Raw genomic sequence first — 143452 nt, 5'->3', positions numbered from 1 at the left:
GCCATGACATCAGAGATGCAGAGGTTATTTTATAGTAGAATGTAGTTCCAAAACTGTTATGAGATACACCTGTGCATCATAAAATTGCTTTCCCAGGAGTTGGCATCCTTGACTTTGTCTCTCTGACTTCCTGAAGAGGGAAATAGTCATAATTCACAGTTTTCAATATGTCACATGAATAATACCTGGTCCAGGTTCTGAAAGAACAACAGAATGAACTGCAAGCAGCTGCAGTTGATTCCATTAGATGACAACCCTATTCAGATATCTGAATTGAAAATAAGACTGGAAAATTATTATTTACAGATTTTATTCTGATGGCTCTCCTGGCTACATCTCCGTGCCTATCACTATACTCTATTACCCAATAATTAACCTAATGAGACTTGCATACCATAAAAAAGTCATAGAAAACTTGCATTTGGCTGGGTCAGCCCATGTATCCTACATCTTTGCATGGGATTCAGGTATCCAAATAAATTAATGTTTCTTATACTAGGCAGGGCTGCTCTGTAGCACAATTGTCCTTGTGTGAGATCAAGAAAGACTCAGGCTGTTAGATCTTTTAAGCAATGTGTTTTCCCTCTGTATGTGAGGGTAGATCACAGAGAAACGTTACTGGTAAAACTAAATCAGCGTCCAGTTTACTCACTTGTGTTTTCCCATTATGTGGCCCATCTTTAAGAGCCTTAATCTCTTTAAGAGGTAAGCAACCTCTATTAGAATTGTTAAATTAAGCATATACATTTTTTAGCCAAATTTAAAATTGCTTTGGGAGCATTCACTTAATAAGTTTAGTTTTTAGATACTGGACCTCAGCATTTAATTCTTTGTAAGTGGCAGAGACCATCCATCTCATCTTGCAGTTCACGTATATGCTAATACCTACAGAAAGTAGGAACATAACTACACCTTTCCAAGCTTTGCAGTTTTTCTGTACCTTTGCAAATGTGCTTTGTCTGGTGGCATACCAGATGTAGAAAATCTGTGTTGAGGGTTCATTTACTGAGGACAGAGTCCTTGGCATTGTGAGACTTGTTCTTACTCTGTATGTGTCAGAGAACAGACCGGTACTTTCTTGTTCACTTGCAGGAGTTTGATTTATTCATTGAAATCTCTGTTTGCAATTCATAGCCCATTTGTCCAAAAGATTCCCATAGTCTGTGCCAACACCTATGCCATAGCTTTGTAAAAAGGGCATGCCCTGCTACCTCAGCTTGCAGATGGCCTATCAATTCCTGGGATATAAATGTTTATTTCAGATGACACAAGGCAGAAAGTCAATGGTGTTAACATGATCTTGTGTCCGTAGAGCACTGGTGAGACTGTCTAGCATAAAAATTATCAGGGTCTGGCATACAGAGACCTTGGCTGCCTTAATCACCTAGCAAAACCCTAGAAAATGACTATCAACATTTTATAGTACATTGATTAAAGTGGAGAAGAATCAAAACAGGATTTTATTAAATTGATTTTGCACTTTTTTGTTAAATAGGAGAATACAGACCTACTTCGGGGAGAAGGCAGCTGCTTGGGTTGGTTCTGTTGTGCAGCCCTGGAGATAGAAGGGAAGAAAGGCTTTTGTTGTTAACATTTAAGTTGACTTTAATGGCCAGTCTAACATCTGAGGGAGCAGGAAATATAGTTTTTCTGACTGACTGGAACCCTGGGGCTTGCTGTGTGCATGCTGAAATTCAGGTGCTGCAATGGAGGGGCCATGGGCATGGACGGAGGGGCAGAGGTGAAATACACCGCGTGCTAGACCCCATCTTAATCCCTTCTTTTATATGTCCCAAATGAGGTAACATCTATTAGCGAGGCCTATTTTCTGTCCCCATTTTGACCCAGTCACTTCCAGTTCATTCTCTCCTTTCCCAGAAATGGCTCCCCTGCAGGCGCTGAACAGGTTGCGAGCACGTCTTCTGCTGTGATTAATTCAGCCCTCGCTTTTTGTGTGCTTACCACCTGACATTTACGGCAAGCTGGGTGTAGCAAAGTATAGCAACATTATGAATTCTCACCTTCTTCCCAGAAATTGTTCTCTGCTTTTCCCATCACACCATAATAGTGTGAAACACCAGTTATGTCACTGCTGCACAAGAGCACGCACCTGGCAGTAGCCAAAGGCGTCTAAGGTGTGCTGAGACCAGCCCTCGGGAAATAATTGGAGTGCGACACCCTGGGCTGCATCCCTCACTGGTAATGGGAGGAATACTGGCATGGGGAGTGGGACTTGATAGAAGACCGGTAATTAATTATTTTAACTCCAGCAGTTAAAGAAGAAATAACACAGAAAGCTGCTCTGTGTTACACTGCGTTTCCTTATGAAATGCATCTGGGTTTTCCCTGGTCATTGGGGTGGAAAAAATAGAGGATCATAAAATAAACTTTGCTGTTTTATGGTAACAATATGATTTTCAGCTTTACTGGAAACGAGCATTTCCCATTTTTTTAGCACAACTGTAGATGCTATCATCTTTCTGCTAAACTCACACAGAGTTACAAGCCCCCCAAGGTGAGCTGTTAGCAGCTAGAAATGACAGAGGATCCTGGGGAAATGGGAGCCTGCAGGCAGAGCACCCAGAGCAACTGCAGGGTCAGGGCCTCGGCCTTGCTTCAATTATGGATTAATGCAATTTACTGAGACAGAAAAGTTTCTAGTGGGTTTTGTGTCTGGCTTCTGTGAAAACTGAGAGAATTTCCATGCAGCTGGAGCCTATGGGCTCAGGGAGGGTGGGAAATTTCACCCAGGCAAAGATGAACCTTGTGGCATTTTCAGATGGGGGGGGGGGGAAGCCAGAAATCTTTGTAAAGGGAACGGTTTTCAGTTGACCTTGGGGGGGGGAGGGGAGGAGAAAAAAAAAAAAAAAAAAAAGGCAGCTATGTCTGTTGCTTTTTTTCTAAAAGAAACCTCAGAACTGTTTAGTTCCCTACTGCTTTCTGCTAGTCACAGCTTCCATGCAAGGCACTCAGCATCACAGCGCCCGTCCTTCGGTGCACCACACAGCGCTGGCTCCCTTCCAGCTGTTGGGATTGTTTTTAGTTAAAATAATAATAATAAAATGATCCTCGTGAGTGTGAAGACACTTTGCATAGGGAATGGCACCAGGTGATGTAGCCAGACATGCGCAGCAGTGCTTAGTGGAGAGATTAGCTAAGGAATTGAGCCCTGCTCTGCCCAAAGGAGAAACAACGATGTGTTTCCTTTCACCAAGTGGTGAAAGATACCTCAAATGAAGTAGGGAAAGTAATGCTTTTATCACCAAAGCACGTGGAACGAAGTGCTTCCTTCCTCCTGTTTATTTCTGAATCATATTCGCACTAGCAGTTGCATCTCTTTCCTGCACTTCTGTCCATGTGAGAGAAATTTGGGGAGAAATTACCTCAATAATGTCTTTCTAATCTTCCTTGTTTACAGCACAGTTTTTGTTCAAAGTCATTATGACAGGCGGTAGAAGATTCTGAGTATGATGCAGTTATTGAATTTTAAATGAAAACTAAATTGGCTGTGGTAAAGGGGAAAAATATTTCATAACATAGTAATTTTTCCTCAGGGTACAGTTGCTACATTTTATTAGAAATAAGCAATTTTCACTATGTCTCCAAAATGTATAGAGCAGATAAATGTGAGATATTAATCTAAGGAAAAAAAGCTTTTACAAGTATTTAACACCAAATGGTGGTTTAAAATTTGCGTGTTTTCTACCTTTTTCTGGTGTGCTGGAGAAGCTTTTCACTCATTTTACTGAAGTAAAACATATCTTAGCTTTCTGTTTTGGTCAAAACCCTCCCATGGGGTCAGTTAGACAGCATTTAATGGAGCCATTTGGAGGTTTTTCTGCTTGATCTGTGCATTTGGGAAGAGAGGAGCGTAATCTCTATGAGAAAGGTATTCCGGGGCCCACATGGCCGCCAATCGGGCAGCGCCTGGCTACCGCAGCGGTCCCTGCACGCTATTCTCTCCTCGTGGTTCCTCTAGCAAGGGAAGGGGAGGATAAGATATAACTACTGGAGTTAAGGACATCTCCACCCCAGCGTCACAGGAACTTCACAGGTATTCATTTCAGAGGACAACTCCATTTGCTGGTGGGTCTCTGCAGGGAGCAGGCCTCTGGCCCAGCACAGCATAGGCCTACCCAGGCCTAGCCATGGGCACCCTGCCATTTAGCCAGCCCCTCTGAAGGGACCAGCACTGCTGTGAGACTTTCTGTCACAATCCTCATCTGCCAAAACAGCAGTGGGAGCACAGACACTATAAGCACTGGTGGTCCTGAGCAGCCCCGCCGCCAGGCCACAGTTGTGCATGCCCCTGTGGATGGCCTCGAGGCTTCGGGGATGTTCGTTCATTAGCCTTCCCTACTTGTGTCCCTGATTTGTTTCAGGGCTGCAGATCACGTTGCAAATCTAAATAAATACACCAAGTGTGCAAAGTAGGGGAAACATGGCAAGCAGGCATGAAGCAGTTCCATTTGAGCAGAGCCTGTAGGCTTGCAATGGGATGCAACTATGGAGAAATTATGGGTTGCTTGGACTCAGATCGCTCAATACTTTGGAGAGTAAAATCTGCGTAGGCACTGAGTGTAAAATGAATGTTAGAGATGCTTTCAGAAGAGCACGGATATGGGATTTAGTTAGATCCTCACAGGCTGATGCCATTTTCAAAACCCAATCTGTGGTTGGATTTTTCACGTTTTTGCCAGGATGCAAAAAATAGAATTTCAGGGGAGGTTTGCAAGCCAGCTCCCAGCAAACCTCACGCTAAGTAAGCTAATTCAATTTATCAGTACTTATCAAATGCTGGGATGAGAAACCATTTAGAACTGAATATGTTAATGTAAGTCTCTCTCCAGATTAATCACAAGCAGTTATATTTTTATGATTTAGCAGTATTGTTTATGACTAACATTTACAGAAGATTGCTAGTAGATTTTCAATAAAAGCTTTTCATCTAAAACTCAGATTATAACAATTTTAGAGCTAATTGGACAACCGTTAAATTCGAAAGCTGATAAATATAGGGAGTTTTTCAGAACTCTATATTGCATGCTGGCATAATGGCAGGTTAGACTTCCAGATGCATCGCTATACGATGAATGTATAGCTTGCTAAAAATAATGTTGTTGTTCATTGCTTGAAATATGGCACAGCCTGCAAGCAAATGAAAGGAGTCGTCGTCATCCCCTCTCCCCCCTATTCAAATTAAATCAGTCATAAAAGCATTTTATAATGAAAAACACTGTTAATTTTAGAACAAATAGCAAAATCCCTCGTAGTGCATTTTTCCCTCTTCTCTTTGTTCATTCTGTAAACATGCCAGTACCTTTGCATCAGTTGCTTGGCTTCTCACATAGTCTGTGTGTGCTTCACAAACTGAAATGGGACAGAGATGGTGTGTGTTAAGAAAAAGTAAGAAAACACGACTGTGAAATCTTGGAGGAAAATTTACAGTTCACGTGTAGTTTCTGAAAATAACATTTTTTTTCTCCTTTTATGCTGCCGTGTGATACATTGGTACTGGTGTCCCCTGAAGGCTCCAGGCCATTAGCCATAAGTGATCAGATTAGCTCAGCTAAATGAGTGTCTAGGGGGCAGCAAGGCCAAAGTAACCCTCAGGTGGATTTACCCAACACCACGTACAGAGTAAATTCTAGAAAGAACAAATCAGACCCCTAAAGGTATTTAACACCTGCAGTCGAGCTGCCTTTTTGCAGCCATGGATTCATGAAGATGTAAAAAGTCCTGGTCTGGAAGTCATTTGGCTCCTTCCATCACAGTGATGAAAAATCTCTGGTTTAGGAAAAAACTATAACCTCTCAGTCTCCCAGACTGGGATCTTACGGTCTTTAAATTTTGCTGTCAGATTTGCCATTAAAGCTCTTGAATGCAAATACTGTTTCCCTTACGTTCACACAAAAATAAACACTTCAGATGTTTTCTATATGTATAAGGGTGCCTCATTGCTCAGACAGTGCTGTGTCAGACCATCCTCCATTTCATGATACTTTAATTAATTGTTTCCTGGTTCTCAACATTGTATTGGCAGCCACGCATTCAATCTTAGTCTTATATTTTGCACAAACCTTGCTGTAAATAGTCTTTCACTGTCTACACAAGAAATGTAAATGTTGTCCTAATTTCCAGCATCATTTAAATGCCCACATAACAGTTATCCTTGTGAAAGCAAATTGAGCCTGTCACGTCATCTTCTATGGAAGTCTAATTCTTGGTAACAAAAGATATTGCAGCTGACAGATGGAGCCGCACACTACATAATTAAGTCTCCAGTGTGTGTCAACTGTAGCCTTTCAGACACAATTAGAGTCTGACCAGTTCAGCAATTTAGGTACTTAAAAAAAAAAAAAATTCCCTGAGGTGAATGCAGAGGTTTCGGTGAAAAATGAACTCCAAAATGCGCTAAGCAGAACCAAATAGGATCGTGTTCATCACCAGACTTTCCAGTGATAAAATTTGATACAACTCTTTAAATCCCCACTTTACCTCCTTTTCCTTCGCATTTATTATGTCCTGAGTGTAGCTAAGCATAAACTCGTCTCAGCAGGGAGGCTCATGGAGTCAGTGGATGGAAAATACATTTTCTTTAGAAAACTAGCTTTGGGAACCCCCAGCTGTGCAGGAGATACAATTGTGTTAGGTTTGTAATGGTAAATTGTAAAACTTAGGAAAAACTACAAAACAACAGAAAACTTTACAGAAAGGAAAAAAAAAAAAAAGAAAAAAAAAAGGGGAAAAAAAAAAGCACTTAGTGGTGTGTGATGCATTCAGAAATAAAGATAAGCCTGGTACCTTGTGATCCAGATCTCAGTATCTGCCATGCTCGGGGATTTCTGTGTTTAAGATTTTTCTTCCTGGAGTCAAAAAGATAAAAACAGAAGAGGATTTTAGGTAATCTGTTCCACTGCTCTGCTGAAAAATGGGAACACATCTCATAGAGTCTCCTCTGACTCCTCGTGAGCTCTTCTGGTCTGTAGGAATACCTGAGCAATACCAGGTCTCATTTTTTTTCCTCTTACACCTGTGTTTTTAGTCTTCAAAGTTGATTCCAGTATTTCTAACGTATGCTCTTCGATTCATGTTTTCTTCCTTCCTTGGGATACACATAACAGCTGCCTGAAAGTCATTATGATGATGTACCAACAGCAAAAGCAGCTCTTAGAGTACAACTGTTTGTTCCCGCTCCTCCTTGCTCTTTAGGTTTGCTTTCTTATGCTGAAGAGAAATTCTATGCTACATTTATCACCCTGGCTACTAGGAGAGGATAATTCGTAAGTTTTAAAGGCCACTTAACACAAAACTACTTTCCCTTAATGCCTGCTTACAAGAAGCACACAGTGGCACAGCCATCCGTGCTGAGCATTTCTTTGGCCATCTGTATTCCCAGCTGGCCCTGGCAAGGCAGTGGGAAGCAGGGGACTCCAGGATGGTTGTGCACAGGGCAGCGCTCCCTGCACCCAGACCTGCATCTCCCAGAGGGGAGACAAAGGGGCGAGCGACACATAGGTGTGAAATTTGAATTTTCAGCAGAATGCACTGCTGTTCCCCAAGGCAGAAAAATGAGTGAGGGCATGCTTGTGGGAGGGACATAAACCTCTGTCCCCAGCTCAATCCCTCCTTCATGCTGATGCTAAAAATGGCTTTGTTCTGTCAGCTGGTTTGTGTTCCTAATGACACCGCAGCTGTTTAATCCTACAGCAGCTCATGGCTGGGAGGTTTGTCTGCTGGTGGTTCATATGAAGTCACCACCCTTTTTCGTGCTGTCTTCCCAGTGAGATGCACACCAGGCCACTGTGAGCATTTCTATCCACATCACTGGTGGCCACCCTGTGGCAGCGTGCAGGCCTCTCAGGAAGCCATTCACACAACAGCTTTCCTGGTTGTGAGGAAGGCAAAACTAAATCCATCAACTGCCTCGTGCCTAGGGGGAGCCTATGGAATGACTACTTTGGGCTGGGGAGTTACTGCCAGCTGTTTAAATTAGGATAGGAGGGGGATTTTTCCACTTTTCTTGAGACAAATCTCCAGAAGGCGTGTAAACTTCTGCAGCAGGTCTGTATTGAGAAGGAAGGAAGCCAGGTTCCAGAACTTGGGGTTGCTTTATGGCTTATATTGGATAGATTTGATTTTGAGAAATAACTTTGCCCTGAAAAGAAAAGAATGAATCTGTCTAATTCTGGGAACTGCACTTGATGGTGAACGTGCCCTCTGACCTGTGTCTTTCATCCTGCCTACTCCAGTCTGGCACAGATTTACAAAACTGGTTTGAAGACTCAGCTTTCTCATCCCATTTCCATACTCTCCCCCAGCATAACCAAGTTACAACACTTTCCTCAGGCAAAATGCATTATGGAGAATGCGATTACAGAATAAACCACATGTCAGGTCAGGCAGGAGGAATTTTTCCTTGCAGTCTTCTAAAGAATAGGAAAAGTTGGCAAAAGAATCTTGATTTCTCCTCCTTTTTGAGCAATGGAAGCCAGGAGGAGCAGATTCAGGTCTCACGCCCTGGTGCAAGGCAGGAGAAACCCCCCAGATGGGACCTCACCAGCTAAAAGCAGTAATAGTCATGATACATCAGGTGCCAGACCTGCAGAGAGCAAATGCTTTTATCTCATGCACCGAATTTACAGTAATTAACAACTGTAAATGCAGTCACAATATGTTATGGGCTCTCCTTCCTACGGCTGTGGAGAATGGAAGTTAATGGAAATACACTTGATGATACTTGCTGGCTGAAGGGCTTACATTAGCTGGTCTAGTACCTCCAAATGCGCACTTAGGTAATAATGCCATAGATGAATCAGGGGAGGAATGAGATTTTTTTTTTGAGAAATAATAAACATGTTTCTCTCTCACTAGGCTCAGATGGGATATTACCGCTGTTCATATAGCCAAGTGTTTTGTCGGGGAGATGAAGTACTGCGTATAAACTTGTTCATTACCAGCAACCTGACAAACGCTGAGCTAATATCATGTCAACAATCAGCTGGGGATAATGCATTTCCTCTCCTTCTAATAGATTTTCTTCTTACGTATAATCATAAGCAATACTAAAAATTACAATAGAAAAAAAAAAAAAAGGCAGTGGAAGAGTGTTCTCTGATATGCAGTTCTTTTGATTTGAAATATCAGGGACAGCGAGGATGGATATAATTTGTTTGGGGATTATCTGCACACAGAAAGAAACTCGATAATCACTCGAGTGAGTAGCTGCAGCTTTTGTTTGCTGCACTTTTTCCTGGTGCTCTTGACTCCGCTCAGTGAAATTATTCTTTCCAAGGGTGGGGAAAGGAAGGAGAGCTAAAGTGTTTCTGCTCCCCTGTGGCAGAAGTGTTAGTAGCCACTTAGCAGGGCCTGCAGGCTCAAGGAAGTGTGTTAGCCAGATCTACAACATTCATTGACCAGTTAGTGGTTTCTTTCCTAGGGGAGCACAAACATCTTGACACGACCCGGAAGGATTAATCTCCAGACTAACTAGTCCTTAGAAAAGGCTTAGTGCATCTGCAGCACAACGTAGCACTCAATGGCACATATGTAATTATGTTTTATAAAGATTTTATAAGAATGGTCTGAATAATATTAATGACGTGTGAACATAGGTGGCAAGACTAGATTTATGTTTCAGGCAATTACATTTTACAAGCTGAAGTAGAGAACAGAGGTAATTAACAAGAATAATGAAAGCACTACCTTGCCATAAATCACTGTTAAAAAGAGTAAATAATAGAAGACAAAGGGATTGTGAGTCAAGTTCAGCCATTATTCATCAATTTTAGAGCAGGAGGGTGGGTTTAATTAGTGAAATGGCATAGCACTTGTTTGGTGCTTTTCAAATAATCCTGATGCTCTCCTATCAGGGGGAACAAACATCTGATTGAATGCAAATGACAGTGATTGCCTTCTCCACATTTCTAATCAGTGCAGGAAATTTCATTTCACCCTTCTTTTAATGAAGCAAATGGAGCTATTAGTCGGCATGCTGGACGGGGGAGTTTTGCAGACCTGATTGCAGATGAGGGTACCAGTCTCCCTAATCTGTGAAGCAAAAAGCACCCGCTTCTCCAGCAGTTTCAGTTTTCTATGAATTGTTTAGTTCCAGTTTTTAATCTGTAGTGCTTTGTGGATCAGAAAGCAAATCAGCCTCCACTGGGAAGGCCCTTATCTATTAATTACTTTTTCCTTTCCTTATCCTAGGAGAAGATATTTCTCACACTGAGCTACAGGAAGTTGATGCTGAAATGCAAGAACAGCAGATGTTACTGGGGTGCAGTCATAAGATGGAGGCAAATGGGCTCTTTGTGACCAGCTCAGGCCACAGCAACAGCACATTTCCAGGTGATTTCTTTACGTGTCTTGAGTAAGCAGCTTATTTTCAGCTGAGTTTACTCTTACTCCCCATTCTGTTAAATCTTGTGAGAGGAGTAGCTTTATCTCTTCCCCAGGACTGACTTTTGCAGAAGAAGAACATTTGGCCTTCACAAATCATGAGATCACAGCAGATGGCACGTGCTTAAGATACACCTCTGGTCTGCTCTGCCAGGGCTTGAATTCACCATGGCCCTTTTTTCTCTGTGTGAATTACCTAGTTCAGTACTGACAGCAGTGAGTTGCCCAGCATCCTCCAAGGCTGTCAAAACCTGAGACTGTCTCTCAGAGTGATAACATGTTAGTTCGTCTTCTTTCCATAAGCAGGGGATTCATCCTCAGCGAGGGAGATTTAACATTCTTCCTCTGCCTGTATCTTGCAACTTGAACTTACAATGTGCTTTGGGCAGGTCAGAATTAACTCACTATTAGAAGCCTCTTTTATACAAAAACCTTGCAGTTCTTCCTCTGCTGTGGGCTGTTGGCCATGAGTACCTGGACACCATGCTGGTATAACTGCAAACTGGTATAACATTGCCAAAAGGCAATGACATGCTGCCATTCTGATAAGGAAAAGTTATGCCAAGTTATTTCTTCATTCACAGAACACAAATCCAATTTTTGCAAGCTGTTTGCCAGATTCTGATATAAATCAATTTAACCTCTTTACTTATCCCCAGTCAAGGGCCATTTTGTTTGCACTTGGTATTTGTCTAGTCTACTCTAGTCTAATCTGAGGGGGGGGAAGGGGTTCTGTGCACTGCTGAAGAATTGCTACAAGGCATCATGAGAGAACACTGTGTTATTGCTAGGTAAAAAATCTGAAACATATGTAGTCTGTTTTGTAGAGCATTAGGGCATCCTTTGACTGAAAAGTACCATAATGAGGAATGGACTATTAACTGTTATTCATGATTACATATGCAAAGCTTGTGAGCCAAGTTTAATTAAATTCAATAAAGACATATGCAATAAAAATGAACAATTAGCAGCAGTGAAGAGTTCTGATCTGAATCTGTGAATACTTTCTTCATCCCTATTTGTACAGTGAGAAATAAAAAGAGTGTGTAATCTCAACTCTGACATGTATAGAAAGAGAAAGCTCCATATTGCGCTATTGCAAGTGGGTAAATTCTGTTTACTGGTGTTTGTCCTTGATTATACACTGCTTTCTCCCCTGTCTATAGACCTCAGCATAAATGTCTAGCGTACCGATTCACCTTCAGATACTGACAAAATGCTGTGTGTCACATGGAGAACACACCTACTAAATATAAAAGGTTGCAGTGCAAGTATAATGAACGCTTACAGGAAATTTGATAATCTGTACAACCAGTCACTAGCAGCTACCCAGGGTTCCAGCACGCCCCACACTGCAGGTCATGGGGTGAGTGCTAAATAATGCTGGAGGGATGCAGTGCTGGGATCAGAGTAACACTGTAGATCCATTGTGAAAAGACTTGGTGTCAACAAGAACAGCCATGGTGTAGCCCTTCATTTTGGAGTTATCAAGAAATCAGGCTTTCCAAACCTTTTTGAATCTAACTTCACCAGAAGCTTAGCATTAAAAAAAAAAAAAAAAAAAAAAAAAAAAAAAAAAAAAAAACCTTGTGGCAAATATGTTTCTTTAAAAACTCTAGAGTAGAGGAAGAGAGAAAAAATGGCAGTTTTATGTAAAACATAAAATCTGTTTTCTGCTCAGCTTTACAGACAACACTGCCCATTTATATATAGCTTAGGGTGATGGTTTCATATGAGAAATACTCTTGCAATAGTGATGTTGCATTCTTGTCTTTAACAATCTGCAGGTCTGGATGCAGGTGCATTGAATACTTTGAATTTCTGACTTAATAGATAAATGCATAATGAGTTTTCCTTGAAATTCATGGATTTTTCAGTTTGTTGGGGGGTTATTTTTGTTCCTTGCATTTACCTCTGTGTTTTTGTCTGTATCTAGGCTTGGTGAGTCAAGCAGAGCTACCTTTTAAAGATGCCATTGAAAATCAGGGGAGGGGAAAGAATCTTCAAAGGCTAGTTGTGGGCGTGTGGAGGGAGGGGAGATTTCTAACAGGATTTAATGGAGCTGGGTTATTTAAGACTTGCACAAAGATCCTTTGTATTGACAATTCACTGTATGAGACATAAACTCTTCACTCTGTGCATATAAAAGATGAAAGGACCAATTACTTATTGAAGCATTAAACACCCAGGGGACAAAGACTCCTGTCTGGCAATAGTAAACATATTGACTGAAACCTATTTGAATTTCAAATTGCCAAATGTCCCAATTTTTGAAAAGCTTCCTATGATAACCAAGGTCTGGAAAGTCAATTGAAACTTAATTCTCCTGGATATCTCATGGGGAAAAAGTACATGAATCCGGACAGATTCAATTATTTAATTTTAATGAAAAAATAGATAGCTGCTTTATAATTTCCTTACAGAGCAGTAGATGGGAATTTGGCTCCTTTTTCTAAGATGTTTTCCTAGGATAAATGACAATTGAGGTCTGCCAAACACAGATTGCCAAGAGGTTTAAGTCCAAGGATCTTCTGCTTCCTCTTGTCCCTAGACCTTCCTTTTCACTCCGTCTGGGACTAGATCTTTTTGATATGCCAGGCTAATATTTTCGCTCTGTCCACAGGTGGTGCAGATGCTATTTATAAAGCATTGTGCAGGGGATCTGTTACGGGGTGCTTTACAGCCACACTTTGCAGAAGGACACGTCTGCTGTCTCATCCATTGAGAAAGACTCTCCCAGAGCAAAACAGCCACAGGTCAGTGCTGCTGCTCTCAGGGGCATGCGGTAAGATATCCTGTGACTGCAGCAAGGAACAAGTAAGTTGTAAAGCGCAATTCTGAGAAAAAGCCTCTCTGATCTGCCCAATATCCTGCTTCTCTCTTTGGGATGGAATGAAAAGTTTCTGTTTGGATTTTCCCTAGTTCCTTATGTTCTCTCTTCAAGATTTAGAAACAGGGCTGTAAGGAAAATTCTGTTAATTTCACATTTTCTTAAAAAAAGCAGCTCAGACTAGTGACAGTCCGTACAACGCCTTTGAAGTAGGCACAACCATATGGCTCTGAACATCTCCTTGGGGTGCTTGAAATGCCCCCACTTTCAGCAGAGAAGCTCAGATGCTCTGGAAGAGATGCGAGCCCTGTGTAACTTGCCTCTCACCAACTTGCAATACTCTCACTATGTTTGTTACTAGAAGAGTTCATTGTGATTAATGCCACTGATAATGGAACATACCAACGGAATCAGTGATTTCCTCCACGTTGTTCAGCATTGCCTGTAACTTTGACTCCATGGGAAATGGTGAATGCACTTAGTACAGTATAATCATGGGTATTTAGCGTTCAATTCATTTGTGTTTCGTTTTTACTGTAATGTCACATACAGAACAAAGATACACAGCAACAGCAAGGCTGTTACCAAAACCTTAGAGGAGTTTATCCTCCCCTCTGCATGCTCTGCACACATGGAGTGAGCATCCATAATCATAACAGTTGGCTGCACGTGTATTTTGGGGCAGAAGAGACGCCTACTACTGTACAGCTGTCCTTGACCTTGGCATAATAAAACTTATCAGATACAGTCAACAGGAATGCCACGCAGTGCTTCTGCATGAGTAAAACCAGTATTTGCTGTTGCTTTTGTTTTAATAGGTCCTTGTTAAATAAGAGAGGACAAGCTGCCGCATATCAGATAGGTTCAGCTGAATGTGAAAGAGATTTCATATCTCTGCCTTTGTCTCTGGTGGTTTCTGTTGGGATTCCCATCATGCAGTCATTTTTCTGTATTCTGTCTTCTCTCTGTCTTGGTGTACAGTCAGAAATGAAGGCACACATTCATCACCACAGCAGCTTTAAATATCAAATGCTTGATGAATTTACTCTCAGCTGGCCGGAAGCAATACTGTGATTGCAGCGTTTTATAATCATCAAGACTTGTTTCTCTTGTTTCTCTAAGCTGAATTAATTTGCATGAGCAATGAGTTATTAGCAAAGTTGCCGGTAACTGCCATGTACAAGCAAATAGTAGGAAAAATCGTGTAAGCTGTGCTTTTCTTGGGGAAACACAACTTTGTGAAAAGTTTTAAATGAGTAGATGAAGAATTGTATCTTGGGGGTAAAGGTTTAAAGCAGGTGCAAGGAATCCAGTCCCGCATGGTTACAGCTGGGGTCCTGAGGAGTCAGGCTCTATCTCTGGCCATACAGCACATTCCCATGTTTCTACCAGCCCTTATCCCCAGCTGTGGTCTTACCTTACAGTAAATCCAGCACTAGGGTTTGAAATGCCTGTCAAAAATGCAAAGAGAATTGTTACCCTTCTATAAACTCAACCCATCACTCAAGCATGCTCAAGAATGTTTGACAAACAAATAGAGTGCCAGTAGATCTGGTATTGTCTGTCCTCCTTTGTGCAGCCAGTGTGAAGCTGATCTGAGTTCTATTTCCTGCACGCTGGCTCTATCAGCAAGAGCAAGTGCCACGCTTACCTGTCTTTAATCCTAGTATTTACAGCTAGGTGTGCTGGGAGCGTTCAGATCTGGATGGATGATTGAGCCAGCAGTAGTTCTCATGACCATGATATTTTTAAGATGGTTGAAGGTTTCTCTATCATGGCTGAGGACAGACATTTGTGAAAAGCTTCAGCTTTTTCTTTCTGTGAAGCTGCTGAACTGCTTCTGACAATTACTTTAAGTGGAGGGCAGTGTTTATACTTCCCAGTTTCAATGAGCTTTCCCCAGCTCATTGTGGTATTCATTGCTGTATTAATTGTACATGTACAGAAGCTTGTGGTATTGTGCAAAATGCTAATAACATCTTAATGATTGTGTACTTCCCTCTCCTTCTCCAGTCGGTGCCTTATTGATGTTTTCATTAAACAGTCCAAACAGCGAGGCTGGGTGCACACAGCAAAATGTCTCCACCTCATCGGAGAAAAAGACAAATCCTTAAAGAAATTGGCAGTTGGAGGATGCCAGACACCTCGCTCTGAGGACAAATAAAAGCACTCTGAATAATCGTGCAAGAAGTAATAGGAGGGATGGCAGAGGGAGAGGCTGCACCTTCCTCCACACAGCTCATGGAAAGGCAGCTAGCAGTAAGACATTAAAAGGTAATTTTTGCATTTTTGAGAAATTTGTCAGAAAGGGGTCCTGATCTTTGAAGGATGCTAAGAGAATTCATATGGCAATGGAGTACACTGCGTTTGGGGAAGAATGCATGTGGAGAATCTATTTTTTGGATGCTTGTCTGTAATTGTAAAGGACTGAAACAGACATGGAAAATAATTTACCAATACCAAAGTAAAGCCTTTAGGAGAGTCCTCTCCTTGCCTTGGGAGGGAGAGAGACACTGGGCAACAAGGGTCACTACTAGAGGTTCCAGAAAATTCTTCCTTGATTAAGTGTGCTGGGACAAAGGTAACATGGCAAGCCTCTGGGCAGACCTAGGTAAACACCTCTGGGTGCATCCCTGAAATATGACGGGATGACCTGTTAACTTAAAGGCCCACACAGCATTTTAAAAACAATTTACCAGCCCTGCTTTGCCATATCGACTACTGTAAAGATCTTTAATAATTCTGAAGAAGGGAAAAAGCTCTGGGAGAAGAGGCTCTGGTATGAGCAGCTCTTGTGGCAGGATAGCCAGACGTTTAGCACGTGAATCTGAGACTGCTGAGACTTCCTACGGCCAGGAACAGCGGTCCCCGAGTTGTTTTTGTTCTAATGCCTGACACTTGGCTTTCTGGCAAGTACCATTGCTGTTTCTTGAGGTGGAGGGGAAATGACAAGAGGCTGGTCAGACCCTGAGGTACCTGTAGCTGATCTGCAAGGACTTCCAGCCTGTGCATAGCTGCAAGGGGCAGAATTTGGTGCTTCCCCACAAAGAGAGCTGGCAGCTCAAGGCCAGAGCCAGGCAGGCAAGGTAGATAGTGGAAAATGGAGACTTAGACATAGCTGGAGTCAGAAACAGTCGGTCTTGTGTCCATAGCAATGGGGAGGTCTTGTGCTGGTCATAGATCCCCTGGCAATAAAGCAAAACCACTTTATTTCATTGGAGGATCTGGACCAGGAGTTGAATATCACTGAGAAGTGATATCACAGTGAGAAGCAGAGAACTGGCTGCAGCTTCTGAAAGTCCCATGATGTTAAAACTTAAAAATAAAGCTATTTTAGGTCAATTTTAGTGGTTCTAAAATACATTAATTATATTTTATTCTTTTGCTAGGTCTGTGCATTTTGACTTACGTTGCCAAGGGAACTTGGCAGTATTGGTGGGAAGGTATGAAAAATAGTGCTAATGAACCGCAATTTACTTCTCAAGTACTCAGAGTAGAGGGACGGTGTGATGGACGTGCAAGTTTTATTGGAATTCTCTTGGAAAGACCTGAATAACTTGCAGTGCCTCCGTACAAAACTTGTGTTATTCTGACAGCTTTATCATGTACCTTCTCTTTCCAGGTATATGTATTTATATATATATATATACACATACATATATATATATATATACATTTCTGTACTCATTATTTTTTTCTTGGTTAATTCTCCCTTACGTAAAATGACATCATTCCTTTGCCTCCCAAACTGTGGACTACACCATCCCAATTTTTATTCCTTCCTGGAACTCTGGGGATGGGATGTGCAGAAGGTGCAATAACTCTTTGTTCTTCATGCTTTTCTTCTCATCTTATGAATTCTGTCAGATAGTAGTTCAGATGTGTCTCCTTTATTGAATTCATAAATTACATTCCACCTTCATTTGTCTGTTCATCAGATCACCATCTATTTTGTTATTCCTTTGAGAAGAATCCAGCATGAATCTGAATTTATGAACTATCAGCATCTCCCATGCTCACTGAATATTCTAGGTGCTCACACATTTAACTATTTTCTGCATTTTAATCTTGAGCTAGTGATCAGAATTTTATTCTTTTTTTTTTTTTTCCAGAAGAATATTCAGAGATGTTTCTTTTGCAGCTAGGCTGATGTCCCCCTGCTAGCTGCACAGGACTCCAGCAAGCCTGATGGATGAGTATGAGTAATAACTTGTCATTTTATAGAGCTTTTCATCGGAGTCATTTGAAAGCCCCTCACAATGGAATTATCATTATCTCTGTATGCCAGAGGAGAAATCAAGGCACAAAGCTGCTCAGGAGATCAAAAAAGCATCCAGGTCTCACAGAACCTCGCTTCAGTGTTTCGTCAACTGTCTTCACTGCTGCCCCGAACCTGTGTCTTTGCTGTTATTCTTCCTTGCCCTCTTCAGTTGAAGAGTACTGGGGAGAGGGCAGTGATGCTGTATCTTCTTCGGTGTCACAAAATGCACAGCAGACATGGCATTACAAAATAATGGGATTTATTTTTTTAATTCCTAATATGACTTTATGTTAGAACTCTGTAAAAATAATTAATTTCCAATTTATACTTAGAATAATAACTGACATAGTAGTAAATTGCGTTCATTCATATCTAATTTGGTGTGGCTAATTTCCTCAACACCAGTGAGCTGCCTGGGTCCTTCTTATCACCTTTATGTATTAGCTGAATCTTGTTGCACATTTGTTCTGTGCTTATGTAACTATGACTTAATTACATGGCAACTGAATTTATACCCTGGTACGGAAGGATTGCTCCTCAGACAGTTTCCTCAGATAAACAATAGATAATTACCATGTTCCTGCTTTAATTAATGTAAATTATAGCACTATTTGAATGGTCTTGTGTCCGTGCTTGGTGAGGTGCAGATCACTGCTCCAGCCGTGCTGTGCTCCTACCGTGCCCCTTGGAGTCAGTGCTGTCCAGCAGAGATGGGTTTCATCCAGCTGCAAACATCAGCGATTTTACTCATGAAAATAGTCCCTCGGTAGTGGGGAATGACATGTACATAACGTTTAAATACTTGCTTATTGCGGTACTCATTGCCTGTCCCCGTGCCTCAGAGAAGAATGTGCAACATGCTCCTGCACTGCGTGACCTACTTACAGCAAGTGGGAGCCAATTCCCATCACCTTCTCACTGTTCTGTCAGTCAATACTTTGATCTTAACGCTGTTGTTTTCCTCTCTCAGCTGCACAGTTCATGATTGCAGGGAAAAAGGACCTTTCCTCACCTCCTTTCTCCAATGCTTTTCCCCATTAATATGGTCAAGTGGTGTTGATTTCCAAACCACACCTGAGACATGGAAGACAAGTGCAGGAAAGAGACAGACTTCCAGCCATGCAGCTCTCTCAGCACTCTCTTCTGTGAGATGAACAACAATGATTTTCATAAATTTGTAACCTCCTCATGATGCCTAGGAGTGAGCAAGGCAAGAGAGTGTTTTGTTGGAGCATGGTTCGAGGCTCAGCACAGAGCATTAACTGTCCTTCCTCTCCTGCTGCTGCTGGAGGAATGCCTCCAAGAGCTAACATAATTAATTAAAAATGCCATAGCATAGTAAAAACTCCCATTTATCTCACACTGTCACCTGTGCTGTGAAGAAGGAGGCTGGCACCCACCCACTTCTGCATCCAGGTGTCCTCTGGCACGGAGGTAATGGGACGTGAAGGTGCCTCCACTCTCAGGGAACGTGGCAGCGTTCAGCTCCTGGGGAAGCCACGAGGAGCTCAGGAGAAATGGGATTTTGTTGGCTTTGGGCGGAGCTGTGCTTTGTTTGTTTGATTTCAGTGAAAGCGTTTATGTTTTCAGTGTGCAAACTGGGTTGCTTCTGCCAGGGTTCAGCCCACAGGAGTGTTGTACAGCCTGTGAGCAAGTAGAGACACTGAAAGCATCCCCGTGTGGTGCAGCTCCTGAAACTGTGGGGTGAATGCATGCTGACTTGGAGATGCTGGGAGGAAACACAAGCAATCCTTCAAGATACTTAAATAATGTTTCATGACTCAAGTGAAATGCTCTTGTTAGGCCCTCTGGAGGAGAATTTGACATTTTCTGTGCCACCTGCAAGATTAAAAGAAAATGCTGTTGGCTTCTGCATTGTCTCCTGAAAGGCAGAGGGGCTGACAGAAATGTAATTAAATTACCTGCAGCATTCATCTGTTGTCATAGCAGCCCTTGCAATGAATATAACAATAATTTCATCTACAGCTTAGCTTAATGCAGCTTCGCCTAGACCAGCCAGCAGGCAATTTTTCTGTCCCATATCTGGCAGAGAAAGAGTTCAAGAGTTCCCATTTCTGCTTCGCCAACTGTGATCTACCACAGGGTAAAATCACCGATTATGTCTTTGCTGCATTCCTCCAGCATCAGATAACACTGGTCATTACCTGTGGGTGTTCTTGTGTGATTCAGAAGATCAGATTAGGTGATTATATTTTCTTTGGGCCTTAAAAATCCCAGAATTTCTGCATCAACTTATATGCAAGTCATAAAAGCACAGTGCAGTGTTTTCCATCTCAGCTAAATCCTAAAAGACCTGGCTGTGCTTTAAGTACATGTATATGCCTTCATTTTGATGGAGCAGTGTTTTGGCTTTAGTGTGAGGAATACAGTAAGGACACAGCAGTGCTGGCATTGATCAAGGGCACAGCAAAGTGGGTAGAATGTCTCTGCATTTAATTAATGTATTTATTTAAATTTGCCAGGTATATTCCAAACTGAGATGTTCTTGATGGACCCAGGTGTAGAGGCTCCAACCAGCTCATGGCTGTCCTTTGGTAGCTGCAGAGTGAGCTCCCTGGCTCAGTTCAGTATCCTGTAGGTAAATGGTGGTACCCATCGCTGTGCTTGACAGAGACAGGCCAGCAGGCTCTCTGCAGAAAGGCTAAAGGACTGAGGGATCCTGAACACCTGCATAATATCTAATCCCTAAAGGTGGATCATCTGTTAACTCCAAGAAAAGGTAGTACTAATTTCCATACCTTGCCCTTCTTTGGGAATGGAGGACTTTGATTTACCACCTCAGGAAATTTCAACAAAATTTACTTCAATTGCTGAGAATTGATTTTTTTTTTCTCAACTTTATGTACTGCTTTCCTTTAGAAATGACTGCTATTTCCCACTTTTCTTAATTAAGCAGCCACACAATTCAGATATGTAGGAGTAACATTTCAAGAGAACAATTAAAAACAACTCAAAAATGGAAGAATATGATAACGGAAACATACAGCATCTGGAAGGAATCTGTGGATCCACCTGGTATACCGGGGAAACATCCCCTTTTTTGCTTCTTTCATTTCCATTCCAGTTAGGCAGTTCTAGGGAGCTGAAGTTCCCCCTACAATGGCTTGTTCTTATCTCACAGATTCAGGAATTCACAAGTTGAAGACTGTTTAAATACCATGTTTAAAAGGCTAACTTGTGCATGGCCAAGATAAGCTGATTTGTAAGCTGAGGCTTCCCTGAGCCTGGTGTTTGGAGGATTCTTCCTTCGGGCATGCTCTGCTCAGAGCACTGAAGCTTTCTCTCTCTGGAGCAACTGTGCATAATGACCTCCCCAGGCTAAGCAGTAAAAAAAAATGAGTTGTTGCAAATTGCTTATGTGTTGTCATTTTACTTTTCTTCATATAAATAGAGCCAATGATATATCCACATGCATGGTATCTCTCCTATGATGCTCTCGAGTGCTTTCCACAGGTGCATAGTGTTTGTTCCTATTTTGCAGATGAGCTAAGAGGGATGGCAGTACCAGAAGAGCACAGCTGAGTCTCAAGTAAGGGTAGTGAGAGTCTAAGCATTTAAATGTGCGTTTGTCATGCTGGAGCATTCCAAGCAGTATTTTCTTAGAGTTTGGTAAGTATCAAACACATACCAAAGCCAATTCTTGCATCAGGCTGTATGTATGGACCTGTATATCTGTCCCTTTGAAGGACCCGGAGGCAGGTGGAGAACAGCTATATTCACTGTGCAAGAAAGAAACACTCCCTGCCTCTGCAGCCTCTCCACTTCCCCATATATAGACACAAAAAAGCTGAGAGCTTAAATATGTCAGTCATCTCCTGTTAGTCGTAGAATGTCACAAGGTGTTAAAGACCCTGAGTTAAGTATCTTCTACAGTGGTTTCTTTGGCACTGAAGAAGGGCATCAGGAGATGATTTTTCCTCAAGTTAATAATTTCCCTCAGTGCTGTGTTCCCATGTGTTTTTCCCTCCTTTCTTCCTGTGTTTAAATACAGCACACTGGGTAGCACAAAGCTACCCAGTATGCTAACCTACACTCTCTGCTACCGAGGGATTTGCTTATGAAGCACACAGGAGGGATAATTATGAGCATTCATCTGTCTGTCATGCCTAAAATGAATCACTCTCCATAGACAAAATTTACCTTTCTTGGGTTCAAATAGGAGATGGTCATTGGTCAACTCCAGTTCCCACTGGAGCCAAAGACAGTAAGTCCAGAGTTATAAATGATGAGGTGCATCCAAGTGAACTCGGACCTGCAAGGTTTACAAGGGCTTGCTCACTAAGAAACTGCCTGATGGCCATCTGGCAGTACTTTCATTACAACGCTGCGAAACAGACTCTATTACAAGACACAAAAAGCTACTGACTCAACAAAAGTTTTGCTCTGAGTTGCATTACAAATACTGCAGTGTCAGAAACTACAACAAAGTTTTGCGTGACTTAGCCATTATAGCCTGGCTAACCTCCAAGTAACTATTTTTCCTCTGAATTGGATGTTACATGAAAAAAGTTCCAGTTTCCCCTTCAGAGGACAGTACAGGTTTATGTTGATTCCATTTGACTTTCGTAGCCCACCCCGAGAGGCAGCAGCAGCAGGTTTGTCCTGCAGCTCGCAGGGGCTGGCCTCCGTTGCTCCAGGCTCCCTGGCTGCTGGGTTTGTGTCCCATGGGGCTGGCATGGCTGCAGCCTCTGATGCCTTTGAGCATCACCTTCTGCTACCACTGGGGCTGTAGGGAAAAGGAGAGAGCCAGCCTCCCACAGCTCTTTCTGTGGAGGAACTCCTCGGTTGTCTGTTTTATAATCTGTTAGAGTGTGTCGGAAGTGGAGAACGGATTTCAGGATTTAACAAGAGAAGCTTCTGATGAAAAATGAGACCCAAAAAAGGATTGAATGCCACCGGTATTTCTCATCTGACACAAAAATGAGGTCAATTGTGAGGGAGTAAATTAAAGAAAAAGGGAAGTTTAAAGATCCAACAGTAAATATACTGAAGGTCATGGGACATAACAAGATAATAAACTCAACTGGATAATTTAATTCAACACAAAGCATGTGTCTGTGTGCACTGTATAGTAGGTAAGAATTTGACATGACAAGATGGGAAGGCTTTGTTATCCTCTTGTCTTGCTGGGATTTGCTTCAATTACGCCAAAGAATGTTACTTCATTCTTGCCCTAATAACACTGTAGAGGAAATTAAATTACTCATATATAACAAAAGTGAACTGATTTTGACATCTCTTCTAGGCAAAACTCCCGCTGTGCTAACTCCTAAGCCCATTCTCCCTCACTTAAGGTCTCATGCATATGTATGATTATCACTCATAGTAAATATAAGCACTTTGCAAGAACACAAATTAACTGCAGAATGTAATGTGGGTTGCCAAGGGTATTTTTTATTGTTGACTGTAACGTGAAGTCTGCAATATGGGTACAATAATGAATGGGTCATGAAACACGTGGAAATAATCCCATCAAAGGATGCCGTGACATCAGAAACTGCAACAGCACAAATGATGTCACTAGAACCCTGAGCTGCTCTGATTGTGTTTTTATTGCATAACATAACAATACTGCATATTGTCACGCTAAGAGGAGCTTTGGTTTGGCTTGAAATTTTTCTTTGTATTTTTGTGACTCATCATTTGGTGAAAAGAACAATTAAAGGCAGTAGAGATAAAAAAGATTATTTTTTTTTTTTAAGACTGACAGACCTTACCTTTGTTTTAACTAGATTAATAATGGTGGGTTGTCTCTAATGTGATCGCTCTTTCTTAATATTTGATCACATTTTCATTGTATTAGCTGGGTTTAGGGAAGTTTTTTATAGTAAATTTAGCTTCCAGAAATAAACCTCGCAGACTTGAAACTAAGGTTGAATCCTTCAAGGCACAGACTATTGCCCAATGATCTTCTCTTCCAGGCTTTCATTAGGAAGGAACTAACGTGTCCCAGACAATGTACTGTTTAAAACAAGAGAGCTTTATTTTTAAAACCTATTACTTTTCCCAGCCTGTTCTCAATGCAGCTCTCAACCTTTGTTCTCTTGATAAAACAGCATTTTATCTGACCTTTTTTTCAGACTGATCTTTATTTGGATCCTTCCCCCAGGCCAGCAGTACCTGCACCTTCTGAGCCTGCATGTGCCAAGCCCTGTGCCAGGCGAGCTTTCTGCTGCAGCCAAGTCCTTCAGGTTGATGAGCAGTACTTTCATTGCCCCCTAAACTGTTGACCTGTACAGCAAGAGCCAGTTTTGAGATGGATGTTCCTGAACTATTTTCTATATTTCTGTCTGGAGCCTCAAGTTATTTCTATGAAGTGGGGATGGTGTTTGGGGGGGGGGGGGGGCGGTGCGGAGCTTTTTATTTTAAACTCAGTGAAAGAAACCACAAAGGCTGGGAGAAGAGTGAGGGGTGAGCAGGCAGAAGAGGCCAGCAATCACCCAGCTGTAGCAAAGGGGAGTGGGACCACCTCTGCCTGCCTTTGCCTAAGGCTCACAGCACTCGGGCTGCACTGCTCTCCCAGGGAACAAGAGACAAGTCTTCTTTAGGCCATGATGGATCTCCCGGTGCACAGGGACATGCTGCCATTGTCAGGTATGTCATTGTTATAAAGGAACAGACCCAAGAAAAGAAGGGAGAATATATATTGCAGGCTTGGGAGGAGAAGGGAGGAGGAAGGGAGTTGAACTTTCATTGCAAATGGCAACGTCCACTCTGTCCATGATTGAGTAGAGGAGAAAAAATGGAGACAGATGGTCCTGGGGTTAGCTTTAACCATGCCTTGCTGCAGTTCAGCATCACAGGCTGTTCTGCGCAGTGCGTCACATGGGTCAGTTCTCTTGGCGCTGAGAAATTGCATGCGTGGGGAGGCACTGAGCTGGCAGAGAGCAAGCATCGAGGCTCTGCAGAGCCTGCAAATGGGTCAGAGCAGCATGCTCGGAGCATCACGCAACCAAGGGATAAATGGTTCTGACACAGCTTCCGAATAATAATTCCAAATACCAAGCATTTTAAAAGACATTTACAAAATAAATGAAATATAGAAACTAATAGAGAATGAAAATTGTGCTTATTTTACCCATCATCGTTTTTGTTTCTAAAGCAAAATGAGTCTGGCACACAGACAATGGGGAACATAGTGTTTTAATGACACTTACAGCATCCCAGAGGACCATTCAAAGCAACAAAAAAGACCTGATGATGTCCTTAATGACAGCAGATGGTTTCTTCAAGGTGAATAATTTTATTGTTTATTGCCTGCTCTGTATAATGCAAGGAATGACATTTAAGAAACTGCTCAAAGATGTTGTTTCAATCTACAAAGAAAACATTTAGGAGCCAAATTAGCTATACCAGTGACTGTGTCATCACCAGAGCTTTTGGCACATAACAGACTGGGGCTGCGACAGGCCATGGATGTTCAGAAAACATAAAGTCGAAGTCAGGTTTCTAGAAGTGCATGTTCCTTACACAGTCTTTGCAATCAACATGCTTAAAATCTGGGAAGAGGGAAGGAAAAAAAAACAACCTCCTCCTAGCTGAATTTTGTAGTTAAGCAGCAGCAGAACACGTCTGGTTTTAGCAGCTTGATCAGTCACTTCGGTATCGCTCACCATGCTGCTGCAGTGGTATTTTAAACTTGATTGCACACAGCTTAGCCAAAGAAGTGCGTTATAAGGCTAAAAGCACGTTAAATACCAAACATAAGGTCTCTAGCAATGAGGTAGTGATCTCACTGTATTTCGTGTTTCAGTGGGTTTTGTGACAACACCTTTGTGAATGGAGAGTCTGCTGAGGAACTGACTGGTGTACGCTACAATGGCCTCTGCTGAAAGGGGGCCACTGACGTGCGGCTGGAGAATCCTTCAGCTGTGCTGAGCTGGAAATAGACCTGGAGATTCAGATACTGGTAACAAAAGTCAAGGGTTCAGAGAAAATCTCAGCAATGGAATGCTTTTACCTAGCACATGGAAATACAGCCTTTGAGGAAAAAAAAAATAAATGTGTTGACATAAAACCAGGTTATTTTATGAAGCTTGTGTTATGTATGTTTTTCTTTTTTTTTTTTTTTTTTTGGTGGTGGATGAAATACCATTCAAAAGTTTTCCTTTTACAGTATATTTTTGATCAAAGTTTCCAGATCTGACCAAAAAATATCATACAAAGCAACAGCATCTAAAAAAATGCCCTTGAAACTTTTGTAAACTTGTGTTCAACCTTTCATCTGGACTGAGTGTTTTAATGCCTTCATATCTGGCCAAACCTTTCACTTCATTTTCAGGTTTGTTTTTATTTGTTTTTTTTTATTTATTGTTTGGTTGTGGGTTTTTTTGTTTTTTGTTTTTTGTTGTTTTTTTTTTTTTTTGGGGGGGGGGGTGTTTTGTTTTTTATTTCTCCTCTTTATATTCATGTTCTCCCTTCAGTTCTGTCCCAGCAAATATCTGTCACTTCTCCAGAGAAGTGTTAACTCTGAACAGAAATTTAAGTGTGGCTTTTCCTACAGGTAAAATACTTATTGCTCACTAATGCAAACTGGAGATCGTGCTTCCCCTGTGCCCTGTGCAAAGCTGTTTGCTGCCCATGGCTTTGACTATTTTGCTTTGATTTTGTAGTGGAATTTGAAAAAAAGAAAAAAGAAAAAAAAAATCTGAAGGTAGAAGAAAGAAAATAACTGTTTATAACTTTTTGGTTTGGGTTTGGGTTGTGTTTTGCTTTTTTTTTTTTTCTTCAAGGTTGCTCCTGGTGAAAAGGTCACGGCAGAAATACAGGAGAAAAGTGTCCAGAGATCACAAGCACAAACTGCTTTCAAAGCAACTTTTCCAGGCAAAAAGATTAAACATAATTGAAGCAAACAACTTCTTTTCTTTTGCCTGAAAGTCCATGTACAATTTCAGGTGGTCTAGCCAGCAGCTGCTCGGCCTTGAGAAGGACGGCAGGAGACACAAGCCTTTAAAGCAGGCCGTGCCTTTGCCCAGCAGTTTTCTGCAGCTGCCGGTGCTCCTTATGGCCTCAGGCTCCTCGCCATGTGGTTGTAGTGATGCCCCTTCAAGGGTTGTTGAAGCCCAGCCTTGCTCCCAGTCTGAGAGTAGTAATATACCTCCTCTTGGCCTGGTATTTCTTAATCCCATTTTAATAAAGTCCCCAGGAAGCCCATCCATCAGCCATGTTTAACACCACAACCCCTAGCAGGATCATGCTCCCACAACGTATTCCCTTGTGAAGGTCCTTCCAAGCTGTCTCCCCCTTGTCTCATTGCTGTTCTGCTGTTCAGAGAGAAGTTCCTCAGCTCTTCCACATCACAAGGAGGCAGGAGGACCTGTATTCCCCTACTTCCTTGCCTCGGGGCCTAATCACAGCCCCCAGCCCGTAGTGCTGGGTTTCAGATTCACCACCATGAAGTGAAACGCAGTGCGGCCAGCTCCTAACAGGCAGCTTTTGCAGCCCTTCCTGTTCGGTGTGATACAGATCTCATCTCTTTCCTTGCACAGTGCACAAGCATGGCTATCAGAGGCCACCAAAATAATGTAGACCTGCCTATTTTTTCTGTACCTCAATGTAAAACAAGATGGGGCCTGTCTAGGAGCAGAAAGCCTAGGCCAAACTGATCAACATGTCCTGAGAGAAACCTGTGGTGTGTTTTGTTGAAAAGAACCAGCAGGAAGGCAGAGAAAACATGGGTTTTAGGGTTACTGCTGGGTCACTTTTACTAGTTACGCAGAAAGCCGGGGGGGGGGGGGGGGAAGGAAGGGGGTTGGATTGTAGCATGGCATGAATCAAGAAGCCAGGCCTATGTGGCTCGCTAGTGAAAATAAATTTGGAATTGTGTTAAATCCAATAAGCATATATTTGAAACCTGGAATAGAATAATCTCACTGTAAGAGTTATGTGCAAATTAAATGATGGCAGAAAGAGGGTACTTCAAATACAACATCAGGAGACATGGTTATAACGTCCCCCTTCCCACAGCACGGCCCGGGCCTGCAGAGCTGTTGCACTCCTGCCAGGGTGGGCTTTGCTGTTGATTTAAGTGAAAGCTGCCCTTCCCTTTGCACCCGCTGAGACATGCTTGATTATTTGGTCAGCCTTTTCTTTTTTTGAAATTGAGGCTTATGTGTTTTTACCAGTTGAGAGAGAACGCAGTCAGAAGCACACTTCAGAGATATAAAACCACCAACGAGAGAGAAAACTCATTTAGCATGGCAAGCAGCTGTTATAAGTAGGACTACTAAGATCAAATCAAGGATAGGAAGTTTTCGGTTTGAGTGTCCGACTGGTGTGATTTAATAGGCTGGAGAAAAAGCAGCCATGGGCACATGGGTGCATGGCACTGAGTACGGTGCAGGCACAGCCTAGGATCCTGCCATACTCTGATGGTACAGATTATAAATTATATTCCTCTCCTTGCTTCATTTGATGTACAGAAAAAAGAGAGATCAGTAACAAACCTAACAACAGGGCGGATGCTAAGGGTGGCTCACAACATGAGCCATTTGTATTGCTGCATCAGAAAGAGCCAATTAAACCACGGTTTAAGAGCACAAGCTCTCTGCACAGCACTGTAATACCAGTTATCTGCCTCAGTGATTTCCAAAGCAATCACAGGCTTCTGGTGATTGCCAAAGAATTCTTCTTGCTTGAAAGTCAGACTTCTGCTAATCCGTCAGTGACTCCTGTGGCACAATGATTGAAGTGATCAGATCAGGTCTGGGCCTTCCTACATTCATCTTCCAGCATAATAGGAGCAGGCATGGAGCTGTGGAGTGAGCAGGGACAGTGTTTTGGCTTGTTTATTTGCATCTCAACACCTTTGAGTATGGTGGACACCTTATGCTGAGCTGGGAGCCCAATAGCTGGGCTGCTCACAGGGTGAAGGGGTTTCTCCGTGAGCCGTTAGATTCAGACTGGCTTCTCCATTGGAGACCACAGGAAAATGGCCTACAAATTCACTCAACTGGGTAGTGTGAAAAGTGTTTCTGCCAAATCGTACCATAGCTCCTTGTTGCACTTACAAGTGCAGAATCATTTTTACATGTCTCTACTATCATTACAGTGAGAATCCACAGAGAAATAAATGCAGAGTTACTGCATGCTTGGACAGACAAGCAGGCATTCTGTTTTTTGTGCCACTGACCAAGGCAGGCACCACTGTGAGAGGTGGGAAAAGCAAGGGGCAGAAATTGTGCTGCTGGCCTCCAAATGCTCTTCCCTAGGATCTCCCTGAGCAGGGCAGGAAGGCAATGTCACCCCAGTGCTAACGGGCTTCCGCAGAAAGCCAGGTACCTCATGGTAAAGATGCTGTATTCTCCCATTGGTCTATGGGACTTGGGGTCCTGTATCACAGGGGTGCAAAGGCAGCAGCTTTGCTTTTGGGTCATGTTTGAGGCTTGGACCTCAGTTCTTGTCAGACAAAGTAGTACACAGCTCTGTTCACTTGAGCACATATTGCCTGGAAAAGCACACGTTGCCTTTATCTTCTTTAACTGTTAAAGCCATTTTCCTAATTGACTTACAACTGTTGTAATGTAAGAGTTTTAACACTATGAATAAAGATTACATGTGATTTGATAAGCAGTTCAAAAGCTCAGGGGGCTGACTCACTGCATTTGTTAATTGTGCTCTCTCATTTATCTTTGTGCTTTATTTATTATGATACAGTCCCTGACACCTTAATAAAATTGTTTCAGAAGGAAAAGCTCATTGAAAGCCACTTGAAAAAAAAAAGTACATCACTTATTTAATTAGGTCAATGTGCATGTCCCTGCATGGAGGGCTCTTGCTGTAACCCAGCCGGGGCACAGGGGCTGCAGAGCTGCATCGATGTACCCAGCCTGGAGGTTTGAGCCCCACTGCATGAAGCAGCCCTGTGTTTCTCACTGGTGGATCCTCTCAGACAGGATCACAGCTATAACTGGATAATCTAACTCCATTGCTTTAGATAAGTTTCTGCAAACCTCTGTTGCAGGGCTATGGTAGTCTGCCTTTAAATGCATGAGGGACTAAATCTTAATGCCCTTCCTTGGAAGGGAAGGGCACAGGTTTATGCTTTGTTTTCTTCCCCTGGCTGACAAGAGATTACACTGAACTGTAAAGGAGGACCTGGGTTTTAGCCTTGTGTATACATTTTTTAAAGAAGTGGCAAATTAAAAGTAATGACTTGGGCATTGCATGTTTGCACTTTCAGCTGGCCATAATAAATCTCTACACCAAACTGTCGGAAGTATTAAATCACTACAGAGAAGCTTGTCCTTGTTCCTCACTGCAGAGACAATAGGATTTTAATAAACAATATCTTTGATTAGGTTCAGCAGAAAAGCCAAGGATAACCAAGTATTTGTATCTGTCAGGGATTCAGCAAGAATCCTTGTAATTCACCTTGACTGCAAAAGCGCCTACAAACACAGGTGAAAATTGATGATAGGCTTTGGTTTCTGCGGAGAGGGGGTTCTCTGAGCATTCACATTTGCACAGGTGGAAACTCACCTGCATGGTGACAAAGCCTTTATTTCTCTAATACATTGTAAAAGATACAAAAATATTAATATCCTACCCAAAGTTTGTGATCTATAAAATGAAAGTCTCTTTCTCAAAATGCTGGAAGCCAAACATCAGTACATTAAAACAAAAGCAGTATAAGTGATGCCCACAACTCACAGGGTCAGCCAGAGAGCTGTTACCTGCCAGGGAAAGGCTGCTGGAGGGCTGATGCCTCCCTGGCTGCTGAGCACAAGGGCACTGACCCACTCGGTCTGCACTCCCCTGACACAACCCCAGCAGGCCACCTCATGCTAATTTTGAATAATGATCAAAAAAAAAAAAAAAAAAAAAAAAAAGCGGGCTGATAGACAGCAGATAGCACGGAGGACCTTGTCCTGCTTTAACGTATGGTAATGTGGTCCTGCCGGGTATGCAGAGCAGTAATGGCTGCTGCCCGGGACTTGCTCCTGCTGAAGCAGAGATGCAGCCCAATGGGCTAGGTGCAGCCTGGGTCTGGCATAAATATTACACTGCAATGTTTTAACACTATTAAATCTTGACTATTTAGGTGAGTTACCATGGTATTTGCTCAGCCTGAGGCTGGCCTATGACTGGCTACTGAGGCGGCACAAAAGTCAAGCGGTTGATGTGAGTCAGCCTGCATCCTGCAATGCTTGGCTTGGCCCCAAAGCCCCCTGCTTGGTTGGCCACCACGTCCATCTCATGGTGCCAACACATCTAGGTCATGGTGCCCCTCACGTCACAGTGTTGCTGCTCCTAGGCCAGCCCTGTAGCCTCACAGCCTGCTGCACTCATGTGTGGAGTGCTGTGATGCTGGACACCCAGCTGCTCTCTGACTTTGTGCCCAACCCCAAAATTGTCGTGAATGTTGCCTATAGGCATTTACTTAGGGAAACAGCAGCAAGCAGAGAGAGTCTTGCTTGTTTACACATGGTTAAGAACCGACTCTGAAGCACATGCAGTCTGTTGGCAGTAGTGAGGTGACACACTTATTGCTTTTTCTTCCCTTTCATACAACTGCATAGGTCAGCTTGTGATTTAAGCAATACATGTCATGCATTGCTGCATTCAAAGCCTGTTGCTATCAAGTCCAGAGCCTGGCTCTCTAGGGTTGTGTGCAGATGTCAACTACAGGCACACACCATGTACAGCAGAGCCACCCTCCTCCTAAAACAGATATCTTGTCTTCAATGTGATGACTTGAGCATGGGTAGAGGATATGATGCTATCCCAGATAATAAATGCTTATTATGATAAATGGAGTCATGTTCCTCAGAAGCAGCAGCAGCAACTCACAAAAAAAATAGCCAAGGAAAATGAGACATGACAAGCTGAACCGGCTTGATGAACAGAAATGATAGATAGCCACCAAAAGAGATTTGCAAAATGCACTTTGACTTAATTTTAAAGTTGCTTAATACTCTCATGACATCTGTAAAAGGCTCCAAGACAGACTTTGCACTGGTTTAAACATATTATTATTTATGTTCCAGCCACAGAGAGGGCTGGAGTATGTGACCAGTACTTAAAATGAAAGAAATGCTCAAAATGAAAGTGAGCAAAGAAAACTGTGAGCTTTTGTTTCAGAATAATGACTGCCCCAACGGGATAATTAATTTCCTTTGGAGCAGCTTGTTATTTTCAAAGATATTATACTTATGCAGATTTAACTGTAGAAATATTATATTGTAATTTCTCCAGTGTGATGCATTTCTAATTACTCACTGCTCAAAGCATGAAAAGGAAATAAAAGATGAACAGCGAGTTAATTTTTATTTTTAAAACAAAGAAGAAAGATAAGTTAAAAGAAAAAATATATATTTAAAAGAAAAAGAAAAAAAAAAAAAAAAAAAAAGCAGACGATCATAACAGGCTGGGAGCGCTGATGCATCTCATGCACGGGAGCAGCATTAACAGGGGTTCTCCCAGGGGGGATGTTACCAAAGGTGAGCTGCAGCCTGGAAAGAGCGCTGGAGATTATTCACACGAAATACAGCAGGATGAAAGAAGCACAACCTGCAGTCCCTGCCACTAAGATCTAATGTGTCCTGCTTCTCTCACCTCTTTCTTGGGAGTCACCCTTAATCCATTACAGACGTTGGATCCCACGTGTCTCCAAAGTTAAGGCGCCATGGTGTCTGCAGGCTGCCAGCTCCAGGCTGCTGCCTCGGGTGGGCTCCCAGGGCAGGAGCTCAGGCACTGCAGACAACAAACCCACTTTCACTGGCTGCTATTTCTGTGTCTGTCACAATTCTTCTGTGTGTCTACTGCTTATGCTATACCCTTTAAATAATCCAATCATCTTCCCAAACTCCTTTTCTGCCTCATTTTTCCTTGCCTTTCTAAAGCCTTGTGATATAAGGTGCTGAGCAGACACACAAAGCTCCTGATTCCTCTGCACCTTGGATAAATTGTGCTCAGTGCAAACAAATTCTTGAGAGCTTTAATAAATCTGGTGAACAGCTTAGCCACTGCCTCCTGCCCGAAGCACACAACTCGGTGCATCTGTCCACGTGAGCCTGGAGTGGTGGGGAGAGCTCTGCACAGCCCAGGTGAGGCTGGAGCCAGTTCCCCCCATGGGGATTGCCAGCAGCTTGGCCGTGCCTTTAAAGCTAACCCCTGCAGTGGAAAGAGTAAATCCAGCAAGCCTCACCCTCGGATGTGCCCGTGCATATTGCTGGAAAAGGCTTGAGACAGCTGCAGTCCAAACTAGCTCTGAAGCATCCATCGTGCTGGGACAGCAATTAGCCATGTGCTGGCTGTCAGGGTGCGATGGGACACTGACAGCTCCCTGCTTCAATGGGGAGCCCCAGCATCTGATCGTCAGGATCTTGGAAAGGAGTTGCACTTTGTGCCAGGATTTCCAGACCTGCCATGTGGACTTCACATAATGATCATCAAACGACTCTTTATGGAGACAGTTTTTGTTGTTATTTGTTCTCTTTCTCTCAGCCATGCAACCCCTAAAAATACCACTGATGTCAGTGGAGCTTTCCTTAGGTACTTTCCTAAGGTACTTTTTCCCTCCCAGTCTTCTGGTCTTCTCCTGCACTGAGATGCCAGGTGCAGGTTCTGAGGATGCTGGGCTAAATGAAAGCATCGTGAACCAGCAAGCCCTACCAGCTGCTTATCTCATTTCTGACCGGTCACCACTATCCCCCTCCACCACCAAAAAAGAAGATTAAATTGCTGCCCAGTTTCTCTGCCATGTGTCTCAGCACCCCACTGAGCACAGGCACAAACCCATGTAGCGTCCATCCCCTGCCTGACCTTCAGATTCAAACTTCTCGAACACAGGGGGGCAGGAAAGGCTGCTTTGTCACAGGCGAGCATTGCCTTCATCTGCAGGGAGATGAAGGAGATTTCATTAGACATTTTAGACATGCTATTGAGATTTAAACGTTTGATTCAAAACTTCATTGTTTTCCATAAATAAGCCTCAGCTGCCACACAACAGGAAAAATCCTTTATCAGAAACCCTAAGGCTGATACCACACAAGGCTCCTTTCCCTCTTCCTTTCACCAGCAGATAGATAGCTCATCTTAAGGAAAAATAATTCATTTTAATTAAGTTGAGCAATACCTTTAAATTGTGCATGCAAATTGAAATATATTGTTCCTGATGCACAGGACATCAGGATTATGGTTCACACTGCAGTTTAACTCATTCATCCACGTTACATAGCATGAAGCAGTGGAGACACCATGAGAATACACAGATTTGACCTTGCAGTGTCATACAGCCAGGAGGTGGTGGCAATGTTTGGGTGCCTGCTCGTCGGAATCAGCTGGTACCTCTTGGGCTCCAAAGACAACTCCCACTGCTAAGCCCAAGCAGGTGGACCAACACATGGGAACACCCTGCTGTGGGAGGCTGGAGGTCAACCATGAACAGACATTAAATGAGGCCAGCTACATTAATGGAGAGATAGGGTAATCAGGGGTTATTAGACAGTAGCTCTGGATATTTGGTAGGAAAAACTTTAATCTGATATTTTTCCAACCGTTCTTATGCTCCTGAGAACTATGTTTAACAGACTGCTCCACTGCTGTCTGCAGGGTGCTCTCACCGGTTGCCAGAAATATTTCCTAGCTTTAAACAGCCCTGCAGCTCTGACCCTGCAGAAGGCAGGTCCCTGTGGAGCATCTGCATCCGGCTTGTTTATTGAGGGGCTGCAAATAGGTCAAGGATGTGACCCCTGTACAAAGGCAGCTAATTAAACGTACAGCTCCAATAACAATAAATATGCCACGTTAATATGCAGGTCCTGCTGTTCCAAAGATAATAGGATGGCAGTCGGTTGCTGTAGCTACCAAGATAATGGCAAAGAAGCCCAGGCTAGCCCAGGGAAGAAAACCATGGTCAGCCAGTCCCACTCCAGCTATCCCAGCCTGCTGCCCTGGCTGTGGATTTACGGGCTGAGTAAATGCAGCTTTTCCCTGGCCATTAACCCTCTCTTGCCTTATTCCTTACTGTTTTGACATCAGCCCTGTTTTATTCTTTATCAACCGATGGCTGTGTGTCGGCTGCCAAGGGCTTTGCCGTGCAGTGGGCTGGGAGCTCCCCGTGCTGTACCTGGCTGGCCCCCACAGCTGTGGCTCTGGTGTGCACTGGCACAGAGGGGAAGCAGCTGGGGCATTGCACAGCCAACCACAGAGCCACCTGCTGCTCCAAACCAGCACCCCCGGCTTGTACCTGCAGCATTAAGTCAGTACAGAGAAAAAGCTCATTAGGTGGGATTTTGTCTGTCAATGTGGTCAATATACATAGCAAGCTATAAAAAAATAAACCAATAAACCCTTCCCAGGCCTTTTGATCTGCCTGAGAGCTGGACAAGCTATCCATCAGCAGTGTGCTGGGGCTGCTAGCAGCTGTAGTGTAACACACACACAGACACAAGTGCATGTGCACACACACACACACAGTGCTCCCAGGCTTCAGCTGTGTTACCCCAGACAGACGAAGAGACAAAGCTGCCCCAGGTTGCTGTGTAAAACCCAAGCAAATCAGATGCACCACTGTTTTTCAGATGGTGATGCAAGTTATTGCACTAAAAGCTCATTTATGGTTCTCAGAATAAAGTACCTGACTTCTCTAGCTGCTCACTTTGACGTCACGGCAATGCCACCAAATCTTGTGGGGGAAGAGCAAAACAAACAAACAAACAAAGAGCAAAAACAAACAAAGTGAAATAAACAAACAAAAAGGCAAAGCAGAACAGACTCCCTCACAAGTTTGTTTTTGTTTTTGTTTTTTGAATAAAGCTGAAAAGATAAAATAAGATGCTGAGAATTCATGTTTACAGCAATTGTACCAAGTGTTGGGCATGAAATTGAGCACATCCATACCACCGACAAAAATTAAACAGAAAATTGAATGCCATGATTCAATTCTCACCTAACAACAGCTGTAACAAGGGGAGGAAATGGAATTCTTTTACTCAGTTGTCATGACAATGCATTTTTTAAAAAATATTATCTGTGCGATAAACCTTCACTGCCTCTGTGTGACCAAGGACCATGTGTATTTGCTGGACTCCCCACCTCACTCTCCCTCATCTCCTCCATAACACAGCACCTTCTCTCTGATCAGTCCCAGGCCCTGCCATCACCCTGCGGCTCTGTGTGATGGCAGCAGCATGAATGGTGCAGGTTTGGATGCAGTTGCTATAACTAGGTTTTGAAAAAGGCACTGCGCTGGGAACTTCTCCAGCTACATCATTATATGTATAATGGGCTAATTGCAATATGATCTTGTATTTCTCTTTGCTCACATTTTTTCACTGCTTATATGCTTGTTAAACAGTGACAAGTATAAATGTTCACAGTAGAAAAATGAAATGCGAATGCTATTGGCATTCCAGAAAACAGTCCTGCTGGCCACGAGTCTCCTCAGCTAACATCATGCCTTGGTGTGTGAGGAGGAATGTGCTGGGCCCATGGCTTGGGTTGGGTGAATGACTGCGATGACAGCCACTGCTAAACACCATTAAGAATTCTAATAAGCGTTCTAATAAAATGAGACAGAGAGTTTAGGGAATGTAATTAAACTTTAGACAGAATTGATCAGAACACAGTGGATGAAGGCAACTGTGTCATTCACTGCCAGTGGGAGGAGGCAACTGGCACCAGCTGCCCCGCATGCCTGGCAGAGGCCTGGTGAAGGCCGCAAAGACACTGAGGTTGAACATGGCCTAATAAACTTTTCAGTGTGTGATCTAAATGACTGTTTGCTGTTATTGCCATCTTTTGCTGTGAAAACAAACAGGAAGGGAGAGAGAAAAAAGCAGTGAATATGAGAAGGCCGCAACTAGTGAGGGACACAGCAGGCCCCAGCAAGGAGCAGGCAGTGAGGAGTCACCAAGTGCAGAGCTCGGCTCAAACGGCGCAGCGGGCACTGTCTCTTCTCCAGTCTGGATTTTGAGGGCATAATGAGGCAGAACACCTTGCAGTTCCGTGCTTTGGGTAGAACTCAAGCGAATCGGGGACAAAGCAGCAGCTGTAACACAGATACCCGAATCACACCACACAGCCCATTGCAGTAGGCACAAGCACTGAGTGGCTCCTGTGAGGGGTGTCTGGTCATTTGGACACTCTATGGCACAAAGTCTCTCACAAGCACAAGTGTTCATGAGTCTGTGGAGCAGTGCCCAGCTCCCTGGTGCTGCCCAGGCCCCACAGGAGATCAGCCCCTGAGGAGCAGGAACCAGGCCCCAGGAAGAAGGACACAGGCAAGTTTGGCATAATGATATTTAGGAACAGCTGGAAAAGGCATTGGCTGTCTCAGCAGATCAACACATTTTAGCAAGGCGATGTTACACACAGGAAAACATACAGGCTGAAGATTCAGATACAGAGAAAACAACTGAACTGCTCCCAGCAGATGAACTGCTGCTTGCTCTGGTTTAATCTAAAACTATCTTTTGGACAATACAACCACTAAATGCAAGCAACTGGCTGCCATGCCTTTTCTTGTGAAAACCAGAAGGCCAAATAAATCCTGCTTGTGCCTGACCTTCCCTGACAGGTAGTGCACTTCACAGACCTCTTTGGAAGATAAGGACAGGCAGTCTGATCAGCCAAAGATTTTCCACAAAGTAGGCTGGAAGTTCAAAATAAAAATTAAGCTAGAACTTAAAGAACCCAAAAGCTAATATACATGTATATGTATATATGTATATATATATATATGTATGTATATATGTGTATATATATATATGTATGTATGTATGTATATATATATATATCTTTGCCCTTCTCTTAAATGATCTAAAACAACCTACAGGAAAAATAGTGTTATACAGAAGTACAGAGTGAGATACAGTGAGGATGTGCTTGCAGTTTGGCAGTAGCCTCCTTTTTAATTTTTTTCTCCTTGCTAAAAATGAGTTGGCAAGAGATGTGATCTGAGAGCAAAGCATTTGATTCAAAACTAACCAGGACAGAGTTAATCTGGGAATGCTTTCCAGAAGTAAGGGAAGGAAAATAAAAAACATCTTACAACAGACAACAGTTATTTCTTTAAGAAGTCTCTCTTTTTGGTAAGCACAAATTATGAGACATGGGAGGTGACTGAGGGTCAGTGCCGGAGCAGAGAGGAAGGGCTGCAACCAGAAATTAAGCTGTCACCTCAACAAGACACGAGGTGTTGAAGGTGGCCTCTTTACTGAAATGAACACACGTGTGGCTTGCATGGCACTTGGGGTTCCGTAGCAAGGTCTGGTCCTCTCCTTCTCCACTGAAGCTCTGAAGCTGTGTTCTGAAGGCAACCGTCTCACCCGTATGGAAGAGCTGCTGCTGACAGCCAGCCAAGCTGTTATCAGGTGCTCATTCACAGTATGAGCAGAAGGAGACAGCACCCAGAAAAATACTCTTGCATTAAACGTGTTTGTGATGCAGTGTGAGAGGTAGCTGCAGCACAACCCCAGGTGGGGAAGCACTCAGTTGACATCCCTGCCTACACAGCCATGCAAAGGCACTGTGTACCCCATGGTATCGGGGAGCAGGAGCCAGGAGCACCAGTCCAGGGGACCAAGCCTGCAGCTAGAGCCAGCTGAACAGACATGCAAAGGGATGAACAGGATCAGGCTGCATGTGTGCAAGCTCCTCTGCTTTGGTAAGGCTGTTTTCAAGGTCACCACAAATGTGCTTAGACACAGATCAAGTTGAGTCTCAACATTAAATCTGCATCTCACTGTCCTCTCATCCCTGCTGCTGATTTGAGCCCACCTCTTCCAGCTTAGTGAGTCAGGCATCAGGGCAGCACAAGGCAACCACTCGTGGTAAGCAAGGACAGCAGATACCTGCAAGCCTGCAATTTGCTAGCCATCAAACATATGTGGATGGCTTGGCAGATCCAAAATTACAGTGCAAGAAGGAACTGAAGGTTTTACAGGGGAAATTATTATTGTCAGTGTTTTATGGAGAAAATAACCCCATAGAATGTATTTTAAGGTAGTAGTTTAGACAGGAGCATGATAACATCATAAACCATAAGAGGAAAAGTTGAGGCATTCAAAAACATCAGGGGAAAAATGAGAGTGAATTACTGCTGTCTCATCTTTCTTAGTTATTTGTTGTCTTAAATGATATACGTGTGTGTTTGCAAATATATTTCTTTAATTCTTTTTAGATGGAGTTTACAAATGGAAGAGCTCACAGTGTCACTGTATTAAAGAATGAAAAGGTGATTGTTCACAAGCAGCAGCTGGGGTGTTCAAGTGAGTGACCCCAGTGCTGAAGGAAAGAGGAGCACGGGCCCCATGGCCAGCTCACCTCATTGCAGCCAGCAGGGACAGCAGTGTTCCCTGCAAAAGAACAAAAGCCTGAAAGTCTAAAACATATTTAAGCAAATTGCTGGGGATTTTCCTCTCTTCTTCAAAAATATAATCAGGATTCACCACTGTTTTGAGGTTCTAATACAACATTTTTACTGCACATCACTCACCAAGGCGGAAGCCAATGAACGGAAATGTCTGACTGATGCAGAGAGAAGCAAAGTGATTTCACCCTTCACTGAACTCTTGCAGCTTTGCAAGGTTTCACTCTCAAAGCTGAGCTTTGTAATAGGGCCTTCTCAGAGCAGGATAGGAGGGCAAAACAAAGGTGGGCATCTTGCAGGGATGTGAAAAGCTGTCACCTACACATGGACAAAATGGTTTTGCCACAAAGAACAGATTTCCAGGTGTACAACAGCCTGGATGCTGGGTTCAGTGGAGCTATGCTGATTTCCACAACATAAAAATCTGACTATTGAAAAAGTGGGTCTCTGTTAGAGCATCTCCCAGGATATTTTCACGGCAGAACACCCTCTCCTAGTGAACTCTCAGTGGGTAGCATGAGTTATTTTAATGGCTACATCAGTTCAGACAAAGCCTCCACCATCTGCTATACATTCTAATTACAAATGCAGGAAACATAATTCACAATCAAATCACATTAAAAAAAAAAAAAAAAAAAAAAGCAATTAAAGTGCACATTCTGCCAGGCAAATCAACCTTCCCTTCCCAGCCAGTGTATCCACCACAGCTCTCGCCTGTTACAGGCAAAGGCTGAATTAGTCCCGGACCATTGGAGACTTCAGTCCTGCTGGTTTCCCTGACAGCAGCCTTCCAGGCTTGATCTTCTCATCTTCTCATCTTCCTGGGATGCTCTTCAGCTCCAGCCTGCTGTTGTATTTACTGATGGCTTGCTAACCCTCAGGCTGATTTTCTTCTGAGGGATCAATTTACCTTTCCAATGTACAGACATACCTTTGTTATTCCCTGTTCCCTGCCTCTCTTCTGGGGCTCCCACAGCTCATGTGTCAACAGAAACTTGAGTGTTTCAGGGGAATAAGCAGAGACTAGCGATAGCACATTGGCCAGAAAACACTCCAGGCTGAATTCATCTTTGGTGCAGCATTGCTGCACTTAGTAAACTTATCATCCTCTCCATAACATTCATATTGAAATGTGCATTAACATTCAGGCATCATTTATACTCTGTAAGTAACCCAAGCCTACAGAGGCCATTTCTTGTATGTTCAAAACTCTAAATCTCCTTCTGGAAACCCAGCCACTGGGAAGGGCTGGAGCTCAGTGCTGGACCCAAAGCATATAGGGATGCTTGGAGAGATCTGACAGGAGCTGGGGGAAGCATTTGTCTGCTGTGTTTTGGCCCACGAGGTGGAGGACAGACAGCTCTGTCTGTCCATCAGTCACAGGTGAATGGGCTTTTTGGCAGTCCAAATGCACATTGTGTCCAGCTGGAAATCAGGATCAGCACCATGCAGCAGCTCAGACCAAGGCAAAGAAACATTGCTTAGTTAATTCAAATAAAAACATTGGTCAAGGAATTTAAAGCTCTGTCTCTGAAGTGCCGGCAGACCCTTTTCTTATGGCACATTCCCATTCCTGCGTGGGTGGAGAACAACTCCTCCGAGAGCCAGCGCTGCTGTCTCTCTCTGATCTTCCTTCCCGTCAATCCCTGCTCAAAGTCTGTAAAAGTCTCTTTCTCTTTTTGGCAACCTCTATTTTCCATGCTGGGTCTCAAGAGACACACAGCAAGGCTGTTCCCATCATCCCCTGCCTGTACTGCTGCTGTACAACATGGCCAGGGACCAGGACAGCATTGAAGGCCTCATGCATGCACACAGCTGACTCGTATTGCATCTTTTTGCCTTAAAAAATGTGTACCATCTTATCAGAGGTTAAGAGCTCATAATTAAGCCTGACTCTCCCTGCTCAATGTTAGCACTCAGAGGCAAGTGAACAAAAGCAAATTTTCACATCTTCCAGTGCTTCAATTCCTAAATCATTTCTAATTTTCCCTCTAAAAGGCTGCTCTGTCTTCTCCCCCCAGCCTTTCAAAGGTACTCCCTGAGATCCTCATCAGCAAGTACAGCATGAGGCTCCAATACCACTTCGGAAATGTTTTGAGGCTTCACAACAGTTTAACAATATCTTGCAGCAACGTGGTTGATGGGATTCTGGACAAATCAATACGTTAAGTAGAGCCAAGCACTGGATCACTGATCTGAACCGTAAGAATAAATAGTGAATCAAATGAATACAAAAGCACCATCAGTTCTGTAAGGCAAGAATAGTGGTGCCTTGTTCTGTGAGCTTACTGGTCCCCAGAATTACAAGACTGCCCTACCTTGAGCTCAGCATGTTACGACAAGGAGACATTTCTCTACCTGCACCAGCCCCAGCTGCTGTGCCTGAGGAGCAACTGCAATCCTGGCTGCTGCTGCAGCTGTCACCGCTGCAGCTCCTTGCAAGCTGCTGAGCCTGAGGCAAAACAGCTGGGCTGGGCTGAGCACCAGGCAGCTCCCCGGCACTCTGCCAGCACTGTGTCCCCTTCCCTGGCCTGACTCTGCTCTTCGTGAACCAGAAATGTTTCAAGGCACACCACTTCAAAGGCAGCTCCCCAGCTTCCTCCCTCCCACAGCAGCATTTGCCATCAGACATGCAGCAGGTTTCTCTGGCAATTAGCAAACAGGGCTGAGACAATCCACAGCTCCCAAGTGCCGCCAGAGCCACAACAATGCCTCAACAAAAAGCCGAGGGTCACATCTGCATTGCCAGATGGGAACTGGTGGCCAGGAGGTTAACAGGACCATCAATTGCCACGCACAGACAAATGCCTGGCTGCCCAGCTGCAAAATGTGCACCACATAGCTGTGTGTGGCAGAGGGGAGGCCAGCAGGCTCTGAGGTCAGGACCAGCAGCCCCAGCCATGCAGCAAGTGCAGGGGCACCAGTTACCCTCCAGAACCCTCAACCGTACAGCTGCAACCTTAACCAGGACCAGCAGAAACACCACCCTGAATGTGTCTTTTCCTTAAGAAAAGCAAAGAGCTCCTGGCAGAGGAGAAGCAGTCTGTCCTTACCATTTTTTTCAATTGTCCCAGGGAACTGACCCTATTTTCAGGGCAAGTCAAAGCCTTTTTTTTCTTTTTCTCCCCCCTCCCCCACCCTCCCATTAGTTTTTGGTTTTTTGTTTTTTGTTTTTTTAACTATTTAGGGGTTATAAAAAGACAAACAAAGGACGTGCAACAAATAACAAATTCAAAGGAGATCTTTTTAAGTGCCAAACAGCAGCTGAACTGTAGTTATGGTTATTATACAAAAATAGACATAAAACTATAATGTGGATCAACACATTTTATCACAGTCATGCAGCAATATACCAAGTCCATGCAGCTCAGCTATTACCTTTCTACAGCTCTGGAAGATTTACCGTAGTTTCAGCTTAATCTGGAATTTTATTATGTAGTTATTTTAATCTCACTTTGATAATGGGACTCCAAGCAGCGATAAAATAAAGTGAGATCATATTTAGATACAACAGTGATGAATAAAGTTAGAAACACCTAAAAGAGGCATGGAATCCGTCTATCTGCTGTTTTGCTGTACTTGGTAGACAACCATCAAGAGAGCCTTTATGATACAATGTATGAGTGATAAAGGGGTAGTTCTTACTGGGTGTCTGGGATGAGTGTTTAATTGTATGTTCCTTTTCCTCATTATTTATCCACATGAGATCTCTCACCTTTCACTGGTTTGAAAGCCAGAAAGGGATATGAGAGCATTTTCTTTGAGCCAATGGCTGAAGACCAGGCACTATCCTGACTTTATAAACCCCTCTGCACATTTCACTGAGGTGAAGTACTCGCTCAGGCAGGACAAACCTCCTGCAACAGAAGCTCCCACTCCTGTATTTCACCCCCGACACTGAAGGGAGGCTTCAGTTCCTCCGCAGTAGCCCCTCAGTGCAGCCTGGGGTAGCAGGCCATGGCCGAGCCCCATGCAGCTCTGGGCCAGAGCAGGCCCTGTCCCACCCAGCTCTTGTTTTCTCCTTGGCACTGCTCCCCACCTGTTCCAGGGCCTCCTTTTACCCCCTCCTCTACCCCTTGGCTGTCACTGCATGAAGGACTACTTTGGGGACCCATCAGCAAGGCTCTTGTCTCTGTTGCTGCCACCGTTTGAAAGGCCAAAGCCTGTCCCAGTCAGGAAAGCAGTCTGCAATGTGGATGAGCAGAGCTTGCCAGCCAGCAGCAGCCCATGCTCCTTCCTACAGCTGCTCTCCCATCCCTCCTCACCCACAATGGGGTCAGTGTGGCTCTAGCAACAATAAGCTGCCAGGGGCATCCTATACCAGCAAATTTCCAGAGAGCCAATTCCCCCTGGCCTCTTCAAACATCAGGTGTTATCTCAGACCAAATTACCTCACTGGTCCCTGCACCACCATGACGGGACGCTAAGCTGATATTGCAAGGACACTCCACCACTTTTCTGTCTTATCCCTGTCTTTTAGTTTCAAACAGGAGATTTTTAATCTGTTTTTCTCCATGATAGCGCATGCAGCTGGCTTTTTAATGCAGACATTTTTCTACAGTCTTGTAACAAGGAGATAAGAGACCAGCAGCAGATAAAACTAGTGAATAGCAATTGCCTGCTGCCACGAATGTACAGAACAGCAAGGGCAGCAGTCCCCATGAAACTAAAGGATGAGCATAGGGGAGGGCAGGCAGGAGAGACCCCTCTGACTGCTCTCTGGGGTCGTGGTGCTGCATGCAGAGCCACACAGGATGGCTCCCAGCTCGGCAGGCTGCACAATAGCCAAACTGACCGCTGAGGATCAGCTCACCCTCCTCCCCAACACCTCTTGCTGTGGTGAGCCCAGTAACAGGCTACCAGAACCACAGCCCGCAGGCATGTTTCCAATGACAGCAGCACCCTGGAAGACCCAGGCCTGCAGCCACCTACACAGAGCACGCAGAGGATTTTTTTGCTGTGGAAAATGATCTGTGCTGTATGAAAGTATTAAATTTATTCCATGAGTGTGAAATAAAGAGCTTTATGTAAAATCAGGCCATAAATCTGTGGGTAAGCTGAAAGAGGATGAAAGGCCTCATCAATATTTATATTCAGTTCCTCAAAGATAACAGCAGTTCATTTACTAAATATCTTCGAGAAACTAAGCCTTCAGTCAGATGTGGTCAAGAGGAAACATTTTAGCCAGGCAGGATGCCTCAGGAATCACCTTAACAAGGAAAAGCTTCACAGGAGAGGACTGTTTCTGGAAGCTGCACACTATCATTCACACACAACGCAGGGAGCACAGGAAGCCAGGCCCTGGGACAAGCAGAGTCTGTCTGCAGATCTGCTCCAGCTCCCGTTGGCTTCACTGAGGCTTGGAGCAATCCCATGGAGCACGTTAGGTTGTCGAGTGGTCAGACACCCTGCAGGCGCATATCAAACAAAAATCACCACACGCTGGCCCATGGATCCAGCCAAACACAACTAATTGGAGCCGCTCTGCAAGGCTCCATGGCACAGCCCCATGGCACAGGCTGTGGAACCAGCAGCAGTCGCTGCAGACATCCCCGCTGCCTGCCTCAGCCCCCAGGGCTGGCACGGGGTGGGGGTGGGGGGGTCATTTACTCTCTGCATCCCTGCTTGGGGAGGTGCCTGCGATAACAGGCAGAGACCTGTCTCTTCACCACCTCCAGCAGATGGGACCGAAGGCCTTCCACTTGGGAACTGCAGTTCTTTGTCATCAAGCCTCTGTTTCCAATACCGCAGCATGTGGTATCTCCTGTCTCCTGCTGTGATAGCTAAAACATAAATCCTCACTCTCCCAATCTGCAGGAAATTGATTTAGGTGAAAGGCAGGTGATGATTCATTCTCTTGCTATCTTGGAGCCCAACACTCTTTCCCCAAGAGCAGCACTAGACTGCACCTTGCCACCCACCTAAATATTTGATAAAAGTTAAATACAACTAGCTGTGATTGATGTTTCTCCTCACATAAGCTCTCCAGCCACAATCTGGATAATGTGTAGCATCATTAAAGCATCAATTATCTTCAGTGCAAGTGAAGCTACATTTGCAGGACTGAGTCTGTTCATTTTGATAAGGTTTTCTCTGTTCGTTTATCAAAAAAATGGGGATACCAGCAGGCCAGGGAGCCTGCAGGGTTTAACTCTGTTAGGATGGAGTTGACACTCGCATCCTCTGTGCGTGCACCATCAACAAGAGCATCCTGATTGTCAGGGTTTATTTCTCAGGCAGGTTGGCACTACAGCCTGTGATGAACCAGTGCTCATCTCTGGCAGATATCCTCCAGCTATAAAACACCGAGTGAGCTCCCTGGGCCCCTGTGGTGTGCTGATGCCTGACCGATAATGCTCCAGATACCCAAGCAAAGGGGCCAGAGCCATCAGGTTCACTGCTGAGCAGCTGATGTTCCCAAACAGCTCAAGTTTTGCTCCTCTCATGTGGATGCAGTGTGTGGCTCCACGTGGCTTGGAAAATTACAGGAAAGCAAGACAGTAACCTCTGAAGCTGGCTGTCCACTAAGCCAGCTGCCTTTCACCGGCTCTGAAGTTTCCCTCTGTTGTTCCTCTCTTTTGACTCTAATCAAGAGCTGCAGTTCTCTCTCCTTTTAGTGATGCAAGCATGGCCTTGACAGGGCTAGGAAACTGCAGAAAAGCAATTCCTTTTCTTAATAGACCTAAAATTTCCTTCATAAACTACACTCAGATAGACTCTTGGCTTATTAATAGCAGTAAATCTCCAAGTCCAATAGACTTCAGTTAATGAATATTGATTATGATAGTGCTGGAAAAGGCTGGTGTCAGTCGAACTGATATCCTATAGTCCCTCTTTGTCTGAGCCTGGCTGTAAATTACACAAGAGCTCATTTGTTTTTCAAAACTAGGCAGTAGAAAACGTGGTTATGGCTGCACTGCAGCTTTCACTAACCCAGCACTAGGAAACTACCTTAATGCTAATAGCAGCTGGTCAGTAAGGCCAAGCATTTCTTACTGGGGGTTTGTTGGTGTGCTTTTTGTTGTTGTTGTTTTCTTCTGAGCACTTGGGAGCCTGTGGGTGTACCCCTACAGAGCTAAAACAGGATTTATCAGGATGACAGGAGGGAGGCAGCCGCTAACCCTCCAGGCCACATGCCGTTCTGAGAAGCAGAGGTCACTCCCAGGTGGGTAAGAGGACAGGCAGGGGATTCCTCTTAGATAGTTCCTAACACCCACTGAAGATGCCTGAACGCAAAGCGTGAAGTGTTATTTTACAGACAGACCTAATTTCTTAGAGGGCCAGCCTGCAACCAAGTGTTTTTATGTCCTGCAGCACCGGAGGACAGGCACTAACGCCGACTGCCCCCAAGCAGACATGCATCCTTGCGCTTGGGCAAGCCTGCCCCAGGCCTCCAGCTGGCATTTGCACTTTTCCATCTATTTACAGATGTAGATGTATGCTTCCCTCTATCCCCCCAGTGAATATCTTAAACATAAAAATCTAAGCTGATTAACACAAACACCATGGTCACACGGACCTTTAACTCACAAGATAAATCTCATCGTGCTCTTGATGAGCAGCTCTATCTTTTACCTTCAGGCTGGGATGACTGTGAATGGCTTTTAAATGAATGAAAGCTCAGGAAAATAAACCAAGGGCAGTCCATTGCAACCCAGAGACCTTATCGCTATCCTCTGGTGGGGGAATGAAGCAGTAACAGGGATGGGGAGGGGGGAGACCATGTCAGTATTTTCATAAAACTCCATTTTATGCTCACTGAAATAACCCAACAGCAACAAAAACAAAACAAACCACAACAGGCCTCCCCGTCTGATAAGAATCAAATAATAACAGGAGTGACTTATGCGCTCTCTGCCTGGTACTTCAATCTGGCCTTCTAGTTAATACACACCATGATTAAAGCATCTATAATCTGCAGTCTGTGGAGACCTGTCGAGCAGCGGCAGCAGCGGGTGTGCAGCCTGATAAGGGTTGTTCACTCAGTGCAGATGAAACTTTTAATATTTATAACTGCTGATTTTTTTCTTGATGCCTCCTATTGAAGGGAAGAGGGTGAAAGTTTAAAGATAAAAGCTTGATGAAAGACCAGGTGGAATGTTTTTCCAAGGGCAGGCAGGGGCTTAAAGCTATCTCCACCTACGAGCAGGTTTAAGGATGCTGCTAAGGCAAGCACAGCATCAGAGATTGGGGGTGAAGTCCTGGGAAGACCTTCAAGCACAGCACCGAGCACAGCAGGGCTTTGCCTGGGACTGCTAGGCATCACCACATAATACTTAAGGCACACCAGGCTAGTTGCACAAACTCTAAATAAACGTGCTAATGGCATTTCTAATTCAGCACTGAGGTATGCTGATAGATCTGAAAACACATCATGTTAGCCTAACCTTCCATCTCGACATCGGTGGAAGCTTTGACAGCCAACATGCACAGCACTGGGAACGCATGAAGGAAAAATAAATCACATCATATGCCAACCAAGTGTCTGTTCACTGCAGAACTGTACACAGGATCCACAGCTGATGAAATGGTAAAGAGGCAGGTGCCTTCCCCATCCTCCTCCAGGGAAAGAGCAAAAGCCCCCATTTCCAGTAGCATCTTGCCGAGGCGATCGGCTCTGGGGCAGACGCGTTCTGCAGCGGAGCGGGTGATCAGACAGGCAGGGCCAACCTGGTTCGCCCCTCTGACTGTTATCCTCTTTTAATAGTCCAGGCTGGCAGTGATGACATTGAAAAGAGAAGCCTGAAGACCATCAAATGGGACTTTAGGGGACTGGGATGGGTAGTGGATGGAGCGGGAGTACAGGTGGTGTTTTTGTCCATCCCTGCGGTGGCAGGGAGGGGTACAGAGAGGACACGGAAAGCCCACCTGATAAACACGTGGCTCAGAGGCTCGTGCCAACACAGAAATTTTGTGTTTTGTTTTCTTTTTTGACAAAGGGGTGCTTCATTCGGCCTGATGGCTGCATATGGGTCCCTATCTCTAAGGGGAAAACATCCTGGGCCCGGAGCTGGCGGGGCTCATTGAGAGGGCTTTAAACTAGGTAAGAAGGGGGACGGGGCTGAAACAAGGCTTGTTAGAGATGTGCCGGGGGAACAATGGCAAGGCTGGGAGAGAAGGCAATGGCCCAGCTGAAGTGCATCTACACCAATGCACGCAGCATGGGTGACAAACAGGAGGAGCTGGAAGCCATCGCGCGGCAGGCAGGCTATGACCTGGTTGCCATCATGGAAATGTGGTGGGACCACTCTCATAACTAGAGTGCTGCAATGACTGGCTATAGGCTCCTCAGAAGGGACAGGCAGCATGGAAGGGGCGGTGGTGTGGCTCTCTCTATCAGAGAGAGTTTTGATGTTGTGGAACTTGAGGCTGGGAATGACAAGGTTGAGTTCCTATGGGTTAGGATCAGCAGGAAGGCCAACAAGGCAAGCATCCTGGTGGGAGTCTGTTATAGACCGCCGAACCAGGATGAGGAGACGGATGAGGAATTCTACAGGCAGCTGACAGAAGTTGCGAAATCATCAGTGCTTGTTCTCAGGTGGGACTTCAACTTCCCAGATATATCCTGGAAGCACAACACAGCCCAGAGAAAGCAGTCTAGGAGATTTCTGGAGAGCGTGGAAGATAGTTTCCTAATGCAGCTGATTAGTGAGCCTACCAGGGGAGGTGCCCCCCTAGACCTCTTCACAGACAGAGAAGGACTGGTGGGAGATGTGGTGGTTGGAAATTGTCTCGGGCAGAGCGACCACAAAATGGTAGAGTTCTCCATTCTTGGAGAAGCTAGGAAGGGGACCAGTAAAACCACAGTCTTGGACTTCCGGAGGGCTGACTTTGAGCTGCTCAGGACACTGGTTGGCAGAGTCCCTTGGGAGGCGGTTCTGAAGGGCAGAGGGGTCCAGGAAGGCTGGGCGCTCTTCAAGAGGGAAATCTTAATGGCGCAGGAACGGTCTGTCCCCACGTGCCCAAAGACGAGCCAGCAGGGAAGACCAGCCTGGCTGAACAGAGAATTGTGGCTTGAGTTTAGGAGAAAACAGAGGGTTTATAATCTTTGGAAAAGAGGGCGGGCCACTTGGGAGGACTATAAGGATGTTGCAAGACTATGCAGGGACACAATTAGAAAGGTCAAAGCTCATCTGGAGCTCAATCTGGCTACTGCCATTAAAGATAACAAAAAATGTTTTTACAAATACATCAACACAAAATGGAGGACTAAGGAGAATCTCCAGCCTTTACTGGATGCGGGGGGAAACTTAGTTATAAAAGATGAGGAAAAGGCGGAGGTGCTCAATGCCTTCTTTGCCTCAGTCTTTAGCGGCAATACCGGTTGTTCTCTGGATACCCAGTACCCTGAGCTGGTGGAAGGGGATGGGGAGCAGGATGTGGCCCTCACTATCCACAAAGAAATGGTTGGTGACCTGGTACGGCACTTGGATGTGCGCAAGTTGATGGGGCCGGATGGGATCCACCCGAGGGTACTGAGAGAGCTGGTGGAAGAGCTGGCCAAGCCGCTTACCATCACTTATTAACAGTCCTGGCTATGAGGGGAGGTCCCAGTTGACTGGCGGCTAGCAAACGTGACGCCCATCCACAAGAAGGGCCGGAGGGCAGACCCGGGGAACTATAGGCCTGTCAGTTTGACCTCAGTGCCAGGGAAGCTCATGGAGCAGATTATCTTGAGAGTCATCACGCAGCACTTGCAGGGCAAGCAGGCGATCAGGCCCAGTCAGCATGGGTTTATGAAAGGCAGGTCCTGCTTGACGAACCTGATCTCCTTCTATGACAAAGTAACGCGCTGGGTGGATGAGGGAAAGGCTGTGGATGTGGTCTACCTTGACTTCAGCAAGGCTTTTGACACCGTTCCCCACAACATTCTCCTCAAGACACAGGCTGCTTGTGTCTTTGACTTGCATACACTTCGTTGGGTTAGAAACTGGCTGGATAGCCGGGACCAAAGAGTTCTAGTGAATGGGGTCAAATCTAGGTGGAGGTCAGTCAAGTAAACTCCCTCATTTTCAGCACCACAAGACCTTGTCTACCCCATGCCCCCGTGGTTTAACATTTGCATATTAAATGAGAATCCTAACACTCCTGGAGTGTCAATACTGTGTAAGATACGAATGACATTGCCCATCAGCAATTTCAGACATACCTGAGTCAACCCAAGTAAAACAAAGAGACGCAGAGAAAGGTATTCAATATAAAGGTATTTCCACAGTACGTGATTTCGTTTGAATGGCAATACGCATCTTTTCAAGGCGGTCATGAGGTACGCATTACTGTAGCATCATAGCAATTTATGTAATAAAGACATACAACATACACATGATATAAGGAGACACGTTTTAGAGCTGAAACATGAGGCTTGGGTGAACATGAGCTGAAGCATCTCGAGCTGTAAATTATCATTTCAGCCACTCTGCCTTCCTACCACAGATAGCAGAAATGAAAGAAAGAGGAAAAGCAGGCTGGCCAGGGAGGAGGCAGTCTTGCTTCTTCACAAGAGAAGAGATTTCTTTTTAAAAGATCCTCAAAGCACCTCACCTAAATTCAAAAGTACCAGAGAAAAGGGGTAGAGTTCTATATTCTGAGGACACGCCCATCATTTGGATAGCATGAAGAAAACAAAACACAGTGGCTCTAAATCAAGAAAAACTGCAGGTACCTTAATCAAGTCTGGCTGCCAGAAATTAGCTTTCTTAATCTCTACTTTCTGAACGGTATTTTTGTCCTCCACAAAATATGATTTCAAAACATTGTAAGCAGAGCTGAAGTCTAATGAGACAACAATATGAAAATAACTAGGAAATATTTGAAAATATTAGGAAATAATGAAAATAATTAGGAAAAGAGTCCCAAGTGAGTGCATCTGCATTCTTAACAAGGAATTTATCTCAAACCAAGGCAGAGCACTTAGCACCTGGGAAAACACTATCAGAAGGAATTTCTGCATGACTTCTGGAACTGTATGAGAAATCCAAATCAACAAAGGCACCTAGTATCAGTGGGCTAGCTAAAACTTAATTAGCACCTGCATACACACTGGCCACAGCTCCTGCAATGCTTGCAAGTTACAAGCAAAACTGCATTAAGCTGCTTATCATTCTGTAGCAAAGATCAAGGATTAGACATACTTTGCACTGCACATCAGTTAGCCTCCCTAGCTACAGGTCACCAAGATTATGTTTATTTCCAAAGCTCATGAGCATTTTGAATTAAGCAACTTTACAGCATGAGATGGACATACATGAAGGCACATTAGCAACATGACGTAATGGAATTACAGAGCATCATCTGTAAGTTGTTTCTGACGAACCTGAGATTTCAGTGCCACAAACATGGGTTAGCACATGGAAGCTAAACATTTCTCTGAAAAAGTGAATTTTAAAAAATATATAAAAATTTATAATTAGACTATGATCAAGTGTTGTACAGAAGTAACTGTTACAAACAAGTTGTCTGCTCTTGTATAAAATTAACACATCTGAAAAATAAAACCAATATTCAGAAACCACACTTCCCCTCAGTTCCCAGAATGGCAGCAAGGTGGTCTGTTGATGCAGTCACTGATCTCAGCCATCAGCCAGTACCAGCAACTCTGTAGAAAAGGGCTTCAATTCCAACAATGAACAAGTCCAGAAAACTTAGCTCTGGGGGAAAATTCCTCCCAGAATGTATGCAGCAGTATGTAAGCTTAAGAAACGAGAAACAAAGGAAAGCCCATCCATGGGTACTGGCAAAGGTCACCAAAGCACTCCAGCTTTCACCACTGTGAGATATTTCAAAGGCAGAATTGTCCAGCACAGCAGGTGAGCTTTGTGCATGTCCCTAAGATCAGTCAGTTGATGCAGATAAATATGATAAGAGATCAGGTCAATCTAAACTGAAGTGCTCGGCAAAAATATCATTTTTCTTCCCAAACAAACCTCGTACTTGCTCGAACTCCAGGGGCACAGTAGCAGCTGATTTCTTTACTTCTTTATCAAAAAGCTACAGAAAGAGAAGACATTAGCAAAAATTCAGTACAAGCTCTTCACCCTTGCTAATACCAGTGCTCACTCTAACATCTTAAAAGGTTCATTGCTATACCTTCTATTTAAAAGCGAGTACTGCCATCATTGCTACCTCATGCTCCACCATTTAACAGACATTTTCCCTTTTTCTCAGGCTCTGTGTAACCAAAAGCTGGCCTAGCTCTCTCCCCACAAAGGCTGATGAGCAGGGCACGACTACTGCATTCAGTAAGCAGATCCCCTTCCTCTTATTACAATCACTCACAAAGGCCCAGCAACGCTACCTCAGAAGCTGAGAGCTCCAAGAGCCCTGATATGTCATCCTCTATTTCAGACAGCGACAGGTTCAGGATAGCAGCTGCCTTGGCCACATCTGGGTGATAATGGTTTTGTAGAGACTGCAAAAGCAAGACAAATAGGAGACGGTCTAATGAGAACAGGGTAACACAAATCCATCTGGCTTCCCACACAGGTATCTAACCCTTTGGTAGTCAGCAAACATCAAACTCGGACAAAAGAGGCAAGTTTACTGTACTGCGTTAATACAAAGCTTCAAGAAATTCCCATTTTAGCCATGCTTCAAACACGCTAACGGCCCCTTTCCCCTGGTTCATGTCCAGACAGATGGATTCCTCCACAGATCGTGCCTAAAATGCACACCCCAATTTTGCCACCTCCCATAACCCTAATGCTGCATCTGAGCTTCCTGCTCCCAAGCAACATTCTTCTAGCAGACCCTCACACAAAACCCCTGTAACATTTAAATGGAAAGTGATAATCCTGCCATTAAGGTTTAGAGTCAGCAGCAGTAATTTACCCGATTTCAGCCTTCATACGCCATCCTACAAATGATCCAGGTGAAAGGTGAACATTATAATCTTCTCTAGCATTTTTAAAGCCATTTCTACAGGATGACCTAGGTGTACCCAATTAATTTCCATCAATGCTCAGTAAGTTCTTTTTTCCCCTCCAAAGCAAATAAAAAGTCTTATACATTTGCAGCTATTAAGTCTTGTTTCAGCTGTTAACCGCATGCTTTTCAGCTGCATGGTCAGACGTGCACTCACAAGTCACCTATTAATTAGCACACACTAGTTCTCATGTGTGTGAAATCCTTCGCCTCTTATGCAAGGATAGAAAAGGATGGAGAGTAAAAGAGTGGCCAGAAGTCATCTCATTTACAAGATGTGTGTCAGCAGGTTCTTATAAGTGTTACTGCCGACTGCCAAGGTGTCATGAAAAAGCAACAAGGGTGGAAGAAGCCCACACCATACACAGACGTGCCCCGTTAGCTGACATACCTGAAGCTCCCAGAGGGAGCTCTCCAAAGCCCTGCTCTCAGACGGCTCCTCCTGTTCCATAATATATGGATCTTCTGACAAATCTAAGGAAAGAAACAGAGCTAAATACCTCCTGTGTGATGCCCATAATGCCAAAGGGAACACAGAGATCCAGAGCAGTGCTGCACCTTCCCAGCATGTTTAGGATCCAGGAACATGCTGACATACAACAGTACAACCTTAATCTCACTGTTTGCAGTGCTACAGAATCGTATTACTTCTAAAGGCACAAAGAACTAGAATGGTCTGAAGCAAGGGCATCTCAGGCAACCTTGATCTGCCACTACTGTCATTCAACTCTGGGTAATTAAACCACGGACAGAGGAAGAAAAACTCGGGAGATTGCTGAGGCCCCAGTAGGACTGCCTACACAAAAAAACCTACAGACTGCAATTGAAGAGGTGTCTGGTTTCTGCGTTCAGTCTCGTTTCTAATTTCTTTATTATAGCCTTGAAGTGAACAAGACAAGCTCAGAGCCCCAAAACTCCCCCGCCCACCTTGCCCCTTACCTCCCGGCCCATTAGGTCTGTGCACCAGCACTTTGCATGCAGGGTGCCTCCGAAAGAGATTGCAGATGAAGGGAATGACCATGAGCAGAGCCTCGGGAGGAGCAGTGAGGGCCAGCCGGGAGAGGCGCTTTATAAAGGCTGCTACCAGGTACGCTGGCAGGTGGCTGTTGGAAGGGAAACAGAAGAAACCAGCATGGACAAGTCCCAGCAAGCAAGCCAGCAGACTCATCAACCCAAACAGCATGTCAAGCTAAGGATCAGTGGGGTTCTTTAGCTTTTTGGACTATGGAGTGCTGTCTGGAACAAACCTGGGGGTATTTCCATTCAGTGCATGACTAATCTCAAATCATTTTGTGATTCAATCCAGATGCATGGCACCACTCCAAACACTTGCTGTATCCAAGCACAGCTCTCTTCCACAGTCATCCATACTGCAATCTTTATTCAGTCATTTTACAAACTTCTGAGCGCTTGGCCAGGCAACCTTAATTATATTCTTCTAATGCAGCTTTGTGGGTTTAATTAATACACATGCCATGGTGTTAAATTTACTTCCAGGACTAAAGCAAGCAGTGCAGCTGTTAATGGAACATAAAGCTGCTGTAATGTAAACATGCAGGATAGCTCTTTTATGGTAAAAATGCAAATTTCTAACAGCAATCTGCCCATCTAGGCACTTTTTGCAGGTCAGAAGATCTAGGATAAAAGATGACAATTTTCAGCCACTCAGCCTTCAGCCCTAGGGCTCACTACACCTGCGAGGCTCAACAGAGTCACCCCAAGGTACAACATCTGTCACATCTTGTCACTCTCTCCAAAGTACAGTATGAATACAACCGGGGTTGATATTAATGCCTAGTGCTGAACTGTAAAGCATTTTCTTGGTTTTATTTTGTAACATATGATGGCAACTACATGACCAGCTGCTTATCTAGTTTCTCTCCTGTGCACAATGAATTGACAGCATCAAGACAGACTGTCAAACACTTTATATTTCAATGTTATATGTCTGCAAAAGGTCATCAATTTATCAACAGCTTTATGATACCATGTCTATAAAAAGCCTGCAAATGTTACTTTTCCATATTCATAAAGATGGAGAGAAAAATCACTTTCAGCCAAGCTGGAATATAGATCAAAATACATCCATAATGATTTGCAGATCAAACTCAGATAACTAACTGCATTTTTACTTTCTGGAACTAGATGGATGTGTGGCAAATCTTCAAAAACAGTGCCTGAAAGATTACGTAACACTCTCGGATTCAGTTTTCTCAATAAGAATTTAATTCAGCGGGCACACTGAATACACTAAATCCAGGTGCAGGGGACTGTTCAAGAACAAACACTAGCCAACAGAAAAGCAGGAGTATAATATGTGAACGTATATAATAAAGTTTTTACTTACGATGAAGACAAAAACAGATCAAGCAAATGGAAAAAGCGGGCTCGGTACTTCACGTGATATATAGAAGGGTCTAAAAGACTGTACAGCTTTTTGTAAAAGTCAGGGTATTCTCTGTTAAAAAGGCAAAAAGAAAAAAGTCAACATCCTTTGCTGATTAGTGACATACAATGGACCACACTGAGTCTAAATCGTTTTCCTATGCTTTCATCATAAATTGCTCCAGGCCACTGCTGTGCTGTGGGGGCATGTTTAGCTTTCTTTGGTTTACCTCCAGAACCACGACTTGAAATCAGGCTGTAAGGTGAATTTCTGGCTGTTACAGTGCCTAGCCATCCTGGAGATGTGAAGCTATGTCCACTGATTGCAAGTGGTACAGGATCCAGTAAAAGGCACACCGAAGACTACAGTTTCACTATGTAATCAGATCAGTGGAAATCAATTTTCAAGTGCTGAGCAACCACAGTCTGGAGAAGAGGATATTTAGGCTCAGCTGACAAAAAAAAAAGTCAGACTATCAAAACAGCTCAGCATCCAAATAGCTGAGCCTCTCGTGCAGGGCTTGGCTTTCTTGTGGGGGAATTTTAAAGCCTGAAGATGTGGAGAATTCTTTTTAGTCTCTTCTGCACAAGATAAAAATACAAAACCCATGGCCCTTTACACAATATGTTCTTTTTACTTACAGATTATGCTGATGAATCAGAATAAATAATCCATTTAAGGCCAGAAGACTAATTGCTCCACCTGTAAGAAAGCAGGCAGGTATCAACACAATAAATCAATCACTTTATCATCTGCAACCTGTTGCTATTACAAAACCTTCCCAGAAGGAACACATAATTAAGAGCACCCAAAATTACAGCTAGTGTGATGGCTGTCAGGTGAGAGAAGCTCATCTAAAACCTTCCAAAGGCTCACAAATTACTAGCAAAGATTAAGCTGTAGATGAGAACAAAGATGCTGCTCTAATCCCCCTAGAAAGCCACACCAGGAAGGCAAAGTTCTCCTCAGAAGCACCATTCCTGTAGGAAACTGCATGTCCAGTGTCTGGATACAGTCCAGGTATCAGCAGTGCTGACTGAACTCTGTGTTTAAAGGAAATCACTCCAGTACTCAACGTTTTTCAGGTCCTTAAATATAATTTTTCTAACACACAAGGAGCAAAAACACAGACAAATGCAGGTAACATCTCACTGTGAGAGGACAATACATTTCACCCTAGTTTCTAAGCTTCGTTCCAGCCAAAGCACATCTGCTTCATCCAGACTGTGGTGTTGTGTCCAGCAGCCCTTTGAAGTCTGTACGTACCACGCTGCAGAGCCCCACAAAAGATAAAAAAAAAAACTGTTTTCACTCACCTATGCCATAGGCCACCGTCAAGAAGTCTATCATGAGAGTGGGTTCGTTCATATAAGGAAGGATGGAATCATGCAAAATGACTAGCACTTTTTTGTAAAGGCCAGTGGGTAGCTGTGAAGGACAAAACAATACAGTCAAACAACCTTTGCAAGGAGAACTCCAAGAGCAACAGCAACACACGGCTCAAAAAGGCAACACACGAGCAAAAGTGAACGTGCCAGGACAGAACAGAATGGCTTGTGGCAACAGTTCCCAAATGGGAGAGTTTACAAGTGACATCTGACAATTAGGTTAATTCAGAGCAGTGGGTCCTCACAACTAAACTGTCATCACAGCTCAGAGAAAAAAGTGTGCATGGGGGGAAGTCGCTAGCACAAAGGCTGGGGAACCTTCAACTTGCAAACACAGGTTGTTATGCTGCAGGTCACTTGTTATGGACAGATTTGTTTAAAGAGGAGAAAAAGACTGAGAGCAGGAAGAAAGGGATCGTACACGGGGTCATGTTTCTTTGGCAGGAGAGCAATCCAGCAGAGATGGTGGCTGGGCTGCTCTCATCTAACGCTGAAAGCACAGTGAAGTCCTACCAGGAGCTCCAGGCAAGGATAGCCACAGCCTCTAAGGATTAGCAACTGGAAAACAATACAGATCAGCGAAAGAAGTAACACTCACTTTGTGCTTCAGGAAACTGAGCCACATTCTTTCAAACGCCTGCTTGTGTGCCTGAAAACAGAATTGCAAACAGTGAGCTAAACACACTGGTGTAGGTAAAGCTCTGCTTTCATTAGATGAAAGTTCAACTCTGAAGCACCAAATGAACAGTTACCTGCAGCTTCGATACTTTCCATTCCTCTCGGTTATCTAAGAAGAAAGGCAAAAAGAGACATGGAATTTGAAATGTATGTTAAAAAAAAAATTACTCTTGTTTTACTTAGCCCTTTGAAAATTCTCACCTTAGTTATTAAAAATACCCACCTAAGATTGAATGTCCACTTAGATAGAGGAGCAAACTTATTTCTAGGTAAATTTGCATCCTATTAGTCAAACTGTTCCCTAAGCATAATTGGACGAACTGGAATTAAATGAGTTTTCTCCTCCTCCTGCAGTCTAATACAAAAACACTAAAAAATCATAAAATTTAATTCCTCTGAATTTAGCAGAGTGATGATGATAAGCATTCCCATTAGTTCACAAAGGCATATGTTTGACCTTCAGATTTTCCACTACCAAATGGGCTGGGACACATTAGAACTCAGTTAAAAATGTTCCTACTCCAACTCGAAAGCATCACAATCAGCTCCAGAAGCAGCCCTTTTCTCTACACTAGGAACACTCCTTTTCCAATTGTTAGGACAAGACTAGGAGCAAGAGGAAAAGGTAACATTCCCTAAACCAGGGGATCTAAAAGTTAGCCATGAACTCCTTGTTCACAAAGTTGTGACAGACCCCACTGTAAACTGGGGAACGGGGATTTTTTAATACTTTTTAGAATCTCTGTGATCACATAAGCAGGCATTTCCCATTAGCAAACACTAGCAAAGTCTTTACACAATAAAAATGTTAAACACGATTTTCCTTTTCATATGCAGATCGTTACGTGGAGTTTACTAACCTTGCTTCACCATAAATTTGACCAAGTCAAGCTCTTTGTTCGGCATGTTAATGGGAGAAATGAGGGAAAATACGTTCTGCTGGTAAAACGGCAGTGGCCTCTAAGAAAAAAAAAAACAAAAACATAGAATCAAACTTGAAGTAAGGTCCACAAAAGATGGTAAAAAAAAAAAAACTTGAAGTAAGGTCCAGTCATACTGGACTTCCACAGTGTCCTATTCCCAAGCACTGGGAAATTTATTTAGGAAAGAAAATTTATTTAGGAAAGAAAATTTTTTAAGAAAATGTGTTTAGGATTTATTTAGGAAAAAAAAATTATTTAGGAAAGAAAGGAAATTTATTTAGGAAAGAAAATGGAAAGGAAAAACACTGATGCATGAACCACACAATAGCTCTGCACTGCTATTCTTTCCTGGAACATTACTCATCTGAGTAAGTAACCTTCACTTGTGCCACTCAAGCTGTAGAGATTTGGGTAAAACAGGAACTAGAGCCTAGAGCATGAGGTTTTGCAAGAACAACAGATCTGTCTTAAGCGACCTCCGATTTTAGACTGAAAATTGTCTTATGCATAATTGACATACACTGAAAGCACAAAAAAAAATCAGTGCCTTCAAATAAGCACACTTACTCCTGCTTCTGAAGTCTTCCCATATACCAATAGTCCCTCCCTGATTTGCACACAAGGTATAGGTACGGGCTTCAAAGCAAGTGTTCCTCCAGATCCACCTCAAGAGTAAGGTTAGGGTCTTTACCTCTTTTGTCTTCTGCATGACTTGCCCAATACTCTCCGTGACAGCCTTCATAACAAAGTACCGAATGTCGTCGTACTCCATGTACTCTTGGAAGCGAGAGATCAGAAGTGATGCATCCTCGTTTAAGGGAATTAGGCCATCCACAACCACCTAGCAAAAGGTTTATAAAGAAAAGCAACAAGTCAGTTTCTTACAGTACTGGAGCAGACAGCTGCGATGGCTGGAGGCAACCCCTGCCTCTCTGAAGGGCAGCTAGCAGCGCTGTCTGCTTGTCCCAGAGCAAGGGCCCATCTCCTGACCTCTGAGACAAGTCCCTCACATTGCAGATGTCACTTCAAAGTGACACAGTGACTGAACCAGGGGCAGCACCTTCCCGCTCATCTCCCACAACTGCTCGCAAGCGAGACAAGGAATAAAAAAGAAAGACCACTGATAGCTCAGAAGCACCCAAGTATTCAGCTTGTTCCTGCTCCCACACCTGCACAGGTCACCTCACCTAGAGGCCCTAACACTTGGTGCCACCGCTCTAGCATCATCTCTCCTGTTCCTATCACGTCTCCTGGTCTGAAACTTTTGTTCGGGAGGACTCAAACGCAACAGGGTGTGCACGCCACCGGGTACCTGACAGCAGGAACTCCTCAGCTCTACAACTGACCTTTAAAAGTTCACGAGGAAAAGTGAAACTCCCCTTCCACTCCACTTTGACCAAGGGATATTCTGCCTCCAACTCAACAAACTTCATCAGAGTGCAGAGCGACAATTCCTTCAAAAAAGAAGTAAAAGAAAAAAAAAACAAAACATTTCAGCAACGACAGCGGTGGGCAGACGCAAAGGAGGCTGCTTCTAGGTCTGTAGGAAAGCAGGAAGAATGAAGTAGGACGTTTGTTACTGAGAAACTTTCTAGGAGATGGGTATGCAAAGGTAAGTTGGAGCACCAGCAATGTCTTACTATTCAGCGTCATTTACTATTCTCGGACACTTCAGTATTAGGGCGATGACTGCTCCTGCACCACAACCGGCCCCCCGGTAATGCAGTACCTCCGACCCAGGCTCACCGACCTTGACCTGGAAGGCGCCGTGGCCCATCAGCTCCCCCAGCCAGCCCACGCAGTCGTTGTAGCGGTGCCGCATCCACACCCTGTACTTCTCCTCGGCGCTGCCTCCACCTGCGGAGGGGAGGGCGCGGGGCTGGGGGCTCAGCGCCTCGGGCCGCGCCCCGCCGCCCCCCCCCGGCCCTCACTCACCGGCCAGCGCCGCCTCCTCGGCGGGCAGGCGGCCCACGAAGAGCTCCCCCCGCTCCAGCAGCGCCCCGAAGAGCCGGCCGCAGGCCCTGAGGGCTCCGAGGACCTCCTCCACGTCCTCCTCCTCCTCCTCCGCCGCCGCTGCCTGGAGACAGAGCGGGGCCGTGAGGGGCTGTGAGGAGCCGTGGCGCCGGCCCCCCGCCGCCCCCCCCAGCCCCGTCCCGCACCGCCAGCCGCTCCAGCAGCTCGTAGACGCGGTTGGCGTTGCCGCGGCTGCCCAGCACGGCCTCCAGGCAGGCGGCCAGCCCGGGCTGCGCCATGCTGCGGCACCACGCCGGCGGAAGGGCCGGGAGGAAGAGGAGGAGGAAGAGGAGGAGGAGGAGGAGCCCGGCCCCGCCGCTCCGCCCGCAAGGGAACCCCCCCCCCCCCCCCCCAGTGTCAGTGAGGCGAGGACACGGGCGGGTTATAAAAATGTACACTTTATTACACCTTCAGGTAGGATACATCACTACTCCTTACAACCCTACTGGATCAAGTACAAATGCTTATGTTCAGAAGTTATGTACAGGTTGACTTCCTAACGCACGCCTGGGAGAAAGACACACAGAAAGAGGGAAAAATAAGCGATTTTTATCTTCGTTAACAGACCTAAACAAGAAATAATTGCCTCTTTAGACACCAAATCAGAGCAGCTCAATGATGCAGTCAACAGCTCTTCCACTGCTGTAGTGCTCCCCCCCACGCCTTCATGCACCTAATAGGAGCTAAACTTTTAAAAGTAAAATGGGGGCGAGGCGTGCAGTGTTTCTGCATGAGCACTGCACTGTACGCGGCATCGGCCAGCTGCTACCATTGCATTTACTTTGCGTTACACTACCCCATCGCCAACACTGCTGGCTTTTCAGCGAGTAATAAAGTTTAGGCAATGGCACAAAACAGCGGTCGGGCAGGGTCAGGGGAATACTTCATGTACAAGCTGAGAAAGAGAAGGAGAGAAAGAAAAAAAAAAAAAAAACAAAAAACAAAAAATTGTCCCTCATATTTGCAGACCTGACGGTCCAAGAAAAATTGGATATAGGAGAAATGCGGTATAAAATTTAAAAAAACATCAGTAACTCTGCCTGACCCACTGTCTACATTTGTGATCTTAAAACGGGCTACTCAGAGGAGCTGACCAGGTATTCTTGTTTAAGCCATTTGGATTGCTAGGTACCAATAGGTGTGTACATACAGAGGTTAAGAACAAAAGACAGACTTTCCTTGCCTTTAAACAGGCTCCCCTCTTAAAAGGCTAAAAAGATCACACAATGAAAAAATAATTTTAAAACCATTTCAGAAAAGGAATGTTGTAATTTCGTCTGAATCTTACACGTTGTGCAGTATTATGGGCAAAAGTAAAATAAATCTGTTCAAGCCACTGAGAGCTTTCTGATTTCTCATGCAGTGCTGTTTGCAGTTTTTCTTTTTATGCAAGAAAAGTAAAGAAAACACCCACAGTTCTATGCAGCTTTTTGCTTTTTTTTTTTTTTTTTTCTCATAACAATAAGGCAAACTGATTTGGAGGAAGAGGCCACGCTCTATTCACATCCAAAATACCCACCTGAAGATACATTCATCATTAGCTTTAGTAAAAGAATAGTACAAAAGTTAGATCTTATTCTTTACACAATTGAAGAATTAGTCTTAGAATTTCACCATTCTCCCCTTCCCCCAGTCCCCCACCCTCCCCAAGCTGAAAGCTGAGTAGAAAGTACTGAACATTTAAACATGTTGAGAGAGCAGAATGAAACTAAGAGATTAAATGTTATCTGTTGGAGAGTTTCCGAGACCGAAGTCCTATGAGAAACAGCTATGGACCATTTGTTTAGTTGTATCCACTAAACAATTCTTTTACAAAAAAAAAGGGGGGGGGCTACACTTTAATACACATCTACTATCAACACAGTATTTACTCAGTTCATGCCTAAAATATCCATTATCTTAAAGTGAAATAATGAGAATGAGGGCACAGGTTGGGTGCTTCAGTAAACTGTACACAAAACTACTAACAAACATTTTAAAAGACATACAAAAATGGACAATGAAACTTTCTTCCTTTTTTAATTACATATACTTACAGGTTTTCACATTTAGTGGCTAAACTTTTCAGGGAGCACTTCAAATGTAAGTTATATCTTCCAGAGGTATTTAACCTCAAGAGAGAACAACATGCAGCTTTCATACGGGTGGAAAATAATTTGCTATATTAGCTGCACTTGCTTCACTATGGATATTGAGAGCAAATCCAAACTATAGCAAAGAACTGCATATTGCCATGGGCCATTTATGATCTGCAACATGGAGAGATTTTCCTGCCATTTGTGGCATTTTACCATTTTACTTTTGTGAACCTGGGCAGAACTTAATTCTAACTAATGGTTGCTTTATCTGGTTTGAATGAGCACAGAGAACACTGGCAGAATGCACTTTGTACAGGTTCTGAACGCTAAACAGTTGCTAATATGCTGAAGTTATGTGAGAGTTTCCACATTCAAACGTTCACCAGCAAAATCCTTCTGTTAAAAAAAATAGAGGTGGTTTGTCTTCATTTGTGTGTTTGGAGTAGCTTGTCACTTGGCGTAGCAAACAAAAAATGCTGCATTTCCCTGTTATTGCATTTTAATTGTTAGTTCAACTTGGTTTAGTAGGTGCCTTTAATCTGACAGTAGGTGTCCTCATTTGTACTTTTGCTTGCTGATTCTGGGCTTCAGATGTTGCTGGTGTCTGGGCTGGGTTCTGTACACCTGGAGCCTGAATTTGGGGAGATGCTGTTGTCACAACTTGCTGTTGTATCAGTTTCTGCTGGACGACTTGAGCAGTAGCAGTTGTTGCAGGAATCACCTGAACCTGCTGTTGACCTGCTGTTGTCTGTGAAAGTGTCACGGTTTGGGGCTGAGCTTGTACCTAGACATTAGGATAACAGGGCAGTTACAAAATAATACTTCAGTCTTAAGCAGCACTCTTTAAATTTCTGTTCTACGGAAGGAGGTGTTTGCTCTCTTGACTGACAAGCATCTTGGACAAAGCAGAAAGACTGGGAGGGATATTGGGAATTTAGGATCTGTGGCTTTAGTACAAAACGATGTTCTGTCACATTTTCTAGAACCTTATCACAATTAAAACTAAGAGCCAGGATGCCTTTAACTCAGATCTCCTCAGTGCAGATTCAACATGAAAATATATGGAAGGTTAAAAACAAAACAAAAAAACACTGAAAAATAGGAAATTCTAGTCTTACAGAATTGAAGGGACAGAGAAATGAACAGAAGGATAGATGGAGGGTCAAACGGGGAAGCACCCATATTGTGACGGTAAGTACAGCCACTAAGGCTTCCTACCACTTCCCAGCATTAGACTTTCAGACTACAGCTGCCAGTCTCTATCACCAATTTAAGGTAGAACAGTTTGAACTTCATCCAGAAATCTAATTTTCACTGTCCTACCCAGAGGAAGGGGGAAAGCAGCTCAACGTCTCCTTACTAAGAAAAGGTAATGAAAACTGAGCAGCTTTAGATGCCTTTGTCAAGAGGCAGAAGCCCAATGATCCTGCAAGGGTTTCTCCAGGGGACAGGTAACAATTGACTCACCCGCTGGGAAGCACCAACACAGCAGATGGCCACATACCAAACAACAGACACTTAATATAAAGACCACAGTTCAAAAAAAAAAAAAAAAAAAAATACTACACAGGGCCTAATCCTACTGTCACTGCGTGTGTGAGGGGAGCTGTTTGTTTTTACCATGGACTTCAACTGTCCCAGAGTTATGCCAACATCAATGACTTCTGAAAAGCCAGTCCTTAATGTCCCTTGAAAAATTATCTAAGAGCTCTTAGTGACTACAGGGAGTAACTCGTGTTGACTAATTAGGTTTCTACTCCCTACTATCTACCTTGCCCTTGCAGCATTCACATCTGAGGTGGTTACCAGCCAGCTTACACCACTTTATCATCATTTTAAGATAAACAGTCACAGATTTTATTCCACACTAAAACACTGCACTATAAACTGTGACAGATTAAGAGCTGATTGGCTCAGATCTCTGTGCACTGAGGGCAATAACCTCATCCAGCATCCAAAGTTAAATCATTCTTGCCAATCAACAGTGTAAATTATGCCTGTTGCTAACAGTCTGAAAGAGATTGTTCTAAACAGCGTTAAACAAACTGCCTGGTAGCTAAGGGAAGGGAGACCAAACCGCCTGTCCCTCTTACCCTAGTGCCTCCCGCTATCATTCCATATTTAGAACAGATACCGTACCATTCTGGATTTTAGTAACCACTTTGCATGGCTTTATGAACTGGAACAAAATAAACAGTAACTACCTATTAGCCCCAATTTTTGTAAAACAAATTTAGATGGTGCTCATTAGTTCAATTATTTGCTATTTTGATTAAACATCACAAGAAGCCAGTATGTAAAAAACACTTTCTGCTCTAGGAAATACTTTCTAAAAATCTGTTTTTCACCACATCTACAGTGCTGAAAAACACATTGCTCCACCTATCAAAGTTTTATACTAAAGAATATACAGCAACCTGACGGTTTTCATGTGATTCATTTTTACAGAAGGGAAATTGATACATCCTTCAAGAATACTATCTATACCACAGAAGGGGAAAAATACTTATCTCCAAATAACGAGCTTTCTAGAGGATTGTTTCCAGTGCTTTATTTGACAAGTGCAAAACCCACCTGTTGAGAAACCGAAACCATCTGTTGAATGTTGGCAACAGTAGCCTGTTGCTGGACCACTTGAGGAAGTTTTGCAACCTTTATTGATATGAAATAAAGAAAGATTTAGTCAAAATAAGAAATTGCTAATAGCAGCAACACACCATATCTATCAAAACTGCTACCAAGTGAAAACCTTTCCTGAGTCCTGTTCACTGCAAGTTGGTATCTTGGCCTTCTCAGTGATACTGTACTTTTGCAAAAATAAACTTTTTTAGAACAGTGTATTGAGAACTTAGCTAAGAGGGGAAGAGGAGTAGTAATATTTTCAGTTTTAACTTTAACGTACTGATTTCCTCCCAGCTATATATAACATTGAAGGCAGCACAAACTTTCTAAAGGGCTATCTTGTCTTGGATATACTTTTGAAAGAGTAAGGGTTCCAGTTCCTAATCCCCTTCCTTTTCCTTGGTTAGACTGATCTAGTTATCCAGAGAAGAAGGTAACTATAAGCTACCCTTGGCTGCTAGAGATTAGGCCAGGAGACAGCACCAGTAAATGGGAAGAAACAGGAAGAATCAAATTTTCCTTAGTAAATACAGTACAAATCCCTTGCTCAATAAAAAGGAGTAATACACTTTATTTCTTTCAAAGAGGAAAGGCAAACTTCTGTCTCAGATGGTTCCTTTGACCTGCTAAAAGGCAACATATTCATCACCAATTAATTTTATTATAAATATGATTTAAATAAAATATGTAGCTAGTGGGTGCTAAAATGCTACATCACCTGTCAGCTTTAGAGTTATCCAATCACAATAGTGTTTAAAGGTGTAAAACTGTGTTACCTGTACCTGAATCTGGGCCTGCACTTGCTGCGTTCCGCCTGGCTTCTGGGTTTGGGAAATTGGCGTTGTTAAGAACTGCGTTTTAATGGCAGGCTGTGTCGTATAGGTTACTTTTTGCTGCTGTGATGTCTGCTGTTGGGTTTGGACTGTAACCTGTTGAGCATTTATCTGCAGAAGAAAAAAAAAAAAGCATCAATAACTACAAAATGTATATGTATTTTGAAGCACAGGAATGTAGCTAACAAGATTAAATACATTTTATCATTTAAACAAATCCTGTCGTGTTTCAGAATAGCAAAATGAGCTAGGAGTGTCACCACAATTCAGAGCTGAAGCTTTACAGCCACAGAAGCATTACATAACTCCGCAGAAGGTCAAACAGTAAGTACCTTTTGCTGCACAGTAGCTTGGCCCTGTGCAACCTGAGGCTGGATAGCTTTCTGTTGCTGTGCTGCTTGATGATGCTTGAGTTTTAGAAGCTGCTGGACATGCAGTGGCTGTGCAACTACTGTCTGGCCTCCTGAAAATTACAAAAACAAATAGAACTGTAAGATTCTTCATTTTATTGCTTTGTCCCAGTAACCACAGCTTGCAAACAGATTGTGCTTTTATAGACTTATACATCTGCATAGCTTTGAGCACTGATAACCCACTGATTTTAATAGGAATAAGACATAATTTTGACAGTAAAAACATTATTTTATCTAAGGGCATGAGTAAGCTAAGTATGTGTTCTTACAGTCATACTTTCTACAGGAAAAATTCTTTCTGCACTACAGAAGACAGTTCTGAAAGACGAGTTTTTCTGTTTCCACTTCACATTTTAAAAAATGCAATTACTATGACTTTATTTTTAAAACTGTATCTGTTCACCTACTCGTACACACAGATTTCTGAGTTAAGAATCATACTAACCTCCAGATTAAATGGATTAAGTGCAATTCTCTTACCTCATTTTTGAAACATAATGGAGTTTAACCTCTACGGCTTTAGTTTTCAAAAGGTGTCTCCCACACAAGATATTACTTGAAACAAACATCCTACCTTTAAAAAAGTGGAATTTAAAGTTATGTTCTAGCAAGTGGGTTGACATACCTGCTGCTTTCTGTGGCTGCCCAATAGCAACACTAATGCCTGCAACAGTTACAGGGAGTGTAGTGACTCCTGCAGATGACACAACAGCAGCTGGAACGGATACCACTGGAGGTTTTGCCAAAGCAACCTGTGCTGCTTGTGGAGTTTGGGCCTGGATCTGTCCTTGTGCTTGAAGCTGGGAAGCAGGAACACGAGTCTAAGCAGTAAGGAATGAAGATTATTGTACTGGCACAAATATATATATATATTTATATATATAATTTGCTGCATATAACAGATTATTATGAAGTGATAGTTGCAAATGTTTCCAAATATGTCTCCTTCACATCTCACACACATCACAGATGGTGTCAGTTGGTCTTTAAAGCTATTTGTGTTAGCATTCTATCTTTTGTACTGCCTAAGTAATGCAAAAGGCACTTATGTGCCTGAATAACCTGCATTCAGTTATTTTAAACTAGCAAAGAGAACGAGCTGTCCAAGACTGTTTTCATGAAGTCAAAAAAAAACTTACAAGACGAGCAACTTGCAGGTTTGTCACAGTAGTGCCTGTGAGAACTGCACCAGGACGAGGTGCTGTAACAGCAGTGAGTTGTTGAGTTTGCTGTTGCTGTTGCACTTGTACTTGTGCTGTTTGCTGTTGCGCTCCTTGCTGTGTCTGCTGTGCTGTCTGCTGCTGAGGAAGCTGCAGTTTCTGTTTCTGCAATTTGATCAGCTGTTCCTGCAAAAATAAAACACTTCTGTCATTTCAAATTCTTTATATGACTACAGGAAAAAGAATGGAGATGAAGTTGCAGCTTTAAAGGAGAAAGATTCTATGTCAGACTTCAGTTTAGATCCAAGAATTAAGAACAGAACTCCTTTACACTATGGGTGGCCAGTGAGCTAGAACTAAGTACTTTATATCCTGACCTACGGCAACAGTGGTGCTACGTGAAATGGCTATCAGACTCCCTGCCTCCTTGAAATTTTAGTGAGATCAACTTTAACAAAGACCCTCATTTCATTTTAGTTCAAGAAAACAGGGTGCAACACACACTGCTAATGATGCTTACAGTAACAATGAGAGCAACATGCCACAGTTCTTCAAGGACATTTCCTCACCTGTGACAATTTGCCAACAGTTTTTATTTGAGCTGGAGACTGGGCTTGTGCCTGAGCCTGAATCTGAGGGACCTGCACTTGAGCAGCCTGCTGCTGCTGCTGTCTCAGAAGTTGGAAGTGAGCAGGGGTGATGGTTTTACCAGAGAGCTGAACTGTTGGTGTAGCTGTGAATAAAAAAAAAAAATAAATAAATCAGTGAATGGATATTTCACTGAAAATTTCACATTCAAAGACCATCAGTGAATGAATTAATTCAACACCAAATTTAATTCTTTGATTTCACCTGAAAAGCTACATTACAGTTTGTGGACTAACCACAAATAACAACACATTCACATAAAAATGATGAAAAAACAACATAAATAATACAATATGTACTCCTTTCTTCATAATGGGTTTTAGTTGAAACACTCGATTCTAATATTTTATTGCTAGATTGTTAATAAACCTTTTTAATTGTAATGCCTAGCGGCCAAGCCATTCTCTACTGCAACACTCTATCCATAAATACTCACTGGCAAAAAAATATATCATTTAAGCACCAACAATAAGCAAGTTAAAAACCACAGCATCATTTAACTGGTCTGTCTACAGATCCAGACTTTCAACACTGTGGAACTTCAGAGGTCAAACAAAGTACAGGAATTCTGAGGTCCTTTGTGTACCCTATGAAAAAATCCCTCAACCACGATTATTACCTGGTGTAACCTGAGTCACCAAAGATCTTGTCTGGGTCTGCACAGGTGTTAAGTTTGTAGTTACCACTGCTGATGCTGTCACTGATGTTACTGCACGAACCCCCTGCGTAGATGCAATGGTCACCAGTTCTGTGGACGCAGCAGGTGCTGCCGCCGTCCGCTGCTGGGTATGTACCACTTGTGCAGTTGCAGTGCCTCCTGAAGTCTAAAGAGGAACACAGTCATTATTCCTCAGTTCTCATACCTCACATAAAACTATGGAACGTTCTGGAAATAGACTATACAGTTTTAGAAACAAACATCAAAAATAAAGCAAAGAAGGTCCAAATCTTTCTAACACAACTGTTTGAATATATCTCACAATTGGCATCTGGTTAAATCTTTTTCAAACATGCTAATCACCAAACCCTTAACTACATTGCAGTTCACTACCTTTCCTTTTTTTGCTTAACCTTTTTAAGATCTTGCAACCTGAAAATAATAATAAAAGATCATAATTAACAGAGCATAAAATTATTACAGGCTGGCAATTATATTGACATAAACAATTTCCTAAGACAGCACTCAATTATGAACTAATTTTAACTGCATTATTTCTTAAGTATTTTGTTCTGATAAGCCATCCCAGTGTGTTCTGGTATTTTGGTATCACAAGACGCACATGAAGCTAGCAAGGAGCAGAAGCATAGCAAAAAACGAGCAGAACACAGAAAGCTAATGCACGAAGCAGATATGCAACGTGCAAACAAAATCAATCCAGAGCTACAACTGGTGCTGCAATCTACTCACAGTCAATGTTCCGGGTATAACTGGTGAAGCCAGACGTTTATTGATGGGCTGAAAGGTAGCAGCAGGGACTCCAGCAACGGTATTCACTATGACATTTCCACTCACTGTAGCTGAAAGCAAACCAGGATTAAACATGAGATTGTAAGAAAAAAAAAGAACAAAAAAGAAAATCTGAATGTCCTATTATCTCCAATGCCCAATTATAAAGTCTTCTTACCAGTCTGTATACTTGTCCCCGTAACTGCTGTTTTGATTGTGCCTGCCTATTTAGAAGACAATTGAGGTAACAGTTCAGAAAACAATAAAAGAAAATTGAATATAGCTCTTATACTACTATGTTGTTTAACAAAGTGATGTATTCAAGAAATGACAATTCAAGAAAAATACAATAAAATGAACAGATAGTTCTACAACTACTTTCATTTTGCATATCAACAACAATTTCTGTATATATTAGGATTCTGCCACACTAACGAGCAATTGGAGACCAGTCAAATTTCTGGTCACTTACTTCTTAGAAGAAGGGAGTGATGTGTTACTCTGGCACACCTCAGGTAACCTCTCACACATGAGCATCACTGAGCAGTAGATACACAGCAATACTTGTGGGTCAGAGCACTTTGTCTCTTTCTGTAAAGCTGCAGTACTCCGTTCTTTCAACAACCAAATTATAATCACCACTGAACTGACTCTAATAACAAAAGCCTCAAACTTGTCATCAGAATTACTAATAGACTCTAGATTTAAAGAAGCCATGAAAGCTTTGCACAGATTTGCTTTGTAGGTCCTGTAGAATGTAACATTGCACTTTCCCAGCTGAGGTTAATTTACTCAAAGTCTTGTTTTTTTAAGTTAATTTATCAGAGTAGCTGATACAGCTAGTCTCTTTATTCTCAAAGTTCTTTGCATACACAGTGTAAATTCATTTACTCAAACTTTAATCAAAGTCTAAACTCAAAAAGACAAAAAAAAGTCTTTGCAAAGCATATGGCATTTTTTCACTTCTAAATTCCAACCCCTATTACAATAATGCTATGAACAGAGTTTTAATAAGAGAATAGAAAAAGATGGAGAAGATACCAAGCATACTCAGGAAAAAAGAAAAAAAAAGAAATAGCTTTTATTTCCCTATACTGACCTAAAATGCAAGTAAAAACCACAAATATAGTACACAGAAAGGAACTGAAGTTACTACATCAGAGACACCAAGCTCTCCCTTTCTTACCAATACTGCTGTGTTGGCCACAGTAGTTACTGCAGTCTGTACTACTGCCTGTGGCTGCTGAACTACCTGTGCCTGAGCCTGCGGCTGAGGTTGGGCTTGTGCTTGCTGTACAGCTGGTTGCTGAGCTTGCTGCTGGCCAGCTTGCTGCTGCTGAGGTTGCGGACCTGTCTGTTGCTGTGCCCTCTGCTGTTCAACCAAAGCCTAGGAAATCAGAGTGTGAGCTTCATAGTCTTCAAAACAGTGCATAGATTAATCAGGATGTATTTAAAATGAAAAAGCCCCAAAGTTTAATTCTAATCAAGTGTGCATCATACAGATATGATTTCATTGTAGCTCTCTAACTATAAGCTACATGATCTAACTAGTTTCAAACTACAAGCTATAATCATGGTGATATAGCTTGTACTGTAACACAAGCAGTTTACCATCAATGAGCAAGGATGAGTATCTCCTGAATAATTTTAAAAAGTAGGCTACAGAATGCCCAAGAATAAAGAGATTTTTACATGTTTTATAAGATTTGTACAAGTTTTTTTTTTCACGTGTTTCAAAACGATTGTAAACAATTATCAATATCACATACAGGCCCAAGGAAAGGTCCCACTTTGGGCCTTGTGTATATTAAAAAGTTACAGCTACCCAGAAAAATGACTGTACCAGCAAACTTCGCCCAGGAGTTAGCCCTTCTCATACTTCCTCTGTTGTCTAGTTTAATTACTGCAGTCTACATATAACCAAGACGGAGACTGTACCTTTTTCTCTTTTGCAATACGCTCTGCTCGGAGGGATGCAACTTGAATTGGAGGAAGTGGCTTATCATAGTTAATTCCACTAGAAACAATGGTAAGACAAAGTACACAACAGTTAAAAAATAAATAACTGAATAAATAAATAGTTAAAAAGTACTGTTTACACAATCAATAACTCCTTCAAGATATAAAGTGCCCACCTTTCTGCAAGAACAGATGCATGCTTTGGATTCTTCTGGAAAGGATTCATGCCAAGTCTAAAATTGAGCAAAATTGTATTATTGGAGATAGAAGAAATTTAAAACCAGAATTTAATTTCACATGTTTTAGTAGATGACACTGCAGTTGTGGTGAAGTTTTCATGATATACCTATTAGTACTGGAGCCTAAATAAAGACAGACATTTAAAGAGAGATTCAGAGTAAATAATAAATGAATACAGAAAAAAATACTGCAGCAATCTACATAAAAAACAAAGTGCTACTAATCAACACAGACATTAAAACATTTGCAATTCAGGCAAACAGAAAGTCTGGTTTATAAAGTAGATTAAAAAAACAACCAAGCTCTTAATCACATATAAAAACAAATTCACACAGTGAGTAAAATCTAACCCAAACACACAAAATATGAAGATGTTCCAATAACACAAGGAAAGAAGTCAAGAACAGAGAAGCAAAACAGCAGTTTGAAACAGATTGTGAAATAATGCTCAGCTGGGAGAGCAATTCAGAACAAAGTCTCCAGGAAGTCTGTGGTGATGGGGAGATCGGATGATCCCAGTTAAACTTACAGAGGTTTGATAGGTGGACTTCTTTTCCCTGCAATCATTTTCATCATCTCAAAATGGTTAGTATAAAGCTGTGTGTGGGTGGCACCTTCATCTTGAGCATAGATCTGATTGGTACGAAGTGGGCGACTGTTTTTAGTCTAAAAAATGAAAATAAACCAACTTTTAATTGTGAACACACCCCACACTGCATTTTGTCTATGTATAAACACATGGTGCGCTTGTAGATTATTTAAAAACGATCTCCAACATATCCTACCACAGACTGGTTTCTGCCTCATGTCACTGATAACTTACTGTTACACAAAACTCTATGGGAAATATATAAAGAAAAAGCAAAATAAGGAGCAGTTCTCACGGTCACACTGGCATCAGCACTTGGGGACATACAAAATGGCAAACTCTAATTTGAAAAAGAATCTTTGCTTTAGTTTAGATCTTGCAAGTTTAATTCAGTACCCAAACCAAGAGCCCATTAGCGTATAGTTATGCATAGCGCACACATAATATAATAAAACCATCACTGCACTGCTCTCCCAACAAAGCTATGTTAACATCCAACACACCATGCCATTCTAATGCTTGGCTCCTCCTAAGTGGAAACTGCCAGTCAGGGACAAACCTGCTTATTAGTCAGAGAATGTGACTACAGTCAGAAGTTCTAGATTCTCTACCCAGTTCTGTCACTGAGTCGCAGTAGGATTTGGAAGAAGTTGCTTATAATCGTGGAATTTATTTTGGTTTCTGCAGTGCATTATCGTCCTCATTTACAAAGAGGTGCTTCAAACATTAAGTTCACTATGCATTTGTAATCCACTTAGACCCTACTATGAAGTATGTCCTTACAGATCTTAAGTACCATCATAATAATCAGGATAAGTTACATGGTGGTTGTTAGATGGAAAAATATCCACTACAGTTTAAGTGAAAACAAACTTCTTGCATGATTTAAAAATTATCTATCAAATCCAAAAGCTGAAGTCTGGTGTCAATCCACTGTATCAACAAAGAAAGGAAAAAATAAATTTGGAATTTTAATTGATGTTTCAGAACTCAAGTAACACTCAACATGGATCTCATATGAATTATCTGCCCACCTCCATTGCTGCTAAATACCACAGTGTCTAGATTTGATTTTGAAAGAATACCAATGCACACCTTATAAATACTTTTTGTCTTCTTTTTAGGATTAGCTTCGTACATTAGCTGTAAAATAAGAAGGAAAGTTAGATGATCTTTTGTGGAAGATTTTGTTCAGGTGCTTTTTCTTTTCAAAGAAATCATATAAAATAAGTGGAAATCCTGATGAGGATAATTTTTTAATCTTTTAAAAGTTATTTATTTACACTGTTGAAACATTTAACTAAAAAAAAAAGTGTTTACGGAGATAAGGAAAAAAAACTCTACAAACTTAATGTAAAAAAGATGCATCACTCTATATAAACTCACCTTTCCTTCTTCCCTTGGAATAATGACATTTTCATATCTGTTTCGGCATTGTTTTGGTGAGCGATAGACTCTGCTGCATGAGTTAACAACATCACTAACAAGGTCCCAATTGGGAGTGTGTGCTGGCGATACAACAGCAAGATTTAAAGGAAGCTCCAGCAGCTGCTTCACTGCCTGCAACAGATAAGGGCACAAAAGCTTCAGGTAACAAATCGTTGCAATCTTCCAAACCAATCCTTATTTGCATGGATCCACATGCCATTATTACAATGGGGCAGAGCTTAGAGTTGTCCATGGGTTCACCTATGTTCAACAGATAATAAATATGCATAAAATGTTTTTATACAGGTTGATGTCTGCATAGGTAGAGCTGCCATTCAAGTGCTGCTCTCTTCTCAAAGGTGAGAAGAACTTTATCTGCATTATCTAACATCCAATCAGACTAACCTGGGCCACAACAGTAAGCAGTCTCTACAGCAAGAACAGAACTTAATTTATCCTTAGGGAAACACAAGCGATATGCAATCTACTCAGTTAGATCAGCAAAATGCCAAACAAACTGTAAGGAATTACAAATAAACTTGAAGAGAGAAAGTGCTGAAAGAGCCATTTATGACATTAGAAGCTAAAATACAATACATAATATCAGCAGAAAGTGCAGGTAATTGCCTGACCTGCAGAAGTGCCCAGTCTTCACTGATCAACCACTCAGGATTATCCTGTCCAGCTTCAGCAGCAGGTTTGACAAGTGTCGGCAAAGGCTTTGCAAACTGTGTTTGTTGTTTCAGCAAGATATTTTTCTTCTGGTCCTTGCCTTCTCGTCGCATTTTCAACATTCCTGGAGTTGCTCGATCAAAAAGTGAACGAGGAGGAATAACTGTCTCTCCATGACGTTGCTTTTTCTTCCTACCTGCAGCTAAGACCAAAAAAAAAATTCTCAGTAAACAGTTACTACCAGTTTGATTCATGTGCTACGTACAGCTGCAAAATGCTCCTGAACACGCACAGAGTATTCCATACTACCTCTTAAAAGCACAGTGTCAGAAACTATAAAGGTTCTGGCCATACTATGTTTTAAGAACAGTCTAACTCACACAGCAGAATACCTATTTTCTAGAAATTCAGAAGTAAAAATAACCGTATGTCTAAATCAAAAGACACGCTGTCTAAGACAGACTGAATTTTTGGTGATACAGGACCACAGTGAGACAAGAAATTTCATATCCTCAAACCTGCACATTTGATCTTTACTAGACCAGACATGTAGGAAGTATCAAAAATCCTGACGTTTTTAACTTTCAGCAATAAAACTTCCAACAGTTTTGAACAAGCATTTACCAGAAGGATCTGTTTTGTGTCGTTTACGTTCCTTCCTGACATACACTGGAGGCAACTTTGATTCTGGAATAGGGGTGGTATCATACATCAGGCACATAACTGAATCAATATAGATATCATTGTCATCCTGAGGTGGAGTGGGGGGAGTCCAAAGCTGCACAGAAAAAAAAATGTAGTTACTGCACTATTAACTAATCACAGGTCTTTATGTTTCAAAAGATAAAAAGCTTATTAGGCTGCCTGCTACTACGTGTACTTACTGGCATAATTTCAGTTTGTCCATCTGGACCTTCATAGACATACTCCTACAAAGCAAAAAAGAGAATGCAATTCAAATGATCTGACTGAACCCTGAAGGAAAAGGTATTCTCAGAATAACTGAGAAGACTTCACTGTTAACACTTAAGAAATATGATAATCAGGAATTACTTTGTTGTATGCATCCTCTCGAGTGTAGGTGAGAAGTTCTTCTTCATCATCCCAAAGCATATTTTGCTCTTTTTCCTTTAACTCCTTCATATGCTGGACTTCCCATGCTTTCTTTACAGTTTTCAATTCCACCTAGGTAAAAGTTAGAGTCCTTATAAACTTCATGCAGTAACAGACATTAGATCAGAAATTACTGATTTGTGTTTTTACAGACAAATTCCTTAATCTTTGATATTTACAGGCAAAGATACTTTACATACTTTTATGGTCAGTTAAAGGAGAATTTGCAGGTATTGCAGGTATTTATACCCTTGAAATAAAGCAAACTGAGTTAAACATCCAAGACAACCAGAACAAGCTCCTTTACCCAAAATAAGCAGGCTCGCTGAAGCTAATGATATTTTTCCCTGCTATCAATGGAGTACAACAAGTATTTGCTGAACTGTGCTGAATAATGTCATTCCCATTTTACAAAGAATAAATGAAAAATTGACACCTGCTTAAACCTAAAGAATGACAAGATAGGAATATCTCTGTAAGGTATTCTTGGGGTTCATAAAGCACAGCAAGAGAAGACAATAGAGGTGCCTACAACATACTTACTCCATGTCACTGGAGCAACTTCCACTACACAATGAAAATATTAACCCTGCTTGTACGCATTATGATGAAAAACATGGAATAGAAATATTTGCTATTTTACCTCATTCAACCGAGGCTCAGTCTCATCAACTGACACATGGAAGAGCTCTAAATAATTCAAAGCATACTTCTCAATTGGAGTCAACTGTGAGAATGTATCAAGGAAAAAAAGTTAGTATTCAGAACAACAAAAGAAATGTAACTGAAGGAGACTGTATCAAAGGTTTCCTGAAAACTAATCTCCCTTTCTGATAGTTTAACATCAGCTTAAAATCAGTAGGTTTCTCATCCATTTAATGAAGTATCAAACTAATTGAAAACAAAGTTGCTTTTAAGCAAGACTGTAAAGGAGTTGAAATATATGAACTAAATATGACTTTTTAACTAAATATTCATGGAAGGTCATGGTACCTGATCCACAACAGCAACTAATTCCTGCAACGGTGAGGGCTCTTCGTTGTATTTTGTCTCGCAGAGCTCTGAGATTAAAGGCTCAATGTGCGACTCAGATCTTATTTCTTGTATGTGATCATTTGACTCTTCATCTTCGTGCTCAATACTGTTGAGGGCCTTTAAGAAAGACATTTTTTAAAAATAATGAGGACTTCAAAAACATGGAAAGAAGCTCCTATAAGAAGTTCAATGAAGTCCAACACAAATTTCTGCAACAAATCTCTCCTCAGGCAAGAGAAACAGTCCCCAGAAAGATTACAACTTCACTGCATCCCTTTGGAAGTACTGTTAAGAGGAAAATGTCAAAACAATATAAACCTAACAGAAAACAGCTTAGAAGAATTTACTTCCTCCCCAAAAATAAGAGAAGGCAGTGTAACACTAATGTCGTACAGCTGTATTTTTAATGCCTGGGTTAATAATTACCTCTATGAATGGTCGTGCAACTTTAGGTGAAATGGTTTCTGCTGGAGAAGGCTCCTGAGAAAGTACTACAAACTCTTCTGCTTTCACTCTAAATCCAGAATCCTCCATAGGAGAATGAACCTCAAACAACTCCTGAATCGTTTGCTTGGTAGTTGGAAGAAAAAAAGAGAAGTATATTCAGCTTTCAGAACTATTTTGGTTTTTATATTATTTTAAATTAACTTAGGTTCAAGTAACCTTATAAACTATGCACTGACTAAAGAAAAAATAAACCTTTATCTTTTATTTCTGGAAAATTGTCCATTTTCTCTACTGTAATTTTCTTGTGTGACTACACAGTAGAATAAAGTATTATTGAGCAATTTATAGGAAAGACAGAAATGCACACTTTAACAACCTACATCACAATATCAGGAGTGCCAGCAGAGGACAGACTAGCTTCATCAGTGCTGTCACTGTCTTCTCCACCTTGAAACCAGCCTACATCACTGAATACCCAAACTTTGTATTTCATGTTTTCAAAGTCATTGAAAACTTCAATCCTACAAACTGCAGAAGTTTGTAGCAAAGTGCAAGAAACCAGAATATAAAGTCACAGAGGTGATGACTGTACAAGCAACGGAACAAGAAAAAATGCCACATTCTCTCAAATACTGACAGCTAAGTTCCAGCAATCCTGAAATCTAATATGCTAACCTATCAATTCCAGCCCAATCACATTCCTTATATGCTGTTATTTAAAATTCCAGCACAGATTTTTTGAAATTACTAAACACCACAACACTGGTGCATGTTTTAATATTAACTTACCTGTGTTAAAAAGGCCATTGAATAGTCATTTCCCTGAGCAGCTACTTCTCTGATCAAGTCCTTTGTGCCATTTTTCAAAAGCTTCTCTTCTACAGAATTACCACTGACAAGCCTAAAAAAGGAGGAAAAAAAACAGTTTCAGAAACAGAAATTTCCCTTGTAGAATAATGATGAGCTTTTAATAAACTTTTTTTTTGGTGCTGGTACAGGCCAAGAACAAAACAGATACTACCTTCTCTACTTTAAAGTTTTTCTTTAACAATTAGTATAAAAGATCCACTATTTAAAAATGTGAGGTATGCAAGCATAGAAAAAACACGCATATATGACTCATTAATTACATGTGGTGTTAAGACTATAACTTCCTGTGATAAACTGGAGGGGGAGGGGGTAGATATTGAAGTGAGATGATGATTTCAGCACTGTTTCAACTTTATTTCAGATCATTTAGGGCAGTGCTATCTGAAATAACCTTACATTAAAGCATGTTAAGGAAAAGTTGTTGATCTGTAAGTATCACCTGTATATGTGGATATCTTTACATCTCCCAATTCTGTCACACCATTCCTGTGCCTTTGCATCCATTACTGGATTTAGATCATTGTCATAGAACACAACAGTGTCTGCCTCAACAAGATTGACTCCAGTGGAGCGACTGTGAGAAGAAAGGATGGCACAGAAAATGCGCTTGTCTCTGTTGAAACTTTTCATCAGTTCCTACATAAATGGAGTAAAAGCAAGTAGTAAATAAACCACACACCAAAATAAAATGACAAACCAAATTCACTAAGGCCTAATAAAAAAACAGAAACGAGACAAAAAAAAGTCAACATTTCAAAATAAGTGAGAAACTATATAAATTTCCTTCTACTAGCATATAAAAGGCTATGGAGCACATACTGTGGTACCCATGGACACACTTACCTGCCGTTGTTCATAGTTAGCATATTCATCAATCCTCACGAATGTGAGGAAATGGAAATTCAGGAACAATTCCAGTATGTCCAACATCAGAATCATCTGTGACAAAATCAGCACACGGCGCCCTTCAGATTTCAATTTTTGAAGCAAGACAGCAAGAGCTTCTAATTTTCCTAAATTTTAAAATAGAAAACCAAAAATGGTTTTTATATAGACACTCCATTGATATGAAACTTGAAATTACCAAGGTATTACCACCCAGTATCCGCCTTTACCTGAGTCATACTGCACCAGCCGGAGGTCAGGGAACTGCAGCAAGTGCGGAGATGTAATCCGATGCAACTGATGCAAGTGTGGAGCTGCCTTCTGCTTAAGACTATGTTTAAGGACTTTCAATCTGTGGCTATATGAAGGGGGAGGATTTGCTACATACAAACACGGGGGAGCAGCAACTGCAGCTGGCAATACGAAGAGAGCCCTGTGAAAAGCATTTTAAGAAGTGAATGCCAGGTTAAGAAACTACACACAAAACGATATGGCAATAATTTTCAGCCTGTAAACAGTGTAATTTTACACTATTAGCTACACACTTTTTTGAACTGACTTAGTAAGCAGTACAAATCTTAGAAGTGTTAACATTCTCTCTCTCTCTCTCTCTCTCTCTCTCCTTTTTGTTTTATCTGTTTTGATAATAGCTTCTGTTAAGATGTTTGTTATAATTTACATCATTTGCTGCTAAATAAATCAATCTAAACCAAACAAGCTCATGAGCAGAAACAACAACTTTACAGTTTTACTGAAAAGGACTGTTTGAGAAATAACTAAATGTGGGAAAGACCTACAAGGGCTGAGTCGTGCATTACCTGTTAACAACATCCCTTAAAGATTCTTGTTGCTGAACCAAAGTCTGGATCATTTCCTGCAACGGATCACTTGGGCCTCTGGAGGCACTTGAAGAAAGGCAACAGTTCACAAAGCCAGCCCACCTCCAACTGTTGTCCTCACAGGAAGACAGCTGAAAGGGCTTTTGTTCACCAATTAAAGAACAAATACCCAACAAGTCTCTGCCATACATTGGAGCCCTTGAACAACGGCGCTCATTGCCAGAAAATATTCTGTCCAAACGTTCCTTTAAAAGTCGGTTCTTTTCTTCATATGTTTCCTTTGACAAGAAAAGTTGAAAAAATGTATTTGCTGTCAGTAACAATTAGTTAGGAATTCTAGTTTCTTTAGAATTAAGTTATCAGGACCTGAGTAATGCGTGTCTTTTAGCATTAACACGCTCATTTCTAACAACTATTCACACCAATCACAAAACATGTAAGTTTCAAGATAAAATTTGAAGATTACATTTAAATCCAATAAATATTAAAGAGTCAGTTCCACCTTAAATTGGTGTCTTGCTTCTATTAGAGTATATTTCATAGTTTTGGAAAAAAAATAAAAAATTATATTTGAGCCATTTCAAGTAATGCATTAATATTGATAAGTTGCAGTTTCTTGTAATTTAATGTTTGATGTTTTCCAATGTTTTATAGGTTGCTTAAGTAACTTTTTTAAAAAATTGTCCAAATTAGAGATCCATGAAATTTGCCCAATTGCCAGTGTTGTAAACTATAGGTTAATATCAACCCTGAAGAGTTGCGTTTCTGTAACAAAATAGAAATTAAGTACCTGTGATTGTCCATGTGTAGGTGCTGGTTTTAACACTGCTCCCATATCACCAGATGACAAATTAGTAACTGCAGTTCTACCTGGAATACAAACTGAGGATAAACCTTGTGTTTATATATTTATTCTTCTGAAGTTGCACTTATTAGTCTCAATAAGCAGACATTTCTTAGCTGCAACACATATCATGTTACAGATAAACTTTTAGTCTAAATATTCATTAGGTACTGGAAATTCGTACCTCCTTCACTGCATCAGGCATCTGATACATGTTCATTCCAACTATTTTCACAAATATAGGAGAACAGAATTTTACTTTGCTTTGCACAAAGACCTGTTGAATTCATAGTTTATTCAGAATGTCAGGTATAGTGCATTTAAACCTTATACTCTATATCAGAAAAAGATAATTCTAATTTACCTTAATTAAACTATAAAAGATTTTTCAGAAAACATATTAGATTGGTATATCTACAAATTAAAGAAACTATACATGATGGAATCTCACAGTAGCATTTCTGCGAAGTCAACTGTTTTCAGATGTTTTACCAGGCACCTAACTGAACTGTAAGAACATTACACACAACTAATTGAAACTACAGCGATACCCTTAATGTAGTAGCAGACTACAGACACTACGTAGTGGTTATTTTCTTGATATGATTTATAGGTTTCTATCTCAGGCAGAATGCATTGGTTATCAGCACGGATTATTTGTAATAGAAAAGCAGCACAACCCTCTGCTACTCAGTGTGAGACTGCATTTAATGGTGAGTCAATACACCAATGAAGAACTGAATTCAAGTTAACAAGCAGGCACTAGCTCTTACATTAAGAATAAGAGTCTCTGAGGAACCAGCAGAGTTGAAAGCTTTGCCTTTATACATTTTTATTACAGAAAAACATGCCAACAGAGATATCCAACATATTCCGATCACTCAAAACAATTTATTTATCTGGTATCTTATCCAAAATTCAGGAAGTCAAAATAAGTATTTTCAATACGCTTTACATCTTCCTCCAAAGATTAATAGTAATTTTTTCTTTCAATACTTGAAAACAGTATTATTATTGTTGCTTTTAACAGAGCTCTCTCTTTACCATCATGAGAATAGTAAGATGTGTGAGTTTTTGTAGAAACCTTTTATCTTGATTTATCAATTTTGGTTGCGAACTGTGGTCATACTAGGAGCACCTGTAATGTTATCAGAGCTCAAGGATGAAACATTTCAGCCACAGATCTTACAAACCATGACAGAAATTCTTTACCTCCCAACAACTGGGAGGCTGCTAAAGATTCCTCTCCCTTTTTATGATGAGGTTCTTAGTCTTCAGAATGTCAAAATATGAACTTCAAGGGCACATTAATACATCAAAAAGGAGCAGTAAACAGTCTGTTTTAAGTGAATGGTTTATATCCAGAGACAATTACAGCAGATGGCCATTTCCAACGCATGAACTCCTAGTACTGCATTTATCACCACTTAACAACCTGCTGTTATGTTGTAAGTGCATCCTAGACCACAATTTCTCTATTGTTTTTTGATCAACATCTTGATTGTGTTTTAAAGCAAGGAATTGATCATATTCACAGCAAGGCACCAAATATCAGAGCAGTATTTACAGAGAGAAATGAAAACAGGAGCTTGAGTAGATAGAGAAGCAAAGAAAATTAGATATCAGAATTTATGTGCAAAACCAGAACTGCTGGACATTCTATGTCAGTATAAAAAAGCATCACCTTGATCTTTCTTTGAAAAAGAATCAAAGTATTTCAAACTCATTTCTTCCCTGAAAAACCTGACCTAAGATATAACTGGTAAATAAAATTCTATGTATTTAAATTTGGCTTCAAGCTCTTCCAAGTCTGTACTAAGACTTTACCTAAAACTTCGGTACACATCACTCATAAATCACTAGTCAGAAAGATTTCCCTTATAGTTTACCTGCTTCTGAACTCAACTGAAAAAAAAATACAATCTGTAAAAATTTGGAGTATTTACGAATATATGATTTTAGCAACTGAGTGTGTAGATAGAGACATTTCTTCAGGTCAGAAAACCTACCTTGCTGTGTGACTGCCGTGGAAGTTGGCACACCTGCTTGATGCTGGTTCCCTAATGCATTCAGAGCATTCTGAACAGTTCCAGCTTGGGAAACAGTCTGCATGACAACTGGACCCTGAGGTCTCAAATACTGCTGTCCTGGTGCTGAAACAATTTGGAGAACGCTTCCTGCAACAGATGGATTTTAAAAAATTAGACTGAATAGAGTGTAAAAGGAGCTCTAGTGTTCTGTAGCAAAAGATACCACTGTTACAAACCACTCATTACTGTTTCAAACTACATTAAAATTTTACCCCCAAAAGTCATTATACCCATCAGATTTAAAACTCCGTAATCTCTGCTAGGAGAGACCGAAGTCTTCATAGTTATTCAGGAGCTTCACGTAGAGTATCATTACATATCTAGGTATTTTATACAGAATTTGGACGAAATCCAATTAAGTAAAAAACTGTCACGTAGTGTTTCCCGTATTTATTTTGTTAGCCATAAGAATCAAGGTTTCTAAATTCTCCTGAATTTGGCAATGCACACACCACCAGGAGGAGAAATTTGAGAGCTGAAAGTACTCTAAGTAGAGCTTTCAGATCAGTGAAAGCTCTGATCAGTATGGAAAAAACCATAGGCACACCAATCTTGAAGTGTTATTTACACCATTTCCGAACAAATTAAGAATATCCTTAGTTTCGCCTGTTTCTACTCATCAGATAATTTATCTGAAATAATATCTCACCTTACTTCAGCTATATTGCATACACGTGAAAGCAAATTCAGTAATAAAATCTTGAAATACAATATAGAAAAGGAAAGTAACCATGTCTTTTACTTAATACACAATTATTTTCAAAACAGAGCTAGCTCATTATCCATCTCACACAGAAAGCAGGTAGAACAGAACAGTACAAACGGGCGGGATGAAATCTCATTAATATACGTCAACAAGGAATGTGCTGTCCAGATCAAAAATGGAGCATCCTAAATACCGGGAAACCCACTGTTTTGAAATTAGTACCTTGTAACTGCAAAGGCTGCCCTGCAGTGAGCTGGCGAAGTTGACTATGTGATAAAGTAAACTTGTTTCCTTGGAACTGCAGTGTTACAGGGGTCTCTGGCTGAGCAATTCTGCCTTGTGCTCCTGCTATAGAAGCCAGCTGGGCTATTTTTACTACCTCACCACCTGTTAAGGAGGAAAACAAGCATTAAGAAAAACAAAGCGGGAGGTGGGTTGTTCAACATTCACAGTTCTAAATTTTGGTTAGTAAACTGGTGCTGAAGCGCCTTCCATGCAGAATTATACTTAGTGCATCAAAAGTGTCATATAAAAGTTAAGCAGGTATTGCTTTCTATATTTGTTGGACAAACTGGAAAAAAGCTGATTGTTTAAAAGCTAAGAACATCAACATTTTAGAAGGTATCACTTTCATTAGCAAAAAGGGTAAGAGCTACCTGAAAACTCATGTGACACTTTGTAACAGAACAAGTATAGACATTAAAGTGATTTCCACTGCCTTTTCAAGAGCATAAAGGAAGGTTGAAGGAAGAGACAAAAATATTCACGCATGTAGCTATATAAATACATTTAAAATAATACGAAATTTGCTGATGAAACATGATTTACATTAAGCAATCTGCACTTAGACAAACCAAAAAGCTTTAAAGTGACAAGGACCAAGCTTTTTGTGATTTAAATGCAGAAAGGTTAGAGGCATTTAAGCATTAAGTTTTACGATCTTGAGAAAATACGGGCATGGAAATTTAGCTTTTGTAAAGGCAGTGCATTACCCCAGAGAAAAAATTAATACATCAGTGCTCAGTACTCTACATACATGCTAATAGGCAGTGCACATACAACCTTAAAGCAAAGCCTCATTGCTTTTCTCTGCCTAACAGTTGCGACGCTCCTCTCTGTGAGAGGCCTTTAGCAGATGGATTAGTGTTTAATATGAAAGGAATAATTAGGATAGAGCTAAAACATTTGGTCTGAAGGAAGTCTTGCCAGCAGAAGGAACATGCAGAAATAGGAGATTAAGTTGACACCGCTAATGTATGTCCACAGCAATTCTATTGTTTCTTATCCAATTTTTGATTTTCCTTGGTCATAAGCAACGTACTGAGCAAGGCTAATCAGAAGAGTGAAAAAAAAACAACGATTCTGTACACATTTTAGGGTGCCTAGTAACTTAACCTCGTTGTAGTAAAAAGGTGGGAGAAACCTCGAAAGGGGAGGCCACTTACTAGGCAACCGTGCCTGGGCCTGAGAGGTGAGTACCAGCCTCTGAGGCAGCACACTCTGTTGGATGGTGTGCGGGGGGGGCTGTGGCTGGGCCTGGCCCAGCTGGGAGGCCTGTGCTGTGGTCTGGCCCCGCTGTTTCACAGGATGGGCTGTGCTAGTTGCTGTGGTGAAGGTCGCTGCGGGCTGGTGTCTTGGAGCACTGGTGGAAGCCTGAGTTGTCTGAAACTGTGCTGCTGCGGCTGCAATCGATAAGGTTTGTTTGTGCAAGCTGTTAGAGGTTTTTTAACTCCACTGCTTTAAACAACCTGCATTAAAAAGAAACCTTCCAACAGGATATTAAAACGGCTACAGGAAAGGCTTTTCCTTACAGACTGGGATTTCTAGCTATGCCTATTACTCCATCCTACTTTTACAACATTATTTATTTGGTAAGCATTGTTTAAAGGTTAAATAAATACACAAAAGTACTCTAAATTCCCAAGTTTGACAGAATATTACATGTGATGGGGGTATAAATACCGACTATGACATATTAACTCCATACACTAACAGTTAGGTTACACAAAGCTTAGTTTTGCATTACACTGGCAGATCATACTGTGGAAACTAGTGGGGAAATTTACTGGCAATTAGTCTGTTGGTATTTTTAAGCTATTAGTATTCTAGACCATTAAGCTAGATGGAAAAAAGAGTTCTATTATCAGGCTAACTGGTATCAGTGTATTTAGAAGTCTATCTAATCAACAAAGCCCTAACTCTCTTACCTTGATTTGAGGACACCGTAGCTATGGGTGATCTTCCCCGTACTTGTCCCTGTTGAGTTACTGTTGCTGTGGTCACCGTGCGTTGTACCTGAGTGCTTGGAAAAACTACAGTCCTGCCCTCTGGTTTCTGACCATACTGAACCGGTTGAAACAACCTGAAAAGAACATGAAAAGTCAAAGGCTATAGGAAGATCATAATTTGGATTTTAAAAAGTAAGCTCTATCAGCAGGGAAAGCATAAACTGATCCCTCAGATACCAATCGCTTGCTTACAGATGGCTGATGCTGGCAAGACTCATCACTGGCAAACTTCAATTACAGAAATCCCATAAAGTCAGCTTGCTAAGTACACGCAAGAAGAAAATCTTCATTGCTACACATCCAGTTGAATGCAGGAAAAAACAGAATTACAGTAAACAAGTCACACAGTCTAGCTTGAAACTGGAATGGCATCCTTGTATCATTTCCAGAGAGATGTCAACCTGCCAGCAGGTCATCGGGCAACTTCTTTTAATCAAAAAAACAGTTCCACATAACTTTGGGATTTTCCAAGAGGAAAATACCAATACATCCACCAATTAAGTAAAAACTTTGGGAAATCAAAAAAAAAAAAAAAAAAACCTTCAAAAGGGTTGTATGACTGTGAAAAACTATTAAAATGGAATCCCTACTTAAAGTTGTAAATAAGAAAGAATAAAAAAAAATACAAAGCAAATTCTGAGAATTTATGTGAATCACGTTACGAGAGATGCAGACAGAACTACGTTTTGCTCCTGTAACTCTAGCTAAAAGGAAGACACTTGAACATACCTGCTTGGTTTGAGCTTCACTGGGTTAGGCCTGGCTGGTGGTGGAGGGGAGCTGTAGATTTCTTCAATTAATTTTCTAGTAACCTTTTGTTTTGGCAACAATTGTGCTTCATAATGAGTCATTTTGTTTTCCATTCCAATGAGATCAAAGAGAGACAAGTCTGATTCCTAGAAGTATTGTAAAGTAAGGTTTATTATTTTATGTGACAGCACAAACAGTTAAGCATTCTCTGTGTTCTACACTAAATTACTTTCTACATTTTACTTTTTAATTTGAAATAAATTCTCTAAGTTTAAAAAAGTTAACTATTAATTATTAGCCAAAACTGTCTAGAAACTTTGGAAACATATCTTAAGCTGGTAGTCCTGTTTTATGCATCAGCATCAGAAACAAGAAAATTTAAATCATTAGCTGCCACTATAGAAATCAAGGCAAGCCATCATTTGACAATTCCTCATACACCAAAATTTCCAGAGAATCAACTAAAATTCTTAGAATGCGTTTGTTGACTATGGAACTCAAATGCCAAACTATAAAGTATGTGTATAATTTAGGTGCAGAAAAATATGAAGGATGAAATATGATCAGCCGAAAAGATCACCATTACTCATGCTTCTTTCTAGGGAAATTGTTCTATTATCTTGAAGAGGGAGAACACACCTTTGATGATAACACAAATAGTGATACTTCAAATGGACTGACAGAAGCGTACTAATTTACTCATTGAATCAGTGTTTACTTTCATGTGAATAAAGAGTAAGTCCTACTCTCCTTTAGCTACTGAAAGCACAAGAAAAAAAAAAAAAACAGGATGTTATAAATAAGCGCTGTGCTACCCAAAGTGTTGTTGCTGTAGGAAAACTGCAAATGACTATGGCTGCGATGAAAGCAAAGCTAATTTCTCTTCGACCAAGTAGTTCATGAAAAATTGCAAACTACTTGAAAAAAACATGATTGAAAACCACTTGAAAAGCTCAAACTGCTATTATGAAAAAGAGATGCAACAAGTATGAGTTTGGTAGGCATGGATATGGAATAGTGAATTCCTTCAATTTATAACTTCAGGTAGCCTTACGATGTATAAGACGACAATATTAAGTACCAATATTCTATGAGGACACTAACAGAGAAAAATAGTTTACTTTTCTACTCACCTTCCAAATATCCCTTTCTAGGGCACTCAGTACAAGAGATGGAGTTCTATATTCCAGTGTTTCTGATACGTAAGAGGTACTTGAAAGCCGGGGGTTTATCAGATCAGGGTGATTACAGATCCTTTGCAGCTGCATCAGGACATGCAGGACACTGATGAAGTGCCCACTTTTGAGAGCTTCTTGGGTTCTACCAAGTAATTGATACAGAAATCAGTTTAAGCACATGTTTTCAAAGACATAAAAAGATGTTCCTAAATCAGTGTGCAGCGCAATACATTATGCAAAAGTCTATAATGCAAGTTTAGTCTTTACCTAGGTGTTTCCAGAGCGGTTTAAGTAACACTGCAGTGAATATCAATCTGGGAACATGAAGCTTAGGGACCAGTGCTACCTTAAAGTCAGATACAACCTTACCATCTCCCTATCCTCCAACTTTCTTTGTTTTGTTTCTGTTCTTTCCCTTCACTTTTCAATAGCTACTTGGTCTCACAGCACAAGTTAAGAGGAGAAAGGTGGAGGAGGGAGAGGAGGCAGAAACATTTTGGGCTTTAAGAAATAAGAAACCACACATTAGAAAGAAATCTTGAAGCAAAACGGGGCAAAACTGACCAATAATTACAATTTGATTTTTAGGGTTCATATGTAAAAGCACGCGTTTTTCTTTAGGCTCATAGCATCATTTGTCTACCACTTTAGTTTACAATTTGTGTTCTAACCACTGGTCATGCAGGAAAATTTCAGAAAAATATTACAAACACCTCCAACCATGACATTCCAAGCATATCATCGTGCTTAAGCACGAAAAATGACAGCATTTTATTTCCTGTTTTAATTCCTTACCCTGGTTGTAATATGACATCTTCATACATAGCTTTTTGTCGATTAGAAAGACGACACTTTAGTACATGTTCATATTTCTTTGTTAGCTGCTTTTCAACATCTCTCTTTGATCTTCGCAAGATAAATGGCTGAATCATCTGAAACATAAATTGAAGAAAAAAACTTCTCTCACTTCAAAGATGCAATTTTACAACAGCAAGCCAAACCCATTCACACCCAATACATTTTATGTGACAAACCTCGTACGTCATATTCAATCATACTAAACATACACAGCATAAGCATTATTTGTTCATAAATTTCTGCATGGTATCCTTCAAAATCTGAGCCCCACATAATTTTTAAATGATACCTCTATACTTTTTGGGTAGCAGAAAACCCTGCTTACAGCTGGACTTTCTGTCTGAACTGAATAAAGATTAAGAAAGGCCAAAAATCTAGAGGTTAACCACACCTCTTAATTTATTTTTTTTTTCCATCTCTAAGAGCTTCTACACCTACTGTAGGATGGCAGATGAAAAAAATGACAACATACTCTGTGTAACCTGATGACCAGTTTATGGCAATAATCTTGGTTCTCTTCATTAGCTGCTTTTACTGGAAAATCTAGATAAGGCCTGGAAATTCCCGGAATCAAGAAGTGTACCATGGTCCACAACTCCATCAATGTGTTATGCAGAGGAGTATCTATCAGAAGTAAACGATGTTGGCTGTGAATAATAAAAGAAAAATTGTAATCAATACAGGATCTAGCTAACATCATTATGGAGACCAATACTCAAACACTGTACCTTTAGGTTTGGCAGATACACGGAATAAAGAAGGAGTAGTGCTAATAAAATTAAATCTAGGATAAGTTGGTTTTTTAATCTTGAATATAACACTAAACTACCTTCCTCATTGCAGAGTGTCAGAACATACAAGGGAATCTGTTTTAAAGCAGATTATCAGCAAAGAGGAGTTCTTGCGTTACAATGGAAATAACCAGAAGATCCTGAGCATGTCTCTGTATCCTGACTGTTTCAAGTACAGTCACCTCTATAGGCAAATGCTGGTAAATAGTACCGTAATTTGGGCAGACTAGAGTACTCTTACTCTTCTCTTTTGAACAGAAAACTGATGTGGTGTGAAGAAAAAAAAACAAAAAAAAAAACACTGCCAATATGAAAAAAATGCTCTATGCCATACCAGCGGAGACTGAAAAGTGCTTCCCAGTGTTTCTCAGTCATGTTCTTAATTTGTTGCATCTCATCTACTATTAAATATTTCCATCTCATTTTCATAAATGCTGGGTGGCCTTTGAACAATTGCTTGTAGGAGGTGATACACACATTAAAGCTGTTGGGTTCTGACCATTCCTACAGAAAAGGAAACAAAGGGTGAGACAGAAAAGTTAAGGCAGAACGCTCTGGTATCTTACAACTACCTATGCCATCATTAAGAACAGAAAGATGCTATGACCCAAAGCATTCTAAAAGATAGCCTTGTCTTTAAACGGCAGTCAGTTCAGAAAGCAGGTTAAGTATTGCATGTGTTCCTCAATACCAAGGAAGTTTCTAAGATGCCTTTCAAAATCTAGAACTGTTAGATGTGAATCTCTTCATAAAGCAACTTGTAGTGTTAGAATTTTGTTTATATCCCATCAGGACAGAAGGCATATACAGATTAATGTCAGGTAAGAGAAAAGTTTTGCCATCTAAAACGAAAAACATAACAGTGTAAGATTCATGGAACACAGTACCTGTCTCTTTGCTCTAAGCTCTCTTTGGCTGCCAAAATAGAGAAGAATTTTCAACCCTGGGCACCAGCGTTTCAATTCCAGCTCCCACTTCAATATGTTACAACTCCGTACAACAACAAGGTGAGGGCCCCAGTTACCTACAGTTAAAAATAGAAAGAGGCTCCTATAACTCACGTGACTTACCCTCAACCCTGATTTTTAAAGTATAGAACACTAAATTCATCATTAAAAGCCAGATCCAACATCAAACAGAAGTAATGTAATGATTAATCTATGTATTATTTTGAATAAAAGATACTAATCCCATAACTTTTGCCTTACTTGTAATTCTTAAGCCATTCTGACTACAAAAACACTGTTAGTAATACCTGAGATGACATACAAGACACATTCTTCCAACTGATTATATTTACTCCTTGAATTTAACCATCTGCAGCTATCTGCTTACTACAATTTGTGAGACTTTTTCATTAAACTAGTAAACTAGGCTTCAGAAGAATTTTGTCACCTAGAAGGTAACAGCAGATTGGTAAAACAGTATACTTGATATGAAAGCACTCCTTTGTCACACTTAACCTAAGAAAGCTTTCTGACATAATCCTACTCTGTACATTAACTAAAGTCTGATACAGTTCAGCAGAAAAATGTGACCTTAGTCACATTCACAAAGACAATGTTGGCCCAGTACCTGCCTAAAATTGAGACAAATTAACTCACCTTCGTTACAAGCCAAGTGTGCAAAAAAGGCGATAATTTGCACTGTTTTTCCAAGCCCGGCTTCATCGGCCAGAATGCCATTGAGATTTTTCCTGTACAACTTTGCTAACCAATCCAGCCCAATTTTTTGATATTCTCTGAGAGGCCCATACAACAGGGACGGAGTATTGTATTTCACCTGTAATGAGAATTCATTGTTACTTTTTTTTTTTTGAAGTTAAATTGACAGAGCATGTAAAAAAAAAAAAAACAAATACATTCTATAGTTTGATACACAGAAAATATTTACTATTACTTGTGGCTAAAATCTGCTAAATCACATAAAAGGCATTCTTCATTTAAACACATACAGTAGCAGAAAAGAGGGAATTTTACCGTTGTTGTTATCCTAGAGCTGCCTTTAGGTAACAGCATTTCTGCTGCAGCAGCAACTTCTGATATGTCTCGCATGTGCTTCTTCGGAGGACTTGATCTGTCTATACTTTTGTACTGGTCAATGCTGAGGAGAGAGTCTATGAGGACAACTTCTTTCTGAGGACTTTCCCTATCAGACATATGGTCATCCATTTCTGTGAGACAAAAATGACATTGGCATATAAAATAAACAAAAACTTAAGAATCAGCTACACAAAGGAATTGAGCTGGCTAGCATTCATTAACGGCCTAAAAAGAAACAATTACACGATCTTCGGGGTAGTCAAGCTAAAATTCAAGTAGCTTAAGCTCAGTAAGATGAGCACGTTCTAGATGTTCGCACTAGATATACGAACAAAACCATTTGCTTTTCACAACTTCTTTGGAGGTCCTCTCATATTACCTATTAGCTATCTTCAGATATTTAATTCCATCATCACTGTAGTACAGAAAAGACGGCAACTGTGTAATAATAACTATGAAGAGTTATGAAGTGTGCTGTTCTATTCAGTGTAGAGAAAGAGAAGCTCTTTATCGCTCACTACTGTTTCTGAGAATTTCACATACCATGGCAGGCAAATACTACCCTCTTTTTAATGAACCAAGAAATGAAAGAATAGGAAGAAATTCTCCACAGGCCTTTATCCAAAAATATATAGCAATAACAGAAATAAATCTAACCATCTTTCCAAATGCTTACTCAGAAAGCCACTGTACTTTCCATTAATTCTTGTAGAGAACACTGCTCACCACTTTAAAAAAATATATAATTTCAGATGTAGTTCACTCAATATTTGTTTTCCCTCAGTATAAAATGTTTTTGAATACAGAACCTAAGAGCCATTCAATTTATTTCACACTGTAAATCAGCACTTTCTTCTAAACAAGTAGTAATTTACCTTCCTCACTGCTATCCTCTTCACTGTCAGGTTTAGGCTGGGGCCAGTGAAAATTTTCAGAAAAGGCACCTTCATACATCTTTAGTAAATCATCCAGAGGCAATTCAGCTGAAGATCATTAAAGCATGTGAGTTTAAAAATACCAAAACTTGTAACAAACAATACCACTATTTTAAATCTCATGACATTCTTCACTTTCATAAAGACAGTCCTGTAATCAAAAGTTAACTGAAGGAGTAATTACTGGTTGGAGGAAGGAAGTATTTATTTAATTACCCAGAGGACAGAGCACACTTGGCATAACACCATGTAGCCTACTCATCCAGGTTGCTTTTTATATACTACAAACCACCACACAAACATACAGTAAGCTACTGGTTGGCAAGGTAGGGGCATCAAATCAAAGTGGTTAAAAGACAACTGAAGACTTCCAAGTTTCAGAACTGAACTGCACCTCAACCCTACTTAACAGTATCGCCGTGACCCCTTGTCTGATCTGTTGAGGCAGGAATGTACATGTTGTCAGTGGCCAATCAATCAAGAAACACCCTAATTAGGAACTTGGCTGACCGGCCAAGAGTTATAATCCCTCCAACTGACCAGCTGGCTGCAGCCACTAAGCTGCCAAACAAACCAAACAAATGGATTAGGAAACTGCATGTTAATTGCCAACCAGGCCTAGCTTAATGGGAAGCTTGCCTCTAAAGATCAGCATGTTTTTTACCATGATAACTGAAGTGATCCCTACGGGACACTTTGCACACATCAAGCTCTGCATGGCAGTTATTGTTAAGTTCCTAACGAAAGCAAATCGGCAGCCTGAGCATTGTCCCTAAAAGTCCTATACCTTTCAAATACGTATATCCCCCAAGAGCAGCCTTTCAGCACCATTTCAGACTTACCAGGTGCATCACAAAACCCTTCTGAAATATTCAGGACAACTGATGACAAAATGTTTATGTTCACCCTGATATACTTCTGTTTTTCAGTATTTATCATATGTACCTAGAACTTAGATTGAGAGTTTTTTGGTTGAGGTTTTAAGAAAAGCCATGCTTCAATAAAGACTTCTTTTCTCAAGCTATCTTGCATAATAACTAGGTAAGTACGCGGACCACTTTATGAATTACAGAAGTCCATCATCATAAACTAAGTGCTATAACTTCCCAAACAGAAAAATAATATGGGTTATACATGACCGAATACTTCAATGCATTCAACTTTTCATCTATAAGCCTATTTACAAATACAGTAACTGCTGCATGTTTTTATCACAGAATCACAGAATTGTAGGGGTCAGAAGGAATCTCGAAAGATCATCGGGTCCAACCCCCCTGCTTGCTGTTGTTTCAGAGCCCACCAGAGAAGAATCAAGCTACATGCCTACCTTCTTTGGCTAGATTAGACAATTCAGTTTGATGGTTTATATTTCCTTCTTTAGCTTCTTGTTCTTCAATTGTTTCTTCTTCATCTTCAACTAAAATCAAAACAAATGCTGTGTCATTCAAGTTACAAAATAATTCTGCAAGTTTATAACTATGTACCCTTGAAGCATACTAGCACAGAATATTACAAGTTAGCAAGATTCAAAAAGAATGGAACATGTATATGGAAAACAATAAAATCTGACAGCAGCTATACCTAGAAACTAAAAAAAATAGGAAAGGGAGAGAAGCATTTCTGTCTCAAGACAAAAGGCAGTCTTTAACTGTTTGCTGTTGGTTGACAGTAGTCCCCAGAGGTAGATTACTCTGTTGCTTTAAACTGGGAATTTTCTTTATCAGAAACGTAGATGTCTTCACAAGAAAGTCACTGAAGTAGATGCGTTATTCAGTCTGAAAGCCTCAAAAGAAGTTTAAGACTTCCGGTAAGTTTTGAAAAACAAAGGAATGAGAAGAGAAAGAATTTAAATCTACCAAAGATGGCAGTTTGATTCCAGGGAAAGTTTTATTTCCAAATTTTCACTGAAGTTCTTTTCTACAACTGACTTTCTAATCTCTCTAAGAAGTGGATTAGGGTTGGTATTTTTTGGGGAAAGGCAGCAAGTCCACACAGAAACAGAATGAAAAACAGTGGCCTCAGGGTTTTAATGCATAACTTATGTACTATGCTATAGATAAACAATTTTGAAAAGTGACATACCTTCCTCATCAGTCAAAGATGTGCTTGCCTTTCTTTTCCTTCCAGATGATGAAGAACCCTAGCATTCAATAATTAAAATATTTAAGATCTCAGAAAACAAAGCTAGGATTTTTTTTGTTTGCAGTTTTAAAGAAAATGAGTGCTTTACAATGATACTGGCAATCACCAATAGACATTTAATATCTATTAGCACTTTTCTGGTCATGGAAAAACAAAACACAATAAAAGGAAACTGGACATGCACATACACTATCTTTGTCAAAAATGATTACCTTCTCCCCAGCATTTGTTTCCAAACTCTCATTTTCACCATTAAGGACAAAGATTAAGGTATTTCATGGCACACATCAAGCCCTGTAATTCCAGCTAAAATGTGTATGTTTTCAACAAAGCTTAAAACTGAACATTCCCTTTGGATCATATCCATTCCATTCTGCTTTACCTTGTGATCTGAGTACTTCACCAGCTACCGTCAACCTGAACAAGCAACACTATATGAAAAAGCACAGCGTGACTCAGGCTGACTAGCTCAGGTTCTGAAGACTTACCATTTCACTTTCTTTTTCCAATAAAAGGTCTTCTGAAGGCTTAGCATCCTTACCTGGAAAATTATCGCACTTGATGTAAGTAATGGTTTTAAACTAAATAAGTGTAGATTTAGATTAGAAATTACAAAATTCTTTATTCTTAGAGAGTGGTGGGACAATGGAACAGGACGCCCAGCAACGCTGTCAATAACCCATTCCTGGAAGTGCTCAAGGCCAGGTTGGATGGGGCTTTGAGCAACCTGATCTAGTGGAATCTGTCCCTGCCTGTGGCAGGCGAGATGGAATTACATGATCTTTAAGGTCTCTCTCAACCCAAACCATTATACAATTCTAGTAGTCACTAAACAATTTTATGTTTATGTTAACTCTTAAAAGCGTCCAACAGAGAACTAATACTAACTAAATCTAGCAGAAAAACACTGCACTCTTTTGCATAGTTCTGTTGCCACCAAGCACCATCATTTATATTGAATTTCTTATGAAATAAAATGCAATTACCTTTCCTTGAAAATTTCTTTAAATTCAAAGCTTTTTTTCTTTTCTCTTGAAATTCAATTTGCAGTTTTATTTCAACGACCTAAAATGTAAATCAAGTCTAATAAAACACTTCCATTTTAGAAATTAATTATTGAAGATTAAAAAAACAGTACAACTCACACAAGTATTAACAAGTCAATATTATATTTTACCTGCTCAATGTTAGACCAGAAGTATTCTATTTCTCTAGCAATTGATGCAGCAATTCGCCTTAGTTTGTTTTGTTCCTCCCTTTTAGCTCGTTCTTCATTAAGTTTCTTCTCTTCATGATAACGGGCCACAGTTCTTACCATCTATGATACAATAGATACTGACTTAGGTTACCTCAAAATACACATCAACACATTTCTTAAGTTTACATTAGTTAGCAGCAGACAGATATTGACTGTAGCTTTAATAGGTGTTAGCACTTAGCTTCATCATTACTAATTCTTACCATGTCAGTAAAACAGACATGAAACTGGAAAGAAAAAAGAAAACACAAGAACTGTAACTAAAAAATCCAGTAGAGAACTCTTAATTCACTACTCTCTCTTAATACAAGAATTAGGAAAAAAATCTACTACAATAATAGGCAAATGCACAAAAGATAACTTAATTTTCAGGCAGCAGAAAGTCATGGAAACCACACCATGAAATGTCAGAACCCAAAGGTAAAAAAAAAAAAAAAAAAGTTCAAAAAGGGGGTGCATACATAAATGACAGATAAGTCAGTGGCTGCTAAATACTGCTTCAATAGGAGGTCCCTAAAATGCTGACTTCCACAAGTTTGAAGCATACTGCCAGGGGAAGATTCATTTCATGTTTGCCCTGCCTGTTTCTCCTATTTTTTAAAATCTACCATTATTTATTTTCAGATTGCAGATCTGCTTTTACAAAACGATACACCTATGTTAATACTTTGCTTACAAGGAAGAGAGTCCCAAGTTCACATTATTTCAGAAGACACAACAGAAAACAATATGGTAATTTCAACTACTGACCTTCAGTTGCTCTCTTCATAACCTCGAACTGGTCATAAATGTACGGAAAGAACATGCAAGATCGATAGAATCCATAGAAAATACTTGCTTGTTTTAAGTAAACAAGTTTTACATATTTCGTCTCATATCACCCTAGTTTTCGTTCCATCACTAAATTAATTATACCCGCTGTGTTGCTTTCTTTTCCTATGGAAACCAGTCTGTACTATGTTTCCACTGCTGTCCCTAGTGGAGACAAAGAATGGGAACTGTGGTTTCTCTTAGAAAAAAAAACAACTCTTTTAGAGGTTTTTCTTAGAGGAGAGTTAGACAACCACATCCAATGGAACTTATTTACAGAATTCCATATTCACTCTTCATTGATAGGAAGTAACCAATATGTAATAACTGTCAATAAGTGTCATATTTAAATATGACATAATTGACATATTTACTGGGTCCACTAATTAAGCTGGTTTGATTTCCAGAGGAACAAAGACCACAAAACCCAAAACTATTATTTGCATCTGTAACCAGTAAAATTAGCAAGTCCACACCAAATGCTAGAATATTCAAAGCTAACAACATGGCTGCTCATTTAAGTTAAAAATCTGTGCTTTATATTCCATGACTTTTATCCAAAGGACCAAAAAAAAAAAAATTAAACCTTGTTACAGAATTGAACAACACCAAGATTAACTGTTCTGATTCAAAGCTGTATGTATCTCAAGTACCTTCTTAGCAGTTGCCATTTTCCATTTTCTCTCCTGGGCAAAATCAGTTGCCATCCACTGCATTTCTTCCAGCAAATAATCCCAGTGAGATTTTGGTCTTGGAGCTTCTTGGAGTTTGGGCAGTCGCCTCAGGGACCATAAACCTTCCTTCCTCAGTTCTGCTATCCGCTGATGGATTTGATTTTCCTTAAAAAGAAACACATATAGTTACAGAGAAGCTGCAGAATGCACCTAGAATAGTAGTCAAATATAAAAATAATAATTGCTCGCACTTCATCAAAATAATTGACAGCAAAAAAAATGCAGTGCAACAGCATGATAAATGCATTACAAAACTCAAGTCTGGATTTTACATTAATGGAAAAAATACTAGGCTAAATTCAACCTATGCAAAAAGAGTACCTCAACCTTTATTACAAGAGACAGTTTGTTAAATAACAGGATAAAAAGTTTCACTTGGAAGCACAAAAATTTACAGGACATATGTAAACTATAATCAAATAATCCATTTTTTCAAAAACTGAAATTGCAGCTGTATTTAGCCACAGAGAAACCCAGAAGATAAGTATATGTACTTTACTAATACGGCTTGTTTGGGGAAAAAAACGTCATCTTTATCATGTTAAATAACCAAAACATATCTCTAGTTAGTTATAAAAAAAAAAGGTTGCAGACACCTTGAATGAGTAGATAGAATCAACATAATAGAAAGAACACAACAACTGCATGAAGACATCAGTCTTCTTTAATTTCTCTGAATGCCCATAAAAGCCAAATTCATTAAGGAAAACATTAAAAAACAACAGGTAATAGCTCATTTTCAAAATGAAAACACATTGATCAAAATTAAAACACATAAACCTGCACTGTTATCTGTGTTAACTGTCACAAGGTTTTTTTGGAGGGAAAAAATAAAAAATAAAAAAATAAAAAAAAAAAAAAAAAAAAAAAAAACTTACCAGCTTTACTTGCTCAGCGAGCTTGTCTTGAGAGTTGTCCTGTGGTAATGCTGCTGCATTCTGAGCTGGACTTTGTGTTTTAGGAGCTGCTGCTACTGCTAAGCCTGGGGGTTTTGATGCAATAGGAGACAGGGACTTGTTAGTTGCTGGAGAGGTCCTGTTTGTTTGTACTGGGTATGTAGAAGGCGGTGTTGTGCCTGAGATAGTTGCTGGCGCAACAGATGAGGTAGGCGGTAGCGTATTTGCCGTAAGACGCTGAGAAGTCTGAGCAGGATCTGCAGATGGTCGTGTCAGAGTCACAGTCTGCCCAAGAAATGCATGTTAGTGATGAGTTTGGCATTCAATGCTGTCTTAGTCTGCATTTCAGTAGAACATAATAAGGACTTTAATTTAGTGAAAAAATATACCTGTATTTCTACAAGGAAAGACTGTGTTTGCAGGCTACTTCTAAGTGCATTTGCCCAGAGGAATTTCAAAATGCTAACATTTTTCACATAACTTCAGGACAACAATATTCTTATATCATACTAGGCATTGAAACAGACGTTATCTCCCCAGTGAAGTTCACATACCTGTTGTTGTATCGTAGCTTGTGGCTGTGACACTTGGTTTGGTGTCTGTCCTTGTACGTGGATTGCTGGTGGCACCTGCTGTTGAAGTGGTGCTGGAAGTGGAGCAGAAGTCAGGGGTACGCTTTGGGGCTGGATCTTCACTTGGATCTGGGGCTGAGCTGGAGATTCCACTATCTGTGGTTGCTGCTGCGAAATCTGCAGTGCAGCTGGGAGAGACGCCATGGGGACATTCACAGGTTGCAGCCTCCCTGGGAGCTGTGGTGGCGGTGTATGCAGACTTGCTGCGTTCTGCACAGGAGGGCCTTTCGATGGGTCGTACTGTTGTTGACTCTGTTTCTGTCCAGTCAGCTGTACGGTTTGAGGAGTGGGAGGCATTCCACCTACAAAGTAAAAGGAAACAACTCAGATGAAATTAAAAGGTTCAATGCTTTTTGCTAACATAAAGAGGAAATCAACTGCAAATAGACTAATTTGTTACTTACTTTGCCACAAGACACCATCACTTGAAAATACCACATCACAATCACAAAATAAATCACTATTACAATAAAAAACAAAGTATTTCATGCACAGGACTGCAACTAAAATTTGGAGCACAGCAACTACTAAAAAAAAAAGTCATTAAATGTCTTCTGAATTTCCTATACTTAAAAAAAAGACTGGTGAGCTAATGGAAATTTAACCTAAAATAACTACATGAAGTCTAAACAATATTTAGTTCTTAACACATTCACTCTAACATAATCAAAAGCTTGGCACGAATAATGAATAAAAATTTGTCTTGAATGTTGCAAATTAGGAGGTTTCCTTTTCATGATCCATTGGCTCAGGTCCAGAATTCTCAAATTAACCGTTTTGCATCAGCACCTGTGACGTATTTCCATGCCCACATGCACTTTTGGAGCCCGTCACTCAGCTCCTTAAACAAACCAGGCATTGCATACCAAGTATTAATTTACATGGAGAAGTAGGTGGTGGGGCTAGGATCTTGGAAGGTTGGAAGCCCAAGTTTCTAGTCCCATCACTAACATCTCCTTGTTAAATTAATGTGCAGTTGGCATGTGGTGACACAGTACCTTGTGCCGTTGGCATTAGCTGTTGAAGAGGAACTCCGGAAGCCACACCCGGATGCTGAAAAACCATCCCATGACGGCCCACTTCAATTCGTGGTCTCTTAGACGAATCTGTGATATTCAAATTCCATTTATGGCATGGTACAATGGAATGGGTTCAGTTTCACAAAGCAAACTACTACACATGATTCCAACATCAGCTCAGAAAGCTACGACTACTATACATGTGTAGCATTTATGAAGAGCATGCTCCAAGGGCAAGATCCTTTTCACTTCCAGTTGGCCAGCTCCAATCTTCTCAGCCAGAACAAGCCACCTAACATCTCCATGCTTGCCAGGTCTGGTCCTATGTATTGTGAGTGGCGTGCCCTCTTCACACAGCACCATTCACAATAGATAGTCCTACCAATCTGCTAGTTTCCAAGATGAGGCAAAACTGTGTTTTGATAGTTACTGAACAGTGGGCTCCGTCAACTGTCTGGAAAATGAAATAAAATAAAAAAGAAAAGAGAACTTGTGCTCGAGAAACATACCTGCTGGTGCAAGTGCCTGCTGTCTATTAAAAGCTTCAATTTCTATGGTGTTCACAGTCCCCGTAACCGGAGTCCCTGTATGCGTTTGCTATTGGAAAAAGAAAACAAATCACAAAAGTTCAATCTGTAGGTAGTCTAGCACCAAGACGTACGTTACAAATGGATCTAAAAAGGCCATCAGAGAACAAAGCCTTGAGAACATTTCTACACCTATGAAAACAAGGCTGATTCAATATCCACTGGGAAGTTTTAGATGTCTGTATTGCCCAGATCTTCTTTGGTCTGAACTTCAAAATCACAACTAAACCGATGAAGGCAGTTATAAACAACACATTTACATTGCCCAATTTTTTTGGTTTGTTTTTAAAATAAATTAATGTTTGCATTAATGTACAACCCTGTTGCAATGAAGTCAGAACAACATATTCATATAGTTCATAGCTGCAATAAAAGGCTGACATGAGAAAAATTAAACAGTGGGACTTCATTACAGGATTAATTAGAAGGGACATTAGATAAGGAAAGAAGTCACGCACAACCTGTGTCATAGCTAAGATGACAAAAATCAGAAATGAGAGTCAATGCTTTCGTGAAAGCTAATCCTTTTCACTGTGCAAAACATCAGTAACACACAAATTAATTCTCATCCCACAGACAGTTCAAGCTCAGTTGAGTCTCCACCACTGTCACCTTTAGGATGGGGTTCCGTGAGATTTAGCCTCGCAATATTTCAGGAAGAACTTCTAAGACTCAGAAGAGTGGGAATAAAAGAATCTCAGCAAAGCTGTGAAATCCAATTCCAATTTTCCAGAGGCTAGACTCGCATTTGTTTGGCAAAACGAGTACAGTGAAGTAACTTTGTGATGAGAAACACGGGATTGCTATAGTGCTAATGTCACCTCAGAGCATGTCAGAAATTACTAGACATTCTACCCGAGGATAAATGTCACACACCTATGAATTATCAAGTCTTGAAGATTGTCGATAGCATCGAGACAGAAATCTCAGGGCTTTGATTCAGCAAGTTGGAGCTTAGCTTCAGTAATGTTATGCAGTGCACAATAACTTTCTTTTAAAATTATTACAATTAATATTGAGCAAGATGCCAGCTGATATATTCTACAAAATTCGTGCAAATAGCAGACTTGCATGCAGGATTACTTTAAGAAACTAGTCTGTGAACTTGATGATTTCCATGCTCTTTGGGCTCTCAGCACTACTGGCAAATTGTTAACGCCCATCAGTGTTTGTATGAGCCCAGTTCTTTTCAGTGAGTTTCTGAATCATATTTTTAAATTCTCCTCAACATTTAGCCACGTTTCAACCAATGAAACTATATGAAACTTAACATAAGAAAAATAAGGGCTACCCAAAGAAAAGGCTTAAGAGCTTCTATCAGAAAATACAGAGGCAGCCTTTATGTATTGCAGCCTCTACGCCCTGGAAAATGAACTCATCTCCCACTCAAGCTAAGTGTAATCTGCCGTTGGTGAGAGCCTCTACCATATCAATGTACAGTGAGGGTTTCCAAATGTCATGAAAGTTACTATAACATCAGAGCAAATACAGCAATTTCCCCAAAGAATCTTCTACTTTATTCACAGGTCTTTTCTTCTCTGATTTTAATAAAAATTCTGCCATAGGAATTTTGTAAATTAAACGTAAGGAAATAAGCATTGGTCCTTATTGAAATAAACTGCAGCAGCCACAACCCCACATCTTCAGTGCTTCATCGAAGAGCATTAATAAACACGGACATTGACAACTAAAATGACTGGGTTTAAAACATTCCTTTTTGAGCTCCACGTATCTCATTCCCTCAGATTCTATCAATAGCTACAAATTACTAACATTTAATCTCTTTGCTGCTGTGTGGGCATTTGTGACCACTCTAGCAACATGGCTATACTCTTAGATGTCAGTTTTGGTTTTAACAACATCTGACTGATATTCATCCCTCACGGTCACAGGTCACTCAACATGGATCAAGTTTTCAAATGTTTGTTTTACCATAAGGCAGATATGCAGCATAGTTCAAGTTCAACAGCCAATATCTGGCAGCACATCACAGACTTAAGCATTTAGAAAACTATTCAACAGATCACAAAAATATATTTTGCACAAGGGTCCTGAATTAATTAACAAATTCTGTTCATGTGCAGTTTGGATTAAATGCTTTCTGGGACATCAGTTTGAGAAGGTACGTTCTCCAAGCTGCTTCAAATGCTTCTTATGTCACCTGTACTCATACTCTGGATGATCACATTCTCACATTTTCAGGCTGCATGTCTACTTCAGGACTTTTGATTGACATTTTCTGAAGTGTATGCCTCCCAGCCATCTGCATCATCGCCACGTAATTTAGGCCAGACACTTCAAAGAGCAAAGATGTTACGCCTTTATAAATTGCAGTCACATACCGCTTATGTTAGACTAAAACTGTCCTAATTTTAATTAAAATAATGTGGTTCTCCAGAGGTCATGATTATGCAGCACACCCACAATAATCATTCTGAGTGCTGCATTTACACACTCAAATTTGAATGATGATGCTGATCAGGACACGTTATTTCTCTATAAACAGTTAGGAAGAAAAAGATGGATGGGAGGAGATGACGCTTCCTGGTAACAGTTTGGGCTGAAATTACAGAGAGTTTTGAACAATTACGGAGAATTTTGTACACTTCTAGCTTGTACCTGACAGTTTCCCCCAAAACACCTCTGAAATGCTACAAAACTTTCAGAAGTACTTCTTCGTTGGTGTCACCAGAACATAATGATAAACCTGATCACTGTAATAAATGACCTGACACAATATTACTCATTTTAAACAGCTTAGCTGAAGCCTGTCTACCTACTGAGTCTTGCTAAAGGTGTCAGCACCGGCTGTAACAGTCAGCTGCCAGCACAAGCCCCTTTGCTGTACAGCTCCTTTGTGCAATACCACCAGGAACCTCCCTCCCATTTGTCACACGGGGATCCGGCCCATCCGACAGTTCATTTAACTCTCCCTTTCCCAAAACCTAGATGCAGGCAGTGCAGACCATTCAGCTTGTGTGGTACAGCGGAGTAAACTCCATGACATCTGCTCTCTGAGCGTGTACAACTGAGCTGACAGCTGAGCACGGCAGTTGCAGGGAAGCGGGCTGTGCTCCTCTGGGTGCGCGAGCACCGGTGTCTGGGTAACGCAGAGCCAAGGGTAGCTGCAGAAGCATGTGACAGCCTGAATTTAAAAGTTGCAACACCATCAATCCACTTTTTTTTGCTATTATGTTTATTCCTCCACTTTGCTCAGTGTTCCTTCATGTAAACACAATGTAAAAGACCATCTGTATAATGAAAGCAAACACTTCTGTTTCTTCTTCCCAGTATTTACGGTAGAGCTAATGGAAAGGGGTTAGTTTTTGATAAAATTTTGTCAGAGGTTTTATCATTATTTTACACATTTCACAGAAGGTCGAACCAAAGCCTTCTGTAGCCACACTCAAAACCTTTAATACACAAAGAAAAAAAAAAAGAAAAAAAAAAAAAGAACAGAAATTTAGAAGAAATCCACAGTTACAATGCCACAGACAAAAGAACCCAGATTTCACTACGCAGAATGCACAAATGAACCAAATGCATTAGGGAAACAAAAGACAAACAAACCAAAGTGCAAACATTCAAGCTGAAAGTTAATGAAATAAGCCAGCAACCTGGAGACAAAGATTTAACTTCCTCAAAGCTTCATAAATATTGATGCATTTGAAGACTGTAAAGGTTTTCGTTTTGCTTTGTTTAGATGATAAGGGATGGGCTCTAGGGAAAATTCTAATTCATCTAAGAAATATCAAATCTGAATGAAGAAAAAAAATCTGGGATGAAACTACATTTTAGAACCATTGAAAAGTACCTGAAATGGTTGCTGCTGGGATGAAAAAGCAGCAGAAACATTTGGAGGAAGCTGGGTTGCTATAGCGACAGGAGTACCAGTCTGCCCATCCTTTCCTGTCACAACCTTTACCTGAGAGAAATATTTTGGGAAAAAAAAAAGAAGGGAGAATCATTTTCTTTTTAAAACTTTTTTTCTTCTTTTTCTTTTTTCTTTTTTTTTTGACTTGTTCAACAACAACCTTTTGTACTGATGGTGCCTCGCTGAAGAGGGGATTATAACCAGGCGACCATCAGCGCGGCTTGGCTGCACCACCGGCCGCTTGCGAGTTCTGTCTGACTTGCAGTAGCAGAGCAGAGCACGGCCCTCACTTCTTACAGTGGCCTCTCACCACTTTTCTTAAATCCATTTTACACAGAAGTGTGCTTTGAATTTAAGGATTGCTGCTCCTAACGGACAACAAACCAGCATGACAGACAGTTCGAACTTAAGAGAGCTCCGACATTCAGTTAAGCAATGAGCACAGCCACCATTCGCTCTCCCCCTGAATTCCCAAAGGGATCAACCTTTCCAGGCAGGGGATGGAGTGCGTTGCTTTAGCAGGAAGTGATAAAGAAGGGGGAAGGGGAAATAAAAGAGAAGACAAAAAAATACAAAGAAAGAACATACTCAAAAGATGTCTTAAACTTTCAGAAGGATTCACAAAACACTTTCAGAAAACACTCGGACTTTTGCAGCTTGCAAAATTCGCCAGCAGTTAGACTGATGAGAGGCTTCCACAAACACCAGATGATCCATCGCAACAAGGCAGTGAAGTACAGCAACCTCCAAACCGGAAAGACTGAGCGTGATGTAAATTGTAGCAGTGCCACTGATTTCAATGAACTTGTACAATTTACACCCACTAAAGATCTCTCAAAACTGGCATACAGTAGTTAAAAATACCTGGTATTTCAGCTGAAAAACATGCAACCCAACAAGAACACCTAAACAATTTGACAAAATACAAACCAAGTGAAAAATTATTGAATACCATTATCAATAAATAACAACAGGCTAGCTTTTACTTTACTATATGTAGAAATGATTCCTTCCAAATTATCAGTAACTAGTACAAACAAATATTTTTCCTGGCCAAGAAACTTAAGAATTTCTTGACAAGACAATTAACAAATTGAACTTGTACTGTTATACGGTTAAAATTTCCCACGAATTCCAGCTAAAGATTTCATCACTAGCTATTCACATCTAAAAGCATCATCAATTTTCTCTGAAGACACTGATTTCTAATAGATATTTCAGAGTAGCATGAGTTTATTTACATAATCAGTTTTGTTTTTTCTTTATACAAACTGGCAACTACACACCCATATGTGTTTTTACAAACTTCAAAAGGTATTTGTTTACGCAGTGCCATCACTTGTATCAGCACTGTCACAACCACTTGCCATGTAACTGACAGGCGCTGCTCCAGCACCCGAAGGCTGTTGCTGCAGGTCAACGTCTACACAAATGGGTACAAACACCCAGGGAAAGTTGCACAGCATCTCTTTGAGGCAAACTTAATTCATATCATTTGCCATTAATAAATGGTGAATCGAAATTATTTCAAACCTCTGCGTAAATGTAACAAAGTTAGCTTGTTAACATCCAGGCTGCAAGTACTATTTTTTTTGGTATCTTGCCGACTGCAATACGTGCACAAAGCTCCAAGACAGCCTCTGTAAAGTAATTCATTACTACAGACCCATACACATTACGATTCACGTGCTCTGACTAATTAGATTACTTCAGGGTTTTCTGCTGGGCACAGCAACACTGAACTTCAGTAACATCTACACTTAGAAGTCACGAGAGCCAAATAAAGGTTAACCTCTTACGAGGCTTTGCTTACTCTTATCTTTGTGTAAGTCTAGTAAGTGAAATTTAATCTATGATACGTGTTCATTCTGATAGCTTGAACCAGCTTCCATAGCAATGCTGTCTTTATTTGTGCATTGCCTTACGTCCTAACTGGGACAGCAAAAGTTCCCGACACCTCTCTGCTCTTTGCTTTTAGGTATGTGCATCTGATGGCCTGCTCAAACCAGCCTGTCGAATCATACCACCTAGCAGCACGGTGCTCTCTCAGACCAACCACTTATAAACAAAATTGCTGTACTTCATCAAGTAAAAATGATTTTTCATGTACTGTCACATTAGCTAATACTTCACAATTCACGTGCCACATCTACTCTTTTATTCCAAAATATTAAAAAACAGATTTCTTACCTCATCGTTGATGACCTCAGATTGTTCTTCCTCTTCTTCCTCCTCCAGATCCAAGTCATTTTGCCTCAGGTACGCTTGCAGGGGAACACAGTGCTTCTTCTTAAAAGCTAAAAAGTCCATCATATTCCCTTGAAGATGTTGCAGAAAAAACAGTTCAATCAAACATTCCTTAAAAGTTTCCTTAAGAATTTCCATTTGCTTGTGGTGATGGTCCAAGCACTGCTTTCTCATTTGAGCAGTCTCTTGGTTGGCCGGAGGTATCTCCTCCAGTTTTTTGGGTTGTTTTTTCACGGCCGTATTAACTGTAGGAGCAAGAGGAAGACTTGACAGCCCTTGCGGTACCGTGGCCCGGGAAGGACTTGTGGGAGGTGGTGGCGATGTCATTCCAAATGCGCTCGGTCCTCCAACTCCTGCTATTAAACCCCCAGAAGTCCTGTCATACCCAATGGGTCTGCTCAGCTGCTGTCCTTGAAGCACTTGCTGCTGCTGTTGCATAAGCTGCCCTTGGATAATATTGCTAATTTGGGGTGGCAAGCTCGTTGTCGTGATGTGTCCCGGGCTAGTCAAAGACTGCATATTCGCTCCGCTCGCTACGGGACTTTGAGGACCAAGATGATGGATGGTGCCGCCAGACTGCGAGTGAGGTTGGGAAAGCCTGCGCTCCCGTACTGTCGCAGGCGTGCCAGAAGATGGAAGTTGTACTTGAGCTGCAGCTCCTTGAGCAATTTGTGCAATTCCCGGCCCTTCCTGATACACAAAGTGTCCGCCATTTGAAGGGCTCAAGCTGATTTGTCTCACGAGCACGCTAGCATCCACAAAGCCTCTGGTAGGGCTCTGGCTGCACATACCCAAGCCGGGGCCTGGAGTGCCAGCCCGGACGTTTGGTAGCGTCTGCACGGGCACAGGGCTGGGCTGTGTGGGGCTCTGAGACTGAACCTGCTGCGGCAGCGGGGATGTAACTTGAATATACGACGGGGATCCATGCTCAAACCGTCTCTGCTGCGGGCTGAACTGAAAACTCGGCGACGTCGGGTTTGGAATTGGCAGTGGGGTAAGCGTTATCTGCTGGTTTCCTGAAGCCACTGGTCCGACGTTTTGCAGTGTGATGTTCACGTTCTGACCAGCTACCGGACTCCTACTCATTATAAACTGCTGGATTTGGTAACTGGGGGACTGGGGCGCAGATGGACTTGCAGAAGGTGCAAAAGAAGCTGCAGGGGACTGGGGTAGGTTTGCCTGTTGCTCTTCTCCCTCACTGCCCGTGAAGGACCTGGACCTCTGGAGCTGGCGCTGGGCATTCTGAGGACCATTGCCATGGTGCATTCTCACTGTCAGATGTTGGTGGTCCGAGGGTTGTTGGTTTTTTTACACTATATGCTAAAGGAATACACAAAAACAGAAATTCAAGTAAGTTTCAGTTACAAAACTGTATTTACCTATTTAGTAACTATTTGGAAGAATACCTTACAGTAAGAACTCACGTATCCTGCCTTTGTAGTTACTTAGATGTTTTATGTTATCAGTCAATTTATTCAAAATCCTCGTTACCACAAACTCACTTAAATATCTCATACGTTATTCTAGCTGACAAAGTGCTATTGAATAGTTTAGAAGTGATGTGTTCCTCTTAAACCAGAGGAACAATTAACTTTAAAAAAGTCTTCCCCTTTCTTCAAAACTTCAGAATAAACTGTCTCCAGTATCAAAAATACCTGTGTTTTTTTTTTTTTAACTCCCAATGTTTCAATGCTTTTAACACAGTACTATGTCCTCCAGACCAGAACAGTTCCTCATAACATAAAGTACGTTAATCAATGATAACTAAAAATACGCCAAAAGAGGATATAGACCGTTTGGCTTTATTGTTCTAGTCCCTGGACAAGAAACATGTCATGAAAAGTCTCCCTAACAAATGAAAGTATCACGCCTAATATTTTACTCTGCCTTCTCTTTCCTCCCGAACACCAACTGCTTAAAGAGATTAAAATCAATGCAAACGTGCATTTTGTTTTCAATTTTATTGAGCCAAGCTTTCCAGAAGCCTGGAAACATTCTGGTTTTGAAGTTCAAAACAAAATTTCCAGCAGCACGCGCTGACAGGCAGAATCGGCGCTGGGAGCCGTGCAGCGCGAGCACCGAGAGCCAGAAGGGAACTCGCTGCTGTTTCTCGGTTTGTTTTGTTTGCCCCACAGCTCTCTCGTTCCGCCTTCGGCGCTCCGGACCCGACACGGCCGCGGCGCTGCCAGCGGGCGGCCCCAGCCCTGCCCCGGGACAGCCGGGGGGCTGCGGGGCCCCACACCCGCCCCTCCCGCCGCGGCTCCGGCAGCCCGTTATTTAATTAGCCCGGCGCGAGGCAATTAAGATCCGAGCGATGCCGCCGCCTCCCCGCGCCCCGCTCGGGGGCACCGCGACGCCCCTGAGGGGCCTCGGGGCCGCCTTTTGTGCGCCGCGCGGCGGGAGGGGGCTCCCGCACGGCCCCGCGCCGCCCGCCCGGCGCCCCCCAGGCCCGGCCCTCTCCAAACACCCCGGGACGGGGCCCGGCGCCGGGACCGGGCGGAGGGGAGGGAAAGGAAGCGGGGCCCGGCCCGGCCGCCCCCAGCCCGGCCGCACTTACCGAGCCCCTGGCAGGAAGCGGGGGGGGGGCCGGAGCGGCGGCCGCTACCAGCGCCGGCAGGAGCCAAACCGCGCCGCTCCGCGCATGCGCCGCCGCCCCGCAGCGCACGGAGACTGCGCCGCCCGCCCGCGCATGCGCCCCTGCGCCTGGCTCCGGGTTGGGGTTGTGGCGGGGCCGGGCCGGGGCCTGGGGGGCGTGAGGCGAGGGCCCGGGGCTGGCCCGGGGGGTGCTGCTGGATGCCGGTGGTGTGGGGTTCGTGGCAAAATCACCTATAAAAGCTTGTCTCCCACCTGGCTGACTAGAGCCTGCTCACAGAACTGACTAGACTCTGCTCACCTCTATTATGGGCATAAAGCCCTACGAGGTTGTGAAGAGAAACACAAGGGAGACAGAAAAAAATACCTCTGTGCCAAAGAAATCACTGTAATCTGATGATCAGGACTTCATTCCCGGAACTTTTTGCAACTAAATCTAATTTTTAGAAGAATAGTTGTTACTACCTAGAGGTATAGAACATGTACATGTTTAAGATAAAATTGAAAAGAAGTTACAGAATCACAGAATTTCTAGGTTGGAAGAGACCTCAAGATCATCGAGTCCAACCTCTGACCTAACACTAACAGTCCCCACTAAACCATATCCCTAAGCTCTACATCTAAACGTCTTTTAAAGACTTCCAGGGATGGTGGCTCCACCACTTCCCTGGGCAGCCTGTTCCAATGTCTAACAACCCTTTCGGTAAAGAAGTTCTTCCTAAGATCCAACCTAAAACTCCCCTGGCTCAACTTAAGCACATTCCCCCTCGTCCTGTCACCAGGCACGTGGGAGAACAGGCCAACCCCCACCTCGCTACAGCCTCCCTTGAGGTACCTGTAGAGAGCAATAAGAATCACAGAATCACAGAATTTCTAGGTTGGAAGAGACCTCAAGGTCATCGAGTCCAACCTCCAACCTAACGCTAACAGCCCTCCACTAAACCATATCCCTAAGCTCTACATCTAAACGTCTTTTAAAGACTTCCAGGGATGGTGACTCCACCACTTCCCTGGGCAGCCTGTTCCAATGTCTAACAACCCTTTCAGTGAAGAAGTTCTTCCTAACATCTAACCTAAAACTCCCCTGGCTCAACTAAAGGGTCGCCCCTGAGGCTCCTTTTCTCCAGGCTGAAGAATCCCAGCTCCCTCAGCCGCTCCTCGTAGGACTTGTTCTCCAGGCCCCTCACCAGCTTCGTTGCCCTTCTCTGCACCCGCTCAAGCACCTCGATGTCCTTCTTGTAGCGAGGGGCCCAAACCTGAACACAGTACTCGAGGTGCAGCCTCACCAGAGCCGAGTACAGGGGGACGATCACCTCCCTAGCCCTGCTGGTCACACTGCTTCTTATGCAAGCCAGGATGCCGTTGGCCTTCTTGGCCACCTGAGCACACTGCTGGCTCATATTCAGCCGACTATCCACCATCACTCCCAGGTCCTTCTCTGCCTGGCAGCTCTCCAACCATTCCTCTCCCAGCCTGTAGCTCTGCTTGGGGTTATTGCGCCCCAGGTGCAGGACCCAGCACTTGGCCTTGTTGAACTTCATGCAGTTGACCTCAGCCCATCGGTGCAGCCTATCCAGATCCTCCTGCAGAGCTTTCCTACCCTCAAGCAGATCGACACACGCGCATAGCTTGGTGTCATCTGCAAACTTACTGAGGGTGCACTCAATGCCCTCATCCAGATCACCGATGAAGAAAATCGAAAATCTGAAAAGTTGCAGAAAATGTAATTTTAAATACCATCATATTTGTGCATATTTAAAACAAACTACACTTAAGAAATACAGCATCTGGGGATATACTGTTTTCTGAAGAGTAAAGGACTTAATGATAGACTGTTCTCCCATCATTTTCATTTATTGCCGATTTAAAATGCTAAGGACTTGAGGACTTTATTTTCAATAGCAGACAGTAAAGTAAAAACTAAAAAGTAGAAGATTACCCAACATAAACTGAATCATCAAAAGTATCTGCATGTTTACAGTTGTCATCAGACAGAGTCACAACTCATGCTGTCGAGTGCTTCTGCTTGAAAAAACTGACAGGGAGCCACGGGTTCGGCTGTGCTGCAACAGCGGGTTCTGTGGACATCTGCTGCAACGTAGCTGTGGCTGGAGTGAGCATACTTCCTGAGGCCTGTAAGTATCATAAAACAAACTATTGTATTTTTTATGTTTACAAATGTTCCAAAGTGACCACAGAAGAGGATGCAAAGACTTCAGTCAAAAAAATTAGTCAATAGAATTAGTACCATCAGACATTTGTTCCACTCTGTGTATGGAATTCCCTTCTTCATAAGCATAAAATCCACTGTGGGATGAAACCCAAAACCTTGTATCTTTAAGAAGGAACTTGTCTATACTTGTTCTTCAAAGTGTTCTTTTATTCTTGAACAAGACTCTAATTTTAATTTACACTTAAGTCCATCTCCAATGACCTCAGCTCAGATAATACCAAATGCTCTCGTTACTCAGCATCCCAGTTCTCCAGATTTGTTGAGAGTCCCACAGGAAGCCTCACTGAACTCAAAACAGATGCCATAAGTGCACGTGAATTACAGAATCATTTAGCTGAGAAGAACATGTGTCTCTGCATGCAACTTCAGGAGTGAACTGAATTCACATACCACATGCCACTCATGGTTTTGTCTCTCACCTGTGCTCCCCACTGTGGTTGACTCTGAGTTTGCTCCACTGTTTGTCCCTCATCTTGCTTCTGAGGAGGCTGTGGAGCTAATAGACCTTCAAGCAATGCCTATGACAACAGAAGCAGGGGAAGGAGAGGAAGCTAACTCAATAATCCTCTTTAATTGTTTTAACTTTGTGTAGAGCATGGCTTGAGTAGAACATGGCTGTTACCATGAAGTCATGTGAAGATTTATGCTGAAATGAATTCCTAATTATCTATATCAATAACTGTGACAGAAAATTCTGACCTGACAAAAAAAAAAAAAAAAGATATGTAACACAGTTGCCTGTTTCTGACATTGCTAAAGTACCAAAGTGTAAGAGAACAGATCTGGAACAGACAACTGATAGCTTTGTGGCACTGACAGAGGGGATTAGGCAGTCAAATCCCATATTGAACAATTTTCAGGCTTTCAAAAACCCTTATAATTTTTCCTACTTTCCAGCCTTTGCAATTGTTTTTATATTAAAAAAAAAAAAAAAAAGTTATTAGAAACATTTGAAACTTAAAAGATTTTTTAAAATATATTGAAAAGAATAAACAGAATGGAATAAAACCTGTAAAAACTGAACAGACCTTTTGCATTGTTGTCATAGGCTCTGCAGAGCTGGAAACAACTTCAGACATAAATAGCTTGTCATAGTTGTCTACACTGAAAGTAAATAAAATAACTTACACTAACTGAATTTTGTGCAACTGTTTTAATATTCGTGACATTTTAAGACAAGGAATTTTAAAAGTCTGGAACAGAACTCTGACTAAGATTTGACAAAACTGGGGAATTGGGGATTAGCAGGGAACTCCAGCCAGTTCTCTACCTAGAAACGTGATAGCTATATTGTTGGACCTAAGAACACAGTTAAGGAAAGCATGGGCTGACTCTCCTGGTATATCACACAAAGCAGTACTAGAAGCTTTTCTTTACATCAGCAAAATGCAGATTTGATCTTTGACACTAAATGCACTGCTTTAACTCACGGCTGATTGTCATCACAGCATCTCTGACAAGAGAAATGCCACCGTGAAATACATTTATGCTTAAGATGAAACAAAAAAAAAAAAAATCACCAATCAAGCCACCAATGTGATTAAATGTTAAATCTGGGAAAAATATAATTGATGGTAGAAGTAAACTTACAGAAACCTATTTGAGAAACTTCTTTTTCTAGCAGTCATTGTCATCATCTCAAAATGATTCATATAGATTTGAGTACGCTCAGAATTCTTGTCTTTAGAATAGGCTTGTCTAGCACGAAGAGGATAACCATTTATGTTCTGGAACAAGTAGAAATTGAAGGTGTAGGTACCAAAATAGTCACAAATGCTCTCCCTCAAAAAAACAGTTTACAATATTCATGACTGAAGACAATTCATATCCTATCTCTTAAATAAAAGGTAAAATAAATAGCTTCACTGTCTTCTTCTTTGTAATATACTGGAGTGGAAAGTGATACATTCAAGGTCATAGCATTCATACAGCAATGGGAAAACTAATATTTTTAAGTGTAAGGAAACTATAAAAAATACATCCTATAGCAGCCATACTGACAGAGAAGATATTTATTAGTATTTATTTGTATAAAAAATTAAATATAGTTATGATTCTGCCTATTAAACACTGGCATAGTCCACTAACAGCAATGAGGAATAAACAAACAAACAAAAAACAACAAAAAGCCAGCAACAGGTAGGTTACAGGTTTGCATCATAATGTAACGCAAACTTCAGTTGAAACTCACCTTTCCTTGTGCACCTACAAATGTTTTTATGTAATGATTTTGGCATTGTTCTGGGGAGCGATAAACATAATTACAAGAGTTAACAACATTGCTGACAAAGTCCCAGTTCACTGTCTGTGCTGGCGACAGGATAGCAAGGTTTAAAGGAAGTGCCAGCAACTGTTTCACCGCCTAGGGGAGAGAGAGAAAGCTAGTGTCATGCTTCAATTAAATGTTTTTCTTGAACATACAAATATGTATAAACACATGTTAATCAAGATCCACAGAAGCTGTAATAAGCTTCAAGATAACATTATTTTCTAAATCAGTGAAGTTCTATTCTGAAGACATTCTTACTTTTAACAGTGCCACATTTTCACTAATTAGCCATGCAGGACTATCTTGCCGAGTGCCAGCAGCTGACTTGATGTGAGCTGACAAAGGTCTTGCAAAATACATTTGCTGTTTTACCAAGAAGTGGGCCTTCTGAGCTTTGCTCTTTTGTCGTGTTTTCAATGTTCCTGGAGTCACTTGATCAAAAAGTGAAGGTGGAGGAATCCTCCTACCGCAATGCTTCTTTCTTTCACCTGAAGCTAATTGACAGGACAAAGTACAGTTTCCAGTAAGAAGGGAACTTCATGCAAAAAGATCGTGACAGAAATCTGACTGCTACAAATGATCTGACTAATCATAAGACTTTCACAATAATTTTCTGAATGCAAGTACCTTCAATCTATGGCCTACTAGTATTGTATGTAACTTGATCAATCATTTTTAAATAGCTTCTCACTTCAGTAAGGAAATAAGCTTAAAAAAAATAAATAACATTGAAAGGACACAGAGCACCATTGCTTTGCTCATGCTCATTTCATTCACCTGTATTTCTAATTTATAAGGACAATAACAAGTTTTCAAACCACAGTCCCTCTGCTCTCACTATATTCTACTGTTTTGTCTAAGCAATGTCAAGCTTAACAGAAATAACATACATGCATGCCTAAATTTTAAAATACAAATGTGAAGGTATTCTTGCAAAACGAGGTTTCATATCATTTCCCACAAAAATGTTACTGCACTTTCCAATGCAATTCCAAATCCAACTTACAAGGCAGATCTGTTCTCTGCCGCTTACGTGCCTTCCTGACAAACGGGGGTGGAAGCTTAGACTCTGGCATTGGGGTACTACTGTACATCAGACACATAACAGAATCAGTGTAAACATCATTGTGATTCTCGGGTACAACAGGGGGAGTCCAAATCTTAAAAACAAAATTAATAATAATAGTAAAAAAGAAATATCACAGTTTGCCATTAAAGTGTTTTTATATAAGGTTTCCTTCAGATGAAACAGGAGTTGTTGACTTACAGGCATCATTTCTACTTGTCCATCTGGTCTTTCACAGACAAATTCCTGTATGAGAAAAAGAATGTTTGATACCCCAATGCATCATTCACCACAGAACCTAGCATTTATAAACATAAGCATGTTTGCAGTAACTATAATAAAAAAATGCATTAGAAAAAATAATTAAGAAATCTTAATTTTCAAAAGGCAACATATTTTGCTCAGTCTCCTCCTTCAGTTAATATCATCTTGATATGTAACAGCTGTTTTCACAGGACGACTGTGGATTGGTAGGTTGTCTTGGAATTGCAACCAACCACACTCTACAGAATTACTGCTGTCCACAGAGTGACAGCTTCACGTTCAAAAGAACAATATTTGTGCAGGGGTACAAGATGACTACAATAGGAATTTTACAGACATCCTTAAATACACAAAGTTCATAGTTGCAATATGCAAATTTTCTGAAAAGCTGGGACTTGCAGATCCCTTGGTGTTACCATGTTATAAGCATCCTGCCTGGTATAGGTTAAAAGTTCTTCTTTCACTGCCTGCTGAGTTTTTTCTTTTGCCTTTTTCCGCTCCTCGGCACGCTGGTATTCCCATTTTATGTTTGCAGTTTTTAACTCCTTTTGGGAAAAAAAAAATATACACTTTAAAATATTACAGCTTTTCACAATAAAAATGCTAACAGCTATGAATTGCCACAGATTTGAGCCTGGTAACTACATCATAAATTCACTTTCTATAGGCTAGTAGTGATGGCAAAGTTAGTTAAACTGCATTTTCACTCATGGGCAAGGGCTTATGCCATTAAAGAGAAAGTGAAATATGTCTACCTGTTAGTTAGGAATCAATGTGTTTTTAGAGCACAATCATTTAAAGCAAAATTTCAGTGCTCCTAAACAAAAACAAACAAACAAAAAAGGAAAGAAAATCTGGCAAATGTTGGGGGTTTCTAGTTTTATAAATTTATTTTTTGTTTTTATTAATTACTCCAGAAATTAAATATAGACCCTTACCTTGCTGACTTTCTTGCTTTTGTGATCGTTCATAGTATGAGACGATTCCAAGAAATTCAATGCATATTTTTCAATTGGTGTAAGCTATTCAGAAAAACATTTTGTCAAGCTGCTAGTTATTTAGCTTTAGAATTAGAAACACATATAAATAACCAGTGATTTAAAAGCAAACAAACAACTACAAGAAAAAAAAAAGTATTTATTTCAGTTGCAAACACTGGCACTCTGATTAAGGTAGAAAAGAGACCCAAGGACCAAGCTTTGGCATTCTGGTCCCTTGACATTCCACCAGGATCACTGAGAGTAGGCTCCAAATATTGCCCACCATTTTGCTAACTGAAAAAAAAAGAAAGAAACCCATCCAAGTTAGTCTGCAGACTCTTGACAGCTTGTTAATAAGCAAGCTGTTACTTGGGTTCTGCACTAGTAGCCAAAAAAAAAGGAAACAAATTGGAATCCAACAGAACTTAGCAAATGCTAAGAATAGTCATTTTGTGGATTAAAAGAAACCAACCCAAGGCCTCTAAGAAAAAGCACAAATATCCAGCAAAGCATAGGACTGTAAGACAAGCTTATATCACAAAATACAATTTAGTGAAATTAAAGTCACAATCTTCAAGAGAACATTCAGAGACTTCAGTGTTTCTGTATGTGAACAGATCTGCTAACAAGCTCTGAGAACCTCCCAGGATTGTTTCAATATTTATGTTTGCAAAGAATAGTTTCATGTAAGTGAAGTGGAAATCAGTACTTTATGAAAGCCAAATGGAAACGGCTTGTTGCACAGGATAGTAAATACTGAATATCTCTAAAGATTTTTGTAATCCAGAGAAATCATCATACCTGATCCGCAAAGCTAGCCAGCTCTTCTAACTGCAAAGGAGCCATGGTATTTCTTGAATTATACAACTCTGTATCTATGTAATCTCTTATCTCAGATTGTGTCTCTTCTGTAAACTTTTTGGAATTCTCTTTTCCACACTCAGTACAAAGAACCTAATGAAACATGTATCATGCCACAAGATTTTTTAATCATCTTAAAACTCAGTTTTAAAACAAGTCAGATTACTGACACATTTGAAACCTTTTGCTGCAGGAAATGTGATTTCATTTGATTAAAACAACAAAAATAGTTTTAAAATAGTTTAACATTCTGACTCTGATATAGTAAAGCACTTTTTTTTTTTAACCTATTGTCAAAGAACCCTTCGTATTCTCAATATTTAAGTACCTGAGTTAAAAATCCTACTGAACAATCATCTCCCTGAGTAGCCACTTCTTGAATCAGATGTTTAATACCTTTTTTCAACAGCCTCTCTTCTACAGAATTACCACTTACAAGCCTGTAAAACAAAGAAATTTATTAAATACTGTTCCCTAGAACACAGTGAAACTTCCTGAAACTCAACTGTTGTATTTCTAGGGTTCCTCAGCTACCACAGTGAGCAACAACGCCAGTTGAGAGATCACCAGGTATTTCTGTAGAAAACTTTATATTCATTTTTAGTTTCACAGAGAGACCAGATTATTTAGACTACAACATTAACCTCAGACAAAAATCCTGGTTTCCCCTAGAAACATCATCGGTCTATTTTTCATTTTAAAGCACCTATTTCTCAGTTTAAAAGTGACATATAAAGTCACCTGTATATGTGAATATCTCTGCCTCTTGCAATTCTATCACACCACTCTTCAGCCTTTGTATCCGTCTGTTGATCTAAATCAATATCATAGAACACAACAGTGTCCACATCTACATGGCTGACACCTGTAGAAGGAGTGCGGGAAGAAACAATAGCACAGAAGAATCTCTTGTCTTGGTTGAAGCTTTTTATGGATTCCTAAAATGCGGAGACAAACAACCTAATTACAAATTCACATTAATAAAGCATAAATCTCCGAACAAACTTTTTCAAAAAATGAGATCAGAAAAACTGCTTTCTGATTAATTCCTAAACATAACTTAAAATGTTGGCAAGCTTAAAATATCTTAGAGTCCACGTTACAAATTTACACAGTTCAAAATTAATTTATGTAGTATTAAAAATATCAATTTATGGTGCATTCAACCTGATAAAATCTACAGATCTATGACAGTAGTCATATTTTTGTGCCATGACTAAGCACACCTGACTGGGTTATTACATTCTGTGCATGCTTCATTTTTCTTGTCTATTGACTAAATTGAATCCCTTCCTCTGTGCTGACTTGTGTTGCTTTAAATCAAAGTACTCCTTTATGTTTTATAGTGCATCTGACAGAAAACATAATAAGGCAATCTGAAATCAAATTAATAACTTTTTTATATCACTAATGTTTGCTCAAACGGTAGGCCCCAAAGGATACTGAAAATCTTACTGGGGAGGGAAACGAGCACACTTTGAGTTTATCCTCAGGCAATGCCAGGGCACTCTACAGAAACAAAAGCCCCTGGAGTAAGGCTGAGGAAGTACCAACATAAAAACAGGAGTTAGGCTTGAAGTGTTGGTAATGTAGATACCTACAGACACAAAAAGTAAAAGCAATTATTCTAAACACTATTGTGAAATAAAACATCTGTATTTCAAGCACAAATTACTCATATATATATATATAGGACAACTTATGGCACATCTCTCAGAAACACCCTGGATGCTTCATCAAATAGTAATATGAGTGACGTATTTTGTACATAATTACATATTTTGTGCTACAGATACACATATATTTTGCACAAATAACTAATGAACTTAAGCAAATAAATTCTTTGAATATGTTAAATGACATTTAAGCATTTTCCCTCCCACTATGAGCATCTATTCACTATTAACTTGAGTAAGAGGTTTTCTTACCAGATAATGCCAACTGTGAGCATCAGTCTTATCAACTCTTATGTATGTGAGAAAATGGAAGTCTAAGAAAACCTCCAGTATATCAAGCATTGGAATCATCTGTGTCAAAATCAATACACGATGCCCTTTTCCTTTCAACTTCTGAAGCAAAATGGCTAGAGCTTCCATCTTGCCTGTTTATGAAATAAGAACTTGAAGGTTCTGCAGGCAGCATTTAGCAATTACAGAAACTGTATTTGCACAGTTGTAAAAAGGTGGTTTTGTGTGTGTGTATGTTGTTTTGTTTTTTTTTTAAATACCTGAATCAAGTTGCACCAGTAGGGGGTCTGGAAACTGTATAAAATGAGGCCTTGCTATCTGCTGCACTGGATGGAAGAAGGGCAGTAGTTGTTCCTTCACATTAAACTTGAAGGCCTGCATTTCATGGATATATGAATAAGGAGGATTTGCTACATGCAAAGATGGAGGAGCAACAACTACAGCTGGCAACACACAGAGGCCTCTAAAAAAGAAAAGCAAACTATAATACATTAATTTTTTAACATTTTAACTTCTTAAAAACAATAAGAATGCAGATGTCTCCGTGGAAGCATAAAGGACTTGGCTAAAGGTAGCTGAAAGTAAATCAGTAGATGGAAGTTTTATATTAAGACCAGGTAAACATAAAAACACTCAAGATCAGAAGACATACAGAAATCACCACTATCCCTACAGTTACCAAGACAAGCCTCCCTCTAACTTATTACTCCCATATTTTTGGCAATAATTCATAACAAAAACAAACAAACAAAACAAAACAACAAAAAACAAGATATGTCATGCTTGAAAATAGAGAATTGCTATATAACTGCAAACAATTGCCATGGAACTAGTAAGAGCTTTAAAATTTTAGGATGATCTGAAATTATAGATTAGGGATGCAAAGTTGATTCACCATAAATGAATTTAGCCTGCAGTAAGAATAAAACAAGGCAACACACTTCTCTTTTTTGGATATTTATGTTAAACAAATAAACAAACTGTTAAATGCTATTTTGGATGGTGTTGGATGGTAGCATACACCCATTAAAATTTGTGCAAAGACTGCAAATGTATTTGTCTCAATTACCTAATAACAATATCCTTCAGGGCAATCTTTTGGTGCTTTAATGTCAGAATGAGTTCTTGCAGGGGATCCTTTAGAATCTCCGAAGTACTTGAATACGGAAAGCAATTTGCAAAGCCAGACCAGCCCCATTTGTTAATCCTGGCAGGATACTGCTGAGAATTTTTTCTTTCATTGATCCATGAACAAATTTCTAACAAGTCTCTGCCATACAAGGGCGTTCGGGAACAACGACGCTCATTCCCCAAATACATTTTGTCCAGGTGTTCCTTTAGTTGTCTTTTTTCTTCTGTGGTACCCTTTAAAAATAAAAAATAAATAAATATATATATATTATTTTTTTTTTTGTGAACATATTTTGACCAGATGGAAGAAATCTGTACAGAAGAAAGATGAAAATAAGATAATTTAGTTAATGTGAGTGTTCTTTGAATTGAAATGAAAGGAGAAGCAAACATGAAGAAAAAAAAAATGATTTGAATAATATCTGTCCTTGCATCACAAACATTAAGTTTGGTATTTAATAGAAAATAAAACTGCTTTCCCACTCCATGCCTACCAGAAAAAATATAATGGCATTTCAAAACACCATTGAAGAGTCTGCTATGACAGGTAGAAGAGACTAATGGATGCTGCATACTTAAAATAAATAAATAAATAAATAAATAAATAAATAAATAAATAAAGCTTCATCTATTTCAGTGAAGAGATAACCACACATGAATCTTGTATATGTTACATTGTAATCAGGTAAGTACTCTATCATATAAAGAGTTACCATAATACCTGAGTTGGACACCAGCGTGTAGATACCAGTTTAGATTTGGTGCTTGAGTCATCCACTGTTATAATTAAATGAATTAATAAATTCATTTTTCCAGGAAAGCAGCAAGACAAGAAAAATATTTTAGTGAAGAAAAAAATTCATTTAATTTCACAGACATGACATTACAATATTAGGATATTCTAGCTTCCATGGTTTCCATTTCTGAATAATTCAAAAATGATTAAAAAGAAAAAAAAAAAAAAAAAACAGCTCAAGCTGATCAATGAGCTTCAATGAAGCTCCATACTCTTCTAGAAAGAAACAAACTTAAAGTCAAGGAAAAGATTTACTGTTTAAAAAATAAAAGTGTACTGCACAATGTCACAACTTGTTGCTTCAAAGACTGTCTACCAACAAGCAGACAGAATTGACTGTAAGACAAAGTAAAAGTTTTCCCTCTAAACTGTAATGTTACAGGTTTCTCTGGCTGATCAATTCTCTCTTGTGCTCCAGTAGTGGAAGCCATTGGGCCAAGTACTACCTTGCTGGCTGTTAAGACAAAAAGACAAAAAAGGTGCAAAGTTTAAAAATAATTTCCTCACTGTGAACTAGAAGCACGTTTTTGCACGTTTACCTTACACTTATTATGTGCCATATTTCCAGCAAAGAGGAATTTTTTTCCAGACATGACTCCTGGGTTGCACTTAAATGCAAACAGACTAGGTATCTCTGTTCTTAAACTACATGTGAAATGTTCTTCTCTCAGTGAGGATAATTTCCTAGATGCTAACTGTTTGACTGGTATTTCAAATGTATATTTGTATGAATTGATAACGTACAAACCTTGTGAGGGCTTCAGGAGTCTGCACAGGTATATTTTATGCAAAGTTATTGGAGAAAACAACCACAGGATAAGAGATTTTTCTCCTTCACTGTTCATTTTTAGCAATGTAAAAAGCTCTTAGAACAGTACAACCTTATTTCTCCTCCAACTTTCAACAATATAAAAATATTTAATTACATGAGAAAGTCAGAAAGCAACGCTTTATAATATGTACTGCACACCTTTTGTATGTTGAAATTCTGAAAACATGGCAAGAGGTTGTTGTCTTTTTATTTCCTCATGGTGGTCTGCCATAACCATTGCTGTGTCCACTGTCTGCTGCAATTGAGACCTTGTGAAGACTCGAGTCCTGCCTTCGGGTTTTTGTCCATACTGCACTGGTGTAAATAACCTAAAAATTAACAAATCCATCTTACTACACATATAAAAATCATACCTGAGGAAGTTGTTAGTCTCTTCATCCTAATACACAAATTAAGTTAAAAAACAAATAGTTGGTTTTAATCAGTAATGTCACCTAGAAGAGCTGCAGAGTGTACAGCTGGAGAGACTTTGTGGACTCTTGTGGACTTAGAGCATGCAAAGGAAACACAATATACTATTAAATGTAAGGTGTGCTGAATGCTCTGAGGCTCCAGCCATCTCTGAAAGATTATGTGAAGGAATACAAGCGTCACAGATCTCCCAAATACCTTTATCATCTTTGGAGTTTGGAAACAGCAAAAAACCTCCCCAAAAGGTGCTAATAAAAGTCAAACTTCTTAACAAAGGAAAATCTTAATTGTGGCTGGGTGCAATGTAAGGACAAAAAGCAGAAGATCTCTACTTCCATGCATCTTGAATGTCTACAGATTATTCATAGAGTTTTCATGGTTTTAAAAACACACTGAAATTTTAACAGCTGACTTCCCAGTAATTGTTTCATATACACAACTTCAGGGAAACTAGAGGTGTCTAAACAGCAAAAGAATGAGATCTGTTTCTGTTTGACTTTTTTAAAAATCTCTCCCAACTCTTAGATTTCATTAACTGACAAAGCTTCATTCTGGCCTAACAGAACTAGTGCAAGATCTTCTCCTTGTCACCTGCTGCAGCCATGTGTTACACAAGCTGTCTTGGAGCTAATATAATTCTGCTGTAGAGTAAGTCAGAGCAATGTTTAGGTAAACACTCTACAATACATTAATCTGATAAAAGCAGAGTATGGTTACTGAAGTCCAAGACTGAAAAATGACTCTCCCAATTGATTTTCCGAAAGTAGGTTCAATAGAATAAACAAAAGGTCAAAAGTCATCAGCAAGCCTCTTTTCCACCCATAGAAAGAAAAAGAAAAAAGAAAAAAAATATTTAAGTGCATTGCAAGTGCATCTTAGTGTTAAAATGAATTAGGAGGAGAAGATTTAATTATTATGCTTAGGAAACTCTCTACAGCAGAAACAATTAAAATGTTCAACCGACTTGAAGTCTGTTGTGCTTCTGAGTTTGGCAAGAAGGATCACAAGCAAGCCTTCATAACTGAGAGAAACTATCAAGTGGTAAAAGGCAGTTTGCTTTCCCCCAGAAGACTCGTATAGAGTCCTATCAGCAATCAGTTTGGAAACAAAATAGCAAGACAACAAACGCATCTGAATGTACCCTCTCAGCACTCACAAATATTATTCATTTTCACCCAGTACTTAAAAATCACTAGAACACTGCATACCTATTCGGTTTGAGTTTCACTGGCTCGAGTCTGGGTGATGAAGGAGAACAGTAGATCTCTTCAATAAGCTTCCTAGTTACTTTCAGTTTTGGCAGCATTTGTGCTTCATAGCGAGTCATTTTGTCTTCCATCCCAGTCACATCAAAGAGAGACAGGTCTGTGTGCTTAACAAAAACAAAATAAAGAAATATTCTACTACTATTCAAGTGCAGCTATAAAAAGTAGTAATAATATTCCACATTATCCGATGATTAAAAAGCTCACAGTTGAAGCCAGAAGTAAATGAAAACTGAGAAGAGTCAAGTGTCACGTGATTTTGCAGAGAGCAGCTGCAGTTACTTTAAAAGGTTTCAGCAACCTCTACCATGAAAATAGCGTATTATGCTCATGTTACCGAGAGTCAACAACAGGACAGCACACTCAGATTACAAGCTCTGCAGTTAATCCAATGCTTGTAATCAAAACATTTGTCTTCGTAGAACTGAGATTTCAGTCTCATCCATTCCTACCTTGATACATTAACCCTACTTCCTCCACAAGCCTCTGACACCCTCCTCCCACCCCAAGATAGTTTTCCAACAGGCTCAATTAAATAACTATTCGAATTTCCCAGGAAAAAAAAAAAAAAAAAAAGGATGAAATCTCTTGCGATGTAACTTCAACTGACTATGCTTACAACCAAACTGTGGAATGAGACAGCTTCTCATCTTTAGAACTTAATTATGCCCTTGCTGCTCCTGAGGACAGGACAAGAATGGCACTTTTTCCTCGATTCCAAGATCCAATATTTTAGATTAACTGGAAACTTTAAGCAAAATCAGAAAATGGAAAACATTGCAAAATAGTCTGACCTGCTGTGATAAGGACAGCAAGTACCCAGTTTACCTACTAAATTCAGTACTGCCATGAAGTCAGCAGGTACTATTTATAATCATTGTGGTTGCTTCTAAGAATTAAAAGAATTAGCAATTCACAGATTTTGAAATTTATTGGAACCTGACTTGTAATATGTTGTACTCTTAAACCACCTGCTCTCCCAGTCAAATTAAATCAAACACAAGCGAGTTACTTCCCTACGTACCTTCCAAAGATCCCATTTTAATGCACTCAGCACTAGAGAAGCAGTTCTAAACTCCAGTGTCTCTAGCGCAAAGGAAGAGCTGGGAAGCCGGGGATTTATCAGATCAGGATGATTACACACCCGTAGGAGCTGCATCAGAATATGGAGAACACTGACAAAGTGCCCACTTCTGAGACATTCTTGAGTTCTGTTATTTAAAATGAAAATATAATTATGTTTTAAAAAGTGCTTTCTAGGAGCTTAGGTCTTTCTGCACATTTAAATTGTTTTTCTAAATAAACCTGACAAAACCAATTTATTGAACTTACTGTAGTATGACTTTAAAAATGCAGTCTTCCGTTCCTCCAGCTTCCCTCACATCCACACAAACTTTTAATAATTTATATAATACATTCTGATTTGAAAACTCACATTATTATAAACCTGCATTTCTTAAATACCCATTACTTCAAATGAAAGTGGCATGAAATAATATACAAATACATGTTGTCAATATTAAGGCCATGTTTTTTAATGCCCAAGTAAATACCACTTTAAATCATCAAATTCACTGTAAAATGTAAACAAGGCACATTAGGAAAGCAAAGTAAAATATAAACTAGGATATTCAGTTCCTAAACAAGTGCTAAATTTAAACAAAAGCTGTGGCACATGCTCAATTGCCTAAGTTATAAATACAGAATACTGTGTTTTGTCCCATAATCTGCAAATACTGTTCATTTATTCTCCTTTTCACCTTGTAAAAGGATTATATATATATATTTAAAAAAAAAAAAAAAAACACAGAAGGAAGAAATTACTGAATGCAATTGCCACTTAGTGTAGAACATGATTAGCCTGCACAGCACTATGATTATGCCACACATTTGAGTCTTTTGGTTTGCCCATGACTCACTTAAAAATAGTATGCCAACAGTTAAGCTCTCTTACTGTAACTGGAATGCTTCCTAACTTATCATTTCAATAATTGAGCAACTAAGAACAACTCAACAGATGTACCTGGGTTGAGACAGGATGTCTTTATACATTGACTTCTGTCGATTAGAAAGAGTACACATCAGCACATGCTCATATTTCCTCGCTAACTGCTTCTCAACATGAATTTTGGACCTCCGCAAAATAAATGACTGAACTACCTAAAAGAACACAAAACAATAATTTCTTAATTGTGTTCCCCCAGAGAAAGAGATACTAGAATTAAGACGCTATTCTCAAGGGAGACATACTCTCTGCAGTCTTATTGCCACTGTCTGGTAATGATCCTCATTCCCTTCTGCAGATGCTACCTTTGTAAAATCCAAATAGAATTTGGAAATCTCTGGGATCAGGAAACAGGCAATCGTCCACAGATCTTTTAGGGCAGTAGGCAGAAGTGTATCCATCAAGAGTAAACGGTGATTACTATAAACAATTAAGATAACAAATCACAGCAAGAAGATTAAAAGTTAAGTGCTGAAGCTATTTCAGGAATTATCTAAGACAAAATCAAAAGGAAAATTTATAATGAATACTCCAGACCTGTGGAGACTGAAAACTGCATCCCAGTGCTTTTCTGTCAGATTATTACCATTTTGCCTCTCGTCTAAAACTAGGTACCTCCATTGTACTTTCATGAATGCCTCATAGTCTTCAAAGACTTGCTTGCAGGAGGCAACACACACATTAAAATTGTTGGGGTCAATCCATTCCTGCAACATAAAAACACAAACATCCTAAAGGGATATATTTTTTGACAGATTTCAGAGCAAAAAGAGGGCTAGAAGTTGTATGTTGTAATAGCCTCATTGGAGGAATCCAAGAAGTTCCTTGCAACTATGGAAGTCGGAAAAAATAAAAATAAGAGGGAAAAAAAAGAAAAACAGGAAGAAACATATTTTGCAAATAAGTGTAATGGAATCTTGAAGCCTGGAAACAAATACATGGTTGCTAAACTACAAAACACACACCAGACTTCCTGTTGCTTCTTCTGGATTATACATCAGTTTCTCAACCAAAAAAATAAAGATACACTCAACACAATTTCTTAATAAGCTTCTGCAAATACTAAGGTGAGGTAAAAGTCATAGAAACAAAGATGGAAGAGATTAGTCATTAGTCAAAAACATCTGTACAAGGAACATCGTGCCAATAAATAAATATGCACTAAAAAGGCTAGCCACTGCTGGTCATCAGAACAAGCTTTATTGGTAAATACCACACTCTGCTTTTTAGCCAGCATTCATGAGATGAGAAGGTATCTTCATTCTTCTTGTGCTTTCTGTATGTTACGTAACAATAGAGAAAAGGAGGAGATTGTAAGATCACTATGATCAAGTTTTTAACCACAATGGTTTAAGTGCGACTCAGCCTGATACTTCCTTTCAGTGTAGTGCTTACCTTACTCAGAACGTGTGTAGATGAAACTATGTTTCATAATACCTGTCTAGTTTTTAGAAGTTCTCCTGGATCCCCAATGTACAGAAGAATTCTCAAAGCAGGACACCAGCGTTTCAGTTCAGTCACCCACTTCAGTACATTAAAGTTTTGTGAAATAACAAGAATAGGACCCCAGTTACCTACAGAGATAACAAGTACAACATAACTGGAAGTGACTACACATCACTTCACAGCTTACATAAAAGGCAACTGTGTACATACAAACAACATGCACTAAAACTCGATGGCAGGAGTTGTCTCTCCTTTTGTATACAAAGCATTTCAGATGCATTTCATTAAATTACACATATTAAAAGCATTATTTTTTCCTTACTGAAAATACATTCACTAATGAACTTTTAAAATAGTTATTTCATACCTTCATTACATGCCAGGTGGGCAAAAAAAGCTACAACTTGCACTGTTTTACCAAGTCCAGCTTCATCAGCCAGAATGCCGTTGAGATTCATCTTATAGAGCTTTGCCAACCACTCTAGTCCAGTCTTCTGATACTCTCTAAGAGTGCCATGTAACAAAGATGGAGTAATGCTTTTTACTGCTGTTGTGATTTGAGCACTGCCTTTGGGTAACAACGCTTCTGCAACAGCAGCCACGTCTGCTAAATCTCCCATATGTGTTTTTGGGGTGGGCATGAGTAGGTCTGTAAGCACCACATCTTCCTGAAGGCTCTCTTTCTTGATCATAGAGTCTCTTATTTCTGCACGAAGTAATAAAGTTAATGGTGCAGCCGCATCTGAACTGAGCAATCCATTAAAAGGTTTGACAGCATTTACAGCTAAGCCAGAGTCTAAAGAACATAAGAAATCTACACTATAAGAAGAACGTAAAAAACAGTTTAAGACAAATGATTACATAAACAAGGGCAACCTGCAGTGGGACACAGGTGCACATATGACAGTTTTAGTGAATTCAGTCTCACTCATGGCCCCAAGGGACCCTGATTGATACAAACAAGAACTCAGCAACAAAAAGCCTTTACAGTGCATTTACCAAAGCTTTAGTAACACACAGGAAGTCAGAGAACTAGAGAAAGGAGATATTTATAACTCAAAAACAAAATATTATTTTCTTAATATTTATTTTGGTAAGTTTATTTTGTTACTACTGGCACATCCCACAATATTATGCTAAAAAAAAGCCTGAGGTCCTTATTACCTTTTCTTGAGGTGTTCTGGGAGTTGAATACTTTCCTTCTCCTCTCTTCTAGCTCTCCTTGTAATTTTAAATCTACCACCTAAAGTAGAGAGAGTGCAAGGGAAAAATAGCAGAAGGAAGTGACAAATATGAATGCACTTAGCTTTAAATACAGCTGAGAATTGTTTAACATTTCTTCAATGGTCAGACAGACATCCAGACATGGCTACAATGAAGAGCACTCCAAGAATAGCATGTACAAAACTGACCATGAATAGTAGTTATCCACATAACACTTCAGAGTTACCCCAAAATAACTTGCATTAAAACTTTTATGTTCACAGTGAGCCAAATGCACCAATGAGGTTGAGTAAAACACTCATGACATATAAGGCTTCATATTATTCATGCAATCGTAACACGAAGCTATCTTTACCAAGGTATAATAGTCACCAAGAGGACTGAACAAAGTTCAGTTGTAAAACTCTTGTTGTCATGATCCACTGGGTTTTTATTCAGAACTTATTTGGAGGGGGTGGAGGGGAGGTATTTACCTGCTTAATGGAGGACCAAAAACACTCAATTTCTCTAGCAGTAAAAGCAGCAATAGCCTTCAGCCGCTTCTCTTCTCTCTTTTTGCATGTTTCCTTATGAAGTGTCAGATCCTCATGGTAACGATACACGCTTATAATTAGCTGAACAAAGACATACAGTTATTTTAAGTTTTCACTGTATGTATTCTACCTAATAAACGTGTTTCTAAAGAAAGAAAAAAAATACAATCCCTTTACAGATACTCCTTAAATTTGCCTCTTCACTGTTTGTGAAAACAAAATTCATACACCCTCAGTGACTAAGTCCTAACCATGAAAATGCTGCCTATTCTTCCTACCCCCAACTCCTTTTCTAGTAGGAAATATCAAATTCACATTACTCTCTTGGCACTTATCATCTTCCATCTTCTTTCTTGAACGAAATCTGCTGCCATCCACTGCATTTCTTCCAAAAGATAATCATGGTGTGATTTGAGTCGTGGGGCCTCTTGGAGTTTGGGCAGACGTTTCAGAGACCATAAACCTGCTTTCCTCAGTGTTGTTATTCGCTGCAGAATTTCATTTTCCTTCAAGTATGAACATCATTATTACTATTGCACAATACAAAAACATGACAGGCACTGTGAAAAGCGTTAAACAAATAACTAATACAAATGATTCTGCAGTCCTTGCAGATATTCTACACGGTCTGAAGTTGCACTTTATTAATATCTAATGAATAACCCATCTTTTGTAGATTTACATAAAGCTCTACGAGGAACTTTGCTATGGGGCAGTGTTACATTAAATCTATAGAGACGTCCGAGATGCACTGATACTCTCTCTCGAGAACTATTTTTTCCTCCTAAACTATAGTATCTCTAAACGTCATCAGGAGAGCAGAGTTGATAGAGTGAGAATTTTCATAAAACTGAAATGCTCTGCCAAATGGCAGATGGACAGAATTCCCTAAAAAGTTCACATACAATTTAGTTTATGGCATTTTTATTAACACATGTAAGCATTCCGCAGCTGCTGGTGAGTAAGCACAGGCAATACAAATTCTCATTGTGATCCTCCTTTAATCTAAATATGTTCCATAAAATGTTAAAATAATTGATTCTATTTAATTAAATCTCCTTCTAGGATATCATTAGAAATACAAATTCTACTTCCCCAGAGACTCTGCCTGATTCCTTCTCATTCCTTTTCTTTCTTCAAGAAAAATTACGTAGCATGTCTGAATCTCTAAAAGACACAGGAGAGATACTGCTAGCTACTGAGCATTCTAAATTTAAATGAACACAAAGTTTTATTGTGAAGTGAGATTTAAGCAATTATATAGTTCAGTTGGGCAATCTGAAACAAATTATTAGTGCTTTGTGAAGTCCTCTGTAAAAAATAGTAGAACTATTTGCTCCTTTCTCCCAGGCTAGAGCAATGCTGTCATCCACAAAGTCTCAATACATAGGAAAAGGAAAACACTGCCTCACCATGAGAGAAGTTAGCGTGGTGCTCCCTCTTGCTGTAAATAAATACCAACGTACCTGCAACCTTGCACACGCATCCTAAACTTACTCCACAACATGAAATTAATTTGATTCAACGAGAATCCATCAAAAGAATCTTTAAACTGAGAGTTGGATAGCCATCATCAATTGAAAAATAAATTTAAAAAAAAAAAAACGTGTTTTATGGATGTAAAATTTCAAGAGAAAGCAGCAGCAGCAAAGTGCCAACAATTAATCTTGTCTAGACTTTCCAATAAGATGATGTTACCTTTTTCATTCTGAGGATGAAATTCCTCACTCAAAGAGAACTGTTTAATGATGCAGAACAGAGATCAGCAGCAATTTCAGTACATATAAAACAAGCATTAAAAGCCACACACAATATACTGTGCAAATCTGATACCCGTTGCTGTGGGGAAACTGGAGCTTGGGCCAGCTCATGGTTCTTATCATGACCTGCTGGTCATACCTGCTGAAGAAATGTCAGGTTCCTGCTGCGTGAAGCAGGTGAGGAGCTATGCAGGCTTGGTGAATTTGATTTGTTTTGCTCTCTGCTTCGCTCCTGGCTGATCTGTAGAGCCATGTGAGGAACAGGAAGCATTTCACCTGCAAAGGAACTTTTACAAATCACCATTTCAGTAATTTTAACAGCAGAACATTAGAAACAAAACAGAAAGAAGCAACAATGCACGCTGTTACATAGATGGTCAAATCGACCTCCTAGCACCCCACCAGACAACTACATACCTAAAAGCTGTGAAGATGCAAATGGATCAGCACACTGGTCTAGAACGTATTTATCACCTCTTTAAACTGACAACACAAAGATCTTTTAAAATAACATCCTACGGAGAGGTGATAATGATGCAACCAATCTCCATCCAAGTATCAAATGACCAGAAAGGAGAAACTTGGTGCAACAACATCAATTAAAGGAATGAACAAATTGGGCACAGAGGGTGCGGGCGTTAAGCCCAACGCACGGAAAATGAGACGTGCAGCACCGACAGTGCCAGGATCTCCTCCTGAGGGCTTTTAGGGCTTATAATAATTGGTATTAGATATAATCTTACAATTACAGAAATTCTCATTAAAGCAATTATCTTTAATTACAAAACTAAAACCTTATATTCGATAGAAAATACTTTACGATAAATCATTAATATATATATAAGACTTATCTGTGTTGTTTTAAATGTTTTTTTTTTTCTTTTTTTTCAAACCGTTACCCTATCAAAAGTAATTCTGAAAGAAAGTATTTAAAAATAGAGGCTGCTTCTGCACCTAGCGGCAAGAGCTGCCCGGCTGGGTGTAACGGGAAGCGATTTGAACATTTTTTTTTTTCTGGGAGGCAGGAGCGGTTGGTGCCGTGGGTACACGCGTAGTGCCTGTTGCACACAGTAACCAGACGGCCGGGGTGCTGGTATCTCGGTCCGTATGTGAGGGCTGCCTTGGAACTACAACGAAATCAGCCGCGGAAGAAGAAGAAGGAGGAGGAGGAGGAGGAGGAGGAGGAGGAGGAGGAGGAGGAGGAGGCCGCCCAGCGCCACCGCCTCCCCTCAGCGAGCGGCCGCGCGCTCCCGCCGCCCCGGCAGGCTCGCGCCGGCCGCCTCCTCGCCCGCGGGCACGCGCGGCGGCTCCCCCCTCAGGAGCTCCGCCCGGGGCCGTACCACCGCCGCCCCACGGGGGGGCAGCACAGGGCGGTGCCACCTGCGGGATGGGGGGGGGGAACGCGGTACATGCGCGGGGCGCCGCTAATGGCGGCGGTGACGGGGCTGGGGCCTGTGCCGGGAGCTGAGGGAGCCCCAAAGAGCCCCCAGAAACCCCAAAAAGCCTCAAAGAGCCCCAAATTGCCCCGGATCCCCTCGCTCCGGCAGCAGCCGGGCCGCCGGCCCCAAGCTGAGCGGGCACCGCCGTCAGCCCGCCGCCCGGACAGGCGAGCGCCCCACACACACCCCAGGGGGCAGCTTCAAAGCCTGAATCGCTTCAGGGCCTCTGTGTATTTGTACGCACACCCCGAGCCACAAAGCCACTTACCCGCACTGAAACCGGAGCTCAAACACCCAGCTCACGGTCCCCATGAAACAGAACAGCACGCGTTAACAGCAGGTAAGAAACACCCCGGGTTTATTTTGTTTTCTCCATAGGCTACCAATAGAAATTCCTCTTGATTTCAGCTGAGCCACTGGTGTCAGTTTTGATGCCTCTATTTTTAAGTAAATAAAGGCATTGTTCTCAGATCAAAAGGGACAGAAAGACAGAGCTTTGGACAGAAGACTAATACAGACTAGGTCAACAGTATGAGTTAGCAAGGGATGTGAAAAGAAAATCCAGGTAGAGTCCCTCTCCAGAACACTTACACTGCTGTCATTCCTAAACAGTCAGGCCTTCACATAAACAAAAAGCTCTGATTAAAATCCAGATGAAACAAGCAAATCCCTTTTCAAGGGACAGCTGTACTTTGGCCAAAAAATAAAAAATAAAAAATCCAGGAGGCATAAAATCAGAAGGCATGGAATGAAGGCGCAAAGAACCGTCTCCTCTAAGAAGTAACTACCGTACTCAGTATGGACCCCCAGTTTTGATGCACATCTTCAGGCATGGGACTAGGCTGTATCCCAAGTTGACAGGACAGAAAGGAGAACTCCAGAGTATGCAGATCTCGGAACACAGAAAATTAAAACGATTTCCCAGAGGAAGACAACACTCAGACATGCTCTTCCCTTACCACTGATCACTGCACACTCCTCTACTCTGAGCAGCTTGATAGAAATTACAAATTCACACATACAAAGCAAATGCAGACTTGATTAAGCCCCGAGGAAGTCAGCACCATTCCTTTCACACATGCTAAGTTGGATCAACCCAGAATCTAGCAGATGGCAAGCTAGTTTCCACTAGAAACAGAAATACTAAACCAGCAGCAACACATCTAGTGAGCCACCCCAGGGAACACTAGAACTTTCATAGCTGCACGCTTTGAATTGCAGTCCCGGCAATTAATTTACATGTGTTCCTCACATCTCAACTGCATGCCTGTGAAACAACACCTCAGGCAGTGGATGCCCAACTACGTACGTAGCTGCGGATCTACCTTCTTGAGCCTGCCCAAGCATGAGGACAATAAAGGGAGGATGACACCTTTCAAATAAAAGGTCTTATCTTAAAATATGTGGTTCGTTCCATGTTCCAACATTAAGACCTCTCCCTGAGTAAGGAATCATTTCCTCTAGGCTTGCAAAGCTTTACAAAACATGGAAAGTTTGATTCAATAGCAAAAGAATTCATAGCAGTTAGCATGATAATGAACACGTGTTATTCGACAGGAAAGCCATGGATGACATGGAAGATAAAAGCTTAAAATGATGTTTAGAGATCAGGTTAATTAAAGGTGAAAGGAAAATAAAAACTAAATTGAAAGTTCATGGAGTCATAATTTCATAATAATCGTCAAAAAAGTATATTAAAATGGTTTTCCCCATCTTTATGTAAAGATTATACATATTTAAAATACTACTTCCAGGTAAACACGTAATAAAAATGTTATTCAAATAGCAATTAAGACATTCTGCATTACAAGAATCTTTTAGAAAGCTTCTTTCTTGTTACACTTTTTTCAAGTATACCAGGCAGGTGGATCAGTCAGTGGTACCAACAGCTTCTTTTACTCTTTCTACAGCGCTGTTTTCCCCGCTCAGTTTTTCCTGGGTATCCAGTTCTTGTCCTGCATGCACGCAAACCTCTGCTTTACTGGGTTCTTGGACTAGGAAGGCCACTTGTTTGTAGACAAAGTGAGCTGCAGGCAGTAAGGGTCCCAGGTCCAGACGCTTATTGGCTCAGTCAGAATCATCACCACAACCATCACTGCCTTCAAGATCGCTGCTGTTCTGAAATGGAAAATGGAAAACAGTTTGTCAGTATTTCATATATAGCCAGAGACGGACCTAAGTCAAAAGACACTGACCATTGACTTTAAACTTCCCCAGAAGCATTGGAAAATGCAGCGAGATTTGCCAGTGTATGACTCTGCAGTCAAATCAGCCTGTGTTTCAAAGCATTCCTTCCTTCCTTCCTCCTTCCCTCAACTGCCCCATGCAAAAACCTGCGTAAGTAACCCTCTGTCTAACTCATTCCACCAACATCAAGACCGTGCAGACTGAAAAGATAAAAACATTTTATACTCCAGATGGCTGTCCTCTTCCACAGTCTGTTCATGGAAAACAAAAATATTAGTAAGCGAAGAGCCATTTTAACTTGCAGCTTCTGTTTGCAAACAACAATGGCTTCAATCATTACCTTTGAATTTTTGTTGTTAGCTTGCACCTCAGCAGTAGAAGAGTTGAAGTCATGGATGGAGAGGGTGTTTAGCCAGTTCATCATGGATTTCTCCTCCCTTTCTGTGTTAATAATAGTAGGATAGATATACTGCTCTTTGAAAACAGCAATCTTTTCCTCCTCGTCTGTCCACTCCAGAGGCTCATGCAGCCCATCATTTCCAAACCGTCTGTTGTACTTTTCAAAGTGTACCCTTTCCAAGACCAGACCGAGTCCGGGAGCTTTGGGGACATCTACTTTCTCCTCTCCCCAGCTGCGCTCTATGATAGATTCAGCAGCATAACCTTTCACGATAGCTATCACCAGCCCAATCATCTTCCTTATTTGGTGCATCATGAAACTCTGACCTTTCACTTTGATCACTGCAAATTCGACGTTTTCCCGCACAAAGGGCTCTCCACAGTACATCTCCATTATGTACCGCTTGGCGCTGGGGTCCTTGGGTCCCTTCTGAGACGTGAAGTTGTGGAAGTTGTGTGTTCCTTTATAGCAAGCAAGCAGCTTGTTGACTCTTTCAAGGGTCTCGTTGTTCAGTCGATACGCCTCTTCTTGCACATCCTCGTCTTTATGGGCAAAGGTAAATGTTGGCAGCATGTAGGAGTAGGTTCTGGCATCACATTTGTTCTTGGAGTTGAATCCCCCAGTGACTCTCTTCAGCCCTTATTTTAAAAAGAGATGTTAAATTTCTGAATCAGTAGGCCATAACCCAATTGTGATTTCAACTTTACCAACAAATGTATTTTTTTTTAAATAAAATGCAATTCAAATATACAAAGATTTATTTTATAGGACACTAATTTCAAAATAGCAGAAACATAGATTCTTGTTAAAACTAAACTGCTTTTGAGGAAAATTATAATAGTAAGGGAGAGACTTTGTGCAGGATAAGGCTTCTCTTTGAAAAGTTTTCTTTGCCCATTCTGGCATCCTTACCCAGAATTCTGATGTGAGAAGGAAGATGGTTATTGATCTTTTCTAAGATGTCATCTATTAGCCTGACCTTTAGTGACACAATCTGTCCAGCTGCAGACACACCCTATAAAAATCATAAAGCACATACACAGATAATTATGTACCTTGGAGGGTCTAGGATAGCACTTGAAGAACTGAAATAGCTAAAGAACAAGTTTTTTGCACAGGTCATTTCAGGCTGCAGAAAGGCAAATGCAAGGTAACAGGCAGAAATCCAAGTAAGAGTACTCCTGGAAGACCTGCTGGTGTTGTACGGCCACCCAGCACCTTAGCAATCTTAGAGAGCGTAATATTGCACTCCCTTTCCTGACGTATCTCACTGTATTTGACTAGTAAGTAAAGCACCAGCAGAAAAGAAATGACTGGTACATAAGATCAGCCATGAATTCCAGTTCAGACTTAGAATCCTGCTGTGGCAGGGTTGAAAATCAACGGTGATGCAGTTACATTTCCAAGCTCTGCATCAACCAGGCAGCAAGAGCAGTGAGGAGCAGCAACAGGTTGGCAAGCTGGAGCAGATGAATGTGACAGCAATGCAAAGAGACACAGGGTAAGTGTGAAGCACCAGCTTTACAACCGCCATATAACCAGTATCTCACTCTTTCTAAATATTTGCTTTTTACTTAAATTTAGTAATGAATGAAGGGAGAAGTTTCAAGTAACATTCACTGCAAATAGGATTTGCTGTTGGATCTCATGCTAAACAATGCTTTACCAGGCAATCACAACAGCACTGGTGGGAACAGACCACATTTTATGAGAGCACAGGCCCTAACCAATGTACCTTATCTGTTCGAGCACACCGCTGAAAAGACATTTTCTTCATGTTTTCTCCATGGTTTTCTGGGATGCAGCCTGACTGAACAAGGGCAGATACCAAGTCGTCTTCAATTGTCTTGAACTGTGAAGATCCCATATTCCTCTAGAAGAGAATATAAAATCAGAAAACAAATAGTAATAACGGGGTAACTGTTCTGAAGAACATCATTGAAAAATGTTAATTGAATATCACCATGCAATCTTTTTTAAATCTTCCCTTCATAACCCTAAATTATTTACCAGTGCCTGCAACAGTACCAGCTGCTGTTCCAAACCTGGCCTCTGCAAATCGGGCTTCCAGAAATTAGTGGACTCTTTTGGTCAGGTAGCCCAAGCTGTTACATAACTCAGACTACTGTTTGCTCCAGCAACTTCTGCACTAAACTTGTAGATGAACTATGACAGAAGCATGCAACTCTACCTCTGGAAGGCTGCTTGGCACACCCTCCAACACACACCACTTGGGAACAAACGCAGTAAAGCTGAAATGCACTTCTACAGACATGCCCATGCATGTTGTTCACTGCTGTTGAACAAAGCTACTTTGCTGTGTAAGCATGAAAAATTCTTCTGTGTTCAACCATTACCAGTTATCCTGTAGAGCTTTTAAACTACACCTCAGCAATGTGTATAGAGCATGCAGTATGCTGAGAGGAGCAGCAGATGGAGCAAAACCACGCTGTTGCTGCTAAGGCTGTACCACGAGACCATTCCTGCATGAGCAAGTCGGGGGCACTTTGCTGCTGCAACAAAGCAGCATCCCACGTGCAAGTGTAACAATCTCACAGCAGTTTTCCTGCTCCTAAATTGCTACATGTCACCCTATTGAGTGCACTAGAAAAGGGACAATTTACAATGTCTTTGAGTACAAACAACCTTTTCATAAATCCAATAGCTGTCAACACATACGGCAATTTGTTTCATTTAAATACACAGCTCAGTTCTCCAGGACCTACACATTTTGCAGAACACAGTGAGACAACCTGAGGTCTGACCTAAGGAAAACTCTGCCCAACTGCTTTGAAGCGTGAAGCTTCAATCTGAAGCTGGTGCACGGGTCGGGAGGGATCATGAGACAGCACATCAGGCGCTGACAGAACTGCAGTGCCCGTGCTTGCAGCCTCCTCAAGAGCCTTGTCTGCAGCACAGCTTTTGGAAGGTCTGCTGATGCTCTGTGCTGGAAGGCACGGTCAGTGGTCCTGGGACACACCAGATGTGCAGCTGACAGCCCCCCACGTGCAGCTGCTACCGCAGCATTCGGCCCCAGGAGCCGCTGCACCCGCCTGTTCCCGCAGCCCCCCAGCCCCCCCCGCTCCTGCAAACCCCGCAGCCCCCAGGTGCGGCCGGGCGCGGCGCGTTGCCGCCCCCCCCACCTGCATGCCGTGGTAGCCTTTCCCCGAGTACGCCATCAGCAGCACGATCTTCCTCTTGGGCGACTTCTTGCCCTGCTCCTCCTCCTCCTCGCCGCCGCCTCCCTTCAGCCTCTTGCTCTGCCGCCCGTTCTCCTCCGGCCTTCCCGGCCCCTCGCCGCCGCCGCTCAGCCTCTTGGCAGCCGCCGCCCGCAGCCCCTCGGCCATGCTGGGAGCCACCTGCGGGGAGCAGAGCTCAGGGGGGGGCCCGGCCGCCAGCCCCGTCCCGCCCCGGGGAGCCCCCGCTGAGGCGCGGGGTGCCCGGGCCCTGCCTCCCTCCCGCCCTGCCTCCCCCCGCGGCCCCCACGCACGTTACGCGGCCGGGCCCCGAGCCCGAGCCCCGCGGGGCCGCAGCCGAGGCCCAGGCCCCAGCCCCAGCCCCGGCCCCAGGCCCAGGCCCGCGCCCCCCAGCGCAGCATCGCGGCCCGGCCCCGCCGCTCACCCGCCCGGCGCGGCCCCAGCGGGCCCGGCCGAGCCCTACGGAGGCCGCGCGGGGCCGTGCCGGGGCCGGGGCCGGGGCCGGTGCTGCGCGGGGCGGGGCGGCGCCGAGGGGAGGCCGCGGGGCTGGCAGGGGCCCTCAGCGGGCGCTGGGCCCCGCGGCCGAGCCCATATCATAGAATCACAGAATCACAGAATCACAGAATCACAGAATTTCTAGGTTGGAAGAGACCTCAAGATCATCGAGTCCAACCTCTGACCTAACGCTAGCAGTCCCCACTAAACCATATCCCTAAGCTCTACATCTAAACGTCTTTTGAAGACTTCCAGGGATGGTGACTCCACCACTTCCCTGGGCAGCCTGTTCCAATGCCTCACAACCCTTTCAGTGAAGAAGTTCTTCCTATCATCCAACCTAAAACTCCCCTGGCTCAACTTAAGCCCATTCCCCCTCATCCTGTCTCCAGGCACGTGGGAGAACAGGCCAACCCCCACCTCGCTACAGCCTCCTTTAAGGTACTTGTAGAGAGCGATAAGGTCGCCCCTGAGCCTTCTCTTCTCCAGGCTGAACAAGCCCAGCTCCCTCAGCCGCTCCTCGGAGGACTTGTTCTCCAGGCCCCCCACCAGCTTCGTCGCCCTTCCCTGTGTCAGCCTGGCGCTGTGTCGCCGCAGGGCCGCTCGCACACAGGCTCCATGCAGCCAGCACGTGTGGAAGGCATGAGGGGTTGTTAATCCAAGCAGGGGAAAAGGCAGAGGAACGAGCGCATTCCTGTGATAAGCATTGCCCATGTGAGCAAAACAATTTGTGCCTCACAAACTCGCTTGGTACAGCAGCAGCACTCGCAGCAGTTCAGTCACGGTGAAACACAGCAAAAAGTCCTGGGGGTGTTGAGGGAAAGGTCGGACGTGTTGCTATGGACATGGTTTAGTGGGTAACGGTGGTGGTAGGGCATGGCTGGACCAAACAATCCCAAAGGTCTTCCAGCCCTAATGATTCTATTCTGTTCTAAACACCTCACGTGAAGCACGGGTCACTCACTAAAGCTCAAGGTCGCCCCCCCAGAGGGGTCCCTGCTGGGCAGTGGTCGCTGTCCCTTCATCATGCAGCTGCCACCTGCACCAGTATTGCCCACTGTTGAGCAGAAGCCCCATGCTTTCACTTTCCTGTCAGGTTTTCCTCCCTCCGGCTTTCTCAGGCAATCATTATTTTCATGTCTCCTCCAACGAGTTTTATCTGCGCTGATGTACTTAATGGGAAAGCTTAGTACAATAGGCACCCTTATCAGGCAACAGCATGTACCTCCTAAAAAGCCAAATGCACCTGGAAATTGTTTTGTTATGCTGTGAGCTTCAGTGCTTTACAGGAGGGAGCTACCCAAAGAGGATGCTGCTCCCCTGGCATGGCTGTGAGATTAGCCTAAGAAAGCTCCATTTATTCATTCAGATGGAAAATGGAATGGTTGACAATTCCAAGCAGGCCAGATTATCAAACACAGGCTTGTTATTTCTGCTAATAAGGGGAAGAAATGCAGCACATCCTTTTTTGAACTGACACATCTGAGTTATTTCAGTAGCGGGACAGGGCAAGGGAAGATTTATCACATGTTCCCAGCTGCACTTTGTTTAGAGAAGTGATAAAAGATAGCCTGTCAAATAGCAGCACTGCTGCCAATGGAAACAGGAATATAAATGTCTGTATTGCTTAGACCGGGGCGTCTGAATCCCTTTTTGCCTTGCTTCCTTAGGAAGTGAAGCATGTGCAGTCACACTGCCTGTCTGTACAACACCGTCTCTTCCTCCTCCCTTCCTGCTGTGATTGCTGAATTTGGCCCATTTCGAGAGAGGGAAGAAGGCCTCAGCAGATAGGATAAAACAATGGTATGACAGGAGAAGAACTTACATGGATGGGCCCAAGATGGAAAAAGCTTTGCTATCCCAGCTCCTTATCCATTCTAAGGGCAACAAAGGGGCTTCAAAACAGCACAAACCTTGCTCTGAGCCTGCCAGAGCACACACTGACTCTTTCCCAAGATAAAAATTAGGCAGGTGGAAAGGAGCTGGAGAAAGTTGTTGGTCCCAGTGCAGAGTTGTAGGACACACAGGTGCCTCACTGCTTCACTGTTTATAAAATGACTTGGTTCGTAGCGTGAACCCCATTGTCAGAAAATATTATGAGTGGTTAATGTCGTCTTCTTGCTCAGTCCCTTCAGTCAGTCTTGCTCAGTCCCCTCCATTCCCAGGCAGATGGGAATCACCTCTGTGATCTGCCTACCCTGCCGTAAATCCCTGCCCTATCCCTGAGCATGTCACACCCCTGCAGCTGCAGCTGGCCTCGGGTCATGAGGAGCACGGCCACCAGCAGTAAGCAGCACTGGGGATATCGTCACTTTACTCAGTTAAACGTAATGACAGGACTCCAGGTGACAACAGGAATCAAAGAGGAGGTGCTTGCTCTATGCAATTAGCCAGCTTCTTACAGCCCACCAGTAAAGTGCTCCCTACGGCACCACAGAGAATGACTGACTTGGATTTTCTGAATGATTCATTTAGCCTTCAGGTTTTCTACCAGAGCAGAACTGATGAGCTGCCAGCAACATCAGAGGTCCCAAATGAGGTTGGGACCATGCTGCAGCACCTATCAAAGGAGCATGCTTCTCGCAAGGAGTTTGCAGTCTAAATCCTCCAAATGAAGGATTATTGTCCTGTTTTCATTGGTATTTTATTTTATTTTATTTTATTTTATTTTATTTTATTTTATTTTATTTTATTTTATTTTATTTTATTTTATTTTATTTTATTTTATTTTATTTTATTTTATTTCCAAACAGTAGATAACAAAGGCAAGGAGAAATTAAATGACTTGCCAGAGCTGCCACTGTACATCAGTTCCGTGGGAATCTGCACTGTGAAGCCAGTACCTCGGGGGTGTACATCTTGAGTGAAAAGGCAGCAGAGCCAAGGCTGCAGTTGCTGGGGTAGTGCAGAAGGTCCAATTGCAGATCACTGCGTGAGGTCCACAAAGCCAGTGCACTTGCTTGGATTTAATTTGCATCACACTTACCTAGTGTCTTCAGGAATTTGCCTAATCTTCAAGAATTAAATTAGCAGGGGTTTCCTTCCTCTCGCAGCCGTACACAGGGTTAAATTGGAATAGGCACAAACAATTCATGAAACTCCCTGCTGTTTGTGTGAGGAGCAGAACATGTCGTGCATGTTTAATAGGACTGGTGAAATTAAAGTACGCTTGGCCTTAAGTGAGAGTGCTTCCATCAAGTTTACTCAGCAGTGAAATCATCCTCATAAAACGTTTCCAGATATACAAGTGACCCTGGGGACTGCAGCCTGTAGCTCCAGGAATGGGCCATCCTTGAAGTTTCAGGACAAGCACACCTGCTGCTGCAGAACTGGTGGCTGAGCTCTAGCTCTAACAGGTGATTTAATACCTTCGTGCCCTGCTCTGATGAATCACTCCAATATCATCTTTACAAGAAGAGCAACATTAACACCCCCACAAACTACCACTGCAGCTCCAATACCCAACCCCTGGCCCAGCATAGTCCGTGCAATGCCCACCCCGACAGAGTGGTCCTGTGGTGCCATCTCTGGCAAAGCCCCCGTGCCTTGCCTGTGGGGTGCCCAAATCCCCCCCTGGCCAGTAACAGCGTGGGCCAGAGCACAAAGGCTGCCCACCACCGGGAGAGTGAAACCTCCGGGGTGCAACCCCACATTTGTGCTTCCTCCACCAGACCCCCTCACTCTACCACAGGCCCTTTCTGGCTTGGAAGCGACGTGACTGCCTGAAACGAGCCCTGAACTGAGAGAAGCGTGGCAACAATTCATCCGTGGTGGTGTTGTGACTACCTGCAGCAGGAGTCCCAGCAGGCCTGCAGTTCCCCACCAGAGTGCGTTACTGATCCTGCTGCCAACATTAACAGGCGCACCAGGTGCTGAGAAGCTGAAGGCAGGACCCCCACGTGCTGTAGGCCCGCAGGGTGCTGGGGGTGCAGAAAAGGCCCGGCAGCAGCACCCTGACTGCTGGCAGCAGAGCTCCAGGCCCGTGCTGCCCACACAGACATCGGGGTGGAACTGGTGTAAGCCCGTGGGTGCTGGGACCAGCACTGGGGGAGCTCTGACAGCACTTGGGTGCTAGCGGGGGTTCACGTCAGAAAACCGTTTGGAAACTCGGCCACCTCTGTCCACAGTAAGGAAAGAAGCCCACATTTGACTTTATTTTCTTAAGCTTATTCTAAGAACTGTATTATTTAATGCATTTTCCGAGAGCATCCTGCCAGATTTCAGCTCCCAGGAGGAGTGGTTCTGACTCCATTGTCCCTAAAAATGCTGTTTTTAGAACAGAAACGTGCCAGGGACATTTGTATCCCTGCCCTACGTGCAGTTGCTCAGCCAGGGAATGGCACCTATCCTCAGCGCTGCATTTATGGGCACAGATTAAGGGTGTCGAGAGGCCTTTAAAATCCTCCTGCGGGGATTTGTCGGCAGGGCATTAACTCCAGCTGAATGAGTTAACTCCTCCCACGGAATAAAGTTTTTAAAGGACAGGGCTTGGTAACAAGAAGTGGGGTACTTGATCTTTTTATCGCCTTGGTATGAAGCACGCCCACCCGTTTGTACTTCCTTGATGTCACCAGGCTACGTCTGATCTCTGGGAGCTGAATGAGCAGGTTTTTGCTGACGTACTTGCAGCAACTAAATATAAAACATGGGAACAAAGCCAAACACACTGGAAGAATCGCTTGGGTTTGGTTTTCTCCTAGAATCAACAGCAATGCAACGTCACCATAAACATCTTGAAAGTTGTGCAATTTTTACTGGTGATTTTAAGCTGCTCAGGCCTGATGGTTTGGAGCTTTTAGAAGAGACTTTATTTCTGTTCAGCCTTCCAGCCAGCTCTAGCCTCCTTTGTTGCTGCCCATGAAAGAGCCCTCTGGATCCAGCTGGGTGTTTTCTCTCCACATGTGGCATGTGGCGCACACTGCCCGCCTTTCATCTGGCTGTAGGTTTTCCACATGAACCCTTAAACTTCCTCACAGACAGCTCCAAACCCAACCCTTTAGCTCAGCATCTGAAACACATTTATTTAAGTGTTCTTTAGCCCAGCCCCACGCCACAGGGAACAAACATGATGTATGATGTCCTCCCCCAAAGGGTGCTGTTCACGTTAAAAGCAACACAAAAATCCCAGCGTGCCAAGCTCCAAACGCTACGCACCATCAGCAGTTGTGTTTATTCCGCTGTGAGCAGCTTCCCGAGGTCCTGCCCGGGTTGTAGCACGGGGTTGTACCATGCTGTGCCCCACGACACGCAGCTGTCCCCGTGAGCGAGGCAGTGTCAGTGGCAGCACACCCGGGCACGGCCTCCCTGGCAGGACCGTTCTCACGGAGGGACCGCGTGCTGCCTCGTTCCCTCGGTGGGAAAGGCAGGGACAGGAAACAGAAGATATAAATAGGGCTGAGGAAGAAATAAAAACAGTTCCAGCTCAGGGTAAACTAAGATTTTGAAATAGGAACTTTTCTTACAGAAATACAATACAGCCCGGTGACCGCATGGGGTGATGCCGAGTCAGACAGGCCGGCAGGCGCGACTCTCCCCAGGGATGCTCACGGCCAACAATAACACGCGTGGCACAGCAAGCTGAGTTTTGGGAAATGTTCGATGGCATTACAGTATGAGGCTCCTGAGAGATCACACCTCTGTTGCTTAGTTTCTGTCAAAGTGGAAGGACTGGAATAATTCACATCCCAGATGCAGAGCTTTGCTTTTCATGCTAAATATTCTGCTTCAGAGAAGACACTACAACTACCAGCCCTGCACCAAAAGCCAGGACCAAGGTTGGCAGCAACCTGACTGTGGTGCTGAAGGGCTGCTCACGTCTACCTGTCAGGGATAAGGATGAATTGAGCACTCAATGCAGTGCCTCCTACACGCAGGTTTCACATAAGGCTCCATGCTGCTCACAGGGCATCCTTCTCTCAGCCCACAGCTGCACATTCAGAGAAGATGCCTGCACTGCTCTGGCTGCTCCCTGCTGCCCAGGGAGCCATACAGTCCAACCCCTGC

At 41.6% G+C, this 143452-nt stretch overlaps 5 protein-coding genes across 21 annotated transcripts; all 5 read right to left on the bottom strand.

Moving 5' to 3' along the window:
• Nucleotides 1–50076: 50076 nt before the first annotated feature.
• Nucleotides 50077–60393, bottom strand: NOC4L (nucleolar complex associated 4 homolog). Its single transcript, XM_084297633.1, has 15 exons — nucleotides 60284–60393; nucleotides 60060–60201; nucleotides 59875–59981; nucleotides 59471–59578; nucleotides 58816–58965; nucleotides 58062–58161; nucleotides 57276–57310; nucleotides 57122–57172; nucleotides 56452–56563; nucleotides 55777–55837; nucleotides 55097–55207; nucleotides 53689–53852; nucleotides 53141–53223; nucleotides 52124–52237; nucleotides 50077–51816 (listed from the first exon to the last, which is right to left on the bottom strand). The coding sequence occupies exons 1-15, from the start codon at nucleotides 60374–60376 to the stop codon at nucleotides 51700–51702; spliced, it is 1548 nt and encodes a 515-aa protein (XP_084153759.1). The 5' UTR covers nucleotides 60377–60393; the 3' UTR covers nucleotides 50077–51699.
• A 154-nt stretch (nucleotides 60394–60547) lies between these two features.
• LOC311215952 (E1A-binding protein p400-like) lies at nucleotides 60548–108701 on the bottom strand. Of its 10 annotated transcripts, none has more exons than XM_084297395.1 (54): nucleotides 108654–108701; nucleotides 106040–107416; nucleotides 99898–99985; nucleotides 99368–99475; nucleotides 98292–98671; nucleotides 97720–98022; nucleotides 96761–96946; nucleotides 95217–95357; nucleotides 95026–95104; nucleotides 94528–94580; nucleotides 93980–94037; nucleotides 93225–93314; nucleotides 91838–91945; nucleotides 90900–91093; nucleotides 90525–90702; nucleotides 89808–89944; nucleotides 89255–89424; nucleotides 88602–88776; nucleotides 88067–88203; nucleotides 87227–87413; nucleotides 86073–86239; nucleotides 85263–85417; nucleotides 84501–84737; nucleotides 83278–83442; nucleotides 82269–82436; nucleotides 80206–80297; nucleotides 79395–79693; nucleotides 78807–79009; nucleotides 78535–78704; nucleotides 78131–78327; nucleotides 77611–77722; nucleotides 76801–76944; nucleotides 76333–76491; nucleotides 75983–76066; nucleotides 75280–75411; nucleotides 75111–75155; nucleotides 74851–75004; nucleotides 74187–74428; nucleotides 73513–73686; nucleotides 73222–73269; nucleotides 72067–72203; nucleotides 71474–71530; nucleotides 71277–71355; nucleotides 70525–70725; nucleotides 69517–69562; nucleotides 69300–69409; nucleotides 68511–68715; nucleotides 67813–67976; nucleotides 67223–67429; nucleotides 66709–66904; nucleotides 66003–66133; nucleotides 65614–65781; nucleotides 64790–64867; nucleotides 60548–62999 (listed from the first exon to the last, which is right to left on the bottom strand). In XM_084297395.1, the coding sequence occupies exons 2-54, from the start codon at nucleotides 107360–107362 to the stop codon at nucleotides 62727–62729; spliced, it is 9294 nt and encodes a 3097-aa protein (XP_084153521.1). In that variant the 5' UTR covers nucleotides 107363–107416; nucleotides 108654–108701; the 3' UTR covers nucleotides 60548–62726. The 10 variants fall into 10 exon arrangements, with proteins under 10 accessions (XP_084153521.1, XP_084153523.1, XP_084153525.1 ...); XM_084297397.1 differs by having other exon boundaries at nucleotides 65620–65781; XM_084297399.1 differs by having other exon boundaries at nucleotides 66709–66883.
• Nucleotides 108702–110561: 1860 nt separating this feature from the next.
• On the bottom strand, nucleotides 110562–122945 carry LOC311215847 (E1A-binding protein p400-like). Of its 7 annotated transcripts, XM_084297222.1 has the most exons (18): nucleotides 122707–122945; nucleotides 121226–121395; nucleotides 119398–119693; nucleotides 118589–118791; nucleotides 118290–118462; nucleotides 117103–117299; nucleotides 116690–116801; nucleotides 116302–116454; nucleotides 115459–115542; nucleotides 114937–115065; nucleotides 114458–114502; nucleotides 114197–114350; nucleotides 113449–113684; nucleotides 113113–113283; nucleotides 112512–112648; nucleotides 111950–112025; nucleotides 111341–111439; nucleotides 110562–110821 (listed from the first exon to the last, which is right to left on the bottom strand). In XM_084297222.1, exons 3-18 carry the CDS (start codon nucleotides 119646–119648, stop codon nucleotides 110693–110695), a joined length of 2349 nt encoding a protein of 782 aa, XP_084153348.1. In that variant the 5' UTR covers nucleotides 119649–119693; nucleotides 121226–121395; nucleotides 122707–122945; the 3' UTR covers nucleotides 110562–110692. The 7 variants fall into 7 exon arrangements, 5 of the variants coding, with proteins under 5 accessions (XP_084153348.1, XP_084153349.1, XP_084153350.1 ...); XM_084297223.1 differs by lacking the exon at nucleotides 116302–116454; XR_014618923.1 differs by lacking the exon at nucleotides 111950–112025 and having other exon boundaries at nucleotides 110685–110821.
• Nucleotides 122946–124773: 1828 nt separating this feature from the next.
• Nucleotides 124774–126703, bottom strand: LOC311215962 (E1A-binding protein p400-like; the record flags this gene model as incomplete). The annotated part of the gene is made up of 5 exons (XM_084297420.1): nucleotides 126582–126703; nucleotides 126206–126342; nucleotides 125306–125475; nucleotides 125014–125188; nucleotides 124774–124923 (listed from the first exon to the last, which is right to left on the bottom strand). The coding sequence occupies exons 1-5, from the start codon at nucleotides 126670–126672 to the stop codon at nucleotides 124774–124776; spliced, it is 723 nt and encodes a 240-aa protein (XP_084153546.1). The 5' UTR covers nucleotides 126673–126703.
• Nucleotides 126704–132845: 6142 nt separating this feature from the next.
• PUS1 (pseudouridine synthase 1) lies at nucleotides 132846–137465 on the bottom strand. 2 transcript variants are annotated; one of them, XM_084297137.1, is made up of 6 exons: nucleotides 137379–137465; nucleotides 136901–137116; nucleotides 135493–135630; nucleotides 134670–134772; nucleotides 133698–134395; nucleotides 132846–133288 (listed from the first exon to the last, which is right to left on the bottom strand). In XM_084297137.1, the coding sequence occupies exons 2-6, from the start codon at nucleotides 137102–137104 to the stop codon at nucleotides 133238–133240; spliced, it is 1194 nt and encodes a 397-aa protein (XP_084153263.1). In that variant the 5' UTR covers nucleotides 137105–137116; nucleotides 137379–137465; the 3' UTR covers nucleotides 132846–133237. The 2 variants fall into 2 exon arrangements, with proteins under 2 accessions (XP_084153263.1, XP_084153262.1); XM_084297136.1 differs by lacking the exon at nucleotides 137379–137465 and adding an exon at nucleotides 137248–137366.
• Between the last annotated feature and the right edge of the window lie 5987 nt (nucleotides 137466–143452).

This window comes from Netta rufina (assembly GCF_964035555.1).
Source record: "Netta rufina genome assembly, chromosome: 17".
Taxonomy (NCBI): Eukaryota; Metazoa; Chordata; class Aves; order Anseriformes; family Anatidae; genus Netta; species Netta rufina.
This window is presented reverse-complemented; position numbering and strand designations above follow the sequence as displayed.

Excerpts from the sequence above, each read along its gene's own strand:
- LOC311215952 (XM_084297395.1), bottom strand. The coding sequence starts at position 107,362 with ATGCACCATGGCAATGGTCCTCAGAATGCCCAGCGCCAGCTCCAGAGG. Across the intron at positions 90,703-90,899 it reads GCTCTAGGATAACAACAACG|GTGAAATACAATACTCCGTC; the intron begins GTAAAATTCCCT and ends TTCTCATTACAG. Across the intron at positions 78,328-78,534 it reads CTAACTATGAACAACGGCAG|GAACTGATGAAAAGTTTCAA; the intron begins GTAAGTGTGTCC and ends CCATTTATGTAG.
- LOC311215847 (XM_084297222.1), bottom strand. The coding sequence starts at position 119,648 with ATGTATTTGGGGAATGAGCGTCGTTGTTCCCGAACGCCCTTGTATGGC. Across the intron at positions 118,463-118,588 it reads ACTGGTGCAACTTGATTCAG|GCAAGATGGAAGCTCTAGCC; the intron begins GTATTTAAAAAA and ends TTTCATAAACAG. Across the intron at positions 116,802-117,102 it reads AGAGATATTCACATATACAG|GCTTGTAAGTGGTAATTCTG; the intron begins GTGACTTTATAT and ends TTTGTTTTACAG.
- NOC4L (XM_084297633.1), bottom strand. The coding sequence starts at position 60,376 with ATGGCGCAGCCCGGGCTGGCCGCCTGCCTGGAGGCCGTGCTGGGCAGC. Across the intron at positions 53,224-53,688 it reads CAGACCTAATGGGCCGGGAG|ATTTGTCAGAAGATCCATAT; the intron begins GTAAGGGGCAAG and ends TTCTTTCCTTAG. Across the intron at positions 52,238-53,140 it reads GCTCCCTCTGGGAGCTTCAG|TCTCTACAAAACCATTATCA; the intron begins GTATGTCAGCTA and ends TTGCTTTTGCAG.
- PUS1 (XM_084297136.1), bottom strand. The coding sequence starts at position 137,355 with ATGCTGCGCTGGGGGGCGCGGGCCTGGGCCTGGGGCCGGGGCTGGGGC. Across the intron at positions 137,117-137,247 it reads TCGGGGCCCGGCCGCGTAAC|GTGGCTCCCAGCATGGCCGA; the intron begins GTGCGTGGGGGC and ends TGCTCCCCGCAG. Across the intron at positions 134,773-135,492 it reads GGTGTGCTCGAACAGATAAG|GGTGTGTCTGCAGCTGGACA; the intron begins GTACATTGGTTA and ends TGATTTTTATAG.